This window comes from Callorhinus ursinus, unplaced genomic scaffold (assembly GCF_003265705.2).
Source record: "Callorhinus ursinus isolate GAN/ISIS: 27379988/994484 unplaced genomic scaffold, GSC_fseal_2.0 scaffold77, whole genome shotgun sequence".
NCBI lineage: Eukaryota > Metazoa > Chordata > Mammalia > Carnivora > Otariidae > Callorhinus > Callorhinus ursinus.
In genome coordinates this window covers 2,150,041-2,287,693 of record NW_027397139.1, presented here as the reverse complement: position 1 = coordinate 2,287,693, position 137,653 = coordinate 2,150,041, and the positions used below count along the sequence as shown (strand labels likewise).

At 57.2% G+C, this 137,653-nt stretch overlaps 5 protein-coding genes and 1 non-coding gene across 13 annotated transcripts in view; 1 reads left to right on the top strand and 5 right to left on the bottom strand.

The window, feature by feature from the left end:
• The window catches only part of MATK (megakaryocyte-associated tyrosine kinase), a 7,123-nt gene extending 1,509 nt beyond the window's left edge, over window positions 1–5,614 (bottom strand). Inside the window, exons 1-9 of one of the 4 annotated variants that reach the window (XM_073887206.1) lie at window positions 5,432–5,610; window positions 4,044–4,103; window positions 3,567–3,680; window positions 3,348–3,463; window positions 2,994–3,252; window positions 2,439–2,532; window positions 1,082–1,147; window positions 210–309; window positions 35–119 (exon numbers count right to left, since the gene is read on the bottom strand). In XM_073887206.1, coding sequence (XP_073743307.1) covers window positions 35–119; window positions 210–309; window positions 1,082–1,147; window positions 2,439–2,532; window positions 2,994–3,252; window positions 3,348–3,463; window positions 3,567–3,680; window positions 4,044–4,052 — 843 coding nt within the window. In that variant the 5' untranslated portion in view covers window positions 4,053–4,103; window positions 5,432–5,610. Of the gene's footprint in view, window positions 1–34; window positions 120–209; window positions 310–1,081; window positions 1,148–2,438; window positions 2,533–2,993; window positions 3,253–3,347; window positions 3,464–3,566; window positions 4,104–5,431 lie in introns of all 4 variants that reach the window. The other 3 variants (XM_025861426.2, XM_025861425.2, XM_025861427.2) reach the window with 3 other exon arrangements.
• A 12,062-nt stretch (window positions 5,615–17,676) lies between these two features.
• On the bottom strand, window positions 17,677–61,042 carry ZFR2 (zinc finger RNA binding protein 2). Of its 2 annotated transcripts, none has more exons than XM_073887383.1 (18): window positions 60,660–61,042; window positions 39,624–39,765; window positions 38,976–39,200; window positions 38,603–38,871; window positions 35,951–36,133; window positions 34,307–34,535; window positions 33,050–33,207; window positions 32,115–32,234; window positions 30,592–30,716; window positions 29,693–29,825; window positions 28,891–29,081; window positions 26,055–26,226; window positions 23,368–23,506; window positions 21,817–21,914; window positions 21,370–21,465; window positions 20,027–20,138; window positions 19,367–19,464; window positions 17,677–18,814 (listed from the first exon to the last, which is right to left on the bottom strand). In XM_073887383.1, the coding sequence occupies exons 2-18, from the start codon at window positions 39,655–39,657 to the stop codon at window positions 18,635–18,637; spliced, it is 2,562 nt and encodes an 853-aa protein (XP_073743484.1). In that variant the 5' UTR covers window positions 39,658–39,765; window positions 60,660–61,042; the 3' UTR covers window positions 17,677–18,634. The 2 variants fall into 2 exon arrangements, with proteins under 2 accessions (XP_073743484.1, XP_073743483.1); XM_073887382.1 differs by lacking the exon at window positions 60,660–61,042 and adding an exon at window positions 54,668–54,735.
• Window positions 61,043–61,188: 146 nt separating this feature from the next.
• On the top strand, window positions 61,189–91,206 carry ATCAY (ATCAY kinesin light chain interacting caytaxin). Its single transcript, XM_025861353.2, has 13 exons — window positions 61,189–61,526; window positions 64,169–64,286; window positions 74,927–74,985; window positions 77,343–77,564; window positions 78,889–79,074; window positions 79,409–79,511; window positions 80,368–80,499; window positions 81,280–81,366; window positions 84,406–84,504; window positions 85,063–85,098; window positions 86,395–86,466; window positions 87,441–87,473; window positions 88,760–91,206. The coding sequence occupies exons 2-13, from the start codon at window positions 64,210–64,212 to the stop codon at window positions 88,767–88,769; spliced, it is 1,116 nt and encodes a 371-aa protein (XP_025717138.1). The 5' UTR covers window positions 61,189–61,526; window positions 64,169–64,209; the 3' UTR covers window positions 88,770–91,206.
• Window positions 91,207–107,616: 16,410 nt separating this feature from the next.
• DAPK3 (death associated protein kinase 3) lies at window positions 107,617–121,782 on the bottom strand. Of its 4 annotated transcripts, none has more exons than XM_025861503.2 (9): window positions 121,687–121,782; window positions 120,605–120,744; window positions 114,781–115,141; window positions 114,499–114,628; window positions 114,159–114,207; window positions 113,482–113,508; window positions 110,573–110,725; window positions 109,827–109,872; window positions 107,617–109,402 (listed from the first exon to the last, which is right to left on the bottom strand). In XM_025861503.2, the coding sequence occupies exons 2-9, from the start codon at window positions 120,664–120,666 to the stop codon at window positions 108,866–108,868; spliced, it is 1,365 nt and encodes a 454-aa protein (XP_025717288.1). In that variant the 5' UTR covers window positions 120,667–120,744; window positions 121,687–121,782; the 3' UTR covers window positions 107,617–108,865. The 4 variants fall into 4 exon arrangements, with proteins under 4 accessions (XP_025717288.1, XP_025717289.1, XP_025717290.1 ...); XM_025861504.2 differs by lacking the exon at window positions 121,687–121,782 and adding an exon at window positions 121,455–121,584; XM_025861505.2 differs by lacking the exon at window positions 121,687–121,782 and adding an exon at window positions 121,351–121,474.
• Window positions 121,783–126,077: 4,295 nt separating this feature from the next.
• On the bottom strand, window positions 126,078–135,741 carry EEF2 (eukaryotic translation elongation factor 2). The gene is made up of 15 exons (XM_025861501.2): window positions 135,601–135,741; window positions 134,429–134,643; window positions 133,189–133,370; window positions 132,870–133,081; window positions 131,982–132,160; window positions 131,679–131,784; window positions 131,050–131,163; window positions 130,671–130,809; window positions 130,307–130,502; window positions 129,425–129,683; window positions 128,858–128,965; window positions 128,086–128,439; window positions 127,596–127,778; window positions 127,382–127,514; window positions 126,078–126,791 (listed from the first exon to the last, which is right to left on the bottom strand). Exons 1-15 carry the CDS (start codon window positions 135,601–135,603, stop codon window positions 126,598–126,600), a joined length of 2,577 nt encoding a protein of 858 aa, XP_025717286.1. The 5' UTR covers window positions 135,604–135,741; the 3' UTR covers window positions 126,078–126,597.
• LOC112815482 (small nucleolar RNA SNORD37) lies at window positions 132,231–132,295 on the bottom strand. Its single transcript, XR_003205994.1, has one exon. It is a non-coding gene; the product is annotated as a small nucleolar RNA SNORD37 (small nucleolar RNA).
• Window positions 135,742–137,653: the final 1,912 nt, after the last annotated feature.

Sequence of the window (137,653 nt, the reverse complement as noted above, 5' to 3'; positions counted from 1 at the left end):
CAGGCCCCGATGGCACCTCAGGCCCCACCCCCACCTTGCTCACGTGCTCCATGACGATGTAGAGCCCCTGGTGTAGGATGACGCCCAGCAGACGCACCAGGTTCTTATGCTGCATCTTCCTGGGGGGCCAGCAGGTGGGCCGTGAAGGCACGGCTGGGTCCCCGACCCCGGGATGCCCTCCTCACCCCCCACCCTGCCCCCGGACTCACGTCATCACCGCCGTCTCATCCAGGAAGGCCTGGGCTGTCACATCGCACTTGATGTTCTTCACAGCCACCTTCTGTCCCAGGTACTCACCCTGCAAGACCGCTGCGGGGGAGAACGGGTATGGGGACAAACAGTTGGGAATACCCACCTACCCCGACCCCCACATACCCCAACACTGCTGTGGGGCCCCAGGCCTGGAAAACCCCTCACCTCACCCCTACAAGCTGATCAAAGAGAAGCATTGAACCCAGGTCAGCAAACTTCAGCTCGGGGGCCAGACCCAATCCTGTCAGAGGCCACCCCGCTTTTGCAAGGCCCTTAAGTTCAGGGACACGTGGGTGGCTCAGTCAGTTAAGGCCCCTAGGTTCTGAGCGGTTTTTACCTTTTTAAATGTTTGGGGAAAAAAATCAAAAGAAGAATACTACTTTGCAATAAACGAAAATTACATGGCGCTCCAGTTTCAGTGTCTACAAATAAAGTTTTATTGGCACACGGCCCCGCCCATTTATTTACCTGTGTCTGCGGCTGCTTTCCTGCTACAAAGGCAGAGCTGAACACTGACTCAGACCGTCTGGCCTGAAGAGCCTAAAATAGGTGCACTCAGGCCCGTTACAGAGAAGGTAGGCCAACCCCTGACCTAAGCAAGCGCCAGAGCCTTCCAAGTAACAGATTCCGGGAGTGGCATTCCGAGCACAGGGCCTGGAGGTGTGAAGGCATCAAGCACGATCACCGATCACCGAGTGCCTGCCTGAGCTGACGTCAGCCCCCCTCACAGAGCAGGTGCTAACATGGGTGTGAATTAACTCGCCCCTCATGACTCCTAAACCCGAACACGCCCCCCTTCCTTCAGCCTCTTACCCAGGCCTCCACTCACCTCCAAACTCACCCTCTCCAATCCGTGCACCCAGCGTCAAATGTTGCAGGTTCAGTAACCAGCCAGCTGTGGGGTAGGGACCGGGTCAGAGGGGAACGGGCTCCACCTGGCGAGAGGCCAGGTGGTGTCCCCCACAGCGCCCCGGCCAGGGGCACACATGCAGCTGCTCCCAGCAATGGTCAAGGGCTTGTCCGAGACACCCCACTCCTGGGCCTGCTTATCAAGTGCTGGAAAGCAACAGAGCCTCTGTACCCCGGGATGACCTGAGGAAAGGGGCTTACGGGGTGGGGGATGGACCCCAGCATGGCTTCCCGGGAATGCCCCATCGGGTCCAGGGGGTGGCGCTGGCAAACCCTTTAGGGCTGCCCTTCTCTCTTCTACCTGGAGAGTGTCCCTCCAAATACCCCAGGGACTCTTCCCTTTATAGTCCTTTACCTCTGGCCACCCAGGACACACAGCAAAAAAATACAACAGACATGGAGACTGGTAAAGCTTCTGGAATCTTCTGGCAAAGGTTCCAGAATCTTCCAGAATCTCCCAGCATTCTAAGTGATCATCTGGGGTCCAGCCTCCCTGACTCCTTGTCTCAAACATGGGACTCCATGAGACTCCATGTCTCAAACTCCTTCCCCTTCCTGCCCAAAGCCCCCCCCCCCCACCAAATTACGAGCCCTTAATTTTGATCAAGCACGGGGACACCAGCCTCCCCTGGGGGCCATCCCTGAGACGTCCAGATTTCCCTGGGAGAGACAGACACGATCATCAGGTTCAGGAGGAGTGGCCGTGGGAGGGGGCATTTGCTCGGGGCCTTGAGCATCGGGGATTTCATTACTCAGGGCCTGGAGGGGCACTTCCGGTGGAGGGAACAGAATGCACAATAGCATAGAGGCGAGAGGAAAGCAAGGAGGCAAGTAAGGAGCATGGAGGAAGGGTCTTGTGGATGAACTAAGAAAGATGGCTCAGCCATCTTCCCTTACAATCAAGGGAAGGTTCTAGAAGGCAGGAGAGTGATGTGGGTGAATTTTCATGATAGAAAGTCACCTCTGGGGACACTGAGGTAGGGGTCCGGCGGAAGGGGAATGCTCCCCAGAGAGGAGGCGGTCTGGTGGGAGGGTCTGAGGCTGGGCTGGGGCTCGGGCTTGGGCCTCTGGCCCAGGCCATAGGGTGGATGATGGGGACCTGGAAGCAGAGCAGGTGTGGGAATTCGCTCCCCGTGGGCCGATGGGCGTCCGTGGGCACCTCTGCCCCACCCGAGCACTGCTCCAGGTCTTCAGCTCGCAGCGCCGGGCACAGCAAGCCATGCTCAAGTGATGCGGCTTTGGCCACCGGCCCCATGAGGAGGGGCGGGGGCCCCTACCTTTGGCCAGCTCCTCTTCTGCCGACTTGGTGCCCTGCTTCCTCTTGGGTTTCACTAGCTTTGTGCAGATGGCCCCCTTGTCCTTGCTGTAGTGCTGCAGGGTGCGGGCGGAGCAGAGGCAGCCGTGAGCCCCTCCGGGGGTGCAGGGAACCCCTGCCTTCTGTGCCCTCCCCAGGGCGGCTCTCCGAAGGGGGTGGGCAGGAGCTGGGGAGAAGGGGGGCTTTGCTTCCCACCCGAGGAGTTGGGCTGGTTTCCATGGGAACGGAAAGGATGCAGGCTAGGAAACAGGAGGATCCTGGGGAAGGTGGGGCGGTGGTCTCTGGATCAGTGTCAACGTGGAGGTTCCTAGGGGTCCCGAGAGGAGCCACCCCAGTCCCTCCCTAGAGGGGGGCCCAGAGGACTCAGACCAGCTGTGGGGCCGGTGGTCCACGGAGACTAGCCCCTCCTTCCCACACCAGGACTGTGCGTGCAGCAGTGGGTGTCCCGGGCCCACCCGGTTGCCAGAATGGGGCGGGGGGCGCCGGGCTGGGGTCCCTCCACCTCCACGGTGCAGACCGTGCGGCTCTGGGGCGCTAGGCCCGGCGGCGGCCGCACCTCCACCATGTCCATGAGGTTGCAGAAGCTCACGGCCTCGTCGATGGTCAGGCGGCCGCCGCGGTGCAGCACGCGGTAGTGGATGACATCCCGGCCGAAGCTGACGCACAGCACGTAGTCGCCGGGGTGCCGCGCCGACTCGCGCACCAGGAACAGCCCGTCCTCGGGCGGCTGCAGCTGCTGCACGGCCTCCTGGCCCGAGATCTTCCCGTGGAACCACCTGCGGCCGGCGGAAGGGCACGCTGGGCCGGGCGGGCCGGACCCTCCTGCCGCCCAGCCCCGGGGGTGGGGGTGGGGGGGCGTCCCCAGACTCACGGCATGAGGCTGAGCTTGGGGTCCGCCGACAGCGCCTCTCGCTCGCGCAGCGCCCCGGCCGCCAGCAGACCCTCCTGCCCGCTGGCGTGGTGCTTGGCACGGTACCAGCTCTTACTCTACCGGGGAGGGAGCCGGCGGTGGGTGTGGGGCGGCGGGGTCCGGGCTCCCGGCAGAGACACCCCTCCCCAAGCGCGCCCAGGCCCCGCGGCCGCCACTCACCTCACAGGCCTCCAGGATGGTGACCACGTCGCCCTTGTGGAAGGCCAGCTCTCCCGGCTTGGGGCGCGTGTGCTCACACTTGGTGATGCACTGGGTGCCTGGGGCCCAGCGCCTCTGAGGCCGGGAGGAGGGATGGGGGGAGGGCCAAAGGGGCATGAGGGGGAGGCCCAGGGAGAGAGAGAAATGGAAATTGGGCAAAAGACAGCAAGGCAGAGACAGAAGAGAAATCAAGAGGGAGCAGCCTGGGCAGAAGTTATCAGGCACAAACCCAGGGGCCCAAAGCAGAAGGTCAGGAAGAAAAGGTGACAGAAATGTAGCATCAGGTGATAGTGAAAGAGTGTGCAGCACTGGCTGAAGGGGGCCGGAGTCACAGGTCCAGCCCCCCACCCCCACCCCGGACTCGGGGCTGAAGTCCCGCGGGTGTGGACTGGGTGGGGGACGGCCCAGGACACAGGCACCCGGGTTGGGGGTACTCACCGTTGGCATCCTGGCTGAGATGAACGTGGGGTGCCAGGCACGGAGGAAGCGAGGGCTCACCTGGGGGCGGGCAGAGACCAGCTGGAGATTGGAGGCAGGCTGGGGCGCCGGCCATTACTAACTAACCACTTCCTGCCCAGGCCAGGTGGGGGCAAGTACGGGAGGGCATCCCCATGGGGGGTTCCAGGTGGTGGCTCCCCAAGCCCCTCTGGGGAGGTGGTCTTTACCCACAGGAGTTCCTTATCAGAGTTGCTGTCATGGAACATCAGCGAGGAGACCAGAGTCTAGCCCCGCCATTGTCCCGGAAGCGCAACAGATGCACAAGGTGGGCACAGAGCAAGTGGCCATAGGGTGGGGAGGGGTGAAGTGCCTGGCTCAGGCTCTCCAGCAGCCCCACAGTGGGTGGGAAACATGGTGCCACCTAACTGAGCTTGGTTCCTCTTTTCTGGTAAGTGGGCAGGGGCAGGGCAAGGAAACAGAGGATGATTCAAGGTCATTCCCAAGTATCTCTGAACCTAGGGTGGGGCTGGGAGGGGGTGGGGGGAGCGGGCATGCAGCCCTGCTGGGCTTCTCTGGCCACCAAACTGAGCCTCTCTGATGCCCCCCAATTCCAATGCCAACCTAGGATAGACATGCAGTCTCTTACTGCTGCTGGGGAAGGGGCTTTTCCACCCCTTTTCTCCTCCTTGGACCCCACAGCAGGTGGCTGGGCAGTGGGGATGGTTGGAGGGATGAGCCTCTGCCCCTCCAGTATTGCCCCCCATAAATCCCCAGCCCCATGTGTACTCACACGCATACTGACCCATGTACACACGAGCACACACAGAAACACATGGGGCTTGGACACAGGTGGATACAGGTACCCAAAGGCACGCGGGCGCGCAAGCAAAAAGCACATTCACCTAGAGACAGGTGTGTGCCCTTCTACACATGGGTGCACACGGACAGACTCTCAAACGTCCAGAAATGTGTGTACCTGTCCCCCCCCAACACACACACAGACCCACACTTGAACACCTGGGCGCCAGACGCTGGGCGCCAGACACTGGGCCACCAGGGCACGCAGAGCTACACGCAGGGCCGCGCACACGCATCTCGGCCACACGCGAACATCACTCCACGTGGACGCGCGGATACACACACCCGGGAGCTTGCAGACGCGCACACTCGCACCCAGAAAAATACCCCCACCCTGCGCCCGATCGCCTCTAACCACCCGCTACCCCAGCCGCGTACCCGCCGCGCACGCCGGACGCGCACACTCGCGCTCACACCGGCCCCTCCGCCGCACGCCCGGGACTTCCCCGGAGGCCTCGGGGTTCCCCCCCACACCCCGCCACTGCCCCGCGGGCTCTCCCCCCCCCCCCCCCCCCCGCCACCGCGCTCACCTGCTCAGGGGGCGCCCCCGGGCCGCGCCCCGCGCCCACACCCAGGAGGGCCCCCGCGCGCTGGCTGCGCACCCCGAGGCAGCCCTGGCTGCACAACTTGGAACAAGTTGCTCCGTTTCCTCATTTTGGGGTGGAGGGGAGGAGGGCTGGGGGAGCGGGGGAGCGGGAGGCGCCGCGGCCCGGGAGGCCCCCGCAGGTCCTAGCGCCGGCCGCACTGCGGTCGGCTCCGCGCGCCGCCGCCGCCGCCGCCGGCCCCTCCCCGCCCCGCCCCTGAGGCCCCCGGCGCCTCCCGCAGCGCCCGGGCGGGGGCCGGGGTGCTCGCCTGCTCCACGCCACTCCCTGGCACGGTGCCGCGGGGCGCACCCCGCCCACCCGGGGAACCGGAGGCCTTGGAGCTCGGAGCGGGTGCCGCGCACGGGGCGGGGGAGTTGTGGGGGGGGGGAATAGGGAGAGTGAGCCGCCCGTTTGGGGAGATAAGCAAGCCGCAGAGCCCAGACTGTGCAATTGACACTTCGGACTGCGATTCCAACGCCCTCTTCACTCACCTCCTCTGCCGAGAGGGTTGTTGGCGTCTGGCGCAAAGCAAGTGCTCAAAAATGTCATTGGTCATCAGTATTGTTAGGATCCTCAGCAACATTAGGGGGGATATTGGGGCTCCCGAAAAAGGTCCTATGGAACCGGAGGCCTCCTGGTGGAGCCTGCCTGGGGTCAACCCAGCTGGGCCAGGGATTCCTCCTCCGCAGAGCCGGCAGCGCGGGCTTCACCCTCAGACACCGGTTTGATGAGCGTTTGCTGAGCGCCGCGCTGGGCCCGGGCCCGGGGCCCAGCCATCGCTCTGCTTCTAGGGCCTGAGTCTGTTGGACCAGGATGGTGCTCATCAGAGGAGGGTGATGGGCCAGGATGCCCAGGGAGCCTGAGTCCTGTTTTAATCTGTCAGCCCAAAAGGCTAAGTGTCTACGCTCCAAGGCATCATGTGATTTCTCAGAATAGAGGCCCAGTTACAGAACTGTAAAAACATCCCAATTATGGAATATTCTAGAACAAAAACGAGGAAATTGTATGTATCAAGGTTCTAGAATCAACAGTTGTCGAAAACCACCGCCACCACCACGTGACTCAACACAACTGGCCCCATCCTTTCGTGTTATACAGGAGAAAATCAGCACATGGGGAAGGCTCCAGAAGGGGACCCTCCAAACAGCCCAGGGTTGTCCCCAACGAGGGCAGTGGGTGGGAGGAGAGGGAGGGAGAGGACCATTTTCCTTCAAGGTGGTGTAATTCACTGTAAGTGGTAATGTTGGCAGGGAGGATGCTCCGCTAAGGATATTCCTGCTAAGCGGGGCTCCCCAGGCTCCCCGGGCTCGGCTGTGGGAGAGTCCTGGGGTGCGGCCACACCTCCCAGCCTCAGGCACTGCTGTGGACCCAGGGCTGGGGACCCTGCAGCCAGCATTCAGTTGGGTCACGGGGCCACCATATATGGCAAACCATCATCACTTGCCTGAAATAGAAACATCAAAATAGCCACAGGAAACCCAGTAACGCCAGGAGCTTCAGACCAGAGACTGCAGCCAGAGGTCCCATGATGGAGGCTTGCCTGCTCTCTGCTCAGCAAGGACAGGAGCCTGTGTGTAAGACCTTAAGAGGCTCGCACACCCCAGGGAGCCTTTCTCCTTGATACAGTCAGGGAGGTGGGGAGAGCGTTGAAAGGGGCTGGCTTGCTCCCCCTGTGAATCAATACTTAGTGTCTGAGGAATACCTACGTCTTCCCCAGGACCCGAGGGGTCCTTGTCCCACACTCTGGAAGGCCCTACCCCAAACAGAGGGATCAGAGAGGAACCACAGGAGCGGAGATTGGAGAAGGACAGACTTCAGGTGGATAGTGCCAGGTTCCCAAATCTCCAAGGGCTAACCTGGGGTGCAACCCCCCCCCCCCCCCCCGCCGCATATGGGCTTGGGGCACTGAGCTGTCACAGTCTCCCGGACTCTAGGGAGATAGGTTTGAGTCCATGGTTTATTTGGGTCAGAGCTACAGAAGGAGTGAACTGCCCACTCCTGAAAACATTCAAGAATTGGCCACTTTGAATCTCAAAGACTAGAGGGGTCTTGCAGTCCCCAGAAGTGGCAACCCCAGTTTCTCCTCCTCCTGCCAGGCGCAGGGGGGACCAGCCCCTTCCTTCTACCAGCCTGAAGCCAGTTGGTAGCCACACCGTCAGACTGGACTCCAGAACGACCCAGCCCTGGGCTCCTCACCCTCCAGATTTCTGTCCTGTTGACTTGATTCCAGAAATCCTCTGACACCCCAGGCCACCCGCCTTGTGCAGGCTGGTAACAGGAGCCCCTCCCTGGTTCCCCAGCTGCCTCCAGTTTTTCTCCTTGCTGCCATTCACCTTCCACTGCGTGGCTAAGGATGAAAATGTGACTGTGGCCCTCCCCGGCACTAAATCCTTCCATACCACCCTGCTGCCTAAAACGCTCAGTCCGGCCACCCGAGCTCTTCCCGTTCGGCTCCCAGCAGGCTTCCCTAGCCTCGTCTCCTTCTGCTCCCACAAAGCACCCAATGGTCTGGCAACTCTGAACGGCAGGAGCTTGCATCCTTTGGACTGGCTGCCCTTCTGCCCGGAATGCCCTTCTGCCTTGTCCGTCCGGCATCATTTTTGTGAAGCCTTCCCGGATGCCCCCATCCTTCTCGGAGCCAGGCCCTGCTTCTATGTCCTGCAAAGATTCCTCGCTGTAGGCACCAGCTCTTACCTCACTGTGTGATGGCTGTGCACCTGGCCTTGGTGACCCAGCCCATCAGCCTGCCTGCGAAGGAGGCCAGTCCCAATGATGTGGGAAGCAAAGGCAGAAGAAAAATTACTAAATTTCCTTCCTACCTACAGCCCCTTGACAAGTCCTTGAAACAGGCAGAGTGACCTTCCTCTAGGGACCCAGCTGCCTCGATGTTGATACTTTGCTAAGGGCAAAAGGCAGTCTTAGCCCGACCCGCAGGATCCTGTAAGCCTACTCTAACATATAAAAATTCCTTTGGAAACCTCCTTTATCTCTACCCCCCAAGATACATGTTGGCCGTCATCCCCCAGGCATACCCACCAACCCACCGACGCACTTCACATACATCTGAAGGGTCTCATGACTGAGGGTCTACTAAACAGTAATAAATGACCCTTCCCAACAATAGCTACCCCCTCAGGATCCTGGAAGCCTTGTTTCCAAAACACCTGGGAGGCTTACACTACCCCAACCCCCTCCCAACCTGGAAGTATGTAATGGGCCACTCCTCACGACCCCAGAGTAGCTCTTTCTGCCCACGGGTCCTGTCCCTGTATGCTTTAATAAAACCACCTTTTTGCACCAAAGACGTCTCAAGAATTCCTTCTTGGCCTTTGGCATCGAACTCTAACATCCTTCCTCCGTCAACCAGGAAGCAGGGATTGAATCCTGCAGGAAGAATTCAAATCCTCGGAGGCAGCCATGCCTCGGGTTTGTGCTATGACTAGTGTTGGAAGCCACTAGTTGGTTTTTGGTTGCTTCTGAAGGGGGCTTCCCCCACTTGCAAGCAAAAAGATTCCTAAGACTGAAAATGGGGCCAGGGCGCCTGGGTGGCTCAGTTGGTTGGGCGACTGCCTTCGGCTCAGGTCATGATCTTGGAGTCCCGGGATCGAGTCCCGCATCGGGCTCCCTGCTCGGCGGGGAGTCTGCTTCTCCCTCTGACCCTCTCCCCTCTCGTGCTCTCTCTCTATCTCATTCTCTCTCAAATAAATAAATAAAATCTTTAAAAAAAAAAAGAAATTAATGGGGCCAGAAGTGGGGGGTTGAAATGAACAGACTCTAGAAGGAGCAATTGGTGAGTCAGATTAAATGACCCTAAACGCAGCTAGGGATCTCCTGGGCGTGCCCTTTCAAGATCCAATAAATCTGCATTCCATCCATTGGGTCTGCTGGTGCTGTCTTCCGTCACATGCAACAGAAAAACCCTGAGGGACCCACCTCCCTTGGACCCACTTCCCTTCTCTCCTGAATGCCTTTCCTTATTTATTCAAAGTTCTCTCTTCTTCACTTCCTACCTTTCTCCTATTTTGGCTGTTGCGATTTGTATAACCCCCACCCCCCGTTTTCCACACTCCGGCCCACGGAGGATTTGGGGGGAGCCAAATGCTCTCCTTTGGGGGGATTTGGTGATTTGAGGGGAGCCAATCCTCTCGTTTTAGAATTGAGCAGCTGAGTTCCTGAGAGGCAAAGCGACTAGTCTACGGTCACACAGCTGGCTGGGGCTATAAGTCAGGTGTGTGAACTCACTTATTCTTCCTCACTGATATGGATGCAAATCAACGTAGGCAATGAACAGACAGAGTCGTGTAATAATGCACTTGACATAACGTATCAGTTAGTAGGATTGGTACACAGGGATGGAAGACCCCAAGTGCTAGAGGCTTGAATTAGATAGAAATTCATCTCTGAGGGATGTGCTCCTGGGCAGTGTCAGGAACCGAGGCTCCTGCCTTCTTGATGCTCTGCCTTTCTCAGCACAGGAACTTCCATCTCTTGAGCTAGGATGGCTGCTCAAGCTCCAGCCTTCCCATCTGCCCTCCAGCCAACAGGAAGCAGGAAGTTGGAGAAAAAGGTACACCTCTTCCCTTTAAGAACTCTTCCTGGAAGATGCATGTGACGCCTTTGCTTCATTCCACTGGGTGGAACTTAGCCATATGGCCAAATTTAGTGGCAGGGGAAGCTAGGAAATGTAGTCTTTACAGCAGGGGCCAAGGAAGCTTCCTCAAAGCTCCCAGACCTGTTCCCACCTCAGGGCCTTTGCATCAGTTGTGCCTTCTGCCTGGGACACTTCCCCAGACCCAGCAACATCCCAGCACCCTACAGAATATTTCAACCTGCTGACACTTCCTGTCACCTCCCCTTGGAGCTCTGGAGAGCTACCATGGTCTAACTGACCATACATTTTACTTCTTTTCCTTGTTTACTGGCTGCATCCTCTCTAGAACATCAGCTCCCCAAGGGCAGGGATTTTGGACAGTGTCATTAATTGCTGCGGCCTCCATATACCTGGCACACAGGAGATGCTTGGAACATATTTTTTAAGCCAATGAATATTGGGGAAGGGAGAGGTAATGAGCAGTGGCTGACATGTGTGAACGGAGCACTTTCATTGTACCCATTCCACAGATGTGAAAACTGAGGCTCAGAGGGTTCTCTGGCTCACCCCAGGACAGAGGAAGTGGCAGGCTTCACTTTTAACCTAGGTCTCTCAGGCTCCAGGGCCCACATGCTGCACAGCAAGATGTTGGGCATATGACAGACCCCCAAGAGAGTTTTATAGAGGGTGGGTGAGGCAAGCCAGTGGCAGCCAGATGTGGGAACAGCTGAGCTGCCGGGGCCCCAGTGGATCCTCCGCTGGAGAACACGGCCAGATCAGACTGCCCCAATTAGTACACCTTTAAATTTAGCTTTCTCCTCCCTGCCAGGGGATTTGGGGATTCGGTGGAGGAACACTCTGCTCTTTCGAGGAAAACTGCTGCATCGCTCAACTGGAGACATGGTCTGGTGGGCCATTCTCCACTCACTGAATGAAGGGCTTCTCAAGGCGACTGCTTTGGGGTGCCAGGAGTGGTCTGCCTTTGATGGGAGAGCCTATCTGCTCTCCCTCAACATCCCTCACCTTGTCTTCCTTGTTCTATAGGTGGAGCTGGGTCTGTCATTTCCCAGCCATGCTTGCAGGTTCAACACGTGCAAACTGGGTCTGTGTCACTTCTTGGCTTAAAATCTTTCCATGGCTCCACCCTGCTTAGGATTCACCCACGCTCCTCACCATGGCCCATCACCAGCTGGGTCTGGCTGCTGTCACTTCCTGCTCTCAGCTCCTTCCACTTCCCTTGGCTGGCTCTCTACCACCTCCTCTGCCTCTTCCTGCTGTTCCTTGAATGTTCCAGGTGTTGCCCAGTCTCCTAGTATGTGCTTTTCCTGGCTCCTCTCAAGATTGGCTCCTTTTCAGCATTTCTGGCTCCTCCAAGAGACCCTTACTGACCACCCATAATGGCCACCCACCGTCTGAGCCCACATCACTGCCTGTGACCCTGCCTTACTCATTCTTGTTGATTGCCCTCCTGACTTGCCTTGGCCCCCTTGACAAAACATATATTCCATGAGCAAGGGCAGGGATTGTCTCTGACTTGGTCAATCATTTATCTCTGGAGCCTGGCACATAGTAGACCCTTATGTTATTATGTAAATTATTTACAGTGGAGGAGTGTACACTATGGAACACTTTTATCTTCTAGGACTTGTTTTGTTATTTTCCTGAAGTTAGTAATTGCCTTTGTTTTGTGTATCTATGAATTCTCTTTCCTCCAGCCTTGCCAATGGAACGAAATTCTCCACTCAGGGCCAGCTGCAGCCCAGCTGTACCCCTGACCCTTCACTTTTTCAGCACCTGGGGATTCCTGGGATGTAGCTCCTGTTTCTGGGGTCCAGGCTTCCCTGTTTCTTGGTCTGTGCCCTCGTTTTGAGAATGTGCCCCCTTTAGGCATTTCCAGAGAAGGTGTTTTCCTTCCACTCTCCTGTGTGATTGGTGGTCTGGCTGAGGATGCTGTGCTGGGTGGTGGCTAATTTCCCTTGCCTTGTGTCTTCCAGCTTCCAGTCTTGGGCAGTTGAACAACCCAAAGCTATGCTGTTTCCTCATTGTCTGCTTGTCACGTTGTTTTCTCTCTCTTCGGACACTTGTAGAATCTTCTCATTCACCACATCCTGCACTTTCAAAGTGTGGTTTTGGTGTGGGTCTTTTTTTTTTTTTTTTTACCTGTTGTGCTGGGCAGTTATTGGGCTGTGTCGTGCCTTCCATTCCTGGCAAACTTTCTTAAATGACATCCCTGGTGATTTCTTCCGCTTTGGTGTCTTTTCTCTGTCATATATTGGGCTTCCTGGGTTGATCTTCTCATTTTCTTGCCCACTTTTTTCTTTTTGTCTTCTCATTCTACTTTTTCTTCCAAGCCTGTCAACATTTCCGTTTTGACTATCAGGCTTTTAATTTCCATGGGCTCTTTCTAGTTCTTCAAATGTTCTTTTTCCTTCCTTCTTTCTTTCTTTCTTTAGAGATTTTTATTTTTAAGTCATCTCTACACCCAACGTGGGGCTTGAACTCACTTCCCTGAGATCAAGAGTCGCATGGTCCACTGACTGAGCCAGCCAGGCGCCCCTGAATGTTCTTTTTTCAAAAGGCAAATGTAGAGCTGCTTCCTGGCCACTGTGTCTTCTACAAGCTCTCCGAGGATAACCTGCAGAAGGGTTTCTCTCCAACTGCTTTCTTCTGTTCTCTTTGTCTCTTTCCTCCAGCAAGTTACTTTTTTCTTCTCTTTTTGGGTTATAGTCTCTCACTAGCTAGAATTTATGAGGCACGTGCTGCAGAGCTAGCCAGAGGCCCCCCGCCATTGGGGTGGCTTCACTCTGGGTTGAGTATGAGGCACTGGCCATTGTAAGGGAGTCCCAAACACCAGCAACATCTGCTCTGGAAGCTGAAGGGGCCGCTGTTCCACGTGTGACTTTCTTCTCGATTGCCAGTTTCCACCTTCACACCTGCCTTCTGCCACACCTGTGTCCCTGAGGTGAAAACTTTCTGTGCAGCAAGTGTGAAAAAATGCATTTTATTACTGAGTTCTCCCCCAGCTCCAAAAGGTTGGTGCTACCATATGATTCAGCTTTAGAGAGGCTCAGGGAGTCGAAGTGAGCTGTCCTGAGACCCCCACAGCTATGTTCAAGGACCATGCTGAGACTAGAGCCTGGAGTCACCCTCATGCATGAAGTGACAGCTTCTGGTTCATCTTTGGGTCCTCCCCAGGAAGGCGCTGAGTGCTTGCTGATCGAATATTGAATACATTTCCACACTCCCGATGGTAGACATTCAGAAGCCACATGAGTGACGGCCCAGGGCACATCACAGGTGTTCCATAAGCACGTGTTGAGCAATTGAGAAAGTGGAAGAGCAGCAGCGTGATAGAAGATATCACAGAAGGAAGCCAAACTGTTACACTTCTGTCCATGCGAAGAAAAATATTTTGGAAATGAGAAGACACAGTCCTGATTTGGGGGCAGAGGATGGGGCTCCTTCCTTTACAATGAGAGGGAGACTGGCAAAGCTCTGATGGAAAGTAATCTTGCACATGGATGTTTCAGATGCCTTAAAATGCTCGTGCCCTTTGATCAAGAAGTTTCATTTTTGGACATCTATGGAAGAGACAGAACCCCAACTGTACAAGAAGGTGTTTGCCATGCTGTCATTTATAATTTGAAAACAATCCAAGTGTCCAACAGTAGGGGATGGTTAAGCAGATTAGGGTACGTTTGTTTTATGGAATATTATGCATCTGTTAAAAACTACATCTCTTCCTAGTAGCCAAAATTTGAAACAGCCCAAATGTCTATCCGTGGGTGAGTGGACAACAAGAGGTGGGCCACCACATGTGGGAATATCAGCCTCAAACAGGAGCCAGGCGCCCACACGCGTGGCCCCGGGGACGGACCCCGAGCCCACGACGCTCAGGGAGGGAACCAGACACAGGAGGCCACACAGGGTGTGAGTCCACGTGGGTGACACGTCCAGAACAGGCTCATCCGTGGGCGGGAAGGGGGCTGGCGGGGGCCTGGGGAGGGGAGAGGGGGTGACTAATGATGGGGGCAAGGCTTCTTTTTGGGGTGACGGAATGTTCCGGAATGACATAGTGGTGATGTTTGTGCACATCTGCAAAAATACCAAAAACCACTGAGTTGTACACTTTGAAATGAAGCGATAAGTTTTATATTATGTGCACGTTACCACATTTGAAAAATATGTTGTAAGGTCTACAGAAGTATTAAATTAGGCAAAGGATCGGAGCACACTGAAAACACCTGAGAAATTCAAGTTGTGACAGCGTCAAGTGAAGAACAGCAGGAATTACAATGGTATAAGGAGCCTCTCTGCAACGGAGAGGGCACGAGAGACAGGAAAGGAAGGAAACACGGGGTGTTCGCAGTGGTCCACTTCATTCCACTCTTCCGTTGTTCTGAAACTCCCAAGTTCTGTGTAATGGGAAAACCCAATGCACTCAAGCTCTTCAGTGTAAAGCAGACCTAAAACTCACCAACGTCACCATCATAACCATCTCTAAGTGCACAGCTCAGCGGCGTGAAGCACACTCACACCGTCCTGCAGCCACCCCCACCCTCCGTCTCCAGAACGTTCCGTCTCCCCACACGGAGACTCTGTCCCCACCCCCTGCCCCAGCCCCGGCTCCCACCGTCTCCTCTCTGTCTGTGGGGACGGGACTCCTCTGGGGACCTCCTGGGAGTGGGGTCCTCCTGCGGGATGTGTCCTTCTGGGTCTGGCTCCTCTCACTGAGCCCGGTGTCCTCGGGGTCCCTCCGAGTCGTGGCAGGTTGTCAGGGTCCCTTCCTTCCTGAGGCTGGAACGTGTTCCCGCGCGTGGATGGACCGCACTGTGTTTATCCATTCACCTGTTGATGGGCACGTGAGTCGTGTCCACCCTTTGGCCGCTGTGGACAACACTGCTGGGAACATGGGGGTGCAAATACCCCCATGTTTCCCAATACTTTTTTTTTGGCAGAACTCGAGCAGACATAAACGGGCACTACTCCCCCGACCCAGGCTGCCTTCTCCACTGTAGGAGAAACGCGGGTCCTCTGGCTTGTCCGCATCTGCTTCCCTGAAACATCTCGCCCCGGCAGCCAAACTATCAGGCGGCCCAGGGAGAACGTGGAGACGGCATTCCCCCCCCCCCAAGCCCCCAACACACACAGGCCGGCGGGAGCGGCCAAGCCTTGCGAGATGCTCCCTCTACCCCCGGGTGGGACTTATTTCGGACCAGGGACGCGGTGGGTTTTCCCGGCTGTCAGTGTTACCAGTGACTCTGGAGGGAGTTGGCAGGTCTGCCCTTCCATTTTTGTCTTTCGGGGACTGCGTGCCAGGTGCAGCTCCAGCCCTGCCCACACTGCCCGCGTCAGCCCTCCCACACGCTGCGCCGTCTCCTAGCAACCGGGCTCGCCCGCCCCAGCCTGCAGCCGGAGGTCTAGGGACGCTTCCCCGGCGCCTGGGCTCGCCTCTGCCTGCCCGCCACCGGCTTGCTCCGGGTCCTCTGCTGGTGGGAGGGCGGCTGGAGAGGGCAGGTCAGAAGCGACCGCTCGTCGGGCTTGCAGAGAGCGCAGTTGCCCAGACGCTTCATCCATCTGGACCCAAAGCTTCGCTAACCAACCGCTTGATTTTTCTGGAGTTGATGGGGGGGGGGGGGGGGGGGGGGGGGGGAAGCTGTAAGTCCCCGTCAACAGGGTTGGTTTTAGGCACCTGGTGGTGAGGATACTGTCTGTCTTCCCCAGGAGCCAGGGGTGGGACCAGCGAACCGCTGGTGATGGGGTTTTCCAGAGCTGCCCCTGCCCCTGTCCCTGCCAGGAACTGCGTGCGGGTCGTTGCGGCGGGGACACAGGGCTTCCCACGAAGGTGAGGCTGTGATGGTCACGGCTGCCAAGTGGTCGCCCTGGAGGCCAAGCCAGCCTCCCTTCCCGCCATCCTGTTGCCCTTGCCTTAGCTGAAGCCTCTCGCGCAAACCATTACAACAGTCTCCTGGGATAAAACGGCAACAAACGGCGTCCTCCCAGCCACAAGGCACGCCCCTCGGACAGTGAGACTCATCTCTGGGTGTCAGAGCATGGCTTCAAGCATTTGACACGTTTACTGGGTGACTACTATGTACTTGGTCTGCTCTAGACCTGGGGATACCACGGTGAACAAAGCGGATGCACTCACTGCCCGCAGAGAATTCTCGTCCCCGGTGGAAGGCAGGGAACGCGTGATTTTAATCAGTGGTGTGAGGGGTACAGAAAATGAATATGGTTATGTGACTGGGTGAGGTGGTCAAGGAGTCTTTGAGGAGGTGACACCTGGGCTGAGACCCGAGGGAAGGGAGGCGTCGCTGGCCATATAGGTCAGCGAAGAGCTTACTAGGTAGTGGGAACAGCAGGTGCAAAGGCCCTGGGGCGAGAATAGGTCTGAGGACAGCAGAGGCTTGTGGGTCTGAAGTGGCATTATGGAGGGAGAGGGTGGGGGATGGGCTTTTGTGGGGCTTTGTTGGTATTTGGAGTTTTATTCTGAGCTCTTCCTGCTTGAGGAGTGAAGCAGCAGATGGGCCACTGTGATGGCAGGCAGAAGTGGGGCCGACAGCACTTCCTGATGGCTTGAACTCGAGCACAGAGGAACCCAGTAGGACTCCCCAGTGGTGGTGGGGGTGAGCCTGGGGCGCTGGTTGACTGGCAGAGCCACCGACAGATGCAGAGGGAGGGGGGTTGGTGAAGCTCTGCAGCAGGAGCAGGAGAATATCGGCACCCTCCCCTGTGCCCCATCTGCGGCCGCAGCCAGGACCAGCTGAGGGGCTGGCTCCGACGCCTAGGTGTTGTCAGGGTGCCCGCAGGAGGCAGGGGGGCCGCGGCCCTAGAGGCAGAGGGGAGGGGCCTGCCCTCCCGGGGAAGTAGCAGTGGTTAGGCAGGGGCCAGCTGCTTCCCGTTTCCAGGAGATAATATGCCTGCTAGGACGAGGCTCGGCTTCGTCCGCCCAAGGGGCGGGCGGTCCCCTGGCTCAGCTCTGAGAAGCGGGGTCCTGGCGTCTCCCTGCCCTGGTCTGCGTGCCTGTGCTCTGACATGTGCCGCTCCCACTGGCCACCCATGCGTCCTGCCCCTGCTCCCCACCCATGCCCTATCCTCACTGCCTGGGGATGCCCTGGCGCTTGAAGCTGTCAGAAGCTCAGCCCGGGACCACGTCTCCCCACGTGAACCCTCGCTCTCCCCGCTGAGGTCTGCAATGAGCATTCGGGAAAACTCCAGGTAGGGGACCTGCAGGCGGAGAGCCCCCCTACCCCAACTCAGCTTGGCTGCCTCCTCCCCCAGGAAGCCCTCTGGGCCCCCGACCTTCCCGTTGATGGCCCCACTGCTCATTTCTGGGACCAGGCCAAGATGGGTTCCTTGAGCAGCCGTGGGGCACGTGGGATGAATGCTTCTCGGGTAGGGTCCCCAGGGCACCCTGGTGTGGGGGTCGCCCGAGGGACCCACATGTCGGGGTGCAGCCTCCGGGCCGCGCCAGCTCCTCAGACGTTCTCACTGTTCACACCCGCGGCCTGAGTCCCAGAGAGAGATGCTGGCTGGTCAGGCGCCCCTTGCTCGGAGCCCGGAGGGAGTAGCGGGAGGGCCCTGAGGGAAAGACCACACAGTCCACACCAGAAGACATGGTTTATTCACTCCCCGCCCCCTGCAAACTCTCCGCTAGCTCTAGGAGGACATGAGACACAAAGCCACACTCCAGCTGTCCCCTAAACACAGAAACGAAATTGAAGGGACCGACTGACCACAGATGGGCTTCTCTCCTTCAGGACCACCCGGCAGCTGGACAAAACGCCCCAGCAAAGAGGGAGGTCGCATCAGGGCAGGGGCTGGGCCAGGGATGCCCCCATGCCCACCAGGCCCGGCCCTGGGCCTGCGTCGGCTGCACCCAAGTGGGAGCGAGGGCAAAGCCCAGGCCCGAACGGGAAGTGGCAGACGGCAGCGTTAGAAGGCACTCAGTGGTATGGGATCAGGGCCGACTGTGGGTCACAGACCTCTCTGGGGGGCGAGGGGAGCGCCCAGCCTGCATCCTCACCACCACTCGGCCCTACCACCCTCCCTGAGGGTGGACATGGGCTGGAGAGACACCGCCCAGCTCAGGCCTGCAGACCTCTGGTGGTGGTGGTGGGGGGGTGTCTCTAGGCTGGGGGTCTGGAGGGGGCGCTCCTGGCCTGGCTGTGCCTTCAGGCTTGCCCCCACCCCCCAGCTCTCCCTGGCCTGCCTCCCCAGCCGAGACGGGCCGGTCGGCAGGGCTTCAAGTCCACGCACAGCTGCGGCATCCAAAGGAAGTGCCTCAGAAACCCAGACGCTTAGTAGGCCACGGGCGAATGCAAAGCTAGCGAGAAACGCCAGGGTTTACCATCACTGTGCGGCACCTTCTACCCCGCCATGGGGGCCTCAGGGTGGGGAGGGGGTGGCCCCATGCAGCTCTCACTCCGGGATAACGTGAGGATTTAAACACGAGTGTTTTTAAAGAAACCCATGGAGCCTTCCTGTAAAGGAGAACACGACAGTCCAACGTCGTCGGGATGAAACCAGGGAATCACGTGCAGGGGTGAGGCTGCTCACGCGGGACCCTCTCCGCCCAGCCGGCCCTGCTTCCTCTGGACGTCGCCCTCCGGAGCCGCACACGCCTCCCGCAGCCTCTTGCGGAAGCGCGGCCCGGGCCTGCTTCTGGGGGGCGGCAGAGGCTCCATGCCCAGGATCGCGTGGATCTGCCGGAACGCCAACAAGCGCAGGCCGTGCTGGGGGCAGACAGCGGGTCAGTGCCCCCCCGCGCGGCGCCCCGGCTCGCCCCGCGCCCGCAGCCCGACTCGGAGCTCAGGGCACACTCAGGCGCAAAGAGGGGTGGGGGGCTCGCTGGGGCCGGCGGGTGGCAGGACGCTGCCAGGACGCCCCTCGGGGCATCAGCCCCTGCCGGCCTCTCTACGGGAACCCCAAACCCCGCATCTCCTGTTCGAGTCTGATCCTGAGCAACTTGGCGCTTCCTGTTAGGGGCGATTCGTAAGCGCCAGGCCCGACGTGGTTTCTGGGCCGCTGGGAGGTCTTCTAAGTAAACTTGCCCTCTGAAAGGAAACCACAGCCGGAGGCTCTGCTGGGGTGCGTGCGGCTGGAGGCCATGGCTGGGTGTTTTCACACCACAGGGTGGGGGGGCCTAGGGGCGCCCAGGAAAGTTCCAGCCAGCAAGGTCCCGGGGGCAGGCCTGTCACCCTCAGGCCGCCCATCTCTGCAAAGGGAAGGGGAGGGGGAGGGGGGCCGCTCCCCACCTGTGGAGCCACAGGGCCTGGCTGTCCTACCTGGGCACTGGCCGTGATGTCCTCGCGCTGCTGGGGGGTCAGGGACCCGAGGGCGTCCCTCTGGTCTCTCTCGCAGGGATCCTGGAGCCCAGGCCCATCTTGGCAAGGGGCGGTGGGGGCGGCAAAGGAGAGAGCCCCCCAGTGAGAGACTGCCACAGCCGTGGGGCAACGTGGGGGCCCAGGCGGGTCCCACGGGGTCCGTCCCTGCCCCCCGCGCACCACGTGACCGCACAGACGGGCCCACTGCATCGCTTCTGCTCTTAGCCTGCTACCATCCTGTGTCACTAGAGCAACCAGGAAACCCCATTTCTGCATCCGACATCCCAACCGTGGGGTGGTGCGGGGTCTCCCCTTGGGGGCGGAAAATAGGCCGCATGAACACCTCTGCCTACAGCCCATTATCTGCGTTGCCGGCTGTTTCCTTTGGCAAGATTCCCGGGGGCTCTCCGGAAAGGGCGGGTGGGCCCCCCCCCCAGAGAACCAGGGCCGTGCTGCCTCCGGGCGGGCCCCTCCTGCCCCGACCTGCGCGCCCCGCTCTCCTCCGCAGGCGCGTCCACGTGCCTCCTCTGGGGCACGTCCTCCCGTCTGCCTTGATGGTGCTCCCGAGTGCGTGTAAGCCACATGCTGCAGGTATCTGGGCTCCCCGGCCGCGGGACTGACCTGTCAGGAGTGTCCCCGAGGCCACACACTCCAGGACACGCCTCACGCCGTCCCCAGGACTGAGGGGCCCTGACGCGCTGCTCAGAGCCTTCTCCACCAGCAGCTCCATGGCCTGCGCCGGGTGAGGACAGGAGAGACACCGTGCCTTGGGGGAGAGCACGTGGGCCTGCCTCCCGCCTGAACTAGAGGGAGAGCCGCAATGCCAGGCCGGGGGTTGGGGGGGTCGCCAGGGGACCCCGAGCTCCTTCCCTCAGGCCCGCCCACCCTTGAATTTCTGCGGAGAAGGGGGATCCCTGGAGCCTCGCCTCCTGCCTCCCTGGGGGCCTGGCTGAGCGCAGGTTTCTTCACTCTTCACGACTCCCAGTTCCTCATCGGCAAACCCTGGGCACGACGACACTGTGAGCCGGCGTCCCGAGGGTTAAAAGAGCTGCTGTGACCCTCGTGCATTTAGCCGGGGTCCCGATGACCCACGGGGCTGCTCTGGCATGCCCCCGTCCCCAGGAAGCCACCCTGCCTGGGGGGGTCAGGACGCATGCTATCTTGGGGGTGCTTCGAGGTTTACAGGGAAACAGCTCCTCTCAGCGTCAGAGAGGACCCCGTGTCTACAAGGGGGTCGTGTCAAGATCGGTGTTCCTGCTGGACACGGGGCAGGAAGTGGAGACTGGGATGGGGGGGCACAAGAGCCCTTGGTTTTGAGATGGCCCTTGTGACTAAGGCCCAGGGCGGCCGGGCCGGGGCGGGAAGGGTCTGCTTGTCTAAGAGCCCGGCTTTGGTGGCGGAGACGTGCTGCCCACAGAACTGACATACAAAGCAAGCGTCCCCCAAAGTAAAGGAGAGAGGGACAGACTCAGACCCGCCAACAGGTGCACGGACATGGCGTGATCCCAGAGAAAGGTGTCGGGGGGTTGTCCCAGAGAGGGTAGGCAACCTGGGATTTGGGGGCACGGGTGCCCCTGCGTCTGTCTTCTCCCTTTTCCCCCGATGGGCTTCGGGGCTGACTGCCGGGGGGTGTCAGAGCCATGGGGGTTCTCCCCACCAGAGGGAGGGGGCGTGCCAGGCGGCCCCAAGGCCAGGGTCCTGGGCGCCCCTGCCTTCGCGTGCTCCCTGGTTCTGTCTGCGAGGTGTGGGTTTCACGTGATGGCAGTCAGATGAGGCTGTGCTCTGCAGCAGGCCGCTTCCCGGTCCCCAAGGGGCCCCTGAGATGCCCCCACCGCATCTACCTTTCCTGGCTGCTCAGGCTTAAGGGGGCCCCCTTTCGGAAAGCCCAGCACTGGGAAGGGGGGCATCTGTCTCAGACAAAATGAGGCCTGTGGGGGCGTGGAGGCCACCTGGTGCTGCCTTACCCAGTGTGGCAGGGCCCCCCAGGCGGGCACACGCTGGCAGAGGTCACGGAGGACCCTGAGGACAATCACACACGGCTGCAGGCCGCTGGCTCGAGCCTTTGGGGGAAAAAGTACACCGTCAGCTCAGGGAGCCATGTGCGCGAGGCCCGGGGCACAAGGGCTGACACTCGGGGCCGTGGGCCTGGCCCAGGAGGGACTCCGGGGGCTGGCACAGGCCGACTGGCCTCAAGCATGGCAGCTGGGAGCGGAGCCCCTGCCCAAAGGGGCCCAGGCCAACTGAACTGGCCCAGTACGGAGCCCCTGGTACCCGCCGTCAGGTGGCTGCGTGGCCACGGCGTCCCCATGCCCGGAGCAGCGAGCACTCCGCTCACGTTCCTGACACGAGTGTCAGGTTCATGCTTGGCGGCGAGACAGGGGCCAACCCGTGCGGCACCCCTGCCTCCTGACCTGGAACCACTTGGCGTGGCGGAGGGCAGCCAGTGACTGGAGGCACTTCTCTGGGCTCAGGACATCACCTGGGTCGGACGGAGGCACCTGCATTCCCTCTAGAAGGAAAGGGCGTGTGGGCACAGAGCCCCTTCCCCTCCTCCCGCCTCCCGGGGCCACGCGGCCCGGGCCCTCGGGGCTCTGGAAGGTACAGGGCTCCAGACTGTCTTTCCTCCAGGACACTGCAAGGACCAGAGAAGTCACTTCTCTGCAAATCCTCTCCCTCTGCGGTCCCGTGGTGAGCAAGTTACAGTTCAGGAAATGGAGCCGCATTTCCAGAGACTAACAAGTGCATCAACCACAAGAGAGAAAGTGGGTCAGATTCCAACAGGTGCCTTCATTGACGGCGAAAGCCCCGCGTCTGGGAGAGACCCAGGTGCCTTTTCCTGCCTTCTTACTATTGCCTCACACTCCCCTCCTGGCTCCAGGAGGCCCCGGATCACAGAGGGCAGGCGATGGAACTGAGTGTCACTTGTGCATAGTGTCCCCACACGTGGGTTGCGGGCCAACCCCTCCTCCAGGCTGAGATGAGCCGGCAAGGGTGTGTCTGCGAGGAGGGGCTTTCGAAGCTCCCCTCCGGTGACAGCCAGCCGGGGCCTGGACATCCACACAGGGACACAGCGGGGGTTCCCTCCAGCCAGCCCCATCCAGCAGCCTCGGACTGCTCACACTTTCCCACGTGCCCAGTCTGCCCCTTGTTGGTGTGTCTGAGCAAAGCCCAGCGGGGCCTTCAGCTAGAATTTAATGATGTTGTTTTATCTCCCGTGTTTATTTTTTTAGATGCCCATGACAACTGGTAACGTTTTCCACCAACAGTTCAAGGGTGCCACTCTTTAAAAACTTAAGTGACAAAAACGAACTGATTTAAAGAAGAGCGTTAGACGGTGGCCCTCCGCTATGACAAAACAATCGTGATGGGGGTTCGAGAATGACTGGAGTTTGGAGGACAGTCACAGGGGCTGTTCCGGGAGGTTCTGTGGCTCCCGGAGGCCCGTGGTGCGTTCCTGGAAGCTGGCCTTCACCACGTGGCCGTGACTCGAGGCCCTCGCTGCCCGCGGGCCTGGCCCAGCACTCTGCCCACTCGCCCCGGCGATGCCAACCTGCCTCAAGACCCCTGAGCCCCCACGTATCACGAGAGGCTTCGCGACCCGCGGAGTCGGCTGCGGCCCCGGCTACACAGACACACGGAATCAACCGAGCCCCAGGGACCCGGCCCAGCTGGTCTCCCTGGGTGGAGAGCAGGAGCCTATGCTTGCCCGGAGGCGAGGGGAGGGTGACGATGCTGCTTGCCCCGAGGTGGGTGCCCCGGAGCGCACCACAGCCTGGACTCTGTTGGCAGCCACCCCGACGCCCAGCTCTTCTCTGGCGGTGGCACCCAGGGCTGACCGAGCGCCAGAAGGCCGTCGGCCGTGGCCCCGACCCCGCCCCGCCCCACCCAGTACACGGGCAGATGCTGCCCTCAGCCACCAGGGGGCGTGGGGCGTGGGGCGGGAGAGAAGGGTCTGGCCGCACCTTGGTCCATGGAAGGGTCCTCCCGCATCAGGGGCGAGGTGAGGGACACAGTGACCCTCATCCTGGGCTCCTCACAGGAGGAAATGATGATGATGTCTTCGGAGTCAGAGGAGACCTCGTACTTGTCTTCTGTCACCATCTATGAGGTGCAAATGCAACACGAGTCCGTGTCACCCTAGCTGAGAAGCACGGGTAAACAAGCCAGGATGTGGCCGAGTGCCGAGCCCCGTGCTGGGCGTCTGGAACCGCCAAGGGACGGAGACGCAGCCCCCAGCCTGCGGGAGCACACCTACGTAGCAGTGCGTATGGGTAACAGACCCGGCACATAGGTGCCTTCATATGTAAAGAATGCCCACAGCTCAACAACAAGACCAGCAATCCAATTAAAAAAACAAACTGGTGAGTGACATAACAGGTAGCTTGCAGAAAAGAAACAAATGACTCTCTTTACGCAACGACACAGGTTACTCCCGTGGTAAGAAAGCAGCAAATTAAAACTATGATGAGGTACCATCATCACCTGGGAGCACAGACCTCAAGAAGTGTGAGGCGCAGCTGGGCTGGCAAACCCGGGCATCTATAAACTTCTGGGGGAGGCTGACCTGGCAACATTTACCAGAAGCATCTGGTCTCACGTATTTGGCCAGCAATTCTGCCCCTGGGATAAACTCTTACGTGCGTACGAGGTTACCTTCTCGCTGGAAATGACCTGAACGTCCAACTACACGGAAGGGCCCCTCAAGTTATGGACGAACAGCAATGAAATGCTCATCAGCCACACAACACAATGACGTTCCTTAAATATGCACATGAAATTGGACCCAAGGGGCACTACTAATTGAAAAACAGCAAGATCCTTTAGCAGGTCGTGAACACGCCACGGTTTGGGCACACCAGGAGAGAAGAGGGAGAACCCACTCGGTGTTCAGGTTCCAGACAAGACCCAGGCCCCCTCTGCGCTGGTCACCACCCCTTGCCTGCCACAGGGGCCCAGGGACGGCCCCCACCCCTCCCTGGGGGGTACCCTGAGTGGGTCACCCTCACAGGCAGGCCCTCCGGGGAGACTTCAGAACGAATGTGGGTTTGGTGCAGTGCCCACTGCCCAGTAGAGGCCTTACGGCGTCCCTCACCTTGTTTTGAAGTCTCTGAGACGCCTGGCCAGGGCGCCCCCAAGCTGCGTGGAGCTTCAGGCAGCTGTCTCTGCACCCCTAGAAATGCTCTCTGCCTCGGCTAAGCTGTCTTTCCCCACCTGGCCGGCACGGGGGTTCAAATGCTCCCCCCTCACCTCCCTGGACTTCATGCTGCTTCACATCTTTGTGTGGGGACCGGAGAGGCCCAGGCCCACCTCAGGGTGCCTGGGGCCTGCAGCACAGAGATGTGCACCCAGCACCCGGCATCCAGCCCCTCTGACACCACCTGCATGCATGACTGATGCCTGAAACACACCTTCCTCCTGCCCGCTACCCAGTCCTGTCCAGGGCGTGGGGTGCACTACCCGCTCACCCACAGCCTGGGCTGTCTTCGTGAGCCTGCGTCTGAGCCATGCCTGAACCCCTGCAATAGCTGGCAGGAAACCACTGTGTCACGGGCGTGAAGGAAACAGGTATTTATTGATTTATTTAAAGGTTTATTTATCTGAGAGAGAAAGAGCGTGTGTGTTCATCTGTGAGAGTGGGGGGGGGAGGAGCAGAGGAGGAGGGAGAGGGGGAGAGAGAACCTCAAGCAGACTGCCCACTGAGCACAGAGCCTGTCATGGGGCTTGATCCCCAGACCCCAAGATCACGGCCTGAGCCTATATCAAGAGTTTGAGGCTTAACCGACTGAGCCACAGAAATGAGTATGTAAATCAGCCAAGCGGGGTTGTCACTCCTCTGCTCAAAACCCTCCTGTCTTCCCACTTCCCTGAGAACGCAGGCCTACCTGCTTGTATGGCCTTCAGGCCTGGTGTGATTCAGGCCCCCATGTGCCTCCCCCGGGCCTCCTGCCGCTCTGTCGCTGCAGGTGCAGGTCCTTCTATGTGGAACACTGCTCCCCCATCTTTCAGGGCCTCCCCTGTGGGGACGCACACCTCCCCCCTCCCTGCTGGTGCCCCTCCTTGGCCTCTGACTTTCATTGCCTCACAAACAGCACACTGGACATCCACTTGCTCTTCTGCTTGCTCGTGACCAGAGTGGGGGGCCCCGGAGGGTGGGCCTGGGTCTGCGTGGCCCCCAGTGCTGGATTCTCCTGGGAGCAGAGACAGACTCACCAGGAAAGAGACCCCTCCACCCCAGGGTCGGACTTTTCTAACCCGGGGTCCCCGGCCCCCCCCCCCCAATCACGGTCTCTGGGGAGAACGTCCCAGGACAGTCCAGAGAGGGGCCCAGGCAGCCTCCCGCTGTCCCCACACGGGTTTGCACAGGGCCGCTCTCGACTCCCCACCACCAAGGGCCGCGTGCAGTGCTCGGTTCCACTCACCCCTGTAACGGCTGGCACGTCGGCATCCGTAGTGACGGGACGCTTAATGTCATTTCTGAGTTTTACCCTAAATTCACTTTATAAAGGAACCCCGAAGTTCCCCCTCTCATCAACTTTTATTATAAAAACAACCTGGTCTGGGTCCAACAGCCACGTCTCTTGTTTCTTACAACCGCGTGGGAACAAAGCCATCCCGTCTGGGGGCCGCACGCGGGGGCCACGGCGCTTACCGGGAGCTGCTGGGGCAGCTGCTCGGAGACTCTCCGCAGGAGGGCGCGCGTGGGCTTTTGCGAGCAGAGCAGGGCCAGCTGCACGGTCCTGTCTCCCCGCAGGAGCAGGCCCTTCGCCAGGAGGCCGACCCGCATCACGCCCTTCAGGATCCGAGCTGAGGACAGGCCGCCGCTGTGAAGACAAGCCCGCAAATGTGTGAGACCCGCAGGGGAAGGGGGTCAAGAGAAGGGGTCGCCACCAGGGTCCCCGGCTCCTGCGCTCCCAGCTCCTTGCCGGGCCTCCGCCTCAGCTTCCCCATCTGTGAAATGGGCACGCGCCCCTGGGAACAAACCCGCCAAGCTGTGTGCTCAGTAAGGGCGGGCGGTTACTCCTTCCTGATAATATGCATTCTGAGGAAGGCCACCAACGGCCATCCCCGTGGCCCCTGGTCCTCAGCCAGCTGGATCCACCCGCAGGGGCCCTGGGCTCTGTGTCCCTCCCAAGTGTCTCTGGGGTCACTGTGCCCCCCACCTCAGCTCCTTGGCTGGGAGGCCCGTGCAGGTGCTTTGCTGGGAACCTGCCCTCTCCCCTCCGGCCCACGTCCTGAGCCCGGGGGTGCCCCGCCCCACAGCATCCTGACTCGGGTCCCTGCTCGCTCACCCCTCTGAAGCCCAGGCCAGCTTGACTGCCTCTGCCTCGACATGTCCCCTCCCGGTGCTGCCCCTCTGCAGGTGGGGAGGTGGGGGACACCCCAGCTTCTCCCAGCCCGACCCGCAGCCTCCCTTGGTCCCTGTGCTCCAGACCCACGAGGCCGCTTCCCTCGCCGGGCCCTCTGCCTGGACACGCTCACCAAGTCCCCCCTCCACTCCAGGAGCCGCTGCCACTTGCTTTGTGACACTCCTCGGGATAGGAGGGGCCCTGGTTTTTAAAAATTCATTTATGTATTTCTTTTTAGGTAGGCTCCACGCCCAGCGAAGAGCCCAACGTGGGGTTTGAACTCACGACCCTGAGATAGAGACTCAAGACACTTAACCAACTGAGCCACCCAGGCGCCCCCATTTATGTGTTTCTTGTTGGTTTCTGAAACATGTGCACCGGAGCCTAGCGCTGCCCGAGAGGACTGGGCCAGGGGCCACCAGCAACATGCAGACGGGAGATGGCTGGACTCGGCGGAGGACCAGGGAGGGCACAGCACAGGGGGCAGGGGTGTGTGTGTGGGGGGGTGCTGCAAAGAGACTCAGAGGCTCATCAATCAATCTGGATCCCAATTCACACCCACTGTAAAACCAAACAGCCCTAAGCCCACAGTCTGATCTCTGTGGACCCTGCTTATCTGATGCTGTCGAAGTATAACAGCATTGCGGTTTTGTGAAGTCAAAACAGGAGCCCTCGCTGTTCAGGGCTGGCTCCTGGCCTCCCGGACAGCTCCCTTCTAAGAGATCATGTAGGACAGGGGACCACAATCCAGGGACCCGCACCGGGCGCTCACTGGGGCTTCACTGTCCCGTCAACTCGTGTGGGAGAGAACCTCCACGGTAAGTGAAAACCCCCGACGCCAACACGCTCTTTGCCACAACTGAGTGCATGACGGTTCACTATGATGCTCTGTAAAAAATGCATTTCCGTGTTTTTGAAAAATAAAGGACCTCACACGTGATTTAATGTAAACGTCATGTGAAAGCTTAAAGAACGAGGTCAGTTTTGTTTTCTGAGCCCACGGCGGTTGCACGGTTTAGGGGAGGTGGAGCGCGGGGCTGTGAAGGGGCGGCTCCCAGACGCACCACGTGGAGGCTGACCCGCCGTCGGGGGGTCACGCGAATCTGCAGGCGCTGAGCTGAGCGCCACGGGCGTGCTCACACGACACCTGCGACAAGCTGGAATGGGACTCTGCCGTCTTGTGCAAGGGTGCCAGGGGCAGCTGGGCGCACCCCTGCTTCCCTACCACACGTGGGTGGAGGAGGGGCACTCTCCTAGGGGAGGCCACAGGTTTGAGCCCAGGGGACACGATGACTCCCTGGAGCTCACTCGCGAGGGGCACACACGCGCTCCCCCAGGGCGCAGACGCGGCGGTAACAAAAGGCTACTGAGGGGTACCAGCCGGATGCAAACGGGTGGACACGGCAGGACCCCTCCTGCGCGTGCGTGCCGTGTCTGGGACGGTTGAGCCGCGGGGGCAGGAAGCACAGTGGTGGGTGCCAGGGTCGGGGCAGGGGCGCGGGTGACTTAACAGGACAGATCTCCGCATCAGGGGGTGAAAGAGCCCTGGAGGCAGACGGTGGTGATGGGCGCACCCCCGCACGCATCCTCCGTGCCCCTGGACCGTCCGCGCGAACGTGGCTGAGATGGTAAGCGCCACTGTGTATTTTAGCATCATACAAACCCCTCAACAAGGAGACGAAGCAGCCACCCAGAGAGAAAGGGCTTGGAAAAGGCGACTTCCTCCCGGTCACAAGTGGGGGGCCTCCCCACCCCGACAGTCACGGCGACTGGAACACTGACTCACGCAGGCACTTGGTGGCATCTCCTGCTCAGAGGGGCACTCGCTGCCCCCGGAGGAAGGGGACAGGTCTGGATCACCCTTAAGCTCCATTTCACAGACGAGAAACAGAATAGTTCACCCTTCGTAAAGGACATTCCCAGATGCACCTTCGATAGGAAATGTCAACTTGGGGAATGTTCTATGGCGGGCTGGAAAGCCCCAGAGACCTCGAAGAGCTCAAAGCCAATTGAGGTGAGGCGCCTCTGCCCTCCTGCAAGCCACGTCCTGTCCAGAACCCCGACCCTCCACCCGGGGCGGGGGGGCTCCCTGCCACGCTTAGTCAGCCCAGGCCTTGGGAACAGAGTGACCCCCACTACCTGTGCTCACTGCCCGCGTGCTCTGGGCTTCCGGAGTTCTCCTCGGCCAGCGTGTCGGACACCAGCTTGAGGGCGCGCTCCGAGTGGGACACGGCCTTCTGCACGGCCAGGAGCTCCACCTCCGTGGGGTAGACGGTGGTGTGCTTCCACAAGACATGCCGGTCGTCACTGGACTCCGGCCGCCGCGCACACTGCCGGCAAAGGCCAGGCTGAAGGGCCCCGGGCGCCCGGCGGGCAGGGGGCCGGGTGAGTGTCAGCCCCGCTGAGGCCCAGCGCGTGCAGCAGGGGGCCCCGGGGAGCCCCGGAGTCAGGCTGGCTTTGGGAGTGACAGGCAAGGGACAGCAGAGAGCCAGGCGAAAGAAGAATGGGGATCCATGGGGCAGTGAACCAGCGAGAATGTGTGACCGCGTGGGGTCCGTGGGCTCCCCTTTGGTGATGTCCTTACGTTTCTGAGCCAGAGGCTTCTCAGCCAACTCAGTGCGGCTCTTCCCCTCAGCAAGGTGGGAATGGAAGGCTCCCACCCAACCCCGGGCCGGGCCTGCCCGGATGGACGCTGAGGGCTCCACAGGCAAGTGGGGCCCCGGCCCAGGGTTCCTGTTGGTGACCAGTGTCGGGGCTGGGCTATGGCCCGCAGGACCTGCCAGCTCCCAACCCTGGGCACCTCTCGGGGGTCTTGGTTCAAAGTTGTGTTCCTCGCTCCTGGAGGATTCAGGTCTTCCTAGCGAGGGCTTGAAAAGCTCACCCGCCTGCAGGGCCTCCACCGAGGGAGGCATTTTGGCACAAAGACAAGGCCACCACTCACCACAGGTGAGCCGGCAGGCGCCCCCGGCCTGCTGATGAGGGAAGGAGAGTGCTGGTCGGGTGGCGAGGGTCCGGAGTGCTCATCCGGGGCCTGGGGCCCCTCCTCCAGTCGCCTCCTGCACAGCTGCTCGCGCCTGCAGGGAACCAGGGAAACAGGCTCCTCTAAGCAGCTGTGGGACCCCTGGGCTGTGGCATCGGAAGCACGCCTCGTCCTGGGGCTGAGCAAGGCTGGGGCTCCAGGACCACCAGGGAGAGGTGCCGCTGCCTGACAGGGCCCCCAGAGCCCATGACACGGGTCCTGCACCAATGACCGCCATGGGCCAGGGAGACTGAGGCGAGGCGGGCCGGGAGGACAGAGGCCAAGGGCAACAGGTGGGGAAGGAGGGGGCAGCTACAGCCCTGGGTCTGTCCTGGACTTTGTTCCCCAGCTCAAGACACTGCCCGGATCTTCCATCAATCAGACACCATGTCAGAAAACGCTTTCAAATTGCTCCAGAGGGTGGAAGAGGGCATGACAGATGTGTGGGTGGTCAGGGGACACTGGGGTCAGACAGACACAGGACGTCAGGGGACACTGGGGTGAGAAGACACACGTCAAGGACACACAGGAGGTGAAGGGACACCAGGGGTCAAGGGAACACTGGAGTCAGGGTGCAAGGAGACCAGGGCATCCCTGTGAACGGGGGCCCAGAGCGCCTGCCCGTGGTTGCGGGGGCTGTGCCGTCCTGCGTTTGTGTTATGTGACACACAGGTCCTGAGCGTGACCGTCTCCCCCAAGGGCAGGGTCCCATGCCCACATCGCAGGGGTGAGCCCCTGGGTCCTTGCGGCTGAAAGCAAGCAGAGGGTGTTTGGGGGGGTGAGGGCGGCCTGGCAGGGACCCCAGCAGGGACCCCATGTACCAGCGCCGCATCTCCTCGAGCCACTTCCTGGTCAGCTGCCTCTGCTTCCTCAGCCTGGCCTCCAGCAGCTTCCGAGCTCTGTGGCTGGGCTTCCCCGCAAACGGGAGGTCAGGGTCCACCTTTTTCTGGAAACGGTAGGAAGGGCTGTGAGATGGGAGACCTTCATTTCGACAAGTGCCAGGAGCCCCAGGAGCCCCCCCAGTCATAGCCTTCTGCAGGCTGACTCAACAGTCAGGGCTCCATCCCCCAGAGTCCTAACACTCGGGACCCGGGCACCACAAAACAGGGAGCTTCCACGGGGAGCATGGCCGCGACGTGTGCGAAGCCAGGGAAGAAGGAAATTCGGCCCCACCATGAGACACCCTCGCTAACCACGGATGGGTCGCGGCAGAGCCAACGCCAAGTGCGTATTTCTAAGCAAGCTAACTCAGGGGAGACACCATTTGCATGAAATCCAGCAGTCTGCATTTTCAATAGCACTGCAGATTCTCTCGCTGAACGTAGCTTATGGTGCTTCCTTCATCGTTCACAAGGCACAGTGCTGCCTAGGGACCATTCACTGCTGGCAATGGCCCACATGTCCACAGACGGACGGACCGATACACACAATGTGTCCCCCATGCACGGGAGCGTCCCTCGGCCATGAGCAGGAGCCAGGCACCCACACACGCTGCCCCAGGGATGGACCCCGAGCCCACGACACTCGGGGAGGGAACCAGACACAGAAGGCAACACGGGGTGTGACTCCATTTATGTGAAACATCCAGAACAGGCTCATCCATGGACGGGAAGGGGACTCGTGGGCAGTATGTGGGGGTGACTGGTAATGGGGATGGGGCTTCATTTGGGGAGATGAAATGTTCTGGAACTAGAGAGATAAGGGTCACAGCTCTGTGAATCCACAGTAGTAAAAGCCATGAAACTGTACCCTTTATGTGGGTGAACTGTGTGGCGGGTGAATGACACCTCAATGGAGCAGCTAAAAAGGGGAGTGTGCACGCGTGATGACACGCCCACTGCCCCGCAAACCTATGAGGGGAGGCCTGGGGAAGGCAGCTGACAGCCTCTCCTCTGGTGGAGCCCACAGGGCAGAAGGGCCCATGGGCCATCCCCCTGGGCGGTACTGGTGCGCCCCGACAAAGGCTCTGCTGGTGCTGGAGGCCTCAGCACCCACTTCTTGGAGGTCCGGCTCCCGGGGGACGCTCAGCCTGGACAGCCCAGCGCCCCCACTGCAGCAGCAGCCCCTGGGTCACGACCTCCCAGCCCCCAGGCTCCCCCGCCCTTGGCCCCGCGCCCCGTCTCAGCTGCATCTGTGAGCCTGTTCCGTGTGCTCGGGGACCCCTCCAGCAACAAGTGGGTCCAGAGCCGAGACGCCATGGGAAACACAGCTGCTGCTGGGTCTCCTGAAGGCTCCAGGTAGCACGAATGTGGGGGAAGGCCCACGGGGCCTGGAGCTCCGGTCAGGGGCACGGGGGGGGTGCAAGAAGCCAGGCCGGTCCGCCCCCCCGCCCAGCCCTGCACACCTTGTACTGCAGCCGGTGCCGCCGCCCCCGCACGTGCGTGTCCCTGGCCGTGGTGTCGCCGAAACTGCACTCGCACAGGCTGCACTGGAACCGGACCACCTTGCCTTCCCCGTTGCGCACCTGAGACACAGCGCCCCGCTGAGCCGGCCGCTACCCACGCGGTGCGTCTGGCCCCTGGGCAGGGGCACCCTCCTCCCCTCGGGGGCACCAAGCCTTCCCTGGAGGCCTGCGTGCAGGCGTCCGGCCTGCCAAGCGGGCTTCGGGGGAGCTGGTGTGTCACCAACGCACCCTCCTGTGCACTGCCCTGCCCCCCACCCCTCCCCACCCCGGGCGCAGACACCCGTGGCCTGTCCTGCAGAGCCCCTGCCTCTGTTCCATCCTGAGTTCCACCCATCACAGGCCCTGCTGTGCTTCCTGACGCTTTTATGCACCTGATCGTCTCCTCAACTCTGAAATGCCAGGGCTGCCTAGGCAGGACTCCGATCTGGGGTGGCGATTCTTCACGGGACAAAACCAGAAAACACGCCAATGCTCACACTTCCTTTCAGCCCCTGAGGGGGAACCTGGGAACTAGGGAAGCGGCCCGGGGAGGCGGCTTCCAAATCTGGTTCCAGGCAGGCCTTGCAGGCTCCGGGCATAGGGGCAGTGGCCACGGAGGTCGCTGCACACCGGCTCCTGATGCCCAAGGATCCAGTGACTCTGTCTGTCTCAGGCCTTCCTTCTGAGATCTGAAACCTGGTGCCTGGACCTTCCAGTGAGTCCCACAAGATGTTGTGGCTCACTGTGGACTGCCTGCGGACAGGTGTGTACATCTCAGATGGAGAACCGGGGGGCAGTCTTGAAGCCTGAGCCCTGCTGGAGTCCTTCACCACCGCCTAGAGGGGGAGCAGGGTTCACGCCGATGGCCCAGGGCACGGCAGCTGACTGGCAGTTACCTCTTCCACGTAGTCTAGGCCCACTGGCTGCGCATCACAGCTTCCAGAAGCTTCTGCGGAGCCTCCTTGGGCGGGCGGATCTCTAGGCCCATCTGGGGCGGGGTGTGCCCGTTTGCCCTCTGGGGCCCTGCTGCTGGCCGCCTGAAGCTTAGAAGGCCCTGGAAGGAAAAGCTGGGCTGCTCATGACCTGCTCCAGCCGGAAACCAGGGCCGGCTTCCAGTCCGCCTGCGTCAAGTGTGGAATGCGATGCAAACCAAGGTCTCCCGCTGTGCATTCAGCCCCCCCCCCCCTTGTGACATCAGTCAGTCGGATTCCCAGTCCTGAAAGACCCCTTTTGTGCCAGCTTGGGTCACAGCTGAGAGCACGAGGCCCAAGTAGCATTTGGTGCCCACCTGAACATGTCCACGGGGAGGCCCGGGTGGCAGGCCCCTCGTGGAGGAGCCCGTGGCCGCGCCACTCTGTAGCCCCTAGGTAGCTGAAGATGGGAGTTCCTTCCAGGTGGACCCGGGGTCATGGTCAAGCTAGCCCCCTTCAGCAAATTCACTGGGCACCAGAGGGGAGACGGGTCTCTGTTACCACACTGTTCTCTGGTTTGAAGTTCAGTATCACGTGGTGATTCAAAACACAGTGCTGCTGAGGCTCAAAATAAATCCTCCTGCCCCTCCTGGGCAACGCTCAGCGGCGGAGAGCAGAGCCTGTGGGACGGCCCTGGGTCTGAATCCCACCTCCACTATGTATGAGGTGGCCCCGGGCCAGGTACGTGACCTTGCCTCACCTCTGGCTGTCCCTCTGCAAACGGGGATTACGACAGAACCTACTTTCCAGAAAAGCGTTTGGAGGGCAAATCAGGAATGCCGCAAAGCAGTCAGCGGAGTGTCTCCCACGGACCCTAGCCACTCAGTCCGCGCCACCAGGCAGGCCACGCACAGGGCAGGTGGGGCCGCAGGTGGGGGGCCGAGGAGCCCCCCTCAATTTCCTGAGACCCACGTAACTCGGAGCCCACTCCGTTCACCCTGAGCAGTGGGGCGTGAATCATGCTGCCACCGGACTACGGGCTCTGCCCACGCTTCCCAAGGGTGTGGCCCGAGGTGGCCAGAAAGCGGGAGAGCAGGCGCGCCCCTCACCATCCCCACCCTCCACCCAGGGTTCTGCCCCTCTAGAGAGAGGTGATGGCTCTGACACATGCCCGCAAGTGCTTCTTTGGAATCCCAGCATGAGGAATGAGTCAGAGCACGGGCGTGGGGCTGTGACACGTACCCACACTCCTGGCCTTCAAAGCCACTGGTCTCCTGGCCAGCGCTGGCTTGCTCAGGGCGCACATGCCGGGGCCAGCAGGGGCTGTGGGCTTAGCAGAGGCCATGGGGGGACTCTCTGTGGCGAGGGGGGCCGGCTTGCTGGTGCAGGTGGCCTGGGCCGAGCTGGAGTCCCCCAGCACTGGTTCAGTGATAGGGATGGGCTTCCCCAACTTAGTGTGCAGCTTCAAGACCTGGAACAGACCCAGGCCCCCTGTCAGGGCCACCACTGAGCCCGATCAGACTTCCTCAAGAGGCAGGAAGAGCACGTGGTGGGTGGAGGGGGCTGGCAACCTGTGGGAGGGAGGGTGTCGGTCCCATCCCAGGCCCCAGCGGCAGGCCTTTGGCTCTCAGGCATCACTATCCCTCTAGAAGATCCTTCCTGCTTCCAAGCCCCATTCAGTGCACTTACTAGAAGGTCCCACCGCCCGCAGCATCTTCCCGGACAACCACCTCAGACCTGTTCTCAGGCTCCAAGTCTCTGACACTCACAGCTCAGACCTGCCTCCACCCAGAGCTCATTGCAGGTTCTCCCGGGCCCCCAGAACGGCCCACTCCTCCTGGGTCCCAGCTCTCCTGCCTGCACCCCTGCATGGCCAGGCCTGTGCATCCCCTTTTCCCACTTCTCCTCCACCTGCTCGCTTCCCCTCCTCCACGTGTTTGCTTTCGCCTTTGTGGGTTTTGTGGATTTGCTCAAGCTTTCGAGAGCCTGCCCCGACTGGGCCGAAGGAGGGGAGAAGACAGGTCCTCAGGCAGGTGATCTCAGGGTGGCCCAACTCCACAGTGGGGAGCTGGAGGAGGGCCAGCCCTGGGGAAGGGAGGAGCAAAGGCCTGGGGGCAGGAGGGAGGTGGGCTTGGGCACCGGGAGGAGGTTCTGTGTGGGGCCAAGAGACAGGGGCCTTCCTAACTGTCCTGCCGGTGACTACATGGGGAGAAGCTGGTGTCCTGCCAGGCACTCTTCCTGCCTGCAGCGCACACACCCCCCAAGAGAGCATTATCTTGCAGGTTATCAGTACCATTTGGGAAGGGTTGCTGCTTTCCACAAAGCTCCCTCTGGAGCACAGCAAGGGCAGGCCCCAGGGAGAGAGGTGGGGGTCTCCCTACCTTCTCTCGGGTGGGAGATCCCGTCAAGTTTCTCCATGAGCTGACATAATACAGGCACTTTTAAGGCCACAGGAAAATGTTGATTGCTATCAACAATCAATATTAAAAGCATGGATGTTAAATCATTCCCTATCAATTAAAACACTGCTATCAAAATTGACATGAAACCTTACTGTTTGAATTGTATTAACCGAATTGGATCTGCTTCATTTTTAAAAAGCAGAACCCCAAATGGACCGTGCAACTTGACCTCATCAACAAACTCTTGTTTCTATAAACGCGTAAATACCTAAGGTTTCCCCTGCGGTCTGGGAACAAGCCCCCCCCCCCCCCCCCCCCCCCCCCCCCCCCCCCCCCCCCCCCCCGCCCCCGGCTCCACGCCTTGGCCCAGGGGGCGGGTGAGACTTCTGTAATATTCTGAGGAATGCAACAGCATGGGCCCCACAGAAGAGCTTCCTTGTCGGCGGCGGCCACCTCGATGCCGGGGGCCCAGGAGGGCTCCTACCTTCTGGTGCCTGGCGCCCCGGATGTGAGCAGCGTAGGCGTCCGGCCCCGGGCACCACACGGCACAGAGGCCACAGCCCAGACGCGCCGGCACCCCGCCCGGGCCGCCGCTGACCTGGGTGCCTGTCTTCTGGGCCGCCTCTTTCTTTTTGTGCTTCTGCCCTTCTAGGTGCTCGCGGTAGGCCTGCAGGCAGAGCGAGAGCGGCCTGAGGTGTGTGTGTGGTGGTGGGTGTGGGTGCATACGCAGTTCACTCCCGGGACAGACCCAGGCCGCCGCCCCCCTCCCTTCACTCACCGGCTGCCCAGATGCTCGGGTGTGCCTTCGTTAAACCCGGTCAACAGGCCAGAGCTCTGCCTGAACCACAGAAGGTTTCTTTTTCCTCTCTAAAAGTGGATGAGCTGCTTTCGTTTCAGGGGCTACTCAGAAGAAAAATGCTGGCTTTTCAGAATCTAACCTCAGAAACCACACGAAGACAGCCGCTACCTGAATGACACGCGCACACTTCCTTTTCAGAAGGCGGCTAACACACGGAGGGGTCCGGGCGAGAGAGGGTGCGAGAGTCACAGGCCCGCGCACGCCACAGCACCGTGCCCAAAACATCGGATGGCATCTGGCAGGTGACCAAGCTCTTACGTGGCATCTCACACTCCTCTCTGGCAATCCTGAAGATGAGGCCGGCTGCAGTAACACGCTCCAAGTGGGTCAGCTCAACCAATGCACCCTGACTATGCCGAGACTTGGGCCGCCCTGGTGACATGGACCGGTGACATGGGGTGGTTCTGGGGCAGACGGGAGGCAGGGACAGGAGCCGGAGGGGTACTTGCTGGGACTCAAGAAACTTCTGAACATTTACCTGAGCAACAGCGCGCACGCACACGCGTGCACACGCGCGCGCACACACACACACACCCCAGGTAAAAGCCTGTGGGGCAGAGAAAAGCCTGGAAGGATAGACCCAGTGACGCTAACGGGAAACTACTGCAAGTATAGCAAGTAGGGCAGTTCCCGTCCGCGTCCTACACACACGCCAGTTAAACCGCACAGCTTCAACCCACCGTGGTCTGATTTCCAGCCCCAGGTCCCTGGTTCTGCGCCCCAGGCCTTCCCCTGACACGCTGAGGCAGAGGCCGCAGTTAGCAGCAGGAGACGCCCTACAGAAGGTGCCGCGCGGGGTCCTAAGCTCAAAGTAAGAGGCACCATTCACGACTGTCTTCCCACCACAGGGCCCCCCCACCGTAAACACGTGTTCAGTGTGTGACGAGAGAAAAAGCAGGGAGGCGCGTTGGGAAGGGGCCTGCCCTGTGCTCCTGTTGGCCAAGGGTTCCCCTGGCCCCGAAGGGCTCGCCCGGAGGCCACACGGCCAAGTGAGTTCACAAAGAACAAGACGCACACGCACGTGCCCGTGGGGACAGGTGAAGCAGCAGACGTGCGAGTAAGAAGGACGCTTGATCAATGTCAACACCCTGGCTGCGAGACTGGCTGCAGTCTGGCAAACTGATGGCACTGGGGAAGCTGGGCCAGGGGGTACAGGGACCTCTCTGAGTCATTACTCACAACCGCCTGCGAACCTACAACTTTCTCAGTAAAAACTCCAGTTTGAAGAGTGCTATTAATCTCAGCAAAAAGCTGGGAACGACAAGAGCTCCCATTTCTGTGGCACGCTGCATGCGTGGGGACACGCTCGGGCAAACCCCGTCACCACAGCTGTCCCCAAGAACAGCTCAGACACCTGCTCAGGTGACAGCACGAGGCTGGGCTCCAACCTACCCCACATCACAGGCGTCCCCTGCATGGGGAGCGTCCCGCACTCGCGCAACACAGTGCTGTGAAGGGTCTAGAACTAGGAGCAGAGGCTTGTGTTTGACCTGTGAGAGGAACCCAGAATCCCCGAAATACAGAATAAAAATCACGTAGAGAAGATGGACCTCCCATTAATGAGCGCGAGTCTCGGCGGGAAAAGTGCACAGGAGGTTCGATCAACAGGCCTGTAGAGACAGCAGGAGATGGGAAAGGGCCTTGGCCCCCCCAGGTAAGTGGGGGCTGGATGAGGGGTCTCCCCACACACCCTGATGGCCTGCGATCCTAGTCTATGCACCCCTCCAGCTTTCTCTCAGAGTATTAAAAAGAAGACAACACTAGCGCGTGGTTCTCTGTGGACATGGAGCCCTGGTGTCTGACGACCTTTCCAGAGAACTAGCTGGGTGATCTGTGAGTGTGGCTGGGGGATCTTCCTTGGACAACAGGTGTGAGCTCACGCTCGCTTCCGTCCACCCGAGGCCCTGCTTAAGCAGCCCTGCAGCGAAGGCGTGCCACTGCCAGGCGCCTCTTGGAACGGTGCCTGCGGCACCCATCGCCACACGGAGGAGGGGGCTCTGACCACGCTGCCCACTCGGGCAAGGGGAGCCCAAGACCACGTTCCTGCCGCCAGCAGTCCGTGCCGTGCTTGCCCTTCCGTGCTCTGCACGCACGCCTGAAAGGCACATCTGACGTGCACTTGACATCGCCAGTTTAATAACAGGCCTTCTGCGGTAGGCAACGCCCCTGATGTCTGGTTAGCCAGGTGGGGGATGGGGTTCTCTCAGCCCAAGGCGGGCAGCAGGGTCCCCAGGAAGATCCTCTGGGCCTGCTCAGCAGGCACGGAGGGCAGCTGACCTGGGGACCCGCGCAGCTGATCTTGCAGATGTCACAGTAGTGAAGTGGGGGCTCCCTGGGGCCACCCTTGGGTTTCAGCAGCTTGCGGGGAGCCAGGAGCTTGCCAGAGAGGCTGCTGGCAGACCTGGCCCTGGGACTGCTTCCTGGGCCGCCCCACAGGGAGCCTGGAGGCTGCTGGGGAGGCGGTGGCAGCTGGAGGGGCAGCAGTGGGGGACACTGAGGACCGGCTGCCGAGTGCGCCGCTGCTTCATAGCCCGGGTAGCTTGGTCCTAAGAAGCAGAGAGGAAAACCAGACAGAGGGAGACGGGTTGGTTTTGAGGACGCTCCAAGAGGCATAGCCTGTGCCTGCACGCACACGGGGAACGTGTCTTACCCGTGTCTGGGGCAGAGGTGGGGCTGTAGGAGGTCAGGGTGCAGGAAGGCAGGGTGGAGATGGAGGCCACGGGCAGGGCGCTGGTCGCCAGTGGGTAGGGGTAGTTCTCGGTGTAGCTCAAGGCCAGGGCGCTGGCTGGCTGCCCTGCCTCGGCAGCGGCCACTGATTGTAGGGGCTGCACTTGGCTGTGCCCTCCACGGGACTGGACAGAAGTTCCTTTAGTCCCTGGAGGGCAAGCAGAACCTCTCTGCAAAGCCACCCTTTGCCACAACCCCCCAGTGGACAGCAGGAGCCATGCTCCCCCTGGAACCGTGGCAACTGGCCTCCCCAGGGCCCTACTGGCCACAACCGCCTCCAAGTCCAGAGCCCCATGCTCTCCCATCTCGAAACTCCAAGTCCCCAGCAGAACCCACCTCCTTCCCGCCTGGGAAAGCCTCCTCGGAATAAAACTGCTTGGCTCCCCTCCTGGTTCTGTCCTTCCCGCCCTCCCTCTCCCTATAGCAGCCCAACCCCCCGCAGAGCCTTCCAGGCATCTTGGAGAGGAGAGTCCTGAGACTCCCGGCCCTCCTACGCATCTGGAAAGTTCGAAGTGTGACTCTGCAGGGGTTCCTCCCTTGGTAGAGCCAGTGGCTCCTTACAGAGACGCACCTGGCTGGCAGGCCGTGGCCGTGGCCGTGGCCATGGCCGTGGCCGGGAGCTGAGGCTGGCTGGCAGCAGGCAGGTGATACTGCTTGTTCTCGAAGCTACCGTAGCTACCGGCATCTGTCGACGGTCCATAGCTGTAACTGTCCTGCGAGGGGGTTACCAGAGCGACACAGAGCAGGGAGGAAGCCCCTCAGGGCAGCGGCAAGGTGTGCCCTTGCTCGCCCCACACGCGACGCGCGTTCACACGGTTCCTGAGCTCCTGCTCTAAACCGGGCCATTTCAGGAGCCGGGGACACAGTAACTGGTGACACGGATACGGCCGCCCTCGAGGAAATGTTAACATCTGAGCGCAGAAGTGCTCTGCGGAATGCCTAGCTTGGAGACAGCCCCTCAGAGGAGCGGTACAGGGAAGGCAGCAGGTGAAGACATGGGGGCAGGGTTCCCAGCAGGGTCAGCCGGATGCAGAGGCCCCCACACGGAGTCAGCTGGTGGGCTTGCCAGCGACCAGAGAGCAGGAAGAGAAGGGAGGGAGAAGGTGGAACCAGACAGTGTGAGGTTTGCTAGCTGGGCAGCCCGTGGTCCATCCACTGACGTTAGGGGGTACCAGCGGTGGGTGGCAGAGGCTCAGGGGGGTTGGACCATGTCCAGCATGGGACACGTTGGCAATTCCAAGTGGAAACACAGAGGCCAGATCTCTAGGCCCAGAGCTCTGGGAGCGGAAGGTGGCATCATGAGCACCAGAAGTGCCCGATGAGCACAAGCTCATCCCCTGCTCATTGTCAGGGGCAGGGACGAGAGCAGGAAGGTATGTCTGTGTCCCCGTCTGTCTGCCTATACGGGGCACCCACTGCACATGCCCCCTTCAACGTTATCCAGTGCTAGTCAAAGAAAGGCCAGGCTGATACCTGGTAGGAGGGAGCCATGGTGCGTGCGGGGGCAGGCTCCTGGGGCTGGCTAGAGTGGAGCTGGTACCCGCCATACCCCGCTGGGGTGACAGGCCTGGGGGGCGGGGCGGCCGCAGGAAACGGTGGGGTCAAAGCAGGACCCATTCCAGCAGCAGGTCCCGTGGCGAGGCTGGCTCCAGCGGCGGGGAAGGGAAAAGCCATCGGAGGCTGGCTGCTAGAACCACAGATAAACACAAAATCCGGCTACATCAGATGAGCTCTAAGTAACACTTCCGTGGAGCACGTAAGTGCCATCAGCCCCCGGGCGTTGGCAGCTCTGGATGCTACAGTGAATCCGGGCTTTCTGTGATTAACGGTCCTTAAGACCTTTCTACAGGAGCAGGCTTGGGTTTCAGCACTTTTCACAAAATAACACAAGGTCCTAACAACTCTGTGAGTCAGGGACCCTCCTTGTCCCCGTTTACCAGAGAGGAAACTGAGGCACAGTAAGTGGCAAAGTCAGGACCTGAGCCCGTTGGTCGACTTCTCAGCTCATCTGTGTGGGCAGCAAGCTTTTTCTGGACATCAGGATTCTTCAAAGAAAGCTAGACTGAACAGTATTTTATAACTGAGGAACGAATGGCTCCCCAATTATTAAAATACAGAAGATCAGTGAACATGGAACTAAACTCATAGTCACGAGAACCCGTTTTATTGCCAGCTTGCTCTACACAGCACTGAGGCCTCTGTCGACACCACCTCATTCTCCCATCTGCCTGTCCGTCGGTCCCGTTTCTAAATGCAGAAACTCTGAGGATCGTGACGCAGGTCAAGTGTTCGAATCAGACCAAGATCTTTGTGACCCAAGTGCCCCCCACGCTACTAAGTATCAGTCACCGAGCAGATGGTCCTCATCAAAGTCCATTTGTCTGGGAAGGTATCATCAAAGCTTTTAGTCCCATCATGGATCCCATGAAGGTCCTGCGAATCCTGCAGGGGATGAGGCTGGATGTGCGCGTGGGGTTTGGGGCAGGCAGGCCTGGGGACAAAAGTACCTCCACATGTTCTGGACCAAAGCTAGCCATGCAATGACTGCCGAACCGCCCCTGTCCCTCTGAGTGGCGTGCGGCCCAGCTGGGACAACACGGGGAGCGCTGCCCAGGCTGAGCAGAACACCGAGGGCCAACCACACAGAGTCAAGTGCAAACGCTCCTCGCAGGAGCTGGGGGCCAGCAGAGCCTGGGGTCTCACCCCTACCGGGAGCCTGCCCACCTCCTCGCTAGCATCTCCACCCCCCTGGCAGCGAGAGCACAGCACAAACTTGCCCACGTCGCCCTCCTGCTTGGAACCATTCAAGGCTCCGAAACGCAGCCCTGAAGCCCATGCACCCCATCCCCTCCTGTAGGTCACTGCTCGAACGTCACCTCCTCCAACAAGCCCTCTCTGAGCCCGTCTAGATTAGCAGCAGCATCCCGTCCCCGCCGCCCTGCTGGAGTTCTCTTCCCAGCACCTCCTGATCCTCTGACTTGTCTCTCCCCTGGTCGTCCCCTCCCCCACAGCACCAGGCCACAGGGGCACAGGAAGGGCAGTGTGTCCCAAGGTCTTACCAAGCACTGCAATGGCATTTGGCACATAGCAGGTGTGCAGTAAGTACAGCTGCGGGGGCACGTGCTTACAGGCGTCCCGGGGGGCACGTGTTTGGGAAAGGGTGGGTGGGGGCAGCCCCCGCAGCTCCCATCTACAGTGGCTTTCTAGATTCAATCGAAGGCAGCGTCCTGGACCCCAGGGGCCACTCCTAGGTGCAATGCCACCGTCCAAACAACTCGAAATCTGCAGCTCTACAGTGAAATTACAACACAACGGGAAGCCAAACCTCCGATCTGTAACACGAGATGCCTGCATCTCTCCAGGAAAAAACGAAAGCACCCTATCTGCTATGAAGGAGCACTGAGATTTCTCAAGTCAGCCACTCGTGAGATTCATGGGTCTCTTCTGTCTTAGAGACTTTCTTGGTCAAAAGGCAGACCGAGCTGAGGAATGGAATTCAACATTTAGTTTCATTTTAATTAATTTAGGTTTCGCAGTGGAAGGCGCAGAGAGAGAACATTTCCATCATCAGAGAAAGTCCTATGGGGCGGTGCTGCATGCGAAGTCCTCACCCATCACAAACACACACTTGTTTACTGAGAAACACACAAGCATCTCGGCCCACTCCCGCTCTTGTGACAAACCCTGTTCAGGCCCCGGGGAGACCCTTCTCCCCACCTCTTGCTCTAGAACATGAAAGCAAAATCCAACACTCATACATAATGGATGATCCAGCCTCAGAAAGGAAGGGACCCTGACACCTGCCACGACGTGGAGGGACCCCGAGGACGCTGCTCAGTGAGGAGCCAGACCCAGAAGGACACATCCCACAGGAGGACCCCACTCCCAGGAGGTCCCCAGAGGAGTCCCGTCCCCACAGACAGAGAGGAGAGGGTGGGAGCCGGGGCTGGGGCACGGGGTGGGGAGTCCATGCTTCATGGGGACAGAGTCTCCGTGTGGGGAGATGGAACATTCTGGAGACGGAGGGTGGGGTGGTCGCAGGACAGAGTGAGTGTGCTTCGTGCCGCTGAGCTGTGCACTTAGAGACGGTCCAATGGTACATTTTATGTCGTGTCTATTTCACTACAATAAAAAGAAACCTCACAACCACTACCAGTCACTCCCCATCCCCCCATATATTTTGTCTTAATGTTTAACAGACATTTTTTAGTATTTTAAGAAAGAAACTTCTTAGACACACATGAAAAATTACGTTGATTTTTCCATGTTTTACATTTACTCAGCATTTCTGATGAAAACATATCTGCTTTGCACACTTCAGCTGTAACTGAATTTTAAGGTTGGATCTTTTAGCTCAGCCTTTCTCAACTGGGATTCCAGCAGAAACGAAGGCCTCGTGCCCCCAGGCATCCATGTAGGTAAGAATTCAGGTCCCTCTGAGGATCCTGAGATGGCGCTCACTGTGGCCCGTCGGGCTCTCTGACCATCTCCTGTGTTCTGCAGCTCTGAGATGGAACCCCGATCGGGAAAGAGACCGTGTGGGTTTGCTCTGGCTGCCATTACAAAGTCCCGACAGGGTAGCTTCAACACCAGACAGTCCTGTAAGGCCGGAACCAAGATCAAGGAGTTGGTAGGGGTAATTCCTCCCAAGGCATCTCTCCTGGGCGTGTAGACACCAACTTCTTCCATGTCCTCACAGGGCCGTCCCTCTATGTGTGTCTGGGTCCCCATCGCCTCTTACAGGGACGCCAGTCATACTGGCTTAGGGCCCATCTCTGTGACCGCATTTTGACTTAATCACCTCTTTTTTTTTTTTTTTTTAAGATTTATTTATTTGACAGAGAAAGACACAGTGAGAGAGGGAACACAAGCAGGGGGAGAGGGAGAGGGAGAAGCAGGCTTCCCGCTGAGCGGGGAGCCCGACGCGGGGCTCGATCCCAGGACCCTGGGATCATGACCTGAGCCGAAGGCAGACGCTTAACATCTGAGCCACCCAGGCGCCCCTTAATCACCTCTTTTAAAGATCCCGTCTCCAAGTACAGGCACCTTGTGAGTGAGGTCTTGGGGGTCAGCGCTTCTACGTATAAATCTTAGGGAGGACACAAGTCAGCCCATCCATGATAGCTGCTTCAGGCCATTATAGTAGCAAAACTCAGACGACATGAAAATCTTGGTTACACAAACATCATTCATGCTGAAATAATATAAATAAAGTTCAAAAAATTCATTTTACAAAATATATCATTTATGAATTTGTTATTTTATAAGACATCCAAATAGCCCTGGCCCATCAACAGAATGCCCAGACATGCATGATAATAAACTCAGTCATCTTTGATGTTTTGCCAACCAGAAAAACCTTAGCCTCTTCCCCCCCCCCTTTGGTCATTAGAAACGTACATTTGCCAAGGTAGGTAAGATAAAACATACTGTATTTAACTTTTAGCCAGTTTGGTTCGTGATGTTAAAGTATTTCGATGTATGGTATGCAGCCATTCATCCTGGGCCCCCCAAACTTAAAGCCTAGTTATTTACTCATTTGAATGGATCACAATTCATTTGCCTATCTTCCTACTGGTAGACATTTATATTATGTGTTAGTTTATGTAGTGCTGAGTCAAAAATTATCCCCAATGCTGTGGTTTCAAACAATAATACTGATCTTCAGTCTCTGCAGGTCAGGAACGCGGGAGTGGCTTGGCTTGGCTCTAGGCTCATGGTCTTTCTGAGGTTGCCCACGAGACGCTGGCTGGGGCGGCACCATCTGAAGGCCTGACTGAGGCGGCGGGCTCTGCTCCCTGGATGTTCCCTCATACAGTGGGCACTTTGGTTGTAGCTGTCTGCAAGCAGCCTTGGTCCTCTTGTGTGGGCTTGTCTCAGTACTGCTTGAGTATCTCCCAACATAGCAACTAGCTTCCCCCAGAGAGAAAACTGAGTCATGACCCAGCCTCTGACACCAATCACATGGCAGAACTTTTGCCACATCCCATTAGTTAGAAGCGAATTACTGACTCTAACCCACACTCCAGGGCAGAGGATTAGGCCCCAGTTTTTGAAGAGTTCGTGGGTATCTCTTTAAACCACCAAACATTATTTCTAATTTCCTGCTGGTAAGCAAGGCTCCAAGGTATCCTCCACGTACATTCTACATATGCCTTCTTGTGCCGGCTTCCTTGAGCAGCCTCCTGTCCAGCCTGGGTCCCACCCCACTGGCCACAAACCAAGCACAGCCCATGGAATGGGGCCAGGGTGGCTGCCTCAGACCCACCCTGTGTCCTCACATAACTGTAATGACTTTGTTAGAGGCCCTACCTCTAGTCACATTGGGGGTTAGGGCTTCACATGAATTGTGGGGGGCACAATTCAGCCTATAGCACCTCAGCATCCCAAAACAGGACAAATCTTGTGAGGAGGTATCTTGGTGACTCCCCATTACTTACTACATAAACCTCAGCTTCTGCCTTACATCTGAGAGCCCCGAGCCCACTGTCCAGCCTCCCGCCACCCCCCCCGCACCCAACATCCTCTGTCCCTCAGCACATAGCACCGTTTCTCGGTCAGACCCTGTGCTTTTCTCCCATTTCAATGGCCACACCAGGCCCTTCTCTCAGGCTGGTGCGCCGCATCCCAGCCCCACCCGCCAAAATCCCAGGCACCCTTCACTGCAAGGCCTCTTCCGGCCTTGGGAGGTGGCGGAGGGCTCTTGCTAACTGCTAGGCTGCGGGCACATCCATTCTTTCTCCCTCAGAGTCAAAAATGAAAGCTTCGATGGCACACAGCCATGCCCACTTTGTGTATCATTTACGGCTGCCTCCGCCCTAGAGTGGGGATGCTCGGTAGCTGCAACAGACACCATATGGCCTGGTGTCAGGGACCGAATGTTTGTGTCTCCCAGAATTCACTGTTGAAACCTTACCCCTCAGGGTGACAGTGTCAGGAGGTGGGGCCTTTGGGAGGGATTAGGATTAGATGGCGTAAGGAGGTTGGCGCACTCAGGAGTGCCCTTGAGTCACAGGGGAGACTGCTGCACCCCCCCATGCAAGGACACAGCGGGGAGGCAGCCGGCTGCAACCCACCAGAGGACTCTCACCAGAACCCAGCCCCACTGGCACCCTCATCTCCTCTAGCCTCCGGAACTGCGGGGGATACATTCCTACTGTTTACAAGCCACCCAGTCCGTGGTCCTTTGTTACAGCAGCCCGAACTAAGATACACACAAAGCTGCAAGTATTTACTCTATGACCCTTTACTAAAAAGGTTTGAGCTTTTAAACAGCAATGGTTTCCTGGCTTAAAACAGCAATTGTTTATTTCGCTCATGATTCCGTAGGCTGGGCTGCATTGCACCTGAAGTCAGCGGCAGGCAGGCAGCTCCGCTTCTGGAGGGTGGCTGGCTATCAGACGGACACCCTGGCTCCCTCCCTGTAGCACCTCCTCCTCCAGGGCCAGCCTTGGGTCCTTCACGTGGCAGCGTTCCCGAGGTGGAGGGGACACAGGCAAAGGCTCTAGAGGCTGGAAGTCCAAGATCACGGTGCTGGCAGATGCCGTGTCTGGTGAGGGACTGGTTCATGGACCGCCATCTTCTTATGTGTCCTCACGTGGAGGACGGAGGGACGGAGCTTTAGGGGGCCTCTCTCATAAGGGCACTCATCCCATTCATGAGGACTGCACCCTCATGACCTAAGCCCCCCCAGAGGCCCTGCCTCCCCATACCATCATCTGGAGGATTAGGTCTCAGTTAGCCATTGTGGGGGGCACCGACTGTCAGTCTATGACAGCGTTACTTCCACTGCAGTCCGCTGGCAAGACAAGGACAAGGAAGCCCAGATTCCAGGGCTACGGAAACGGATGCTACTTCAAGATGGGAAAAGCTGCAAGGTCATGGCAGAAAGGCTGAGGACATAAGGAATGAAGGACAGAGACATTCTGGCAACCCATCTGCCACACTGAGGTTTTAGGAGTTGAGTGAGCCAAAACACAGCTCATGGCAAAGACCTCCCACAGGCATGGCCCATACGGTTGCCAAAACCTAGGAAATCTGGCATAGGGGTTCTCACCCGGGATGACTCTGTCCCTAGCGAACACTGGGTGATGCTGGGGACATCTGTGGTTGTCACGACTGGGGTGCTGCCAGCGCTGGGTCAGTAACCAGGGATGCTGCTCCATCCCCCAGGGCCCACCCCAGAATGACCTGCCCCAATGCCAAACGTGCTGCTGAGAAACTCAGACCAGCAAAAATGGGTGAGGATACCGCAAGTTTGGGGTTGGGGGTTGAGCCTAGCGTTTGGGGGGAAAAGCGGCAGCAGAGGCAGTTTCTCCCGCCCAGGCTCCCTGCCACAGGTCCAGAGGGAGAACACCCCACCCCTGCTCAGGCTCCCCTTCATGGGAAGCCATTGGTCACCTCGCCTTCTCTCAATTTCCAATCAGGCGGAAGCTGAGACTTCCTTCCCTCTGATTCCTTGGAAATGGCAGTTTTTCCTGCAGTCACTCTGGCCTCGCAGGCCCAGGTTAAGAATCCCTACTGGAACAGGGAGTGCCAAAATGCAGTCGTTGAGCTCAAATGGCAAGTCTGGCCCTGTGGGACGTGGCATGTCCCCTTCTCTTGGGAAATGTGATCAGGTCTTCTTGCAGCAACACGGACCTCTCCACGTCTGCACTCAGGCACCTCCATGGAATGAAGTCCCACAGGCACAAGTGAGACATTCCCTTCAAGCAAGATGTTAGAGAAGAGAGGCTGAGCATGAGAGGTTCTGTACAAGGACAGAGCTGGAGTCACAAAGGTTTAAAGACTAGGAACTGGGAGAACCACAGCCCAGTGGGATGGCTTCCAGTCCTGCTCTGTTCACCGGGGCCTTGAGCAAGTCGCTTACTCTTTCTTACCCTCGGCGTATTGGCCTGGGACCCCACCTCTTGAGATGGCAGGACAATTCAGCAGGAGCTCACGTGCTACAGCAGATTGCGCAGGCAGGGGCTTACAATGCAGGCCAGGGGTGCCAGATCTTCCGATTTTAAGCAAGGCTAAAAATCAGGGTTTTTGCAAAATCTCCCATTTTTTATTTTATTTTATTTATTTGTCAGAGAGAGAGAGCACAAGCAGGGGGAGCAGCAGGGAGCCTGACGCAGGGCTCGAGCCCAGGACCCTGGAATCAGGACCTGAGCCAAAGGCAGACACTTTACTGACTGAGCCACCCAGGCAACCCTATTTTTATTTTTTTAACGTTTTTTACTTAAGTAATCTCTACACCCAATATGGGGCTCAACTCATGACCCCCAAATCAAGAGTCACACGCTCCTCCGAGCCAGCCAGGTGTCCCAAAGTCTCCCGATTTTTAAATGCTGGCGACCAATTCAAATAAAGCAAGCAATAAGCCTACCACACAGGCTGAAGACAGGTGTGAGAATCAAACATGGTGTGCAAGCTGCCCATTTTCAACCCCTGATGGATGAGGAACAGGAATAAAAAGCCACAAATTCACTCTTGGTGAAGACTCCCTTTAAGCCCGCAGCCAAAGCCCTGTGCTACTACCGCTGCAAGTCGCCTGTTGCTCAAAGGGAGGGTGTGCCTGTCCCCGCAACAGTGAGGACCCCGTGACAAGGACCCAGCTGGTGCCGTCGGCCCAGGAGGGAGAAGAGCCGAAGCTGGATGCTGGGCCCCCGTTAGCACAGGAAGAGCAGTATTTAAGCACATCTACGCAAATGCAGCTTCCTGAGTCCCGGCTGGCATCCTCCTCTTTGGGTCAAGGCAATTATCTCGTAATGGTTTTTTGGCCTCAGTGTTTGTTTCGGGGAGGCAGGGTTTTTTTTGAGTACATCATCTAGATAAGATTTTAGAATGCAAGGTTGGCAAGACCCATTGATGTCATTTTGCTCAGTCACCTGACGGGGACGTGGAGGGCTGGATGGAAGGGACTCGGCCGAGGAGGTCCGGTTCTGAGCAGGGCTCTCTCCTGTGGGACATGCTCTCACTTGCTCCTACGAGGCCAACCATAAAAGAACACATGGAGGGGCGCCTGGGTGGCTCAGTCGGTTGAACGTCTGCCTTCGGCTCAGGTCATGATCCTGGAGTCCTGGGATCGAGCCCCACATCGGGCTCCCTGCTTGGCGGGAAGCCTGCTTCTCCCTCTCCCTCTGCCTGCCACTCCCCCTGCTTGTTCTCTCTCTGTCAAATAAGTACAATCTTAAAAAAAAAAAAAAAAAAAAGAAAGAAAAAGAACACATGGACCCTGAGTGTAGCCCTCACTTCAGAAGGGTATGTCTGAGGAACCTACAGCAGGTAATGACATGTTCTGGGTCTGCTGCAGCAGTGAGATCGCTCTGATACACACCACTGTCAATGGGTCATACTCAGTGGGAACACGCACACACAACACCAAAAACATTTAGAGTCTGAGGGGGGAAAAAAGTGGAAAAAAAAGATTTTCCTGCAATCACAGTGAGCTGATGTTTGAGCTAACAAAGTTCACTCAGTATCACTGCCCCACGTGGCAAAAACTAAGCCTGACTGAGACTGCCGCAGAGCCCCAAGTAGCTGGAACTCTCACGTCAAGGATCACCTACACTGCAGTGCTAGTGAGAGAAAACTCAGCTCCAGCACCCTGACCTCGGCACAGTTTTCCAGGCACATCTGTGATGACTCACAGGGCTGAGGAACATTCAGAGTTTAGACGGCGTGCAGTGGACTCCAATACCCACTGCTGATATGGTCACTAAAGACATTCATCGGGAAGGACATTTTCAAATCTGTTTTATTGTAAGATGACATGACTTTATGTGTACACACACACACGTAAACACCCCGTGATGATCTCATTTGGCACTTCGGTTCTCGAGGTTTTTAACGTCAAAATATAATTTGACATACGTTCACATGACAATTCTGATGTTTAAAAATATTTCTTTAAAGTATAAGTAATCTCAACACTCAACATGGGGCTTGAACTCACAACACTGAGATCAAGACTCACATGCTCTTCTGAATGAGCTAGCCACGCGCCCTACAATTCTGATTATTTTTTAGCAGAGTTTTTTAAATTATGAAAGTCTTACGTACCTTCTCCATGTGAAATGCCCATTTCAGATCCAGAAAACATCCCAACCTACTGGAAAGGGGTTTGATAAACTAAATCTTTGGGCCCTTGGGGCTCCTGGGTGGCCCAGTCGTTGAGCGTCTGCCTTCGGCTCAGGTCATGATCCCAGGGTCCTGGGATCGAGCCCCGCATCGGGCTCCCTGCTCCGCGGGAAGCCTGCTTCTCCCTCTCCCACTCCCCCTGCTGGTGTTCCCTCTCTCGCTGTGTCTCTGTCAAATAAATAAATAAAATCTTAAAAAAACAAACAAAAACACACTAAATCGTTGGGCTCTTGAGAAGATGACAGAGAATTTCATTCCCCACCCCCATCTGCAACCTTCTTTAAACTGTAGTCAAGAGTCTCCAGCTCTGAATCAGGGCCAGCCTGGCTCCTCAAGACAGAGCCACTGGGCTGCTCCACGTTGCTGAGGCAGGGATTCCCGAAGCTGGTGACAGGCGTTTCCCAAGCCTCCAGGGTGAGCCGGATTCTGAGCTTGGCGGTGCAATTCTTCCATCCTTCTGCAAAGGAACATGGTCCCCACATGGAGGGTGGCCACGAGGTTAGCCTGACAGGCAGATGCTTAAAAATGTTGTCCTGATGATATTATGCTGGGTAAGCCAAAGAGAAAGCATTCTGCATGTGCCCTCAGAGAAGCAGTGCAAGCGAAAGAATTTCCAACCAGGCTTACGATGACCACGCCAGTCTACTGCTGTGAATCCAACTGATGAAAGGCCACTGTCTGAGGACTGGCGAGGGGTCATGTGTGGTTCCAGCCCTCTCCTGCTGCTTTCAGACGTGGAGAAACCTCTACCACCATGTCTACACTGGTCTGACACATGCACCTCGTGTCGACAGAGGGAGGCAGGACTAGACAACCAATGTGCGGTTCTTACGAGCAAGTAAAACAGATGTCCAACTACCAACCCTGGATTCAACCAAAGACATTCAAATTAAAAAGAAGCCACTGGTGGGGCACCTGGGTGGCAAAGTCAGTCAAGAGTCCCACTCTTGGTTTCGGCTCAGATCATGAACTCATGGGTCATGAGACAGAGCCCCGCACTGGGTTCCATGCTCAGCGGGGAGTCTACTTGCGATTCTCTCTTCCCTCTCCCCCTCTGTCCCTCCCCCCACTCTCTCTCTGTCTCTCTAGTGAATAAATCTTTAAAAAGAGAGAGCTTCTCAAAAGCTTATTAAAATAGAGCTTCTCTCGATGAGAAATCAAGCATTACCCCCAAATCCAGCAGCTGTCTTATTTAGACTTAACAAGAATGTGAAGGCAAAGGTAGCCAGGTGTACTGTACCGGTGGAATTTTCACAAAACTGCTGAACGAAGAGGGAAGGAAATGTAACAGAGAGGGCCAGCCTATCCTGTTGCACTAGTGCGGACCTCCAGCATACAGCTCCAAGTTCTAGATGTTTCCATTACCAAAGTGATTGAAACACATACAGAACCCTGCTGGGAAAACTGCACTTGGGATGATGAAAAGCACTGCCAAATTCAATTTTCCTCATGGGATTAATCCTTCATTCTGGATATCTGCAGCACTAACTCTAGCTCTAAAAAAAGCTTTAGGAGATTTAAAAGACCAAACAACATACAATAATTGAAACTCATCATACCAACAATTGTAAACTTTTCTTATACCGTCGAGAGTGAATGTGCATCCAATTCCTACTGACCAACAATTCAAGAAGTTCAGATCCCAACCCTAATAATGGACAACGATATAAGGAATATTCCTATCCAGGGCTATGGTTATCAAGTTTAAAAGCCAAGAAAACCTAGTCAAAATTCCTCTAAGAAAAAAACTGTTGCCAGGGCGCCTGGGTGGCTCAGTCGTTAAGTGTCTGCCTTCGGCTCAGGTCATGATCCCAGGGTCCTGAGATCGAGCCCCGCATCGGGCTCCCTGCTCGGCAGGAGGCCTGCTTCTCCCTCTCCCACTCCCCCTGCTTATGTTCCTGCTCTCGTTGTCTCTGTCAAATAAATAAATAAAAATCTTAAAAAAAAAAAAAAAGAAAAAAACTGTTGTCTTCACTTTTGGCAATTTGTGAATACGGGTTTTGTAAATACCATTGTCCAAATGCTACCATAAAGTTGGTATGCATTCTCAAAATCTGTTATGTAATTAGTCTTCCCATGGCATGTTATATAAGAAATATATACTCTACAAGCAGCTGAAGGTTCCAAGCAAAAGTCACTTACCCCAGAAAAAAAATGTCTAGCTAAAGTCATTCAGATAATGCAGATGATCTCTTTCCAAGGTTTTGTAAGACTGAAATTTATTTTACCATGATCTGTGTTTCAGTTTCACTTAAATTTATTTTTAAGATTTTATTTTTTTAAGTAATCTTTACAACCAATGTGGGGCTTGAACTTATGACCCTGAGATGAAGAGTCCCACACTCTGACTGAGCCAGCCGGGCACCCCTACTCTTTTCTTAAGGAATAACACATGTTCTTGGGGACACTTCTAAAGCACAGACTAATTTGACATTTCATTCAGGGTAATTTCACATCCTTAGTCACACGCTGAGTACATGGTATCACCTAAGTCATCAGACTAAAGACAGCAGCTAGGCTGATATGTGTAACTACATTAATTCAAATAAATGACAGATGCATCTGCTGAAGCCCAGCAATTACCCATTTTAACAGTGTAAATACTTCAATTCTCCTCCAGGAGGTAATTTTTTTTTTAAAGATTTATTTATTTGAGAGAGCGAGCTAGCTCGAGCAGGGGTAGGAGCCGAGGGGGAGGGAGAGAAACAAGCAGACTCTGTGCTGAGTGCAGAGCCCCACTCAAGGCTCGATTCCAGGACCCTGAGATCACGACCTGAGCCGAAATCAAGAGTCGGATGCTTGACTGACTGAGCCACCCAGGCGCCCCTCCCCTGGAAGGTAATCTTAATAGACAGCATAACATTCAAGTGATTTCCCACTCATGACTGAAGAATGCACTGAGAAAGAAAAAGAGAAAAGAAAAAAGAGCTTGCGAGCGGGCAGAGGGTGAAGCCCTTCCAAAAGTGCACGCCTCTAACAGCCTGGGACTAGCAGATTCTGCTTTAACTAAGCACAGGCAATAGAAATAGCACTGAGGGTGACAGAAACAAAGAAGGATAAAAAAAAACACTGTGTTGCAGGAAACGGCAGGCCCCATCAGAAAATCCATTACTAGCCACACACCCCACTTTAGAAGCCACTCCAAGCGCGGAAAACATAAGGAGCTCTCCTCTTTTCCATAACCCTTAATTCCCAAGCCCTGGTCTGTTTCCTTGTGATCCCAGAGGAAAGAACATGGCCAGATCCCAACGACTAGGTTGAGAGGTCAGCCCTAACTTTCCACGTATCTATTTTCTACAAGCTGAAACTGAAACGTGCAGCAAGGGCCCCTATAGTGCAGCCGACACATGTCTCGGTTGCCCAAAGGGCAGTCTGCGTCCTTGTTTCCTCAGGGTGAGGAACCGGCCAGAGAGGTTCAGCCAGGCTACAGCTGGAAAGGGCTGGGTTCCGGGAGGCGCTCGACCACCCCCCCCCCCCCCCCCCCCCCCCCCCCCCCCGCGGGACGCCAGCATCCCTGCCTGGGACTTGCTCTTGAGCGTCAGGCTGAAGGAGGAAACAGCAGAGATGCTCCAGAGAGAGGCCGTGGAGAACGGCGTGGGGCTGTGTATTTGTACACTTGGGGTACAGCACACCCCATGTGCTGTTTCTACCTGGACATCCCTCCTTCCCTTGGCTGCTTCCTATCTCTGCCCCCACCTCTTCTCCAAGCTCCTCCCCCTCCCCCAAATGCATGGGTCTCCTTTACACCCACCCCACAAAGTCTCAAGGTCTCAGGCTCCTCTAGCCCTCCTTACTGTTCCCCCTCCCCTGGAAGCCTCTAATGCCCACCCCCCACTGGGTGTCAGGACTTCCCCATGTCGAGTCTGGGGCCCCCCCAAGTCTCTGCCTGATCCCCCCATCAGGGCTCAATCCCCCCTGCCAATGTCTCTGAGTTCCCTCACCACCCCCACCCCCGTCAGGGGTCAGTACCCCCTGACCCCACGAATCCCTGCCCAGCCAGGTGCCCTCCCGGGTCTGTCTTACCCCCAAATCAGAATCAGATCGCCCCTCCGCTCCCCTCTCCTCCGCCAAGGTCTCCGCTCCACACCCTGCGCAGTCAGGTCCCCTCCGGGCCCGCCCCCCACCCCCCGCGGCCCTCAGGACCCTCCCCGGCCTCCGTCTATCCCCCACCCCCGCCCAGGGGTCCCGCGCTCTGGCCCTCCAGCTGTGCCCCTCCGGGGCCACCCTCGGCCAAACCCCCTCCCCACTCGGGCTTCTGTGCCCGCCTTGGGAGCCGCTGCCCTCCCCACCTCAGGCCTGAGCGCCCCCTTAGGTACGGACTCCCAGCACCGCCAGCTCTCCCTCCCGGCTGCGCGGCCATCTTAGCTGGCGCAGGCCTCCCAGCCCGTGTCCCGCTTGGTTCCGGCCAACACGCCGGCCCGCGGCTTCCCCGGGATCTGGGTCGGGCCCGCGTCGGGCCAGCGGCGCGGGCGGCGCTGGGGCCGTTACCTGTGGTGTGGGCCGGCGCCCCACGCGTAGCCGGAGCAGTTACTCGCCGCCATCTTGGCGTCAGCACAGAGCTCGAGCTGGCCCGAGGCGCGAAGGGGCGGGGCGCCGGCGGTGACGTCCCCGGGCCCCGCCCCCGCGCCGCGTGCAGCTCGCGTCCCACCACGCGCCCCAGGCCCCGCCCCCCGCGCGAAGCCCGGGCCCTCTCGCTTCTCACTGCACGTCTCCGGGCGGACTCTGCCTCGAGCCCCGCCCCTGCCTCGAGCCCCGCCCCTTCCTGGAGTCCCGCCTCTACCCCCGCCCCCGGGGAGGGGGGGCAGCTCAACATCCGGGGGCTCTGCCTCGAGCCCCGCCCCTTCCCGGAGTCCCGCCTTCCCTTAAACCATAAGCCTTTGTCGGGGTCGGGGCGGGGGTGTCTCTGCCCTACGTCCGAAGCCCCGCCCTGAGCGGGAGCCTGGACGTACTTCTACTTTGTGTCCCACTTGGGTGGGTTGGGGAGTTCCGCTGACCGCTCTGGCTGAGTGCAGGTGGCCCTGCTGAGGCGGCCACGTCCTGCATGTCCCTTGGGCACCCCCTGGTTAGCAGCCTTTCGAGGCGCCTTCTACGAGCCCACTCAGCACCTAAAAACTTGCTGACCCTAAACTAGTGGTTCTCAGCTGGAGTGATTTGCCTTCAGAGGGCACTGGGCGGTGTCTAGGGACATCTGTGGCCCCTGGCATGGAGTGGGTGGGGGGCCGGGACGCCCCACAAAGACCCGGCTCCAATGTCAGGCTGAGAAACCCTACTCCAAGTGTAAGTCATTTTGAGAGATATTTCTTGAGCCGCCTACTACAAGCCAGGCCACGTTGGGGAATGCGGCAGTGAGCAAAAGTGCATGGTGCCAGTCCTCCTGAACTTAGAGCCAGGGAGACAGATCATAACCAAACTATTAATTACAATTACAGCGCCTTTTTTGGTTAATAACAGCTTGACCGAGATAGAATTCACATATTGTACAATTCACCCATTTAAAGTGTGCGACTGTGGTCTTCAGTACGTTGACAGAGTTGCACGACCATCACCACTGTGTGATTCCAGAACATTTTCATCACCCCTAGTAGAAACTGTCTCCATTAGCCGTCATTTCTCAATCTCCCAGCCCCTGGCAACCACTGGTTTGCTTTTTGTCTCTATGGGTTTACCTGCTCTGCACATTTCATATAAATGGGCCGCTACTTAGCAACAAAAAGGAATAAACTCTTGAAACACACAACAACTTGGATGAAGCTCTAGAGAATTATGCTGAGCAGGGAGAAGCCAATGCAACAAGGTTACATGCTTTACATACTCTTATGATTCCATTTACATAAAATTCTTGAAACGTCAAAATTACAGAAATGGAGAACATATTAGTGATTTCTAGGGGTTAAGGACATGGGGAGGAGGGTATGGGGAGTAGAAGCACTTTACAGGGACAACGTGAGGTGTCCTATGGTGAGGACATCTTCTAGCTCTCGACTGTATGGAAAGCAATGGTGAGATTGTACTATAATCGTGTAAGATTTTACCACTGGGTAAATGGGGGAACTGGGTACACAGGATCTCTTATTTCTTACTGCATGTGAATCTACAATTACTTCAAATTTTTAACAATTAATTAAAAAAAACCCACAACAGTACGGGGCACCTGGGTGGCTCAGTTGTTAAGCATCTGCCTTCGGCTCAGGTCATGATCTCAGGGTCCTGGGATCAAGCCCTGCATCAGGCTCCCTGCTCCATGGGAAGCCTGCTTCTCCGTTTCCCACTCCCCCTGTTTGTGTTCCCTCTCTCGCTGTGTCTCTCTCTGTCAAATAAATAAATAAAATCTTAAAAAAAATAAAATAAAATAAGAAAAACAGTACATGTACCGACTGTGGAGGGGTGGTGTTCCTTTCCTCCTTGATATGAAGCAGGCACAGGGCTAGTTAATTCTTGGACAGAAACCACGGCAAGCCCAGGGTGCCAAGGAAAGCCGTATGGGTGATTTAATGGATGGCATTCTTCCACTTGAGTCTTCATGACCATGTGTGGCCACCGGGAACAATCGAGTGGGTCTGGCAAATGCAGCTCTCTCACCATGCCCTGGCTAAAGTTCAGAGTGGTAATTACACAGGGCCTCCCTCCAATTCCCTGCAGCTCTGACGAGGTAAGGAAGGCTATATGCTTTATACAAAAGCAGGCCTGTTTTAATGTTTTCTCTGGATTACATAATATCCACCACCCGCCCCCCCCCCCCCCCGTTATTTACTACAGGCATTGTGCTAAATGCTTTGCATGCATGATCTTATCTGGTCCTTACAATAGCTCTTAGAAGTAGATACGGTTGATTCTCATTATTGGCAGCTGCTCTGTTCTATAAAGTTGCAAGAGTGAATGCTGAAGCATCGCCCCTGGAGGAAACCCTGGGGTAGATTCCTGCAAGCCTCTGGTCACAATATTTTCATCAACTCATCAATACATAATCTTGTGCTCTGTATGCTTCTGTCTAAAGACACCTTATTTAATACACATTGTCGATTCGTTAACAGCCAACAGCACTATAATTCATGCCTGAATTAAGCTTAGCTAACACATGTATTTTCTCTGTAAGCTGCAGCCCAGCCTTCTTGTGCTCAGAAACTCAGAAACACCAGACAGCGCTGTGCACGGGGGCCACTGTAAACAGTAAAACCACCAACATAAAGCGCAAAAATGCAAAAATCATGGTACTAAATAGGTCCCGAAAGGGGCCATTTACAACCTGGGCTGGAATAAGGACGCAAAATGGTGCCTTGTTCAAACCCAGCTGGGAATATGTATGGCCAGCACTCAAAGTTTTCACCCCTCGGCGTTGTCTGCAAATGACCCTGAAAGCACCGTGAGTATGGATTTGGGGGTTACGAATGTTACAGATGAATTTCAGCCAGTAAGCAAATTTACAAATAGAGAAGCAACTAATAATGAGGCTCGAATGTCCTTGTATTAATCCCCTTTGCAAATCACGAAAAGGATAGTCAAGGAGCTTTAGCAATTTCATTGCCTCAACCCAATTCTATGAGAACTGATTATGATTCAGGTGTTCCTCTACGGCAGGGTTTCTCAACCCATGCTGTTGATATTTGGGGCCAGAGAATTCTCGGTTCTGGGGGGCCCGTCATGTGCATCGTAAGGTGTGGAGAAGCATCTCTGGTCTGTACCCACTCAATGCCAACATCATCTCCATCCCCCAAAGTCATGAGAACCAAAAATGTTTCCAGACACTACCAAATGTCCCATGAGGGGCAGAATCCCTGCCCCACCGTGAGAACCACTGGTCTAGGGACTGGAGACACAACAACCACAAAGTGCAACGTCTCTGATCTCAAGAAACTTACGTTATGGGAGAATGGCAAACTGGGATGTGGGGCAGGGAGGGGAGTTAGTGTTTCATGGGGACTGAGTTTCAGTTTGGGAAGGTGAAAAAGTTCTGGAGACGGATGGTGGGGATGGTTGCACATTGTGAATGTAATTGATGCCACTGAATTTGACACTTAAAGCGATCAGAAAGTCAAGTTTTATGTTATGTATATTTTAACCACGATTAAACCAGACAAGAGCCAAGCTTGGCTTTCGCAGCGGCTCCTTAGCAGTGGCCACAGCACCACGGACAGCTCCCGTGTGCTCTCATAGGGGAGGCACTGCTGCTTTGTAAATGCCCCTCTGTCCAGAATGCATTTCTCCCGCTTCTTCATCCATCCCACTCCTACCCACTCCTCAGGGCCCGGCTCACATCGTCACTGCCCACCCTCCCCACCGGGAAGTCTTCCCATGCACCCTCCCCCAAGCCACTCTGCTCCAAAGATGTCTCTAAATCAGCCCAGACTCCTTTGCCCATCTGTTTCTCCAAATGGGAGTTCTGCAAAAGCAAAGTCTTTCTTATTCACACACTGGACCCCCGCACCCAGCCACAAAGACTGGCCTGGATTTCCCATTCAATTAACACGAGTGTCTCTTCCCAGAGCTCCACTTCCTCCAGCCAGGAGGCTCTGGGCTCTCCTGCCCTGCTGTGGGGCAACGCCTTTCTGCCTTGGGCTCGGAGGCCCCAGACCCTGATGCAGTGAGTGAAGCAGTGAATGAAGCAGCAACGTGAGCAGAGTGTTGACTGATCTCCGTGAGGGGAGCCAGCGTCCACACATTCCACCTGCATCTCCTGGAGGCCTCCTCTGTGCTGGGTACTGCTGCCCTCTGCAGAGAACATGGCCATGTACAAGGCCAACCGAGTCAGGGGCTCCTGGGTGGCTCAGTCGGCGAAGCATCTGCCTTCGGATCAGGTCATGATCCCGGGGTACTGGGATCGAGCCCCCATCGGACTCCCTGCTCACCGGGGAGGCTGCTTCTCCCTCTCTCTGCCCTTCCCCCCACTCATGCTCTCTCTCTCTCTCTCTCTCTCTCTCTCTCTTTCTCTCTTTCTCTCAAATAAATAAATAAAATCTTTAAAAAAAAAAGACCAACCAAGTCTCTTTTATCTTGACTTTTATGGTCTAGCAAAGGGGTCAGAGAATAAACGAAGAAACAAGTAAATAATTTTAAATAGTGGCAAGTGCTGTGGTGGGGGGGGGGAATCAAGCTCCTCAGTAAGTGAAACACAAACCTACTGTATGTCCCGGTAATTCCGTTCCCAGGCGTGTACCCAAGGGAACGGAAAACAGGGACCCAGATAAGTCTCTGCACAGCCACGTTCACAGCAGCACTATCCACAATAGCCAAAGAGTGTCAACGGCCCCAACGTCCATCCACTGGTGAACGGGCAAACAAAAATGTGGCTAATGCATACAGTGGAATACACTGTTCAGCCATCAAAAGGAACAGAGCACTGAAGCTGCAGTGTGGATGATCCTTGAAAAATTATGCTCTACCAAAGAGGCCAGACAAAAAAATGACATAGTGTAGGACTCCATTTATATGAAATGTCCAGAACAGGCAAATTCACAGAGATAGAAAGTGGATTAGAGGTTGTCAGGGTTTGGGGCTGTGGGATGGGGAGTTAGTTGAATAGGGACAGAGTTTCAGTTTGGGAAGATGAAAAAGTTCTGGAAATAGATAGTGGGGATGGTTGCGTGGCCATGGGCGTGTGCTCAATGTCACTGAGCTGTACACTTTCCAATGGTTAAAATGGTAAGTTTTATGTTTTGAGTATTTTACCACAATTTTAAAATGTATATACTAAAAAAAAAAAAATCGGACTGGGCAATGGAATGGGGTGGTGGAGGTGGGGGGTAAGGGAGGGATGGTTGGGGAAGGCCTCTCTGAGGAGATTACTTCTGAGCTGACACCTGAATAATGTAAACATCTGCTGGAAGAGCGTTCCTGGCAGTGGGAACAGCATATTCCAAGGCCCTGTGGTGGGGATGAACTTGATGTGTTCGCAGAACAAGTGAAACACCACCGCATCAACAAAGCAATAGGCATCGGTTCCTACTTGGGGCCATTCGTTCATTTCCTGCGGCTGCTGTAACAAAGTACCACAAACCAGATGGCTCAAAACAAGAGAAATCTATTATCTCCCAGTTCTGGAGGCCAGAAGTCAAAACTCAAGGTACTGACAGAGTTGGTTCCTTCTGGTGGCTGTGAGGGAGAACCCATTCTATGCCTGTCCAGCTTCTGGTGGTTGCTGGTGATCCTTGGCATTCCTTGGTTTGCAGATGTAAAAACACTTGTGGTTGGATTTGAGATTCACCGTAAATCCAGGGGATCTCACCTAGAGATGAGAGTACCGGATTCCTAATTCCACCTGCAAAGACCCTTTTTCCAAATAAGGTCATATTCACAAGTTCGGGGAGGTTAGGACATGGCCATGTCCTAAAAATAGACACAGCAACAGCAAGAAACAGGTATAGAAGCTTTCTCGGGCACCGTGCTAAGTCCTCTCCTACATGATCTCATTAAACGCCCAAACGCCAGTACCGTGTTTCTATTTCACAGATGGGGAAACTGAGGCCCAGCAGGTAAGATCACTTACCCCGTGGTGTGTCCCAGCTAGTTAGCCTCCCAGCCAGGGTTCGAACCTCCTTCTGATCTGATTTCAGAGGCTGCACTCTTTATGGGGTCCTGAAGTCCTCCAGGGCAGGGCCGCTGCGGCGCACAACTGCAGGCGGCGCCTTTCCCTCCGTGGCCCCCAGAGCAAGTGTGTCCCGGAAGACTCTGCCTCCCCAGCACGCAGCCGGGTCCTCGGCACACTCGACTCGGTCCACAGTGAGCGGCCAGCTGAGGGACCCAAGGAATGGGGTCCTAAGGATATTTCCCCTCCCTCCCTCCCTCCTAATCTAAGGAATGAGGCCATCGCCTTATTTATTTATTTGTTTGTTTTTTCCTTGTTTTGTTTTTTAAACCTGTGATGCGCCATCAGAAAATCATTTCCGCTTCTGCCTCTGGTGAGGCTCTTGGAAATACTCCCCTTTCAGCCAATCGAGAGCACCGGATTCTGGCAGGGGGCTGTGCTTTTTGGTCAGCCCTGCCCCCACCCACCCACCCTGCACACAAAAGCAGCATAATTAACTGTCTGAAGGCAGCCGAGCCTCCGCCAGCAGCGAGCTGGCGAGAAGACACCTCGGAGGCACGGGCTGCGACCGTGGCAGGGGCCGGGAGCGCAGCCCGCCGAGGGGCAGCCGGCCGCTAACTGCAGCGGTCCCCCAGCTCTGGACAAAAGCACCCATCCGCGCCGCCACATTGCTCTGGGTGACCTTCGCTGGGTGCAGAGTCCGCCCCTGCGCGCGTCCTCCTCCGATGCTCTGAAGGCCCAGGGGCTGCGCTCCGAAGCCGAGGGATGTCCGGCTGCATCCGCGCGGGGCTCGCCTTTGTTTGCGCGTAACGGGCAGAGGCCGCCGAGGTGAGTGCACCCGCCTTTCTCGCAGCCCTGCCCCGCAAGATCTGTCCGGAGACATCCGCTGCCGCAAAGCCCCGTCCGGCAGGTGGGGCGGGTGGGAGCAGGGAACCACGGTCTTGTGATTCCCGGGATGACAACACAGCCATGTCTCCCGATGCCGAGGAAAACCTTCCGCAGGCATGCACGCCCACAGTTCACCTTCCGTGCCCACCGTTCACCTGGAAGGCAGAGGACTGCACCATTTTCAGGACATGCTTAGAGATTAGGCTGATAAAACCCTCAGCCTCTCTCTGGGACGCTTCCTAAGAGACCGAAATGTACACGTCCCATCTCTGTGCATTTCCTATTTATAACGCCGTGAGCGGATTTGGGAGGAAAAAAAAAAAAAAAGACTTGATAGATGTGTACATCGAGGCTTGCCTGTGGGGTGGGGAGGAAGGGAGAAGGTTGAAGACTGATTCCTTCTTCTCTGAATTGGAACGTGATATGCTGGTAACTCAGCCGGCACGGCGCCAAAGCTCACCGCCTCATTCTCCATACCCTCAAACGTGAAGCCGGGATCTTAGAACAGGCGTGTACAGGGCCCACGGGGGACCCACCCACACCCCACATTTAGAGGATTGTGGGGCCAGCAAGTGTGACCCCGGAGTCGCAGCTGTGGGTGGGATTGGGGGGCGTGCTTCCTGGGCGCTGAGGTCACACCCAGCTCGACGCAGAGACCTCTTCCCCCGCCCCCGACCCCCGCCCCGCGAAAGGAAATTCATTTCCATTGATCTGAACTTTCCCTTGCCGTAAGGTTTTGGGTGGTGGTTGTTGCCCCAGGCAACAGGAAGAGTTTTTTTGGGTTTTTTGTTGTTGTTGTTGGGTTTTTGTTTTTTTTTTTTGGCGTACTGCGTCTTACTGTCCCTCCTCCATGAATGGATGACGACATTCAGAACAGTGACAAGGATGCAGTGGGAAACTCTCACCCAAGCGTGTGGGGGGGGCGGGGGGAGGGTGTCTAATTTTAGCTACCCCTCCCCCACTGCCTGGCCTTCACCTGGCCCAGGCTCCCTCGGGCTCCTCCCTCTCCGAGCCACAACCTCAAATGCAGACCCCTCCCACAGGGGCTGCTGTCCACACCCAAACCCTTAGCCTTGCAGGCTCTACAGAGGGGCAGCCTCGGCATCAGGAAGGGTGGGGGGCTGGGGACGGGGGAGAGGGAGGGAGGGAGGCTCAGGTGCTGGCATGTGAGAATAACTACCCAGGAGCTACTTGGAGGGTGGGCTGCAAGGACACAGCGAGGCCTCTATAATGACTGTCAAACCCCGCCCAAGTTCCCTGCACAAGTGTGCAATTAAGACAGGATTTCTCAAGCTCAGATCTATGGACATTTGGGGCTGGATCATTTTTGGTCCTGGGGGCCACCTTGAGCACCCTGCCGTGTTGAGCAGCATCCCTAACCTCCATCCACTTGATGCCAGTAGCACCCTCCCCAAACTGTGACGACCAAAAATGCCTCTAAACATTGCCAAGTGTCTCCTGGGGGGAGGGGGGAGGGGGGAGGGGGGAGGGCAAAATTATCCCCACTTGAAAGCCACTGGTTTAAAAGCTTAGAGCCCATTGTGTTGACTAAGTTATAAGACCCTGGAATCTTATGTCCAAAAGGTATTATATAAAGATCATTTCTAGTCCAACTTTTTAGTTTGCAGATGGAGATAGTGAAGCTGGGAGGGGTGAGTGGGGGAGTCTCCCGTGCCTCAGGGTAGACCCCAATTCAGTCTCATTCCGCAGTTCCTGCTGCTCCCAGACAGCCCAGCTCCTAAACCACCATTTAGGGTGCTGCCCGCCACCCCCATCCTGCCCCCAGCTCCTCAGAAAAATAAAAAACAAAACTGTGTTTTGTGCTTAGTAAGAATTACGACCCCAACTTCCAGCCCCAGTCTCTTTCCACACTGCCTCCATTAGCCCTGGGGTAAGCAGGTTGTCAGGACTTGCTGCTTTATCAGGGGATAAAGGGGCGGGGCAGGTAGCCTGGAGAAAGTAGAGGGGGGTTGAGGTGGACCAGGTCCTATTTGAAAGTGTCAGTCCCAGGCGGGTGGCTTACTCGGTTAAGTGTCTGCCTTCTGCTCAGGTCATGAATCCGGAGTCCCGGGATCAAGTCCTGCACTGGGCTCCCTGTCAGCTGGGCGTCTGCTTCTCCCTCTGCCCCTCACCCCACTTGTGCTCGCTCTCTCTCTCTCTCAACTAAATAAAATTTTTAAAAAATCTTTGGGAAAAAAAAAAAAGTGTCAGTCCCAGCAAGGAAGCTTTAGTATAAATGAGTTTAATCGGCCTTATTGCTTCCCAGGTAACTCCAACGTAAGGGCGCGATGATGAGCCCTAAGGAGAATAGACTTCAGAACTTCAAACCGGGGGGGGGGGGGGGGGGCCTGCTGACTCAGCGCCTCCCCTGGGTTCAAATTCCAGACCCACGTGGGTGTCATCAGCTCTGTACACCTCTGTTTTCTCACCTGTGACATGGGGAAACCTCACGGGGCTGGTCCCTGGTTCAGTTTAACGAAGGATGCGACACTCTTTGCATATTGATCTGAAGGGCCACACATGGGCGGGGGGCTGTTATTGCGATAACTGTCCGGTAAAACCTCCATTTGGTCCGCCTTCAGGATTCATCTCTGCTTCAAGCCAGCACCTCTCCTTGGTTCTCATGGGGACCACTGAAGCCACGCTCCGGATGGAAAATGTGGATGTGAAGGAAGAAGGGCAGGACGAAGCTCTTCCCAGGTATGGCTTCTCTGTTTCCACATCACCCGTCGCGTTGCGCGGGGGGTGCCCGCTGCCCCTCTGAGCTGTGGTGTGGGGCACGCTGAGGACGGGTGGGACCAGGCACATAATAAATATTTGCTGACTTTTTTAAGATTGATCCCCCACCCCCGCTCCCACCAAAGCGCCGCAAATGCTCCATTCCCACGCTGTTTTAAGAGTTGTGAACATTCACCTACAACCACCTCGTGGACTGTTACATTCTTACGGGTGTTCCCACGAATCCGGGTGAGAGCACATTCTTCCCCATGGCAGCCACAGGGATCTTGTCTTACTCCCGCCTAAAACTCCTGGGGCACATGCCCACCCCAAGGAAAATCCGGTGTTCAGCCTCCCCTCCTTCTTCAACCTCTCTCCCACCACATCCCTGTCACGTCCCTCCAGTTCTAGAAGCTTCCTTCCCATTCCTTCCCCAGGCCCGGCCGGCGCTGACTATCAGACTTCGCACCGGCTGCTCCCTCTGCCTGGAATGCCCTTCCCAGACACCCAGGCTTCCCTCGCTTCCTTCGGGTCTCTGCCCACAAGCCTGCCTCTCAGAGAGGGCCTCTTGGCCACACTCATTACCCCTTCCCTCAGTCCCTGAATTGTTTCTTCCTGAACAGCGGCCCCCAAAGACGTCCACATCCGAATTCCGGTCCCCTGCCAATGTCCCCCTCCACGGCAAAGCCGCTCTGCAAATGTGATGAAGCTAAGGACCTCACAGTGGGGAGATGACCCTGAGTTATCCAGATGGGGCCCCCGTGTCACCGAAAGGGTCCTTCCCGAAGTTCGAAGGGAGGATCTGTTTCTATCCCTCTCCCAGATTCTCCCTTAGAGCTTCCAGAAGGAACCGGCTCTGCCCACACCTTGCCTTCAGCCCCATGAAACCGATTTTGGACTCACTTCTGGCCTCCAGAATTGTAAGAGAATAAATATGTGCTGTTTTAAGCCACTGTGTGGTGATTTGTTACAGTAGCCATGGGAGACTCTGCTATGAGTCTAATACTCTGAATGTTTCACATATTTATCTTGTATATCGTCTGTTTTCTCCACCAAATGGACCCCCGCCCACCACAGTAGGGGCCTTTGGTTGGATCACTGTTGTATGGCAGCATGAGGACAGACCCCGGCATACAGTCGGCGCTCAATAGCTGTTGGGTGAGTGGGTGACGGTCACTGGTAGGAGTAAGAAACCATGTAGGAGGGAAGCAGAGACACATGCACCCCCAGGCCTCGTGTCCCTCTGGGAGGTGTGGGGTAATGTGGTCGGCACAGGCTCCCCTAATCCGATGGCTGGACACACTGACCATCTCCGCCCTTCTTTAAGGCAAGCAGTTTACCCCAAGGGATGATGCCCAAGAGCTCTTTATAAAACCGTCTGGGAAGGACTAGTGTGTGCCGAAGGGAAGTGTGTGCTCACCCTGGAAAAGAGAGGGTCTCCAGCTCCAGAAAATCCCAGCCCCTGAGGGGCCGAAGTCTTCCTCATGCCTCAGTTTCCCTGTCTGTGAAGTGGGGATGTTAATCCCTCGCTCACAGAGTTGTTGGAGGAACCGGCTGAGGCCCTCAGGATGAAGCGGCTGGGGTGGGCTCGCCACAGGACACCCGCTGCCCAAACGCACGGTCCCCCTCAGATTGCTCTTCTTAGCCGCGTCTTGTTCACTCCAGCCCCCTGCCCCCGCATCCATCGCTTAGATGATAGCCCCTCTCCCAAGCCTTGTTGAGACAAAATGGGGCAGCTGCAGATGCGAATTTTAAGTGAGTTTCTCCCAGCTGCAGAGGGTCCCTCTCCGTGCTCAGTGGGCCAGTGTCTGCGGCACAGTGGCCCCGCTGTGCGGCCCTGGGGCGGGAGCCAGCCCTTTGCCGGGGCGTCTGCCTTCCTCGCTCTGCAAGAAGGGAGGGCAGCTCCGCACCTCTGTCTAGTGCCAGACAACCCACAGTTCTGTTCCTTCCAGCTCAGTGATCCCTTCCCGGGGGCGTCTTCCAGCTCCCCTGGGGTGCCAGGGGGCTGGCCCGGTGCCCACAGCGCCTCCTGCCCCCACGACCTTGTACCATCTTCCTTCACCTCTGCCCCAGAGGGCAGCCTGGAGATGATGTAGCTCACTGCCTTATTTCTCCATTCATTCTCTGTAAGGCTATGCACCCACTGTATGCCAGGCCCCAAGCAAGACACTGGGGACACACGGCAAACAGGACAGACACCCTCGTGGGGCATTCAGTCTGGGGCAGAGAGAGACTTTTCCCTTATAAACTTCACAACCCAATATAAAACTGAAGCTGGGTTCGTGGTACCAGGGAGAGTGCCTGGGTGGGGTCTGACCCGGGTGGAGAGACTGGAGAGGTTGGGGAGGGTGCTGTTCCTAAGCTGTGAAGGATGAAGAAAGCTAGGGGTAGGGGCTGAGCATTCGAAGCTCAGAGAGCAGTGTGTGCAAAGGCCCTGAGGCCAGTGGGAGCAGACCGAGGGATGTAAGGAAAGCTGAGGGGGCATCTTGGCCAGTGTCTCATAGTTAAGGAGAGGCAAGTACAGGGTTAGACAGATGTCTGACTGGTGCCTCAGCCTGCCCTTCCCTCCACAAGCAAGCGGCCGTGGGTTTTGTTTGTAACTTTTTATTCCGATGTAGTTCCAAACTTAGAAAAAAAATTACAAGAATGGTATAAGGCATATCTGTAAACTTTTCCCCAGATTTGCCAATTAACATTTCACTCCCTTTGCTTTGTCATTCCCTCCCCCATCTCTCCCTCCCTCCTGTGTCTCTCCCCTCTCTGTGTCTCTCTGTCTCTGCCTTCCTCCTCTGTCTCTCTCTGCCCCTCCCCCTATATATATATATGTGTGTATATATATATACACATATATATATATACACACACACACACACACACACATATATATATAGACTCAGTTCCCGTTTGTATCTCTCCATCCCTGCACAGGGCACGCCAGTGCGGTCTCTCCCCTGAACACACGCACATGAGCTGATTTTGTGTGGCACACACCTCAACAGTCCCCAAAAACGTGTGCGGCCGCGGTGGGTTCAGGGCACAAAGTGGTGGAGGGCTCTGAGCAGCCTAAGCATCGCTGCCCCTCCTCAGCTCTGCCCTTCTCCGTCCTGTGCTCTAGGCGTGCCGGCTCCTCTCTTCTGGTCTCCTCCTCCTCTGTCCCAGTCTGCTTGGGCTGCCAAAACGGGATTCCACCGACACTTATGCTCTCACCATCCTAGAGGCTGGCAAGTCAGGTCAGGGGCCCGGCAGGGCTGGGCTCGGTGAAGGCTCTCTCCCAGGCTTGTAGACGGCTACCCTCTGGCTGTGGCCTTTCCTCCATGCTTATGTGCACAGAGATCACTCCTGTCTCTCTTTCTTACAAAGCACAGCCCTATGGGATCAAGGCCTTCTTATGACCTCATTTAACCTTTATTGCTTCTTAAAGGCCCATCTCCAAATCATATTGGAGGTTGGTCCTTCAATATATGAATGTGCGGGGGGGACACCATTCAGTCTGTAACATCCTCTTTGCAAAGATCTGACTGCTGGGAGTGGAGTTGGGGCGGGGGGGCGGAGCTGTGGTGCCACCCGGGGCCTTGGGACCCTCCCCGGGGCTGTGGTGCTGGGGGAATCAGAGGCGGGCGAGGGGACAGAGGTGTCGGACATTGCAGAGAAGGCACAACAACACATCTGTCTGGGCATCTAAAAACCACCAAAGTGGACAAGAAAGAACGGTTTAGGCCTCTCTGGATCTCTTGGCTGGGCTTTGGGGGTGTCATACTGCAAAGCCCCAGCACTGCTGGCCCAGGCTCGAGCCTTGGAAAAGCCTCCCTCTACCCAGAAAGAGATTGTGTGGTTGCGTGCACCAGAAGCGGCCTTGGGCAGGCAGAGACAGAGACTGGCCAGCCCCGGAGGGGAGACTGAGGCAGCAGCGCCCAAGTTTGATACCCTCGAAGTCCTGAAGCACAGGCTTGGCGGGGGTGGGGGGGGTGGGGGTGGAGCATGGTCAAAGTTCATTCCCAATCCCCTTGTCTCACACCATGGGAAACTGAAGCCAGAGGCTGGAACGTGAGGGTAGACTTGGAGCCAGGAGCCCCCCGTTAGGCCAGCACTGTTGCAGCCGCAGAGCCGCTCCAGATCAACAGATGCTCCCACTGGTGCTCCCCACCACTCTCGGGATGCACCTTCACTCAGTCTGTCTGTCCTTCTACCAGCCACTTCTCTGGGGGCCAGGCCCATGACTCACCAAAGCAAGATAGGAAGAGGCACGTCCTAGCAGGAAGCAAGCAGTTAGAGAAAGCAGGAAGCAGCACTCAAGACAGAGGGCTGAGATGTGCAAAGGCACTGGGGCAAAGGGGGCCTTGGGACGGTAGGGAACATAGCCAGCAGAAATGGGGCTGAAGGGCTCCCAGACGCCACGTCCTAGAGGGGTGCCCAGGTGAGAGATCTGGATTCCACACTGCGCGCTGCACGAGACAACACAGATGTATTCTTGCACAGTTCTGGAGGCTAGAAGTCCAAAATCGAGGCGTCAGCAGGGCCCTGCTCCCTCTAAAGGAGACACTCCTTCCCTCCTCTCCCAGCTTCCGGGGCGGCCCGCAGTCCCGGGCGTTCCCTGGCTTGGGGACACGTCCCTGCAGTCTCTGCCTCATCCTCACGTGGCTCCACCCCTGTGTCTGCATCCCCATTCCCTTGTTCTCATCCCCACGCCGCTCATTGGATTTAGGGCCCCGTTAATCCAGGATGGCCTCTTGTACCTTAATTACATCTGCAGTGGCCTTATTTCCAATAGGTCACGGTCCAAGTACTGGGAGCTAGGACTTGAGTTATCTTTTGGGGGCACAGACTTCAACCCGCACGGAAAGATGAAGCCACGCCGGGCGCCTCGCATATAAAGGAAAGCCCACTTCTCACGGGGCTTGCCCGTTGCAGGCCGAGCAAGCCTGCAGGGAGCCCTCCGGATCTACTCTTGAGTTTAGGGACAGGCTTCAGCTCCGCACAGTATGAGCTCTTCCTGGGACTTGGGGAAATAGCAGTTTTCAGCTGGTAGGGTGGGATTTGCCCGGCTGATGTCCCAGGCCCGGGGCTCCTCCTCCGAGGAGCGTGGAGTCCTGCCGAGTCGGCTTCTCCAGGTCAGCATGAGCTCGAACATCATCATCCAACAACCGTTGTGTGCTGGGGGCTCTGCCAGGTGCCTCGGCCTCACAACTTCCTCCCGCCCCCAGGAGAGCTCCCTCCCCCCTCCTCCACCCCTCCCCCCACCCTCCACCCCCCCCCCCTCCCCCTCCCCTCCCCCCACCCTGCAGCCCCTCCCCCATTCTCCATCCCCTCCCCGCCTCCCAACCATCTGCTTTCTGATCTGTTCCTAGGACTCTCCAAGCTCATTCCAACCTCAGAGGCTCTGCCCAAATGGAATGCCCTTCTGCCAGTCTTCCCATGCTGCCAGCCTCCTGCTTGCAGGTCTCCACTCAAAAGTCACCTCCTCAAAGAGGCCTTCCCTGACTGCCCACAACTGCGCCTCCCCTCCTTCCCCTTCTTCTGGCTTATTTTCTTTGTGTCGAGTATCACCATCGGCTTCCTTCATCTATTGGTTTACTCCATTGTTATATTTCTCCCCTCTGGTATCAGTCAGGGTCCCTGCAAAGAACAAAACCAATAGTTTTTCATTTTATATATATGATATATATTATTAATCATATTTTATGTTAAAAAATCATACTAATTATATAATATGTCATATTATATATTTACATAGAAATTATTTGGGTCACCTGGGTGGCTCGGTTGGTGAAGCATCTGCCTGGGGCTCAGGTTATGATCCGAGGATCCTGGGATCCAGTCCTGCATTGGGCTCCTGGCTCAGCGGGGAGCCTGCTTCTCCCTCTGCCTGCCACTCCCCCTGCTTGTGTTCCCTCTCTGTTAAATACATAAATTAAGAATCTTTAGAAAAAAGAAATTATTTGTTGGTGTTACTGTATTTATTAATTTACACATTCTTTTTTAATATATATTATACAATTATTGCACTTTTGTGTTATACATACAATTATGTGCAATTACATATAATTGTATATATAATTATAGATATCTTTTACATGTATATATAGAATATATTATATACTTTTCTATATCATTTTGTACGTGAGTTTATTTATTTTGAGAGAGTAAGCAGGGCGAGGGCAGAGGGAGAGGGAGAATCTCAAGCCGACTCTGTGCTGAGCGCAGATCTCACGACCCCGAGATCATGACCTGAGCCGCAATCAAGAGTCTGACTGAGCTGCCCAGGCGCCCCGAGTAGGTTATTTTCCACGCACAGGACTTAATCCAAGGCAGCGGCTCACACCCCGCAGGGACGGGGACGGGCGGGTCTGAAATGCATGGGGCAGGCTGTGGTGACACCACTGGCCGGAGGCAGAGTTGCTTCCTCCTCTGGGAAACCTGGATGCCTTTCGGTGGCAGGAGACCCACATTGTCACGTATAGTGTCTTCTTAGCGTCCCAGGATTGTGGATGTCCGTCTACCAAACACCTTGACAGCAGCACCTGGATGGTGTTTGATCGACTAACCGTGGCTGGGGATCTGTCCTCACTCTGCACGGAATGGGGATGTAGCCCAGAGCCCCAACACCCAACGTGCATTTGTTAACGGAATGAAAAAGGAGGTGCTAGTTCTGTTCCCATTTTACAGAGGAGGGAAACCGGCTCAGAGCAGGAAGGGTACCACCCACGTGCGTTGCACTGCAACGTGGCAGAGCGGGAGTGTGCTTCCAGGCTCTCTCAGACATCCACTCTACCTCCCTGGGGCCTCAGTTTCCCCGTCTGCGCCGAGCAGCTGGATGCTTTCCCCCACTTGACGTTTCAGCTGCGGCCGGGCCACATTCCACTTGGTTGTGACCAACAGAGGATTTACGTGGACCCGTCCAGGGTTGGGAAGCTGAATCACATCCTGATAGGAACCAGACAGCCCGGGCTGCAAAACAGCGCAGCTTCCTTCTGGTGGGGGAGGGGGGAGATGGTGGCAGGACAGGGGGTCCAGAGGACCCCTGGCTGGACGGAGGACCGGGCGCCCAGGCCCATGGATTTTTCCGGTGTCCCACTGGGGTCGGTGCACGTGTGCTGAACGAGCACAAGGGGGCGGCAGAGAGCAATGACTGGAATCAACTCGCCGCGGGGCGGTTCCTACTCCCCTCCCCCCAGGGAGTCCCAAGGCCAGCCTCAGTTTCCTCCTCTGTGCAGTGGGCTCCTCCCTGCCTGCTAGGGGTGCTGTGAGGAGCAAGTAAGATCATGCCATGAACATCCCGAGCCGGCGCGCAGCGAGTGCCCTGCCCATGGGGCAAGTTAGATTCCAGACCAGGAATTGCAGCCGGAGACATCGATGGGCACCTGGCAGGCAGTGGACATGCCGGAAGGAGCCAGAACAACATTCCAGCACCCAGGGCAGCAGGAGTGGCGCACAGTCCGCTCCTGGTGCGTGGCTGCCACTCACAGAGGGCAGGTCCGTGGTTGAAGAAAAGACAGAAATCCAAAGTTTTTGTGTCATGTCTCTGATTTGACAGCAAACCTAAAATGTTTTTAAATACTGCGTGGGCGGGACAAAACTAGAGGTGGTGCCTCCGCCGTCAGTCTGGAGTTTGGGGTAACCTGGCAGGTGGCGGGTGTGTTTCCTGGGCTCCGGGGCCCTGGACTCCTTCATGAGTCACCCATGTTGAGAGGCCCAGACAACAGGGAGCAGTAGGGACATGAAACAGGCCTGGACGTTGGCTTGTCAGCCCCGTCTACCTCTTCTGACTTTATTCCAAGCTTGTTTTTCTTTTAACTGAGGGAAAATTCCCAGAGCTTAAAAGCAACGGTCTTAAGTGCACCACTCAGTGGCATTTGGTACATTTACAATGTTGTGCAGCCCCCGCCTCTATCTAGTTCCAGAACATTCCATCACCCCAAAATGAGACCTCGTCCCCCTCGGCAGCCACTTGTTACCCCATTTCCCCACCCCCGGCCCCCGCGAGCCCCCTTCCCGTCCGCGGATGAGCCCGTTCCGGACGTGTCACCCACGTGGACTCACACCCCATGTGGCCTTCCGTGTCTGGTTCCCTCCCTGAGCGTCGTGGGCTCGGGGTCCGTCCCCGGGCCAGTGCGTGTGGGCGCCCCGCTCCTGCTCGCGGTCGATGTGTCGCAGTCTGTCGATGGACACTTGGAGTGTTTCCACGTTTTGGCTGCTGTGAATCATGTCGCTATGAACACGGGGGTGTGAGCTTTTGTGTGGACACGTGTCTTCACTTCCTGTGGACCTGTTCAGTGGGGACCTTTGAGCTACATGGGAGCAGAGTGAGGTCCTGTTCTTCCCTTACCCCCCAGGCCCTCCACTGCGCCTGGGGGGTAGTGGTTGCTCAACGAACACTGGATGTTAATGAGTGGGAGGAAGGGGAGCAGAGGAAGAAGGGCATCAGCCCTGAGAGGGACAGAGGCAGCGAGGGAATGAATGGTTTTCAAAGGAAAGGAAAACGCATTCCATCACTCCATCCCCTCCTCTCCTGAACATCTCCCCATTCAGCCCTGCTGGCACTGCTGGGTCACAGGGGTGAATTAGCGCTTTTCCGAGTCAGCACACCCTGAGCTAGAGCGCTCTGCAAAAGTTCTGCCTCGTTGACTATTTCCCGGGAGCAAAGGAGCTGGAGCATCTGGGTCAAACCCAGGCAGCGTGAGCTTTCGCTCCCAAAAGTGGCCTGGGCATTGCCAGAAAAAAAGAAAGTCTTATTTTGCAAATCCATGCTCAGGCAAGGATTAAAGGGGGACAAATGCATAGTTGGCAGTTGGCAGCATTATTTAAAAAAACAAAACTTTTGGGGCGCCTGGGTGGCTCAGTCGGTTAAGCGTCTGCCTTCGGCTCGGGTCGTGATCCCGGGGTCCTAGGATCGAGCCCCGCATCGGGCTCCCTGCTCTGCGGGAAGCCTGCTTCTCCCTCTCCCACTCCCCCTGCTTGTGTTCCCTCTCTTGCTATATTTCTCTCTGTCAAATAAATAAATAAAATCCTAAAAACAAAACAAAAAAACAAAACTGTACCTTTTAGAAGTTTGAGATTTACAGGGGCACCGGGGTGGCTCAGTCGGTTGAGTATCCAACTCTCTTGATTTTGGCTCAGGTCACGGTCTCAGGGTCAGACGATCAAGCCCTGAATCGGGCTCCATGCTTAGTGGGGAGTCTGCTTCTCTCTCTCTCCCTCTGCTTCTCACCCCCCACCCATGTCTCTCTCTAAAAAAAAAAAAAGGTAAATAAATAAAGAAGTTTTAGAATTACAGAAAATTTTCGAGAATATTACAGAAAGTTTCCGTATGTTCTGCATTCAGCTTGTCCTATGATTAACATCTTATATTAGAAGATGTTCACCTGTTACAATTAATAGACCCATGTTGAAACATTCTCAGCAAAGTCCACAATCTATTCTGATTTCCTCAGTTTCCCCCCATGTCCCTTTTCTGGCCCAGGCTCCCATGTGACACGGAGTCGTCACGTCTCCTTGGGCTCCTCCGGGCTGGGACAGTTTCTCAGACTTCCCTGGTGTTTGATGCCCCTTGACAGTGGCGCGGAGGCCGGGGAAGGGGTTTTGAAGGAAGCCCCTTCCTTGGATTTGTCTGGGGTTTTTCTCATGGTGAGGCCGGGGGGATGGGTTTTGGGAGGAAGACCCCCAAGTCAAGTGCCCTTCCCCTGATGCCATCTCAGGGGCGGAGGACGTGCCATCACCATGGCTTGTCACTGAGGACGTTGGCCTCGGTCCCCTGGCTGAGGTGGGCGGTCAGGTGTCTCCACTGCTTGGTCACTCACTTCCCCTCTGCATGCTGGGGCTGGGGAGGGACACTCTGTAAGCCCACGCTTACAGAGAAGGGAATCCTTCTCTGTCTCCTTGACGGCAGAGAAATCGACATACATTATTTGGAATGCTTCTGCACAGAAAATTTGTCTCTTCTCCCTGTTTATTCATTCATTTATTTACATCTTTATGGACTCATAAAATGTGTGTTGTTGCTCGAACTGTTCCGGCATTGGCCACGGAGAGCTCTTTTGGTTGATCACTGTGTTTTCTTTTTTTTTTTTTTTTAAGATTTTATTTATTTATTCGAGAGAGAGAGAATGAGAGATAGAGAGCACGAGAGGGAAGAGGGTCAGAGGGAGAGGCAGACTCCCTGCTGAGCAGGGAGCCCGACATGGGACTCGATCCCGGGACTCCAGGATCATGACCTGAGCCGAAGGCAGTCGCTTAACCAACTGAGCCACCCAGGCGCCCGATCACTGTGTTTTCTTGACATCTTCTTCCAGCATTTAGTAGCCAAAATTCATCAGAGAGCAAACTCTGCTGGGCCACCCCTGAAAAGTACTGCATATATTCCAAAGTGAAACTGTGTGACACAGTACTGCATGAGACCCTCCTTCTCTCTGGGCTTTGGCTTTCTGCATCCAAAAGGAGGAAAGAACAGCTTAATGTCCACGAGGCCATCTGAAGGGAGCCCTCCGGCACTGATGTGTTATGATTTTCTGTGCCGACGAGCAGGTGTGTTTTGTCCCAGTGACTCCCCAGACCTAACCAAGTCTTGTTGCTGTTTGTTTGCTCCCTGCGCTCCGGTGGCTGATGTCTGCGCTTGGCCGGGTCTGCAGGCCACTCCCGGAAGAGACGGGGATGGACCCACTTGGCAGCCCCGCGGAAGACACGTCCTGTAAGTGTCCGCTTCAGTGTGCAGAAATGGGCGCATTGTTTCCAGATCTCGCTCTGCCTGAGGCTGAGACTATAGACATGTCAAAGGCCGTGTGCCTCCTGGGTGGAGTGTCAGGGAAGGGGCTTGTTCTGCTCTGAAGCCTGGAGGGAAAGCAGCCAGGGTGAGTGAGAGACATGTGGGCCCAGTCACGAAGCTGGCTGGTGGTGTTGCTATGTGTCCTTGAGCCAGTTGCTCAGCCTTTCTGTGCCTCCGAGTCCTCATCTATTAAATACAGGTAGTGAGCTTCCTGCTGAAGGGGGCATGCAAGGACTTAATGAGGTGACATGTATAAAGTGCCCAGGGGTTGCCAGGCACAAAGTTAGCCCCGGGAAGGCTCTGCTGCCCTAAACACTCAGGAGGGCTCAGGGCTCCAAGGTTCCAGAGGAGCTGCCCTGAACATGTGTTGTTCTCCATGGCATCTCCTCAGAGTCCTGCTGGGGGCCCCCCTTCTGCCTGCATTTCCCCCTTGTGGCTCATCACAGTGCCCACCCTTTCTGAGAAAAGAGTGACCAGAGAGGGACAGCCACATCCTTGACATCACACAGCACTAAGAGAGGGGTGAATCAATCCCCTTTGGACCCCTGTTTCCTACTTCTGTACAGTGAAGAATGTGTAATAACAGCACCCCACTTCCTAGGTGTGGCTGGTTGAATAACAGCCCCCAGAGATATTCAAATCCTAAACCTGGAATCTGCGAATGTCCCCTCACATGGCCAAAGGGACTTTGCAAAAGAGATTTATTGAGTTAAGGAGATGGAGAAGACATGGTGGTGAATTTTATGTGTCCACTTGGCTGGGACACAGTACCCAGAGACGGGATCAAGAAATATTCTAGGTATTCCTGTTGAGAGTCACTTTTTTGATGAGATTAACATTTAAATGAGTAGTAGACGCTGAGTAAAGCAGATTGCACTCCATAATGTGGGTGGGCCGCATCTAATCAGTCGAGGGCCATTAAAAGGAAGAAGACTCAGGTGTGGTTCATCCTGGGGCAAACCCTCTTCAGCTGTGAACATGTGACACCGGACAGGTTATCTGCTTCCAACATATGATGGTGGGACAGGCATGGGATAGGCATTACCTCTGCCTTGCTTCCCTGCTGGGGAGAAGTGTTGTGCAGACACCCCCATGCTCCCTCTCACCATGCTATGACCTGCAGCTCTACCCCCTCAGGGAGAGGGAGCCCTGCTTCTGCCAAGCACCCCTGACTCACCACTCCCCACCCACTGTGCTGCCCTCGCCAGCCAAGCGGTCCTGGCAGTCACCACCTCAGTGTCCCCATCTGTTAAGTGGGTGACATGGCTTGCCACACCAGGTCATGGTGAGATCTAGAAATCACGCCATTTACCTCCTCGTGTCTCACGAAGCAGTCGCCTCTGACCCGTGGCTTAGGGCCGGAGAAAGTCAAAGAAAATAAAAAGTGAGGAGCTGGCGCGTGTAATTGTGGATTGATGAATGTCTCCATCTGGCGGGAGAGGGGCAGGGCTCTCCCCCTGGCTCTTTATTTTGTCCTCACTGTCCGCCGATGAAACTGGAGGTGACTTCCCAAGGTCTCTGGAAGAGTAGCCTCTTTCCCTCAAGCTGGCTTGGGGCAGCAGGGGGGCGCTTTCCTCGCAGGGAAAGTAACCTCCATCACCCCCGAGGGGCCAGCTCTGCTCAGCCCGCTGTGGGATCAGCTCTAACCCCTTGAGGGCAGCCCCGGGGCAGGGAGGGAAGCCACTTTTTACAAGGAGACCAGAGTCCCAGCTCAGAGCGTCCAGGAGAAAGCAGTTCAAACCATGAGGCATGCCCACCCTGACCAGCTCCCGAGAGATCCAGAAGGACCTGCACCCTCTGTGCCTCAGTTTGCTCACCTGGTAAAGGGGATAATAACAGAACTTGCCTCGCATGGATGTTGCAAACATGAAAGCACTTCGCAGAGGGCCGGGCCCATGTGGCGTGGTGTCAGTTATTAAAGAGGCGAACATACGGAGAGGTGAAAAGTAGCCCGGGGGGCGTTCTCTGCCGCCCGTATCCAGAGGCAACAGTGACCAGATACGGGCGGGTCCGGAGCCAGGTAGGGTGCCCGGGGGGGGGGGGCTCACCCTGTGTGAGTCCCATCTGGCAGATGGTAAAAGTAAGTCAAGCTTAGAGAGTCAAGGTGTCTGCAGGGTGAGAGGTTCCAACATTGAACCCCTGCCTGCCCCGAAGGATGGCCTTTGACTTCTTACCATTCCCACGATGGAGCGAAGCTCTCACCGGGTCAGGAAACAACGGGGAGGGGACCAAGAAGGACCCAGCGAAGGTGATTTTGTCTCATTTTCCCCTTCTCCACACAGCCCCTCCCAACACGCTGAACTTCAACGGAGCTCATCGGAAGCGGAAGACACTGGTCGCCCCGGAGATCAACATCTCCCTGGACCAGAGCGAGGGTTCCCTGCTGTCTGATGACTTTCTGGACACCCCCGACGACCTGGACATCAACGTGGACGACATCGAGACCCCCGACGAGACCGACTCGCTGGAGTTTCTGGGGAACGGCAATGAGCTGGAGTGGGAAGGTGAGGCCCAGGGGCTCAGGTGGGGCAGGGGCTCCGACCCAGGGCGCACAGAGCAGCCCTGAGAGCACCCGTCCCCTGCTGCGACGCCGCATGCGTTCTTCTTGTGGACTTGAGGGTTTTTCTGGGGGGACGTGGCTTTCACGTGGTTCTCAAAGGTGACCGGGTCCAAAGTGAGGTGCCTCCAATGCTTGCACAGGTGTGTGGGGAACATTTGTGCAGAAGCAGGTCCTGACTGAGATGCGGGGCGGGTGGCAGGGATACGGCGGGGGAGGTGGCGCCCGTCCCCACGCGCGGCCCTCGGGAAGACAGACTCTGGACAATAAAGCACAGGTGCACAAGCTCGTTGCCACTGGTCGTCGGTGCTAAGAGGAAAGTGGGGTGAGGGGTTGGGACAGGGCAGGGCGTGGGGGGCCTCACCTGAGGGGCGGTCCTGCCCCAGGGGTCACGGGGCCATGTCTGGGGATGTCTGCGGCTGTCACACTGGGGGTGCTCCTGGCATTGACGGGGGGGAGAGGAGGCCTGCTCAGCGCCGCCCCCCCCCCACCCCGGCACCCAGGACGCTCCGAGTTTTCTGCGGTACCGAGAAGGAGAAGGATTTGTTTGTTTTAAAAAGATTTTATGTATTGGGGCGCAGTCATTAAGTGTCTGCCTTCGGCTCAGGTCACGATCCCGGGGTCCTGGGCTCCCTGCTCAGCGGGAAGCCTGCTTCTCCCTCTCCAGCTCCCTCTGCTTGTGTTCCTGCTCTCGCTATGTCTCTCTGTCAAATAAATACATAAATAAAGATTTTATGTATTTATTTGACAGAAAGAGAGAAAGAACAGGAGCAGGGGGGAGGGGCAGCGGGAGAGGGAGAAGCAGGCCCCCCGCCGAGCAGGGAGCCCGATGCGGGGCTCGACTGAGCCACCCAGGCGCCCCTGGTGTTACCCTGGTGTTACCTCTTTAGATGTTTGCTGGAATTCAGCCATGAAGCCACCTGGCCCTGGGCTTCCCTGAGCTGGGGGTTTCCATCGCTGATCCGATTTCCCTGCGTGTTCAGAGGCTCTGGGTCCAAAACCAACAGGGTGCTCTGGGAGGCCAGCAAACGGGAGGCCCCAGAGGGCTTACTGGAGAAGGTGGCATTTGAGCTGGGCCATGAAGGGAGAGTAGGAGGGGCAAATGGACCAGCAGGGCCTCCAGGCAGGGAGAAGCACATAGCCAGGTGTCACAGGAGGAAGATGAGGGTCACACGTCCACAGACAGCAGGGGAGAGGGGGTCCCGGGCAGGAGGCTGGGACAAAACGTCTGGACTCAGGCGTCCCTTCCGCTCGCCCTGGCCTGCTTCCAGATGACACCCCCGTGGCCGCCGCCAAGAACATGCCCGGGGACAGCGCAGACCTGTTTGGGGATGGTGCTGCGGAGGATGGCGGTGCCACCAATGGGCGCCTGTGGAGGACAGTGATCATTGGAGAACAAGAACACCGAATTGACCTGCACATGATCCGGCCCTACATGAGGGTAGTGACCCACGGAGGTGAGAACGCACCCATCGGGCTCCCCCTGGCTCCCGCCAGCCAACTGGAGGTCGTCAGAGGCCCTCTGTGAACCTCAGTCTCTTCATCTGAGCCACAGGGATGTTAGGTCCTGATCCCTGGGAGGCAGGGGCAGGCATGGACCGGCTGGGCGCACACAGGGGTGCCTGCGAGGGTGGCCGGACAGCCCCGGGGTTTGCTGACTCCCCCAGCCAAGGCGCTGCGACTCAGAGCTGGACCCTCTGGGAAGGGGCCTCGCTGGCGAAGAGGTGGGCGCTTGGGCTAGAGCACGGGCCAGCTCAGAGCGCCAGCCACTCCCTGGCCGCCTCTCCCCAGGGTACTATGGCGAAGGTCTCAACGCCATCATCGTGTTTGCTGCCTGCTTCCTCCCGGACAGCAGCTCCCCCGACTACCACTACATCATGGAGAACCTCTTCCTGTAAGTGGCCCGCCCCGCCCCGCCCCACGCCCACGGTTCTCTGGGCCGCAAGAACCGCCCATCCTCAGCCCCGGCCACGGGCCAAGCGCGTGGTCCGTGAAGGCGCGGTCCACACTCGGCACGACCCGGGGGCAAGGGGGGCAGGCAGGTGCAGCACCTGGGACTCGGGGAGGTTGCGTCACCTGGCCGGGGACACCCTGCTACGGTTGGTTGTGTTATGACGGAGACAGACACTACACCTGGAGGGTAACAGAGAGGGCTCCGTAGACCGTGATCACTCCTGTGTTTGTTAGTAGGAAGATTTCCCTCTTACCCGGTGGGGCTGGGGTGCCGGGTGGTTCAGAGGATGACCGGTCAGAGCAGGAAGAGGCCCCAGAGAGCAGGGAACGCCCATCCCCCCCACTTACGGAGGAGAAGTAGAGGCTTAGACAGAGGAAAGGATTTTTCTAAAATTGCTCGGGGAGAGTTGGGGCAGGGACGGACCCCAGACCCCCTCATGTCCAGTACAGTGGACTGTCCACTGGGGGGGGTGCGTGTTCCGCAGCTGGATCTGGGGCTGTGAGATCCACCTGTCAGGATTCATGGAGACGCTGGATGAGGTCATGCCTATAAAACACGTGGTGCCTAATAAGTGCTCCATAAAATAGTAACTGCTGCTATGGTTATGCCCACTGACACTGATTTGGGGTGGGCTGGGCTCTACATGCACCCCACCCCCACCCCGAGTGTGCCAGGACGCCTCCCCACCCCGCACCTAAGCAGGTGCCACAGGTGTTCAGTCGCGGGGACTGGGGCTGCCTAACTCTGGCCCTCCCGCCGGGCCCCCCCCCCCCCCGGCTCCCGCACCCGTGACCAGGTACGTCATCAGCAGTCTGGAACTGCTGGTGGCCGAGGATTACATGATCGTCTACCTGAACGGAGCCACGCCCCGGCGGAGGATGCCCGGCATCGGCTGGCTGAAGAAGTGTTACCAGATGATCGACAGGAGGTGCATGCGTGGGGCGGGGCCGCTGGGGGTTCAAGGGCCCCGGGACCCCTGGAAGGCGGCGTGGTGGTCAGCCCACCAACCGATGACCGCAGATGGGCCGTTTGAAACCCACAGGCATGTTTGCCGTCCCCCCTCAGGAGGCCAGAAGCCGAGGAGCGGGGTGTGGGCAGGGCCGGTTCCTTCTGAGGCCGTGAGGGGGGGAGTCTGTTCCCCGTGTCTCCCGGCTCCTGGGGGTCGTCGGCCATCCTCGGCGTCCCTCGCCCCATCCCTGCCTCCGTGGTCATGTGGCCTGTGCTCGTGTGTCTCTGTCCAGACCCCCCCCCTCTTTATAAGGACCCCAGCGATTGGATTAGGGCTGACCCTGCCCCGGTGTGACCTCGTTTTAGTGAAATACATCTGCGATGACCTTATTTTCCAACGTCCCGTTCTGAGGTCTGGGGGGGCGATCAGGACTACAACACAGGAATTTGGGGGGAGATGCAGTGCGACATGACCACAGCTGGCGGTCAGAACCAGGGCGCCCCCGGGAGGTCTTCCAGGAATGCGAGGCAGCATGGCCACACAGGCGAGAGCTCAGACTCCGAATGAGGTGGCAGCGGGACTAGACGTCAGGGTGGCCGCCCACAGACTCCGCGATGGGGCCCAGCTTCGCAGCCCCTTCTCCTCCCTGGAGACTGGAGACGAGCTCAGGGGGCAGGGGCGCCCGCTGGGAGCACAGGGGGAGGCGGCCCCTGGTAGCTCCTCCCTCCCGGGGGCTTGCTTCCTCTGCTTCCCCCGCAGATTGCGGAAAAACCTGAAGTCCCTCATCATCGTGCACCCCTCCTGGTTCATCCGCACGGTGCTGGCCATCTCCCGTCCCTTCATCAGGTAAGGACGCTGTGCCCTGCGCCCTGTGCCCTATGCCGGCCCCCCTCCCGGGTTGTGTGCGTCTCCTGTTTTAATCTGTATTTTGCGGCATCTCCACCATGAATCTGTATTGTTGCTTTATTATTTTTTTAAGGTTTTATTTATTTATTTGTCAGAGAGAGAGCACAAGCATGGGGAGCATCAGGCAGAGGGAGAGGGAGAAGCAGGCTCCCCGCTGAGCAGGGAGCCTGATGTGGGACTCGATCCCAGGACCCTGGGAACATGACCTGAGCCGAAGGCAGTCACTTAACCGACTGAGCCACCCAGGCGCCCCTGTGTTGTCGCTTTAAACCATTTTCAATCCCATGTGTTGTTATTAAGGGACTAACACAGGAAAAACACTAGCAAGCAGCCCTCCCATAGTAAATGCTGGATACCTTTTCACGTTTACAACCACGACCCGAGTGGCTGATGCTGTCGCGAACCCATTTCACAGAGGAGGGAACTGGGGCTCAGAAGGGTCAAGGGACTCAGCCAGGGTCATGCAGCCAGGTCGCTAGGCCACCACAGTCCCCCCAGAAGTGAGCCCAGCTCTGTCCACTCCAGCATCTGGGTGGGGACCCTGAGGATGGCAGGAGGGTCTGAGCCCCTCCCAGCAATAATGTCACGAGCCGTGTGTGTTGGGGGTCCTTGAGACCACCCTCAGCTGTGACGATTCGCTGGAAGGACTCACAGAACTCAGAGAAGCTGTTACTGTTTGCTACAGGGGAAGGGTGCAGATCGAAGGTGGCAAAGGACAAAGGGGTCCCCTCCCACGGACTGGTTGCAAAAGCCCTCAGTTGTCTCTGTGATGATGTGTAAGAACAACAGAGGAATTTACCATCAGGCAGCAAGCTCATTTTGCTCTCCAAGGTTTTCACAGGGGTTTAGCCACACGGGGATGGAGTAGCCAAGCGACCCACCTTAGCTTCTGTCTTCGGGCGACCCAGAGGTCACACGGATGGGATGTGCCCAAGACGCCCACCAGAGGTCACATCCTTAACACGGACTATGCGGCAGGGCTCAAGGCCCAAGTACCCAGGGCACTCAGCAGGCAGGGCATTCCAAGTGCTTACCGGCCACGTCCCACGAGCATCAGGAACCCGTTTTTTGTTTTTTTTTTTCTTTGCAATGGGTGGGGTTTGAGCACTTCAACCCGCTGGGTTAATCCTTTACTGCGCGATATAAAAGTGCCCGATATACAGATCAAGTAAAACAAAATTAGTCGTGTGAAACGCCCTAGTCGATCACATAAACCCGATATTTAATTTAATATGATTCAAAGCATTGAATCGAATCGAGATCCTTCAAGGGGGTGCCTGGCTGGCTTGAGCAGTAGAGCGCACGCCCAGCTCTTGATCTCAGGGTCTTAAGGTTGAGCCCCACGTGGGGTGTAGAGATTGCTTACGTAAATAAACCTAAAAAAAAAAAAAATCCTTCACGTCCACATTCCCAGTTAATGATGTGTGATGAGCCTGAGGGAAGGTCGACCCTCCGAAGGATCATGCTCTCAGCGTGAACAATTTGCAAGGAGGTGACCTCAGCCCGTCTGAGTTCAGGGACTTGGCAGCACCTTAAAATATTTGCATACTAGTAAAATCAGGGGAGTCTGTATGCTCATCACGGGCTGTGTGTGTAACGATGGACCCCCTGGGCTAAACGGTGAGCACGCACCCCAGCCGAACAGAAGCGCACTCTGCTGTCCTCAGTACCCCCCAACCGGCAGCTGACATTTGCCTCGAATGCAGATAACTCTCTCACCCGTGACTGCTTTCCCACGAGCGAATTTTGAGGGTCTCATTTTGAGCTTTCAAAGCAAAAGAAAGAAGCAGGAGAGAAAAGTGAGTGTCCCCATTTACAAGCCGAGGAAAGCGGAGACCATTCTGGGTCCCCGGCGGCCCCGAGGGTGTGATTACAACTCAAGACGAGGCCACTTTGTCCTGTGATGATCAGAAGGCTGGGGATGCCCCTCGCCCCAGTGAGTTCTGCCTCCCAGGACCCCCCCTCCCCGCCTGCCACTGTGAGACAGGAAGCTGGCCCCACAGGCAGACAGAGCCTTGTCACCGTGGAGATTCGGGCATTGGTGTCTGAGGACCGGCATGCTGGGCATCACCAGGTGGTGGCGGCAGGTGCGGGCTCTGCGCACCCTAAAATCCTTTCTAACAAATCAGCTCGGTCCACCCTGCAAGCCCTCCGGGCCGGACGTACTCAGGTAGTGGAGACAGGATTCCAGCCTGTCTGTCTGAGGCTCACTCCCTGCCCGCGGGCCCTTCTCATGACAACAGGAGGGAGACCTCGGGCTCCAAGAATAACTGGGTGTTTTTTTTTTTTCCTTCTTATTTAAAAAAGAGTGGTTTGAACTGCATGAAAGCAGTTGGCGCAGCTCATTCCGCTGCACACGGCCGCTTTGTGACTCTCCGCGGGGAACGTCTGTCATGCCTAATCAGTTACGAGCGGCCTTCTGCCGAGCGCCGGCTTGCTTTTTCCCTAATGGACACTGTGAACCGTGTAATTCATCATGTGTCTCCCTTTGCATCGGCTGCTAGAAAGCCGGAGCCGAATTTTCATCTCATCTCTAAAAATAGATAGGAAACGCCTTAGCACACTTTTGTAGATGTTGGGCTCTATCTTATGTTGTTGTTGTTGTTGTTTTACTGTTACTCGATTATTCTATTATTTTCTGTAGTGCTGTATTCTCCAGACCTTCTGTCTGTCATTTAGAAACATTATTTGACCTTGAAAGAAAGCGTATTTTGCATTTCACCAAACGTAGTTTAATTAAATTAAAAAAAAAAAAACAACAACAGTAACCATGAGTTCAAAGCAGCAGCTGGTGACAAAGCTCAGCGGGGACCCTTCCCTTGACCCCGGGTGCTGCTCTGTCCACCCTCACGAGGGCCACGGGTAGAGGCTAGCCGGGCAGGGACGGAGGTTTGATGGAAGGTGCTCAGGGCATCCCTGTTGGCCAGCACACCTTCCAGGCTTAGCCCACAGACCTCTCCCTCCTTCTCCTCCTGCCAGCGTCAAATTCATCAACAAGATCCAGTACGTGCACAGCTTGGAAGATCTGGAGCAGCTCATCCCCATGGAACATGTGCAAATCCCAGAGTGCGTGCTTCAGTAAGTGTCCCTCGTGGCGTGCGACTGTCCCCCGCCCCCATCCCCCACACCACCCCTCCCCGGGCCCCACCCCTCCCCTCTCGGATGCCTGGGGAACCAGACATGAGCGGGAGCCGCAGAGCAGAGGGAAACGCAGTGAAACACACACATGTGAGATCAGAGGGTAAGTGGGCCACCAAGCCCCGGCCCACAGCTTGTTTTATCGATCAAGTTTTATTGGCACACAGCCACGCCCCATCCATGGACGGATCCACTAGGGCTGCTTCTGAGCTACATCTGAATTGAGTAACTGTGGCTGAAACTGGCCTACACGAAGTGGAAAATATTTACTCTCCAGCCTTTTGTAAGAAAACGGCCCTGATGTAGGGGCATGCTTTCTAATGGCTGTGTGCAATTTCTGGTGCTGAATCAGGCCCCCCAAAACATCTGCTGAGTGGTATCTACCAGATGCTGGCATGAGACCGTTTCTCCGTTCCCAAGCGGAAAGAGAGCCCCCGGGCAGCACACAGACCGGGGAAGCAGGGCCGTGTCTGATGCGTTTTACTTTCTGTCTTCCAGGTACGAAGAGGAAAGGCTCAAGGCCAGGAGAGAGAGGTCTGTGCAGAGGGGCCGTCGCATCAGGGCCGCTTCAGGGCTGGGGCTGGGTGGGGCCCACAGTCGGGGGGCAGCTGGTGGCTTCCGCTCAGCAGGGACCAATGGCATCCACACACACGGCCGTGTTGCGGGCTTTGAATCGGACGAGGGTTCTAACCTGGTCTCCCCCACTGAATCCCAGAGTGATGTTAGGCGAGTAAAAAGTTCAGTTACGTGAGAGATCAAGACAATGGGACCCATTTAGCAAAAACGGTGGCTCGTAGTAATCATGATAAAATTAAGTTGTCCCTTGATAGAGAGGACACAAGCTCCACCCTCACCCCGGACAGACCCAGAAATGCCCCTTCACTAGCTTTCTGGCTCAATTTCCATCAGTGGTATAACCACGAATGGCGGTCACAGGGACCTCGGGGGTATTCCAGGCCCGCCCCACCCCCCAGAGCGGGGCAGGGCCGGGATTCCTGACAGCATCTTACAGCCTGGGGATCCAAGGCTCAGAGAGGGCAAGGCACCTGCCCAGGGCCACACAGCAAGTCTGGGAAAGGGTTGGGGCTTTCTGTCATTGCCAGGCCCTGTGCCTGCCTCAGGGGAAACAGGTGGATAAGAGGGTCGTGGTCCAGAGGGCTCCTCGAATGGCACAGGAGAGGGACACCTCACCAAGTAAGGAGAGCGGGTCCTGCGGCAGGGTGGGTGACGTGGGCGGACGAGCCACAGAAGGAGCAGAGGGTGTGGCGGCCTCGCACCGTGTCCTCCAGTAATGACGAGCCGAGGGCCGCACCGAGGGAGGCCCAGGGCAGGCGGACGCACGGGCCCGAGCCTTCTCCTCTACCCTCCCTCCCTCCCCCTCTGCCTTCCATCCTGTCTTTCACTCTCTTTTAATGTTTTATTGTGGTAAAATACACGCAACATAAAATTCACCATGTCTGTCCCTCTGTCTCCCCGGATGGTGCCCCACCGGCCTCCCAAGCCTTAGCTGTGGAGGGAACAGAGACCGGCCCCGAGAGCCGGAGTCAGGGCACAGGGCGACAGCGTCCGCGCAAGGAGGGCCGCGGGACAAAGGCACGAGGTGTCAGGGATGACCAGCTGAGACAAATGTTCGGGGTCTCTCCTTCCTCCCCCGTCCTGCCCTCGCGCACGCCCCCTTCCTCACGGCCGCCTCTGCTGTCAGTAACCCCGGGGGGCATCTCTGCGCCCTCGGGGCCCGTCCGGGGGCAGAGAGACCCCGTCCGTGCTGCCCTCAGAGGCCACAGCGGGCCACGCTGGCTCACCACCCTCGCTGTCCCCCTGTGTCCCCAGCGCCAGGCCGCAGCCAGAGTTCGTCCTGCCCAGGTCCGAGGAGAAGCCAGAGGCGGCCCCGGCGGAGAGCAGGTGGGTGTGCGGGTGACCACGGGCGAGGCTGCCGAGCCCCTGAACGGCCGGTAAGAGCGACCACGGCGCCGTCATGAGTGCTCGGGATCGGGGTCCCTCTTCCCTCCACCCCGGGCTGTCCCCACGGGGACACCGCAGAGGCCAGCGGTTCCACTGAAACCGTCGGGGTGCCTGGCCGGCTGTCAGTACACAGTGGGACTCTTGATCTCAGGGCTGTGAGTTCGAGCCCCACGCTGGGCTGAGAGAGGACGTCAAAAAAAATAGTCTTTAAAAATAAATAAACTATCAGTTGATAAAACGTAAAAGTCCGCTCCTGTCCGGCTCGGCTGCCTGCCTGCCTGGGGCCGTGGGCCAAGCCCCTGGGTGGCCGGTCCCAGCACCCCCCCCTCTTCTCCGGGGGCTATTCTACGGAAGTGAAATTCACATGCAGCAAACTGTTTTTTGAGCGCACTTTCCGGGCGCCTTTAGGGCACTGGCAGAGCTGGGCATCCTGCACCACTCTCTAGGTCCAGAACGTCACCCCAGAAGGGACCCCATACCCGTCAAGCCGTTGCTCCCTCCCCTCCTCCGCTTTTCTTTCTTCACACCCAGCAAGTCCTCTGGCGCCTCGCCCTGGGATGGGGGGCGGAAAACACAGCCCGGCTCCGGCCCTCTCCCCATCATCCACCCCTGCCCTGCCCTGCCCCTGCCCTGCCCCTGCCCTGCCCGCCTCCTGCATCTGACCCTCCTCAGTAGCCTCCATCTCCTGCCCTCCCGCGACCCAGAGGCACGGGCTGCCCGGACCATGAGCAACCTCGGTGGTCTCGGCCCGTCGTCGCTGGACCCCGCCTGCTCACCGGTTATGCAGCAGACACGCGCCAGCCCTTACTTGTAACAGATGAAGATGAAGCCGTGTCGGCCCCTGCTGGGGCTCTCGGCCAAAAGCCAGGGCTCCCCAGATGGACAAATCATGCTAAGACGTCTCTCTTCCACAGATCTGCGCCAGGTACAGAAGATCAGGAGACGAGGTGAGTGGGACGCAGAGCCATCTCGGTGCCTGATTTTCCAGATGTCCCACGTGGAGCCTGCCGCATGAGAACCGCCCCACGATCCACTGTCTGGGGAGTCAGAGAGGCATCGGCTCCCGGGACTCCAGGGTCTCCTCTGTGGCAGGCAGCCTGTTCCTGCACAACTCCAGGGGGCGCCACTGCCATGAGGCCCCGGAGCTAAGCCACATGGTGGCCCTGACTGAGACACTGGCCTGGAGCCAGGCCCCATAAAGCCCAGCTATTTATTTTTATTTTTAATTTTAAGTAGCCTCCACGCCCAACACGGGGCTTGAACTCACAACCCTGAGATCAAGAGTCATGTGCTTTACGGACTGAGCCGGCCAGGGGCCCCCAGCCCGGGCTGTATTACTCAGCCACGGGTACACCGTTTGCCCACGGCCTGTCTCAGGGTCCCCACCTGTTCCCGATGCCAGGAAAGCCTGTGTGTTGGGGGGTCATGGAGACCACCCTCAGGTTCAGGTTTGCTGGACGGACCCACAGAGCTCGACAAAGGTGTTGTACTTACAGTTGTGGCTTGTTGGGGTTTTTTTAGAATTTTTTTTAAAGATTTCATTTGTCAGAGAGACAGAGAGCGCACACAAGCAGGGGGAGCAGCAGAGGGAGAAGCAGACTCCCCACTGAGCGGGGAGCCCGATGTGGGACTCGATCCCGGGACTCCCGGATCATGACCCGAGCCGGAGGCAGACGCTTAACGACCGAGCCACCCAGGCGCCCCAAGTGTCTGACTCTTGATTTCGGCTCAGGTCACGATCTCAGGGTCTTGGGATCGAGCCCCACATCGGGCTCCTCGCTCAGCATAGAGTCTGCTTCTCCCTGTCCCCCCCCCGCTCTGCTCCTCCCCTCCCTCCCTCTCTCTAAAAATGAATAAATAAAATCTTTAAAAATAAAATAATGAAAGACACAAAAGAAGATACTGTAGGAAGCAACGGATGGATGGACGGACAGACAGATGTGTAGGTAAATAGATGGCGGATGGAGGGACCAAGGACAGGGGGCTGCTTTGAAGCTTCCTTCGGGTCTGACTGGAGGCGCCAGCCCCAGGGCCGATTCTGCTACGGCACGGAGGGAGCGGTCCCCTTCAGAACCACACCTGGAAGGTGGGTGGCAGGCAGCGGGTACCCCTCTTGCTGCTGAAGACCCCCAAAGCCGGATTGGGTCATGCTCTTGGATTCCACACAGGGATGCATGCCCCGCTTGCTTTAAAAACAGTAACAATGACCTGACCTGTGTTTATTCCTCTCTAGCCTGTCCTGAGGTGACAAGAATACAGAGCAGGACAAGAAAGAAGATTCTAGATGCCAAGAAATCTCTGTCAGACGCCCTCCGGCCCTGGACCTCATCCCCCCCTCATCCTGAGTCCCCGTCTTCGGAGGATGCCAGTCTCCATCCTTCTCTGAAACCCAGCCTCCTTTTTAGCTGCTTGAGAATGTTTTGTTTTGTTTTAAACAACGCGGTATTAGTGTGTTCCAGAAAAGGACCCAGTCCTCAGCCCTCCACCCTTCCACGCTCATGAGCTCACGGCCAAGAAGAGCAAGAAGCTCAGGGCATGGCCCGGGTGTCCTTGATGGCTTCAGAGACCCCCTCCCACTGCACAAAGTCCTGATTCAAGACCCTTCTCTTGCTTGTCACCTGGCCCACTTTGGAGCCACCAATGCCCACCGGCTCCCTGGCCGGATCTGGATCTGTTCTTGTGCCTTTTCTCCTAGAAGAGCCCCTGCTGCTCTGGGCATCCGGCCTGGAGCCTCAGCCCCCGACCTGTGCCGTGCCCCCCCGGGAACCTCCCAGCCTTCCACCTCCTGGGTTTTCATCTGACCAGCTCCCCCCATCTCTTCTGGCACCCACCTTCTTTGGGAGCATCGGAGCCCACGGCACCAGTGAGCTGCCGATAATTACCCCGGCCCTTCAGTTATAAAACCGCCCCTCCCCATCTAGAACATTCTCAAGCCCCTCTCACATGGATGCCACACCCCAGGGCAGTCCTGGTCAATACCTCCTACTGAGGGAATGAAGTGTCCCCCCTTTCCTGGTCCCCCCCCACTGCAGGGTTGGGGTGTGCCCCTCAGGCTCCCACCAAGGGGAAATGGGCTCTGAACTGCGTGAAGGAAGATACAGGGTATTACAGGCTTGAGTATTTGGAAGTTCACTTGGGAAAGGAAATCCCCATGGCCTGGATGCTGTGGGGACCTGCAGTCAAAGGAGGCAAATTTACCTTGGACAAAAGACAGACTTTCCTAATGCAGCCCAAACACCCGTCGGGTGGCCGTTAGAGGTAGTGAGTTCCCCATCTGAGGAGGCATTTAAGAAAAGGCTGGGAAGCGCTTGCAGAATGTGGTCCTCTGTGGTCCCCTCCAATCTTAAGAGTCTCTGTTTCTATAAATCTGAGTGAAAGTTGACTGGGCACCTTCTCCGGGACCCCTCCTACTGGCTCTGCGGCCAGCTTCTAGCGGTCGGGATTCATGCACGCTGAGCATGAGGTTCTCGGCCTCGGTGGCGAGGTCAAATGCCTCTCGACCTGGGACGTCAGGTGTTTGGAGGTTAGTCCAACGGTGGGAGGGAGCCAGTGGTGTTTGGTGCTGAGGAAAAGGAATGCCCAACATTTTGCTGCGCGGGAGAGGGTCCCGCACGTCAAGGAACTGTCCCCCCCCCCCCCAAACACCGGAGACCACCGCGTTGGAAAACGGTGAGTCTCTGAGCGAGCTCGGGCCCGCATCTTCTGCGGCACAGCACTGCCCCGGAAAGGCGGGGACACCTGGGGGCGTGGGGGGCTCTTAAATGTGTGTTTCTGCCGTGTTTCCCAAATGCCGAATGAAAGACAGGACCGTGTTGGGGCCCAGACGTGTCACCAGCAGCCTGAGGCAGCAGAGACTGGCAGATGGGCCGCTTCCAGGCTGCCCTCCTAGAGACCCCACTCCCAGTCCGCTTGGGGCCTGCCCCAAACTCCAGGCCTGGGCGGCCGGCTGTCCTTCCCCGGGATCAACATGTGGACCCCAAAGCTGCAAACTCCCACCTCTATGCACGCAGCCGCTGCCCGGAGGCTGGAACTTGGCTGCAAGCTAAGGGATAGGAACTGATGCCGTCTACCCCGAGCCAGTTACTGAGCGTCCCGGGAGGCGACAGAGGGACAGGAAGCAGCAGACCCCAGCCTCCCGCCCCCCACCCCCGGAGGAGCCTGCAGGCTGCACAAGAAATTGCAACGGGGTCCACCTGGCCCAGCGTGGCCGGCCCGCCACCCCTCCGGACCACCAGCAGCCACAGACAATGGGCAGGCGGGACCCAGGACCCCAGCTCGGCCGCAGCAGCCCCTCTGGGATCAAGAGAGACCCCGGGGGCAGGGGCTGTGTCCAGGCGCGAGAAGTCCCAGCGCACAGCTCCATCCAGAGGGGGCCGCCGTGTCCAGGCCGGCTGCCGCCCGCACCTCCGAATCGGCTTTGCGGAAGGCGTGTGTCTCCAGGGTGGTCGTGGCCAAAACGCAACGGCCCCCGGCCCCCGGACCTCGTCGGGAAGGGACGCTGGGTTTTCCTCCCGGGACACAGGGGATGCGTCCTTCAGTCGTAGCTCACACGCCCATCCTAACGACGGTGAATTTTGTGGTTTTTAAAAACAGAACAATTCATTAGGATTACTGTCATGATGTTCAGACATCATTTCCATGAGCTTTGGGGGATTTTTATGTGGAAATAAAGAAGCGGTAACTGAGAAGGGAGGTTGGTTACTTTTGTCCACTTCCCCAAGGTGTGGCGCTGGCCTTGGGCCGGGAGCGGACGAATTGGCCTGAACTGCCGGGCGACCTCGGGCCGGTGGCCGCAGGTGACCTTGGGTGACCTTGGGTGACCCCTGGCAGGCGGCCTCGGGTAACCTCCCAGTCCTGTCTGGAATCAAACCTAGTCAGCAGGTGACAGTAGTAATAATTTAACAATTATATATATGTTATTATTACTATTACTGAAAGAGAAGACTCTGTGTCTCTCTACACTCACACCAACACTTCCCACACCGGACTCGGGGAGGGGTCCCCACGAGCTCCCGGCGGCCACCGGTGGGGTGTCCTGCGACCTAACCCAATCCTGACACTGCGCAGAGCCATGCACGGACCCCGCAGGTTAAGGGCTCAGCCCCGCACGTGTGCACGTCCCCACCTCAGACGCCAGGCCCCGGGGGCGGGCCCCCAGGTCACCCACACTTCTGTCCCAAGTGGCCAAAAATCAGGACTTCCCTCAACCTTCCCCCGGCAGCTCACAGAACTCAAGAAAAAGGTTTACGTGCTTTTAACCTGATCATGACAAAGGATCTAACTCAGGAACAGCCAGCGGAAGAGATGGGGGGGGCAGGGCGTGTGCGAGGGGCGCGTCCCCGAGCCGTCCCGTCACCCACAGGAGGCGTCCTCACCTCTGGCCGTTGGTGATGAACCCCACCCCCAGCCCTGCCTCTCCTCGGGGGTCCGCTGGTCGCCAGCCCCAGCCTGTGGCCTTGGCTTTCCAAAAGTCCCCCCACTCGCATAAACACAGGTGTGACTAAAGGGCGCGTCACAAACAGCAAAAGACACCGCCTTCATCTCGATGGCTCTGGACCTGTTTCAGGAACCAAGGACAGAGGTCCTCCCTCTTCCCACCTAGGAAGTCCCAAGGGTTTAGGAACTGTGTGCCAGGAGCTGGGACTGAGACCAAGTGTTTCCTTCTTGTGATGCATCACAACATCACGTAATAACAGTCGGAGCCCACGCCCCACCCAGCACGGTGCCCGTGTGAGCAAGGGGAGGCGACACGGCCCGCCCAGGGCCACACAGGACAGTGGGGGCTGTGCCCCACAGAGGGCAGCCTAGAACCCCCCTGCCAGGTGCAGGAGGACTGGGCACCCAGGACAGAGGGGCCAGGAGAGGTGCCCGGCCCCGCGGGACTGGCTTCACTGTCCCGGACGAGGCGCCCCTCAGGGCGGGGCGGGCTGCATAGGGGCACAGCTGCGGCTGGGATCACGGGGGCTGCTCCCGGTCTGGGGGCGATGGGGCCACCCATTCTCCCCACCCCACCAAGTCTCCAGTTACCCTGAGGGGGTTCTGGAAACCTGACCCCTTCGCTCATAAATTCATGCACCTGTTCATCCGCTGGCTCTGGGGGTCCTGCAAGGGTCCTGCTCCCTCATGCTGCTCCCAGCCTGGCGGGGGGCAGGGGGAGGCTGACCCAGGAGACCAGGGCCTCCCCGGGGACCAGGACGAGGGGCCAGGCCCTGTCCCGGAAAGAAGGGTCCTCTCTGATTGGAGACCCGATGGGGAAAGCCGCGGTCAGCCCGGCCAGCAGGTGGGCGGAGGGCGTCCCCGGCAGAGGGCCCGGCCCGCGCAAAGGCCGGGGGCTGGATCAGCCGCACGGGTGTTAGCGGGACCCGGAGCTCAGTGCGGACCTGGCTTCTCTCTCTCTCTCTTCTAAATTTACCATTAGTGGCATTTTAGAACATTCAAACATTGTGCAAACGTCCCTACTATCTAGTTCCGGAACATTCCATCTCCACCGAAGGGAAACCCTGTTCCCAGGAGCAGTAGTCACTCCCCAGGCCCTGGCACCCACTAAGCTACTTTCTGGGTCTGTGGATTTGCCTGTTCCGGACGTTTCCCAAAAAGGGAATCGAACACTCTGACACGCGATGGTCGGCCTTCATGACCTGTGCGCTGTTTGGGGACAGGTGTGTCGCACTGTGTGCCAGGCGAGCGGACCCCAGGAGGCCTCCCGGAGGCACCCTGCCAGGGCCCCTGTCTGGGCACGTCGCTGTCACCCGTGCTCTGGGCTTCGTGCCCCACAAGGAGGCTCCCGGGAAGTTCTTGCCACTGGAATTGGGTCAGAGGTCGCCTCCCGGACCAGCATCCCCACCCGCCGCCCGCCAGGTGCCCGAGGGGGCTAGAGGTCACAGGGGCAGCCACGCTGGCAGTCAAGGAAACGGAGGCCCGGAAGGGGCTGGAGGGGGGAGGGGACACAGGGGGTCCCTTGTTCACACTGTCCCTGGCGGCTGCCTTCCAAGAGACGGTCACGGCGCCAGTGACCTCTCCTAACCTCTGCACCGGCTCAGTCCTGGCTGGAGCCACGCGCGGAGTCCTTAACGACTAGCTGAACTGACGACATGCTCTCCGTGTCCCTCGGCTGTGTTGGCCACTGGGCTCCCGCCGGCGGAATCAGGAGAGGGAGGTCACAGAAGTCCTGGGGGACACACGCCGCTTTACAGCTGAAGGGAGGCGGCTCGGTGGACAGGGAGCTGCTGAGAGGAGACACGGCAGGGGGGCGGGGGGAGGGGTCTGGCTAAGTGACTTGGCAGGATTCTTGCTGAAATCGGGCTCCTGGCGGGGAGCCCAGGGGTGAGACCGGTTGGAAAGGAGCTCGGAGGTAGAGGAGACGGCCTCCGTCCGCAGCCTGCGGGGAGGTGACGAAAGGGTGAAGGACTTGCGACTGACCACGTGTGGGGCCCACCGGACAATCCAGGAGACCCTCCCCAGCTCAGGTCCTTAACCTAAAGTCCGGTCCGCGGCCTGCAGGGATCGGGGCGTGCGCCTCCCTGCAAGCCCTCTTTCGGCCTCCACAGGAAGGGATAGGACGCTGGGGAGGCCTCTGGAGGCCACGGTCGGGGGCTCCGTCTTCGAGTTCTAACAGCTCCCTCTCACTCATGGCTTCAGATTCCCCATTTGTTCCACTGAGGGGCTCGATTCGATGATCTTTCACTAGCTCCTTCCCCACCATTTAGGGGGTCCCTGCCTTGTTGGGTGCCAGGGACACAATGGAGAATAAGATGCACCTGGCCCTACCTTTGTAGAGGAAGGGGTTGGAGGAAGCAGAAAGACTTCCTGGAGGAGGGGACGTCCAAGCTGACACACAATGGTTTAGGCAAAGTAGGCCACAGGGAGGAGGCTTGGGTAAGACCGAAGGGGTTCCGGCAGCTCCTTCTGCCCATGGGTCCTGTCCCTGTGCTATAATAAGCACTTTTTTGCACCAGAAAGAGAAAAAAAAAAAAAGACGAAGGGTTCGAGGAAGAAAATATAGCACGTGCAAAGGCCCTGTGGCAGCAGCTCTGGCTGCAGAGGGGCAGGTAAATGATGCGTAGGGGCAGGGCATCCTCCCCCCCCCCCCCCCCCCTTCATAAAACCCCCTGGGGGGGGGGGGGCTCAAGCCCAAAGAAAGCCTCCCTCCCGAGGGTTGAGGCCATCTGCCTCCCGCCATGAAGATGAGGACAGCGAGGCCCAGAGAGGCAAGGGTGGGGCCAAGCTCACCCGGCTGGTTGGATCCTTACCCAGGATCCTTAACCAGTAGTTCGCTAAGCATGTGGGGGACTCCCTGGGGGCGGGAGGTGGGGGTGGTCCCTGAGACCCTATCAGGGAGTCCTCAAGGTCAAAATCATGCATGGCCAAAAGATACATTCAGAGTGCAAAGACAGACGGGTGGATTTCGCTGGATCTGAGGACAAAAGAGAATAACTCACCTTCCGGAACCTCCACCTGTCGGGTGTAGTTGCAGGACAAAGGAGACTGCCCAGAAAGGCCTGAGAGGCCATGAACATCCCCCCCCTCACTGTCGCTGTGAGGCTGGGTGCTCTTCCTGCACACCTGCCAAGACGGCCGGTGGAAGCAGGTGAGACACCAGCGGTCTCGGCCTAAGCCAGACATCGAGCGAGGTTTGCAGAAGTGTAGAACAATACCACGCTTTTATCTAAAAAAAGTTTTGGCTTCAACAACATGAACTTATCCTCTGCAGTTCTGACCGCGAGGTGTCTGGTGGGTCTGGAGAGGCTAAGGTCCAGCGTGGGCAGGGCTGGCTCTGGGGGCTCCGGGGGGGCTCCACTGCTCGCCTGCCCTGCTTCTGGAGGCGCCGCACCCTTGGCTCCTGCCCTCTTCCCGTTGTCAAAGCCAGCAGCGCGGCATCTTCCTGACCCTCCCGCTGTCCACACGGGTCCTGTCTCTCTGATCAAAGCTGGAAGAGTCTCAGCTTTTCTCCGTAATGGAGGTGAAGTTCACATCACACGCAGCTGACCATGGTAAAGCGTGTGATTCGGCGGCATTTAGCGCATTCACAATGCCGTGCGGCCACCACGTCTGTCCAGTTCCACAACTTTCTCATCAGCCCCAAAAAGAAGCCCCGCCCCCACCAGTGGTCACTCCTCATCCCCCTCCGCCAGCCCCCGGCCCCCACGAGCCCCCTTCCCGTCCGCGGATGAGCCTGTTCCGGACGTGTCACCACGTGGACTCACACCCCGTGTGGCCTTCTGTGCCTGGTTCCCTCCCCGAGCGTCGTGGGCTCGGGGTCCGCCCCTGGGGCCACGTGTGTGCGCGCCTCGCTCCTGCTCGCGGCCGAGGGACGTGCCGTGCGTGGGGGCACGCTGTGTATCTGTTCATCAGCTGACCGACATTCGGGTTGTGTCCACCTGTCACACCTGTGGTTCCTGCTGTGCGCATTCAGGTACGAGCTTCTCTAGGGCAGACATGGAGATGCGGAATCACTGGGCCATACGGGAATCCTCAGCTCAGTGCTCCGGGGATCAGCCACACTGCCTCCCACCAGCCGCGCACCAGGGTTTCCATTTCTCCCCATCCTCACCAGCCCTTGTTGCTGTCTGTCCTTCTGAGGGACATGGGCCAGCCCCTCCCCATTCGGGAGACCTGGAAGTCCCTCTTCCAGGCTCACTGCCAGTACCTCTTGCTGTTAGCCCTGGAGGCCGTCCTGGTCCAGCGGTGCGACTCTGCAGGTGAGCAGCTTCCTTCTGACTCAGCAGTCTGCCCATTTCCCTGGGAACTGACCCCCTGCTTCCCAACAGCGCCCTGGACCCGCTGTGTCCCCAGGGCCCCTGGTTTTGGTGTACCTGAATGGCAGGAGGTCCCGTGAGGGGCGCTTCCACCGAGTCCTGGAAGACATTCAGAACTCGCTCCTGAACGACTCCCAGATGGGGCTTGGAAGCAGAACTCAGGCCTGTTTTCTTAAACCACAGGGGTCCAGCCTGTGTTTTCGGAGGCACCGAGAACCCTGGGCAGTTACCGTCTCCACGGGTTGGACCCATGCTGATGTGACCTTGGGGTCTGCGTGGGGGTCTTTGGGGCCTCAGTTTCCCCAGAGAGGAAATTTCTTGTGAGCTTTCAAAGACAGCGCAGAGTGGCCCGGAGCAGGGGCTGGGAAGTCAGCCAAGCCTGAGTGTGCCCCTGGCTCTTGGCCGCGCCCCACATTCACCACACCCCCAGCACCTCCTCTGTGATTGGAACATACCTACGTTATAAGGTGACTGGGAAGCTTTCCTGGCCCAGGAACCACGTCTCGCTGAACCCTCCCCAAAACCCTGGTGGGACAATTTCTCCTTTGCAGCCATTTCACAGCTGGGGAGACTGAGGCTCAGAGATCATCAGTGCCTCGGTGAAGCTGGAATCTGAACCTGGCTCTCCCCAGAACCATTCTCTTTGCCCGTGGGAGCCTGGAGTATAGGGGGGGTGGGAGGGGACAGGGTGCCCCTTGACCTGAGGGCGATACCCATGGCAGGCTGTGGACCTCAAGCTGCCCACCCCTCTCAATCCAGAAGGGCGGGAAGAGTCCGCAGTCCAGACAGGTTTGGACAAAGCCAGCGAACTTATGGAAAGGCTCATCCACAGACGGGAAGGGGGCTCGTGGGCGCTGACGGCTGGGGAAGGGGGGATGACGGCTGATGGAGACGGGGTTTCTTTTTGGGGTGACAGAATGTTCTGGAACTCAATAGAACTTGTGGTGGCCCAACACTGGGGATGCACCAAATGCCAGTGAATTGTTCACTTAAAAACGGCTAATTTTATGTGAATTTCACCTCAACCGAAAGAAAAGGGAGGGGAGATCAGGCCTGGGCAGCGGCATGATTCCGGGAAGGAGAGCCAGCCACAGGCCTGCGTTTGCAGGGGACGGGCCACAGGTGCAGTCAGGGCCTGCTGCATTTGCAGTCGGTGGGCAGAGGCGGCAGGGCAGGGACTATGGGTGTCGGGACCCCCGCCCCCTCCTCCCCATCTGCCCCAGCCCCACTGCCCCCCAGGCCTCCTGCGGTGGGGTCTGAGGGGTATGCTCTCCAGGTGCTCCAAAGCTCCCTGCCCCTCACCATAGAATGGGCCGGGCCCCAGTGGGTCCCACGAGCTCTGCCCGCTCCCCCCACCCCGGGTTTGGGGTCCCAGTCCCCAGGGAAACTGCTCACTTCCTCCGCTGCAGCCTGGGAGCCTCCCGACTGGCGGGCCCTCTCGGCCGCTGGCCCTTCTAAACAGCCTTCCTGCCCCCGGAACTCATGCAGCTTAGCAAAATCCCCGCTGCCCTTCTTCGCTCCTGGGGCCTCAAGGCCCAGAGCAGAGCAAGACCCAGATGAGGCGGAGCTAAGTGGCCGGACAGGCGGGGGCAGCGGAGCTCGGAGGATCCCGTGCACTTGGCCTGTGGGCCCCCCATCTCCCACCCCAACCCCCGACATGAAGACACAGTCCATGTAGGGTCACGGGCCTGCCCCAACTCGCCAGGAAGTTCCCAGTCTCAGCACCGGAAGTCCTGCGTCCCCAGAAATTGCTGAGAACCAGGCACATCGGGGGGTGCTGGGTCACCGTATGCGTTGCCCCCCGGGGCCACAGACGAGAGGTGGGAAGGCCTGCGGGTCACGGCCAGCAGGGCCTGGGCCCCCAAACCCCCTCACCACCCACGTGCTATGCGCCTAACGGCTCAGAGCCCTGCATCCTTGTACGCTTCAGCGGGATTTGAATCTGTTAAGTCCTCATGTCAAACAAACAAAAATCAAAACCTTTCAAAACACACTCTTATGAACTCAGTCGGGTCCCCCCAAGTTCATATGTTGAAGCCCCAACATCCCAGGAGCTCAGAATGTGACTGTGCTTGGAGGGGGCGCCCGGCTGGCTCAGTCGGAGGAGCGTGCAACTTGATCTCGGGGTCGTGAGTTCAAGCCCCACGTGGGGAGTAGAGATGACTTAAAAATAAAATCCTTAAAAAATAAATGAGGTCACAAGGGTGGGTGGGCCCTAACCCGACGTGTGTCCTTACAGAGGAGGTGCACACACACACAGGGAGGACCCCGTTGAGGACACGGGGAGGAGACAGCCGTCCGCACGCCGCGCAGACCCTCAGAAGGAGCCAGCCCTGCAAATCCAGGGACCGGAAGTGGGTTAGTGGGTGCCAGGGGCTGGGGACGGGCCTCCTTCTTCAGGAGGAGTAAAATGGACAACCACTGACAGTGGCACCACCCTGTGAATATACAAAAAAAGAAAAAAGAAGTCTTCCCCATTAAACGGATGCGTTGTACAGCATGTTAATTCTAGCCCAATAAAGCTGTCCCGATTAAAAAAAACAGTCAATGTGATTTCATCTCACCCAAGGGCTTTGTCAGCAGCTGTGGCTGATAAAAATGCCCCAGTGCCCACGTACTGGCCGGCAGCACGTCGCTGTCCTGCTGATACGTTGGGCACAAAACGTTGGTTCATTCACCAGACTTTTGCCAGGGGCACAGTGCATGGGCCGCACACGAGGGGTGACAGCTGGGCCGCGTGCAAACTCTGCGGAATTGGAAGGTCTGCGTCTGCAAGGACAGCAGCCACGTCCGGTCAGGTGTGCGTCACCGGGGCCGCCCTCCAGCTGCAGCGGCCGGGAGCGGGGACAGAGCACAGAGCTCCTCGGGGCTGCAAAGCCCAAGGCAGCCCGTCCGTGCCCCTCGGCAGAAACCATCTGCGGCCCGTGTGGTGCGTGAAGGGTCGCAGGGAGGAATTGGGGCACCCTGCCTGGCCACCCAGACACCGGGGTCACGGCAGAGCAGTGGCAATAAGATCCTCAACTCAGAAAGCCCTCTGAGGGTAACACGTGTCGGCCGGGATGGGGAGCCATCGAGGCCCTCGGGCACAGGGGGGCGGGGGGTGGAGATGGGGCAGGGCTGTGGACCCCAGTCTGGCTGTTTGCAGAAAGGTGCACACAGAATTCCTGTGTGATCCGACAACCCCACGTCTGGGTCCACACCCCGAAGAACGGGAAGCTGGGACTCAAACAGATATGTGCCCACCCAGGTGCACGGCAGCACGGTTCAGTCCCCAGAAGGTGGAAGCGACGCCCCGTGTCCATCGGTGGATGGAGGGTGAGCACAGACCGAGGGTCGCCGCGTACGCGGGAGGAAGCAGACAACAGTGTCGGCCTTTGGCAAGACTGGGACCATGGCAGGTCCAGGAACTGGCGCCCAGTTCCATTTCACTGGATTGAAAACGATTTCGTCTTACACTCCCACAGGTGGAACAAATCATGCACTGGCCACGTACGGAGGCGTCGAGCTGATGATCTTGGGCCGCCAGTTAGGGTCTGAAAACACACCAGCTGGGAAAGCAACAGGAACAGATTTTAAACTGCTCCATCTGTTAAGTTCCCGGGCCCGGAGAAGCTAGCGGCAGCTTGTCACGTGATACTCAGTTTGTACCATAAACTATGAACTGGGGGAGGGTACACACGGCGCGGTCCGTCCCCACGCGGGAACACGCTCCAGCCTCAGGAAGGAAGGGACCCCGACACCTGCCACGACTCGGAGGGACCCCGACGACACCGGGCTCAGTGAGAGGAGCCGGACCCAGAAGGACACATCCCGCAGGACCCCACTCCCAGGAGGTCCCCAGAGGAGTCCCGTGCACACAGACAGAGAGGAGAGGGTGGGAGCCGGGGCTGGGGCAGGGGGTGGGGACAGAGTCTCCATGGGGGGAGATGGAACGTTCTGGAGACGGAGGGTGGGGGTGGTCACAGGACGGTGTGAGTGTGCTTCATGATGCTGAGCTGTGCGCTTAGAGATGGTTAAGGTGGTACATTTTGTGTTGTGTGTATCTGACCACAGTTAAAAAGAATGAGAACAGTAGCAATAAGGTGACCTCTTCATCCCAGTTTGCCCAGAACTTTCCCCGTTTCAGGGCTGAAAGTTCCCTGTCCTGGCAAACTGGGCCAGTCGGTCACCCTGATCGAGGGCCACCACCTCGAGAGATCAGACTATCCTGTGACCCATCTCTCTAGGGCTCAGAGAGGGAAATCACACCACCCAAATCGCTCAGCAAAACTGAGATTTGAACTCAAGTCTGTCAGACGTCAACCCTATGGCCCTTTCCAGTAGAGACAGCAGGGCCAGGCCTCTCACCCCCACCCCTGGCCATCTGCCTTCCCACCCAGACCCCGGGAAGAGTCTTCTCTTCCCTCCGAAACCATCACTGCCCGGCTGGGTGGCTCTGGGCACGGTGCGGACATTCGTCCGGCGAGCCCGGGCCTCTCCTGCAGCACCTGCCCGCCCCGACGCTCAGACAAACCCGATGCTCCCGTCCCACATCCACCAGGCACCCTTCAGGTGCCGCCCTTGGTCGGTGCCCGGGGGTCTCCCTCCCGGGGCCCAGGACAAGATGCCCCAAGCCTGGGCAGCCCCGAGTGGGAGTGGGCGGCTTGGAATCCCCCTGCCTCGGCCACCTGCGGGCAAGATGTCCCCGGGCAGGTGATGTGCCCCCTCCATATGCCTCACTGCCCTCACCTGCGGGCTCAGGGGTCTCATGTTGACAGGCACCATGAGGAGGAGCCCCGGACCTGCCCACCCTCAGGCTGCCCCGTGAGCGTGGGGACGGTACCGACCCCTGCTAGACACCCGCCCAGCATTCAGAAGGGTGCACCATTCTCTCCACCACTCCATCCAACAAGTACAGTGTATCCATCCCTCTCTTGCGGATGGGGAAACTGAGGCCGGGGCTGCAGAGTTCTTGCCTGTGGTCACACACAAACCATGGAGACAGGGTTCCAGGCCCGGCTGGAGTGCCAGAGAACACGGGCAAGGTCCAATGTCCTGTGCCTGGGGCCAGTGGCAGACCCCCGTCACCTCTGGGTGTCCCCTTCCCCGGGAGGAGCCCCCCCAGCTCCCCTGGTTTCCCAGGACCCCCACGGAGCCCCTGGAGGGCCCTCCTAAAGCTGATCCTTCTCCTGCCCCCCGGAGGCTGCAGCTCCTGGCCCCCTCTGTTCTATCTTAGTACACCCCCCGCACCCCAAGGTGCCACTCACATCAGGGAGCACTTAGCCAGCCCTCTTAATCAGCAGGGCCTCTGCTGGTACCCCCCCTCTGCCACCATCCCAACAGGGCCAGAGCGGTCACCCTACAGCTGCCTCCACCCCGGCACCCCGACCTCCCCGCTGTCAGGCCCCGGTGGGGGCGTCCTTGGGGCTGACTGGCGAGTGCTGGTGCCTGCGGTAGGAGCGAGCCCATGGGGACAGACGACCACATGACCTCTGCCTCCTCCCAGGTCTCCCCACATCTGCCGGGGTGCCCAAGAAATGGCCTCATCACCTCCCTGTCCCCCTTAAGCCTCTCCGGCCCTCGAAACTGTCAGGAACAGCTGAGTCCCGGGGAGGGCAGGGGCGGCAGGGGTGAAGCAGCGGGCTCAGGCCAGGAGGGTAAGTCCTGCCACAGTACAACCCCGGGGGGGGGGGTGGGCAGGGGACACCAGGGGGTGGGTTAGGGGGGGAGTCCTCAATTCCAGGCACTCCCCATTCACTGTCCAAGGGGGACCACCATGGCCAGCTCACCACGAGACACGTGCGTTCCGGGGTCGCCCGGCCCAGGGCAGGAGGGTCCCTGGCTCTGTCCTGCCTATAGGACAAGGGGAATCGGGGAGAAAGGCCACCCTTTTTCCTCTTCCTCCGCCTCGTTGCCCTCTGCCCCGTGGGGACAGGCCCCCAAGCTGCCCGGGACAGCTGAGCGCCACGGAGGCTGTGTCTCCGATGTCCCTTGGGTGGGGTCCCTTGACCACTGCCCTGCGGCTCACTTTCCAGGCCGCTGAGTGGGGCCCACTCTCCAGGGGCTGCCCGGTTATTCAGAGCAGCACCGAGTGTGGTCGGGAGCGTGGCAGCCGTGGGCTTGGCGGGCCCAGCCCTTCTCCCGGCACCTGCTTGCAAACCCCCAGGCCAGGGCACGGGGCGTGCGGTCGGCTGCTGACCTACAAGGGGGGCGGCGCTCCCCGGACCCAGCAGGCCTCCCCCCCAGACCTAACAAGACTCATGCTTAGGGGGTGCCCATTGTGCTGCCCCCAACACCCCTCTCCACCCTTCACTGCCACCCTGGGAGACAGATGGGCCCGTTGTCACTGAGGGAGGGCAGACTCGGCAGTGGGGAGAGGAGGTGTGTCTGCCCCGGGGCCAGAGCCCGACGGGCTGAGCTCGAACCGGCCGACTCACTTGCGGAGGGCGTGACTATTCCCAAGCGTTGGGGGCGTAGCGCTAGGGCTCCAGCACGTGTGCTGGCAAAACCGGCCGGCCCCGCGTGCCGCCCACTGCACCCACCGCAGACGAGGCCCCCAGCCCAAAGCCCCCTCCCCGATCACAGCTCCTGCTTCTCCCCCTGCAGCCTCGGAATCATTCCACTGAGCCAAGCTCATCCACCCCGGGAACCAGGGCCCCCCGGCCGCATCACAGCAAAGCCCGCCTCCTGCAGCCCCTGGGGTCACTCTGTCCCCAAGTGCGTCCCCCGCGTGGCCCGAGGGGCCTGTGGTGTCCTGCTCCCCCAGGCTGAGTCCACGTGACCAATAAATGGCTACTGGACCTCATCTGCCCACTATCAGATGCTGTCAGTGCGGCCGCCTCCCTTACCCCATGGCAGGACACCCGCCTTCTCTAACGGGGTGACAAGGACTTCATTAAAACACAAGCCACTGATGCAATGGTCAGCAGCCAGCCACAGCCCGCACTTCTGTCCCCGCCCGGCCTGGGCGCCCAGGGCCAGGCCGGTGCATGCCCACCTGGAGCTCCACCGTCCACAACACGTGGCCTGGCTGAAGCCCCCCAGAGCTCTCTGCGTGGCCACCCACAGACACTTGCTCATCTTCAGCATTTTGAGCAGTGGGCAGCTGGAAAGCAAGGCTCAGTAGGGGAGGGGAGCTTTCCGGACACCCCAGGGGGGAGGCACAATTGGCCTTGCTCCTGAGGGTGTGTCATGCCCACTGTCTTCCAAAGAGGGGACCCCCCCCCAGGACAAAACTACCCAACAGAGGCAGCATGATCGCCCACAGGGCAGGGAGGTGCGGACATCGCGCTGCATGAGGCGGCGGCCGTCGCTGGCTCTCCCCCATGCAAGCCCCTGCCCACGGGTGTCCCTGAAGCCATCGGCCCCGCGTGGGCCCCGGGACCCCCTCCTCTGCCTCACCCTGGGTCCCAGCCCCTCTTGACCCTCTTCTCTGTTGGCCGCTAGCCTGGACAAGCGCTTTTTGCCCACGTGGGGAACCTTCTGGCAGGGCTGCCTGTCGCGCCTCACCCTGCAGGTGGGAACCCGCTGGGCCCGATTCTGCTGGGGTAGCAAGGCAGGGGCTCGGACAAGGGCCAGCGGGGGACATTTCCTCGGCCTGGAAATCACAGCACTGACAGCTCCCGGCTGAGGGAGGCGAGGGCTGCAAATGGCCAGGTACAAACCAACTGGAGAAACCACCACCAGGGCCAGTTGTGAAATGCTCCGTGCATGCCCCGCCCTGTGCCCAGCAGCGGACATCTGTCACCACTTCAACCTCAGCCCCAGCTAGTTTCTGGGGGTGGCCGCAGACCTGGCGCTTACACAACAGAGGCGTGCCCCCCAGCCCCCTCGCAGTTCCGGGAGTCAGAAGTCTGGAATCCAGGTGGGGCAGGGCCACGCCCAGCCAGGCTCCAGGTGAGCCTCCTTCCTGCCCTCCCAGCTCCTGCTGTGGCCGGCAGTCCTTGGCACCACCTGGCTGCGGAAGCATGCACGGCTCCGATCTGTGCCCCATCCTCTAGGGATCGTCTTCACGTGGCCTCCTTAGGACACCTGTCACTGGATCCGCAGTCCAACCTCATCTTTGCCCATGACATCTGTGAAGACCCTGTTTTCAAATAAGTGTCCTTCCCCAGGTTCCAGGGTTTAGGAGCTGCTGCTCTTTCTGGGGAACACACTTCAACCCCCAGGAGCCACCCTGTGTGTATCCCCCCGCCTCCTGTTATCCTTCTGCCAACTGTACCTGGGGTCCCTCCGCGGATGACCAGGATCTAACGGAACATTCTATTCTCTCCTCCCACAACGCTCCTGACACCATGTGTGGGGCCCCTCTCATTAAGCAGATCTGATACCGCCTGGGGTCAGGGCTGACCCCACAGGCTCAGGGCTCCGCCCCACACACCTGCCCCCCATCCCAAGTCCAAGCCTCCTGCACTTCTGGCTGACCAGTTTTCGGGTCAGCCAGTGCATTCCCCCTCCTCGGGTTCAATAATTTGCTAGAACAGCTCACAGGGAAACAGCTTCCTTCCTAGATTACCCGTTTATTACAAAGGATATAACTCAGGAACAGCCAGGTGGAAGAGGGGTGCAGGGCGAGGCACAGGGCGGGGGTTAACAAGCTTAACCACTGTTAGTGGCATGAAGCACACTCACCCTGTCCTGCAGGCACCCCCACCCTCTGTCTCCAGGATTCTCCATCTCCCCACACAGACTCTGTCCCCACAAAGCACGGACTCCCCACCCTCTCCTGTCTCTGTGGATGGGACTCCTCTGGGGACCTCCTGGGAGTGGGGCCCTGCAGGACGTGTCCCTCTCGGTCTGGCTCCTCTCACTGAGCATGGTATCGTCGGGGCCCCTCCACGTCGTGGCAGGTGTCAGGGTCCCTTCCTTCCTAAGGCTGGATCATGTTCCAGCGCGTGGATGGACTGCACCGTGTTTATTGATTCATCCATCGATGGACACCTGGTTGCTTGCACCATTTGGCTGCTGTGAATCACATTGCTCCTCTACTCCTTGCTTTCAATTCTCCACGGATGAGCCTGTTCTGGACGCGTCACCCACGTGGACTTACACCCCGTGTGGCATTCTGTGCCTGGCGCCCGCTCTGAGGGTCATGGGCTCGGGGTCCGTCCCCGTTGTGGCAGGGGCCAGAGTTTCTTTGTAACAGAACACTATATTCCAGGGTGTGGATGGGTCACGTCTTCTTTAGCCATTCATCTGTTGGTGGACACTTTGGTTGTGTCCACCTTTTGGCTACTGTGACCAGCTCTGTTTTAAGCACTTTATATATCTTGATCCATTTCATCTTCAAAATCAACCCCTGCTGTTGGTTCTGTTCTGCCCGTTTCATAGAGGGGTACACTGAGCCACGGAAGATGTGAAACGACTTGCACGCCACCGCAGAGGAGCACCGAGTGAGAGCTGTGATTCTGGAGCTGCGCAGCGTGGCCCTAGTCACGACTGTGATGCCCGTGCCCACCCCGTGCCCTCTCTGCAGCTCGTGTCGGGGGATGCACGCTGGGAAAACCCAACCCGTTGCCTGGGGACACCCGTGGCAGTGGCCTCGCCCAGCTCCGACTCAGCTTCCATCAGCTTCGACGCCTACTCTAACACCACACTTCATGATTGCAGAGCCCACCCTGAGCTCCCCCCAGATCCTCAGTGTTGGCGATGGGGAAGGCGGAGTCGCCACCATTTTGTGGTTGGGTGCCTTTTGCAGGAGGGGGTAACTTGCCCGAGGTCGCTCTGCAATTAGAGAGCTTTGCTTTGAGACAAACACAAGCTTTAAATCCTCCCCTCCAACGAGCTGCACACACAACTGCAGTCAAAATCTGAGCCAACCTATGGGCAGGTCTGGCCTGATTCCCACCCGCTAGAGGAATGCAACCCATGGCTCCCTGGCCCATTCCTCCAACCCACCCCAAGAAACAGGCACGCCACCGCCCCCACTCTGCACAACGCCAAACCAGACGGCAGGGAGCCCTCTCTGCCAGCAAGGTGGAAGCCACAATCTTATGTACCCTAACACAAGAAGTGGCCTCCATCACCTCTGCTGTACCCTGTTGGGTAGAACCCACCACTGGGCCAGCCCACTCTCGAGGGGTGACAGCGGGGGGCAAAGATCCACGGGGGCCATCTCAGAGTCTGTGGGCCAAAGTCAGGATTAGTAACTATCAGCCCCACAGGCTCTGCAAAAGGACAGCACTCTCTGCTAAGCACTGGCATGAGCCAGACGCCCTGGCTAGGTGCCGTGTGACCCCAAAGTGGCTCCCCATGCCCTCAAATGGTGGAATGAGGAACCTGGGGCTGGGCTGAGTGGAGCCACCAAGATAACCCAGGGAGGAGGGGTGGGGCCAGGTTGTTTCCAAAGCAAGGACACCTGCCATTACCTAGTAGGTGCCTGCAATTCAAGCCAGCAGCACAGGGGGCTCTGGATACTGAAAGCGTAGGTCTAAGGCCAAAGTGAATTTCAGTTTCTACCCAATCTTAGAACAGCTGGATGGATGAGTCCTCCCTCCTCCCCCGCATCAGGACAGACGTCTCAACCTCCCGCCACCGCTGCACGGTGCCTGGCACAGAGCCCAGAACGTGCGAGGCCTGATCAGCACTGGCCGGACCGGAGCCGTCTGCCCGTCCTGGGCCCCCCAAGCTCTGAAGGCCTACTGATCTCACACACACTACACACATCTGGGCACCCCTCTCCCACAGCCGGCCCGCTGTTCTCTGCAGTGTGATACAGGGGGACTGGCTGCTCAGTCATCATCCTAAAGGACCTGACGGCCAGACGCATGTGCAGGCCACACCAGGTCCCGGGCTGGACAGGCCAGCTGCAAAGGCCCGTCAGGGACAAACAAAGACCTGAGGTCTGAGCAAAGAGCTGAAATTTACTGAAATGCTAAAACCTGATGTTGTGACCCAGAAAGGGATTAAAAAGAGATAAATGTTATGCTAAGTCAGATCCAAATTTTTTAAACTAAAAAGACAAACAAGCAATGTGGCACGGGGTGTTTGGGATGAGGCAGTAAGAGTATGGAGGGGGCTCCTTCCCGGCACCACAGTCCAGACCCAGAGGCTGCAGGGATCAGCAGCAGGGGCGCCAAGCACGCCACACACCCCTTCCGAGCGGATGGGGTGGGCTCTGCGCTGGGGCCCAAAGAGGGCAGGAAACCCCTCTGACCACCCTGGCTGCCTGGAAGCTTCCAGTTCATGACAAGGAAGTGAGACCAGCTGAACCCCGAGATCAGGGTGGCCTGCGCAGCCCCCCATGATGCCCTCTTCCTCCCAAAGAGCACCGGGGCAGCAGGGGAGATGCACAGACTTGCGAGCCTGCAAGGCACGGCCATGGGTGCCCGGGCCGGAGTGCACAAAGAGCCGTGTGTCAGGGAAGTGGGGCTTTATTTCCTTTAGGCTTGCAGCAGACACATGCACAAGGGTACAACAGGGCTCGCAGAGGGGTACACAGTGGCTCACCCCAGCCCTGGGGCCAGGCCTAGGCACACAGGAGGACAGCCCAGTCAGACCCCACAGCCAGATCCTGAGGTCCTGGCCAGTGCCCCTGCCTGGTTCCTCCCCGCACTCGGCCCAGGACGGCCTCTGTCCCGGGAACTCTCGGGCTACAGGCTGCACAGGTGTCACTCTCTTAACCCGACCAACAGCTGAGAAGAACCAGCACAGGGCACCACCCGCCGGGGACCCACGTTTTGGTGAAGCCCAGACTTAGGCCCTTCCTCTGGCCCTTGACCCTGCTCGAGGGCGGCACCTAGTGGCGGACGACAGCACTGCCCGCGGCAACCCCTTCACCCCCTCTGGTCCAGGGCAACGGGGCTTTCTCCTCCCGCGGAGCTGCAGGGGCTGGACGGGCACTCAGGGGACCCTGAGCCTTCGCAGAGCATTCCAGGGGCCACGACTCCAATGGGGCTACCGCGAGCCCTGACAGTCCAAAAGGCAGCACTGGAACGGGGAGTAAAGCTGGGGTGCGACGGGGGCTGGGTGTGTCATCCCCGCATACTGGGATACTGGGCCGTGGGAGCTTCAGAGACGAGCGTGGGGCCATGACGGCGCCTCACCCCGCACCTGGGACGCCCTGGGCTTCTGCATCAGGGTACGGCACCCGGCCACACACACTCTCAGTAGCCTCTCCAAACTGACACCTCGAGGGCTGGGCCATCCCCTCCATTGGCCCTGGTGCTAGCTCAGTGCTGGGGGCACAGTGAGCATGGGGGATGGAGAGAGCCGGGTCAGAAACCACCTCCACCGCGGACCCCGGGGGAGCTACCTCCTGTCTGGTGTCCAGCAGAGGCCGCTGAGGCCCCTCTGATGCCAAGCCCCGGGCCCTGGGCAAAGCCCCCTACACAGGCCCCGCACACAGAGGCTGCCCCCCGCCAGCCAACCGTTTGCAGAGCCCAGAGTCCCCTGGGTGACGCTGCCCCAGAACCCCCCCGAGTTGCCAGGGCCGTGGGACAGAGGAGCTAAGTGGCCTCGAATTCCCAGCCCCATGGAGCGCGTCCCAGCCCAGCACCCCTCCCGCCTCGGCCCCCCCGGCTCAGGAAGCCCCAGGGCCGGCCCGGGGTGACAGAGGCCCACACTGCGGGTGCCCTCCGCCCCGCGCCCCCCCCCCACCTGCAGCCCTAGCGAAGGCCGCACTCCACGCCCTGCAGTTTCTCCTGCTCCATGGCGCGCACCAGATCCTGCACGAAGCGCATCTCGGAGGCCACCTGCTTCGCCAGGGCCTCGTAGCGGTTCTCGAGGCGGCTGAAGCGGCGCTTGAGCCCACTGGCCCCCAGCAGGGCACCCTTAGCCTCTTCCTGGGCCTGCCGCTGCAGTGCCTCGGTCTTGTGCAGCTCCTGCCGCAGCCGCCGCAGGTCCTGGCCGATGCTCTCGTTCTCCTCCCTGTACCAGGCCTCCTTCTCCTCGTAGATGGCCGTCAGCGCCTCGATGTCCTCGTGGAAGAGGCGCCGGCTGTGCTCCAGGCCCCGCAGGCCCTCCTCCGCTGCCGCCACCTCCTCCAGCACCTTGGAGAAGCGCTCGAAGTTAACGTAAGTGTTGTTGGGGGGCATGCTCGAGTGGGACTTGATGGTGTACTCCTTGAGGCGCGCCGTCTTCAAGCGCCGCCGCTCGGGCTTCCGGCCGCTGTCTTCACGCCGCACGTTCCGCCGCCGGATTGCCTGCAGAGACAGGCCCGTGGCCTCAGCAGGGGCGGGGCAGCCACCGAGGGCCACATGCAGCCTTTGGCCGGCTTTCCCAGATACCGTTCTACCAGCACATGGCTCTGGCGCTCTCCTGCTAGGAGGGCAGAGCTCAGCAGTCACGCCAGAGATGGCAGCAAAGAAAACACAGACTCTCTGGCCCTTTAGGGAAGGTTGATGCTCCTGGCCGAGATGCCACCCATTCTGGAAGTTTCTGTGGAAGGGAGCCCTGCTGCGTGCAGAGCGGCTGAAGAGCCAGCAGGGCACTACAGGGAGACCAAGACCACCTCGGGGCACACCCCACGCCCGATGCCACTCAGGCCCACTCCCCCGGGGGCCCTCCCCAGACAGAGGCCGTGTCACCCTTGCCATCCTTGAGTGGGAGCTGCCCCGCCCACCTCACCTTGATCCAGGAGTGCTCCAGGCTCTGGGCGATGGTCATTCTTCTCCTGGAAGAGCCCCCCACCCTGGTTAGTGCCACGCATGCTATGTGCCCTATCCTCCCATGAGGCTGGCGGAGAGACAAGCAGACAACAGGGAAGGGATTTTCCAGGCTCTCCCCCGCACCTCTGCTCTCCATCCCCACCTCTGATGACTCCTAAACACGGACCCCTAGGGACTCCCCTCCAGCCTGGGGGCAAGTCCCTGAAATGCCCTTGAAACTACCTGTGATCTCCAGAGTGCATGCTCCACTCAGCCAGCAAGGAGCCCATGAAGGGGCCAGTGGGGGCGCAGGCCCCGGGGTCTTCCATGCTTTCTGAGGGGTTTTGTGAAGTGGGGTGAGACCAAACGCTGGGTCTCGCCAACTCCGGCGCCCACAGGAGGGACCAGAGAGATGGAAGGAATGAGCGGCTCGCACCAGGGGAGGACTGTCAGCAACAGGAGCCCCTCTCTGTGAATGAGGTCTCCATGATGCCAGAAGTTTTAGATTTTCCTGGGAAAAGTACCCAAGGAATTTGGAATTTCACATGAAAACTAAAATATCAGCAAGGAATTAACAGCTCTTCAAGACACAGTGGGAGCCAACGTGAGCATCCACTGCTGACCCCAACTCCCAGTTACGCGGAGGGGACAGCATGGAGGGACACGTTCTTGGGGAGCCGGAAGGCCTTCCCTGCCAGCCCCCCCTGCCCAGCCCGGCGTTCCTACTTGGGGTCTTTGACAAGCAGCCGGCGGATGAAGTCCTTGGCCAGCTCGCTGGTGTTGCTGAAGTATTCCTCGTCAAAGTCATAGTTCACAGCCGAGATGTTGGTCAGGGTCTCCTGCTTGGTCTCACCCAGGAACGGGGAGGCGCCACTCAAACTGGAAGGAGGACAAAGGGCTCAGCGTCCCCGGCACTTGGTCCCTGTCACCTCAGGGGCCAGACACAGAGGAAAGCGGATGCTGGGCCTTGAGCTCCCCTGCACACCCACATTCCCCCAGAACCTGCCCCCAACCAGCCCCCAGCCTCCCACCAGGAAGCACAAAAATGTCATGCTCAGCCACTGATGGGCACTAAAGAGGGGGCAAGTGTCTCTAAGGAAGCTGGAAGCATCTGCCCCAAACGTTTAGTGAATACAGAGGAAAAGCTGACGACTTCCCAGGAGGGTGTCCTGGCCAACACCATGCCAGCCGGGCAGGGTGCACGTCACCAGAGATGACACAAGGATATCATGTGCATCCTGAGCAGCTGTGCTGGGGGGCCACCCCCCCCCCATGGGGCTCTGGGCACAAGGCACTGTGACGTATAATAAGAAATACACTTCTGGTCCTCACCCGTCCTCAGGCACAGAGCTCCCATAAGCCTCGTACTCTCCTAAACACTAAGAACTAAGAAGGTGGGAGCACCTGTTATGATATTCGGTCTCTAGCCTCGGTTTCTGAAGTGGTTGCAAGGTGATAAGATGAGAAGAACCCTTTGCCGTCCATCACAAGCCCCTTTCAGCCACACCGGAGTCTACCCGAATGCGGCCACTTTTGGATGGAAGGGCCCTAGACGACCGCGGGCTGGGGCTGGGGGCCGGGTGAAGCAGCCATGGGGTTAGTAGGATGGATCTGCTGGCCCCATCCCTGACCTCTGGGGCAAGAAGAGGGGCTGGAGATTGAGTTCGTCACCGACAATTTAATCACTCGTGCCTCCACAATGGAACCTCCGTGAAATCCCTCAACGAAAGGGCTCGAAGTTTCCAGCTGGATTCTGAATGCCTCCATGTGTGGAGAAGAGTGCATACCTCCAAGTCCACAAAGACAGGAGCTCCTGTGCTCGGAGCCCTCCCAGACCTCGCCCTACGTGCCTCCTCATCTGGCCGCTGGTCCATATCTATGACCTTCATAACTAATTGGTACCAATAAGCACACTGTTCCGAGTTCTGGGAGCCGCTCCGGCAGGCTCTCCAGGCCAAGGGGGCTCATGGGAGCCTCTGATCTAACAACCTGGCCTGTGGCTGGCGGCTCAAGTGGGACCAAGCCCTGAGCCACCTCCAGGCAGAGGGCACCAGAACCAACTAAAGCTGTGGGACACAGTCTTGGGTGCCCCAAGATGGGTTTTTTAAATATTTTTGTTTTTGTTTCTATTTTTTTTTTAATTTTTTAAGATTTTATTTATTTGACAGAGAGACACAGCGAGAGAGGGAACACAAGCAGGGGGAGTGGGAGAGGGGGAAGCAGGAGCTGAAGGCAGATGCTTAACGACTGAGCCAACAAGGCGCCCCCTAGTTTTTGTTTTTAAAGATCGAGGTAAGGGGCGCCTGGGTGGCTCCATCAGTTAAGTGTCTTCCTTCAGCTCCTGCTCAGGTCATGATCCCAGGGTTCTGGGATTAAGCCCCATGTCAGGCTCCCTGCTCAGCCGTGAGTCTGCTTCACCCTCTCCCACTGCCCCTTCCCGTTTGTGCTCACTCTCTCTCCATAAAATGAATAAATAAAATCTTTTTTTTTTTTAAAGACTTTATTTGATAGAGACACAGCGAGAGAGGGAGCACAAGCAGTGGGAGTGGGAGAGGGAGAAGCAGGCTTCCCGCCGAGCAGGGAGCCCGATGTGGGGCTCGATCCCACATGACCGGAGCCTAAGGCAGATGCTTAATGACTGAGCCACTCAGGCACCCCAAAAATAATTAAAGGCTTAAAAAAAAAAATCTTAAGAAACCTTCAGGGTGTGGGGCACCTGGGTGGCTCAGTGGGTTAAGCGTTGTATTCGGCTCAGGTCACGATCCCAGGGTCCTGGGATCAAGCCCCTCATCGGGCTCCCTGCTCGGCAGGAAGCCTGCTTCCCCCTCTCCCGCTCCCCCTGCTTGTGTTCCCTCTCTCGCTGTGTCTCTGTCAAATAAATAAATAAAAATCTAAAAAAAAGAAACCTTCAGGGTGGATCACTAGGCCACCTGACAAGGGAAGAAAGAGCAGTGGGGGCCTGCTTAACACAGGGGTGGAGGTGAGAACAGTCCAACCGTGATGCCTGAGGGAATAGGTCGGGGAAACCTCTTCCGCACAGAGCAGGGTTTTCCAGGAGACTGAGACAGGAAATCACCTTTCCCTCCTATACAAATTCATTCGTTTACTCATCCACCCATCCACAACCCACCCACCCATCCATCCACCCACCCACCCACCCACCCACCCATCCACCATCCGTCCATCCATCCACCCATCCATCCACCCATCCACCATCCACCATCCACCCATCCACCCATTCACCCATCCACCCATCCACCATCCACCCATCCACCCACCCACCCATTCACCCATCCACCCATCCACCATCCATCCACCCACCCATCCACCATCCATCCATCCACCCATCCACCATCCAACCATCCACCCATCCACCAACCAACCATCCACCCATCCACCATCCAACCATCCACCCATCTACCAACCAACCATCCACCCATCCACCATCCAACCATCCACCCATCCACCAACCAACCATCCACCCATCCACCATCCATCCACCCATCCACCCACCCACCCACCAAGTTCACTGAGCACTGTGGTGGGTCAGAGCCCACAGTCCCTGTCCCTGCCCAGAAGCCTTCCTGACCCAGCAGGGCCCCAGGAAACGCAGGAAGCACCAACCAGGCACTCACAGGATGTAGGTGATGACTCCGATGCTCCTGGACAGAGCACACAAGAAGAGAGGAACAGTCAGCTCAGTGGTGGGGGTGGCACCCCAATTCCCAGAATCTCTACCTGGCCCAGATGGGGAAGCCAGAAGCCCATGGCCTGTTCTGCTCTCCTTCCAGGGTCTGCATGGCCTCCACTAAGGGCACTCCTCCCTCAGCTCTGGGTGTCTCAGGACTGGGAACCCGAGCTCATCTGGCCACACCCACCCTATCAAGGCTCAAACTGGGCAGGGGAGAGGTTGGGGCAGATGCGGGACTCTGTGCCTGCCGTGCTCCAAGCGGGGCTGACAAACTCTTCCTACAAAGGGTGAGATAGCAATTATTTCAGGCTTTCTGGGTCACAGTTTCTGTCCCTTATTTGTCTGTTTTGTGTTTAACAACACCTTAACAAGAAAACCATTCTGAGCTCACGGACCTGCCCTGGCTGGCGGGCCATCATTTGCCGACCCCCGTTCCAAGGCAGTGGTCTGTCTTGCCCACACCCAACAGCCAGGCGGATGGGCTACATCCCAGCCTGAGGCTGTGGCCTGGCAGCTCCCAGGCTGAGGGGCTCCCTGAGGAGCAAAAGGGCTACATGCCAGGCATGTGTGTGCTGAGCTCAGCGCCAGGCAGCCCTGGCCCCACCACTCCCCACCACTCACCACATGTCCGCCTCCAGACCCAGGGGTTCATAGTTGACGATCTCTGGAGCTGCAGGGACAGGGAGACGGAAGGGGCAGGGTCAGATCCTGGTATATCTGAGGCAGCACAGGGGATATGGCCAGAGGGAGGAGCAGGGCCCACCTGGCGGAGGGGGCGCGGGGGGCAGGGTGGCTCTGGGCCAGGAAGGCCCAACCTCCACGTGCCTGACACCAGGACTCGGGAGAGGAAATCAGGGGGGTGGGCCAGATGCCCAGGGCCAGGCCCGAGGCGCCCCCACAGGCCAGGAATCCTCAAATGGCCCCACAAACCCTGGCCCCAAGGCACTATGCAGAGCCATACCCACGAATTCGGGGGTGCCAAAGATATTCTTGAACTCATTCCCTGCTTCAATCTTGTGCGCGATGCCAAAGTCGATGAGCTTGATCCGTGGGTTGGGCACGTTCTTGTCCAGCAGCATGATGTTTTCTGGCTGGGGATATAGCAGGTCTGTTGCTCTGCCAGCCCAGCGTCCCCAGGACAGCCCCGAATCTCCCCTGGGAACCCCCAACAGGTCACCAGCCTGCATTCTGTGCTGTAAGAGCTGGACCCCCTCCCCGGACCCACCACCCTGCTGGGGCCCACCTTGAGGTCAAAGTGGGCGATGCGCTTGGAGTGCAGGTAGTGGACGCCATCCAGGATCTGCTTGAGGAATTGAGTGGCCTCGTCCTCCGTCAGTGACTCCTTTTCCGCCAGGAAGTCGAAGAGCTCCCCACCCGAGACCAGCTCTAGGATGAGCACCACGTCCGTCTTGTTCTCAAAGATGTCGTGTAGCGTGATTATGTTGGGGTGCCGGATCTCCCGCAGGATGTTCACCTCTCGTTCGATCTCCTCCCGGCTGACGCCCCGCCGGCTGGATGACAGACGGCGCTTCTTGATGAACTTGGCCGCATACTCCTTCCCGGTGCCCTTCTGCCGGCATTTCCGTACAATGGCAAACTGGCCACTGCGGGGACAGAGGAGTGAGCAGGGGCCCGGCGAGGAACTGGGGAGGGGGCGGGGCTTCTGCGACAGCACCTCCCGGCCCCGCCAGGTGGCAGGTGAGCTGCTAGGCGGGTCCAAAGCAGCCACGGCAGGTCTGCCAGGCAGAGAGCAGGGAAGTGCCTCAGTGTTTGCAAAAGGGAACTGAGTCCATCCCGGGCCGGTGGGATCCCAGGCAGCCAGGAGAAAGCGGCCGACAGGAGGTGTTTCCTCGGGCACAGTGGGCAGGAGGCCCTGAGAGCTGGCCACCCTGCTCGCCACCTGTGTCAGAGGAGGGGGCTGAGGGGTGGGGCGGCCAAGAGGGATTTTTTTTTTTTTCTTTAACATTTTATTTATTTGACAGAGAGAGAGACAGCGAGAGCAGAAACTCAAGCAGGGGGAGTGGGAGAAGGAGAAGCAGGGAGCCTGATGCGGGGCTCGAGCCCAGGACCCTGGGATCATGACCTGAGCTGAAGGCAGACGCTCAACGACTGAGCCACCCAGGCGCCCCAGAGGGGTTCTTTTATGTGATGTAATTCTACACTGATTTGACTTTCCATAGTCTATTTTGTCATGTTTAAAAACCTAAGAAAAGGGGCACCTGGGTGGCTCAGTTGGTTGAGCGACTGCCTTCGGCTCAGGTCATGATCCTGGAGTCCCGGGATCGGGTCCCGCATCGGGCTCCCTGCTCAGCGGGGAGTCTGCTTCTCCCTCTGACCCTCCCCCCTCTCATGCTCACTCTCTCTCTCTCAAATAAATAAATAAATCTTTAAAAAAAAAAAAAAAGAAATCTAAGAAAAAACTTAAAAAAGCCACTGACTTCTTATTTAACCGGTCAAGTAAGAGGAACACACACATTTTCAAACTGACAGAGAGGACAGGGGCCAGGGCCTGCACCCACAGAAACCGTTTCCACACACCTCTGCAGTTCCTTCCAATGTCTGCCCAAGAGAAATGACAACAGAAATCCACAGAGTGGTTCTACACAAATCCTCAGTCAGCACGATTCCCAGCAGCCTCAAGGGGGAAACAACCAGATGGCGATCGACGGATGAATACATGTCCACCACCCACGGACACGTCAATCGGCCGTGAACAGGAGCAAGGTGCCCACACGTGCTGCCCCGGGGACGGACCCCGAGCCCACGACGCTCAGGGAGGGAACCAGACACAGAAGGCCACACGGGGTGTGAGTCCACGTGGGTGACACGTCCGGAACAGGCTCATCCACGGACGGGAAGGGGGCTCGTGGGGGCCGGGGGCTGGGGAGGGGTGGGGAGGTGACAGCTAATGGGGACAGGATTGCTTCTGGGTGATGGAATATTCTAGAATTATTTAGGGTAACAGCTGCAAAACCCTGTAAATACACTAAAAGATCACTAACTTGCACACTGTAAATGGGTGAACTGTACAGTACGTGGATTATATCTCAAGAGAGCAGTTATTAAAAGAGACAGAAATCCTATTTACTGTACCCCAGGGAGCTGTCCAATGTCCAAATTATTTTGCTATCCAAGAACTTAGTTATATTAACTTACTTTAACTCAAAAGCTGGCTGAAAAAAGCCAGACAATAAATATTTTTAGCCTTGTGGGCCATGTGGTTTCTGTCATAATTCTTATGCGTTTTTACAACCTTTTAAAAAAATAAAAAAACATTCCAGGTTCAGAGGCAGGCAGGATCACACTAGGCTGGGGCCGGATGTGCCCACAGGCCGTACTTTGCTGACTCCACATAAGCGGGGACCAAGTGCAAGACAAAGCACACACTCCTGAAAGAAAACATCAAGGCACCACCAGGGATCAAGAGAAAAGAGACAGGGAGGTGAGGGGGAGGGCTCCGAGGAAGGAAGGGCAGAGATGGGGACAGGCGGGGGGTAGGCTCTCCGAAGCTGGCAACAGCAGAGGCAGGTCAGGCCAGGCAGAACGAGCCTAGGAACAGGACACACAGACGAGCGAGGGACCCAACGGGGTTTGGGCAATAAGTGGACCAACCCATGGTGCCAGCACAGATGTGTTCTACCCCCGCTCAACCGGAAGATGGGAGACGTTCAAGATGGGCAACCTACTAACACAGTGGGCTGAATGATGGCCCCGCCAAGGACACCCACGGGTGAAACCCAGAACCTGTCAACAGATCACGGCTTCTGGTAAAAGGGACCTTGGCAGGTGGAAGCAAGTCAAGGCCCCTGTGGTGGGGGTGACCCTGGGTTCCCGGGGGCCAGGATCCTCATGAGGTCCTCAGGAGAGGGAGGCAGAGGGTGGGAGTCCCAGAGATGGGCAGACCCCATGCTGCTGGCGGTGAGGATGAAGGGGGGACCACGGGCCAAGAAAAGGCTGGAGTCGGGTCTCCCTGGGGCCCTGGGGAGAACCAGCCCTACAGGTCTGTTTTAGACTCCAGACTCCCAGACCTTTCACATAATTGCACGTCCTTCTAGGCCACTGAATTGTGGTGATCAGTGACGGCGGTGACAGGAGACTCAAACACTCATCCAAAAGCCAAGTGTGCAGGTCAGCCAAGAAAGGCAGTGCTCCTGGTCAGGCCTCACCCCCCTACCTCCTGAACCTGCCACAAAGGTCCTTGGGGGACACTACTCTCCTGCCCCCTCCATGTCTCCACTAACTCTCCCCTACCCGAAATGCTTCCCCTCTCTTCTGCCTGCACTAGCCAAGCAAGTCCCACAACAAATCCCCGATGGGAATGACATCGAATTCTGAACGTTCACCCCATGCCGGCGGCACTGGGCTAAGTGCTGGACGTGGGGCCTCATTTTCAGATATGAGGACTGTTCTCCCCTGCTTTATTCTAAGGGAAACTAACAAATGAAGAGGAGTAAGACAGGGCTCATGGGAATAGGCAAAAAAATGCTATTACAGGCTAAACTGGGTACCTCAAAAATCCTTGTTGAAGTCCTAACCCCCAGCACCTCAGAGCGGGACTACCCAGAGACAGGACCTTAAAAAGGTGATTCAGTTAAAATGAGCTTACATAGGGCGCCTGGGTGGCTCAGTCGGGTAAGCGTCAGGGTCCTGGGATCGAGTCTGGCAACGGGCTCCTTGCTCAGCGGGGGGTCTGCTTCTCCCTCTGCCCCTCCCCGCTGCTTGTGTGTGCTCTCTCTCATGCCCTCTCTCAAATAAATAAAATCTTTAAATAAAATAAAATAAAATGAGCTCACAGGAGTGGGATGAATCCAATCTGACCAGTGTCCTTTTAAGAGAAGAGAAGAACACATAGACACAGACAGACAGCCAGCCCTGTGAGGCCATGGGGAGAAGATGATCATCTGCACGGCAAGGAGAGGCACCTCAGGAGGAACCAGCCCTGTGGACACCTTGATCTTGGACCTCCTGCCTCTAGGCCCGGGAGAGTATGAATCTCTGCTGCTCACGGAGCCCCATCCACAGTACTTTTCTGTGGCAACCCAAGCCCACACAAGTGCACACACCACTCTATGAAGTGGAAGCCAGAGCGGAAGTCCACGTTGTCAACCCACAGAGTGATTTATTTCCCAAGACTATCAGCGTGAAGGTGAACTAGGAAGAAAGAATCCCTAACCCCTCCCAAGCACACACACAAAGAAAGTTGCTTCCAGTTCATGCGGCCCCATCCCCCTGGGACAAGAAAACGTGGCCCTGCTTTATTTGTGGTCCTCATCACCACGAGGATGCCGGGCTGCGAATTACCCAAAGACAGTCCGTAATTAGCCCCGGGGAAGACTCTGCCTCTGAAACCGAGAGCTTCTGCGGCAGCCACCTGCCGAGGTGCAGAGCGAGCATGGGAGAGGATGCTGTCCGGGCACAAGGATGCACGTCTTCCTAATGCACAGGGCTCCGCCTCACTGGGACATCTACTGGGCCTCTTCCAGGGGGGCAGGCGGAAGCCTAATGCCCACCTCTGGTTCCAGCACACCTGGGCTTTGCAGCCAGCAGGGCTTGGTCTCAGGGCTAGAATCCCACGTGGCCACTTCCAGTCTGCGTGGCCTGGGGCAAGCTGCTTCCCTCCTCTTGGCCTCCGCTTCTTTATAAAACAGGGAGAGCAGGCGCACCTGCCTGGTAGCTCTTTTCGTAGGTGAACGAAAGTAACGGAAAGACAGACTAGAACTTGGGATGTCCAAACGACGTCTGTAACTCATATAAACTGCGGCACAGCGTGTGCAGCATCTGTGCCTCTAACCGTTCACCTCACAGATCTCCGAGCACATTTGGGATCACTGGACAGAGCCGTGCCGTCCAAGATGACAGCCACCAGCCACGCAGTGGCCTGCACACCAGTCTGAACCGAAATGTGCTGGAAGCGTGTATCACACACCAGATTTCAAAGGCTTCACATCCAAAAAAGGTGGTAAAATCCTTCACCTGTAATTTTTGTTGCGCTTACAAGTAAAATGATAATAGTTCAATCTACTGGGTTAAATAAAATATATTAATTATTAAAACTGACCCAGCTACTACAAAACTTCAGTACGCCTCCAGAGTATCGAACATTCTACAGGCTGCGTAATGCTCCAGAGGCAGTGGGGCTGGACCATTGAAGAAACTTCCCATAAAATCCTTATAGCAACTACCCCTGTTCTTAGGTCATTGGGTCTGTGCACATACATATTCCTGTGGAATTAATTCTTAAGAGTGGAATCGGTGGGTGAAGGGGCATATACGTGGGACATTTGGCTGACTTTGGCCAAGCCACCCTCAGCGGGAGGACCTAACACATTTCCAACAATAAAGGATGAGATGGAGGGGCGGGCGGGGGGGGGGCTACATTCTCTACCACTCTATTAAGGAAATTCCTAAAGGAGGGACTTCAGAATCCCAAGTGAGCCTGAAACACTTTCTCAGCCAAGGCGTGAGACACGACTCAGTTATTTACATTCCCTTTTGGTGACATCATGGGGCTGGTCAGCAGCGAACTCACCAAATAAGGTCTGAGGCTGGGGGGGTGGGGACGGATGGTGCCTGACTAGTCTGAGGCACGGTGTTCTCAGGGGACACTCCGAGGCCCCGCCAGACAGGAAATCAGCTGCCTGGCTGGAATGGGAAACCTCCGCTCTTTCCCACAAGAATGCTAAACAATTGGCAGGGACGTGGGCCCAGACAGGAGGCCTCTCCTGCAAATGTGCACGAAAACCAATCATCTCCCGCAAGAGAGGATTAAATAGAGGGACACACCTTTACCAACAAACACTGCCACCACCTACTGTTCTCCCGCCACATGGCAGGAACCCTGGTAGGTGCTCCATGTGCTCAATTCTATTTCTCCCCAATAGAGGTCAAAACAAGAATGTGCAGACAGGGCCACCTGACTCCAAAGCCTAAATTCCTTTGGCCAGCACATGCCACTGACTCATTCCTTCTCGGAGAGGAGGATGAAGGACGGGGCGGAGGGACACTATCCAGAAACCCCACAGTGCCCCTCTCCCATGTCCCGAGCTCCAGCGGCCGGCCCTGCTCACCTGCCCAGCTCCTCCCCCATCTCATAGTAGTCTTCTACGTCTTCCTGCCTGAACGTTGACATGGTGGGCGGTCTGCTTTCTGGTGCCTTCCCTTCGCTCAAGGCTGGAGACAGGACCTCAGGAGTCCCCTAGCTGTGACCCTGGAGGAGAAAGGGGAAATAGGGAAGACGTGAGACACCAACTATTACTCTTAGCTACACGGAGCAACCTCCCCCACCCTGCGCCCCCAAACGAAGTTCCATGCTCCTCATAAAAGGCACATGCATGTGGCAGGCCGGGTCCTTTCCCGTTACCCCACTTGGACACCACACCACACCGTCTCTGGAAGCCCCACTGTGCAGGCTTGGCCCCAAAACTACCCCCAGGCCCACACCTCTGGCTCCCCACACACTGCCCCAGCCCTTCTCTGCCTCTCCCTCCTAGGCCTCTCCCAACCTGCTCATCCAAAGCACCCCCCCACATTCCTGCAAGTTCCCCCCCCACTCTGCACACCCGGGGCTCCCTTGCACCTGTCCAACATCCTAAGCCGTTCCAATGCCAACACCCCCCACCTCCCTGCCCACCTGCGACCTTAACCCCTCCTGTCCTCACCCATTCCCCCCACAAACCCCTGACCACAGATCTCTTAAGACCTTCCTCAGCGCTGTGCTAAATTCCCCGGGAACTGAACAATGGCTTCCAAACTCTGGCCAGCCCCCTACCCACGGTCGCCTCCCCCTGACCTCCGCCGTCCCGACAGCACTAACCGCTTCCCCGCTCCTCGAAGGCACCCCTGCAGAGGCCCGCATCCCGTCTCCCCCACCCGCAAAGGGCCACATCTCAGAGTCTCCTCCATTGTCTTTTCCCCAACCTTCGGACAAGCTCCAGGGTACACCGCCACGGCCCTCTCCACAGGCCCCTCCAAGCCCTAGCGTCCGGGTTCGAGCGTCTCCAAGGCCGCCACGCCCCTCACAAGCCCCGACCCAGCCCCTTCTCCTGCCGGCTCATCCCAAGGAGGTCCCCGAACGTCCCCCCCGCGCCCCCGAAGCGCCGCCTCGGCCTCCCCCGCCCGCCGCCGGCCACGAGTCGCGCCCGCTCCGCACCGTCCGCGGCCCCGCGCCCCGGCCGGCCCTCTGCCGCGCTGGCCACCGCCGCCCTCTCCAGCCCCGCCGCCTCGGCCGCCGGGACGCACCGACCTGCGTCGACGTCGCCGCGTCAGCCAGTGCCCGCCCCCGGGAGGGGGGTCCCGCCGCCCATTGGTCTACGCGCCCGCCCCTCGTGACGCCCCGCCCCCCCGCCTCCTTCCAGGCCCAGCGGGCTGGAGTCCGATCCTCCGGATGATGTATTGCCACTGGCCGGCAGGCTCGCCTTCGGCAGCGGATTGGCTGGAACGGACGTCGGTCACACTTAGGAAGCCGGAGGGCCGACTTCCGGCCCCTGGGCCACCCCGCCCGCTCTCCTCTGACCCCGGTCCTGAAGCTGAGGGGTGCGATGCCGAATTGCTGCGTCCCTCCTCCTGCCTTCCTTGAGCACGAGACAAGCGAATGAGAGGCCCAGCTCCCGCATGGCCGCTCCTGGGGTGGACTCCGGGACCACTTTAGTCCCTGAGTTGCAGTTTCCCCCTCTGTAAAATGTTACCCACATGCATAAAATGTTACCCAAAGGCATAAAATGCAAATGAAATCAGTCAGGTGTTGCCATTCATGCTTGATTTTTCTGACGCGTGTTGTCTCCAGACACACGATAGAACAGCTAGTTAGTAGGTACCAATCAACCATCTTAGGAGGTAAAACATGTTAACATTTCTCCGGTTCTGCAGGTGGGGAAGCTGAGACCCAGAGAGGTTAAGTAACCCACCCGAAGTCACACAGCCAGGAAATGGCATAGCAGAGAATCATTGCCAGAAAGCCCTGAACCACTGCAGATGTCATCTCACGAAAGACCCCAAGTCTTGACTTTCGCAGCCTACCGTGCCCTCGTGCCATTCTCTCCTCGCTCACTCCACTCCCAGCTCATCTGCCCTCCTTCTGACTTCAAACATTGCACTCCCACCCCCAGGTATTTGCACAAGCTGTCCCGTCAGCCTGGATTCTTGAAACACCTTCCCCCGGACCCGCTGCATCAGTTAACTACATCTTACATTAGATGCAATTATTACCTCTTACGTTAGTATGGCACGCTTGTCAGAACTAACAAACCATCAGTAATACATTCTCATAACCAAGTCCGTACTTCATTCAGATGTCTTCCCCGCCGTCCTTTCCCTGTCTCAACAAATCCCATCCAGAATCCCACATATTTAGTCCTTAGGGTCCTCTTGGTTGTTTCTCAGACTTTCCTTTTTTTCCTATTTTGATGACTTCGACAGTTCGGAGGAGGACTGGTCAGGTATCTTGTAGAATGTCCCTCAATTGGATTTGTTTTTTTTTCCCCATAGACTGGGGTGATGGGTTTTAGGGAGGAAGACCAAATGACCTTCTCATGACACCGTATCACAGGTCCAGGCTATCGACATGACATCGCTGTTCACATTGACCTTGGTCACATGGTTCCATGTCTGTCAGGTTTCTCCAGAATAGTTTTTTCTCCTCCCCTTTCCATACTGCATTTTTTGGAAGAAAGTCGCTTGTGCATAGCACACTTAATGAGTTGGAACATCATTTTCCTTGAAAAAAAAAACAAAACAAAACCCTGACAAACTATAGTAAATTAGACTTGGGTATATGGCATTTTCTCAAAAACGAACAATTAGAATCTGTCACTTCAAGGGAAACAATTGACAGGATTTGTTGCCAATGGTACATTTTAGCTTATATTTTTTTTTTTTATAAAGGTTTTATTTATTTGACAGAGACACAGCCAGAGAAGGAACACAAGCAGGGGGAGTGGCAGAGGGAGAAGCAGGCTTCCCGCTGAGCAGGGAGCCCGATGGGGGGCTCGATCTCAGGACCCTGGGACCATGACCTGAGCCGAAGGCAGAGGCTTAACGACTGAGCCATCCAGGTGCCCCAAATTTTTGCTTTTAAGCAAAAAACAATTAGTATTTCAAAGCTTGAGTTTCCAACACTTCCCTGATGAAAGTTAACAAATGGGACTTTTCAATATATTTTTAATGAGATGTGTCAACAATCTGAAAGCAGCAAACTTGGTATACCAGTATTTCCAAGGGATCAATCCATGTTACAAAAGCCCGCATGGGAAAACGACGCCTTCAAAGTGCAAGAGGGGCCAATGGAGTTTAACAGTAATGAAAAGCTCGCTAATATGGTCTCAAATACCACACTGTAATTATTCTTTAAGAAATTACCCCTTGTGTTGGGGCGCCTGGGTGGCTCAGCCTGTTAAGCGTCTGCCTTCGGCTCAGGTCATAATCCCAGGGTCCTGGGATTGAGCCCGTCGGGCTCCCGGCTCTGCAGAGCTTGCATCTCCCTCTCCCTCTGCCTGACGCTCTACCCATCTGTACTATCTCTGTCAAATAAGTAATATCTTTAAAAAATATATTACCGGGGCGCCTGGGTGGCTCAGTTAGGCGGCTGCCTTCAGCTCAGGTCATGATCCCAGGGTCCTGGGATCGAGCCCCGCATCGGGCTCCATGCTCGGCGGAAGCCTGCTTCTCCCTCTCCCACTCCCCCTACACTGTCAAATAAATAAATCTTTAAAAAACTTGAGTTTTGGCGTTCCATCAAAGAATATCCACAATTCTGATAACAGTTCTTAAAGGGCCTTTCTTTTCCATGCACAGGAATGAAGCTGGATTCTCTCCATAGAATCCAACCAAAACCACATTATCACATTTAACACAACAGGTATGAGAATCTGGCTGTCCCCGAAAAAGCCAGAGATTTCGGGGATTTGAAAAAAGGTAGGCTCCTACTCTTCCAATTTTTGTTTCAGAGGGTTCTTTTCTTCATGAAGATGTTAACGCATAATGGGTTTGTTATATTTAAATAAAATTATATTTAAGTTTCCCAATTTTAATTCCTAAACATGGTAAATACCAGTAGATAAAACCCATTTAAACAAAAAGGGTCTTTCGGGTCCTTGATAATGATTTAGAATGTACAGGTGTCCTGAGACTAAAAAGGTTGTGGACGAGAGGCCTAGAGAGACAAGGATAACACAGAAAATCAGTAAAAGGAAACAAATACGCATAGGGAGCAATATAGACACATGCTTGTAACGTATAGATGCTTGGGATAAGCACACAAATATGTAATGAAATCGTCAGGACAGCCCCTACCAATGGAATCCTTTTAAATTTTACAACTGAAAATGCACACGGACATAGAGGTGCTGTGATAGCAAGCCAAATACCCGAAGTGACTAAGAATTTAGAATTGAAAACTTAAAAGCACAGTTCCATCTTATCAATTTACAGTCCCTGTCTTTTGACAAAATTACTGGATATTAAAAATGCACAACTAAATGCAATGTGGCATCCTGGATTGGATCCTGAAACCGTGACAACCAAGTAAACAGTCACTTAGCATACCTTTGTAAAACCTTTGCGACTTATCTATAAATATTCAAAAATAAGTGTTTATAATAAAGTGCAAAAAGTACTTGAGTGTTTGTGTCAAGCAATGTTGGGTTTTGAAATAACATTTTCCAACACGAATGACCTTTTGTTGGAAGATGCTGGGGGTTGGCGACTGCACAGGACAACTCTTAAATGGGCAGAGCTGTCCAGTGCTTTCATGACATCCATCATCCCGGCCTGGCTTCTGCCTTCTAAATGGTAATGGGGCTCCCTAAGCCAGTTAACAGCCAAAGTCCCCCCACAAATTTCCACAACAGCTGCCACCACAGCACATCACTGTTGAAGCAATGCATTCTGGTGGCTGTTTATCCAAGGAAAATTAAGAGTGACTAAGTAGAAAGACTTAAGATCTAGAATTAAATGCTTAAGGTTAAAATAAAAATCTTGTCACGCCTGGGTGGTTCAGTCGGTTAAGCGTCTGCATTCGGCTCAGGTCATGATCCCCCTGCTAGCGCTCTGGCAAAATCTTAAAAAACATTAGGTCTGTGTGTCACTTTTAACTCCCAGCTTTACTTTTCTGAATAACCAATCTGGTTGGCTAAGACAACTTGCCTGGCAGGTGGCTTGCTTTTGTGGTTTTCCCTCACTGGACAGTTAGGTCATTTAGAGTTGTCCAAGCCAGCTACCATCAATAAGCCTCAGCACCATCAGACTCAAGTGTAGTGAAAAACAAGGTTACAGATTAAATCCCTTGGTTGCACGGGACCCACTTCAAGCACCTAGCAGCCCCATGGGCCAGTGTGGCCACCTCTGCACAGTGTAGGCGCAAGAGGCACCATCACATGGACTAGCCCTGTGTGCCACATGGGCCTCCATACCTGGGCCTGACATCCGGAGGTACTTCAAGGTCAAGTTGAACCTTTTGCACAGCTATCACCAGTGGTGGAGACACACTGGCACAGGGGAGGCCACTGCAGCCTGACTGGACCAAGGAAGTCACATGGACACACAAAGTCACCACCATATCAAATTTATTATTCCAATGGCACTAATACAGCTGGAGGTGCTCACGGTGACACCGCACAAAGTTTCCTGCCTTCTAGCTTCTGTCCAAAGAGAAAGGTCTACCCGCTTGTTCCTTCCCCGTGGGGGGAAAATCCACTACGGGCCATTTACCCAAATAAACCTCTTAATGCATTATATATTTTTTTGGACATCTGAGTTTCTGAAATGGAAAAAAGTGTTGAGTGTCCCATCCCACCTCCCCCACCCCCACCGGCCAAATAAGTCCCTGTTGCCAGGGCATTTCTGTTGCCTCTGAAATCTTGAAATAAATATCGAAAGAAACGGCATCAAGTGTTCACGTTGAGTGATGGCACTGAGTGGGCCCCAGAACCTGTCAGGTGGAGCGTCCCCGTGGACAGTCTCGAGGTGTTATGGAGAATGCGAGAGCTTGTTGCTGTGGTCGATCGTCAGCCGGGTACAGGGGCTGTGCTGAGTCCCACCGGGGAGGTGGGCTGCAGGGGAGGGCTGCCTATAACTTGTCCAGGAAGTTGTCCAGGGCCGGGATGCCTTCCTTCAGGCCTTTGCGCTTGCGTGTTTCGGCCACCACCTGGCTGGGGCGGCTGGTGTTGTCGAAGGGATCCCCGGGCAGGATCTGCCAGTGGTCAAAAACGCACTGGGGAAAGGCCTGGCCGCCAGTGTTGGACCTCAGGTCAGCGGTGAAGCCTGTGGAGAGGGACAGGGCTCACTAGCAGGCTCAGGAGATGTGGTTCCCACTACTTCCACGGCCAAGCCTCAGAGGAGGGTGAGGACAATGCACACACGTCACAGAACCCGGGTCAACTCAAATTAGATCACATGTTAAACCTAACCCTGTATCTCACCCAAGTCTTGCTCAAAACCCAAAATTTGTTAAGGGAACCGTGCTGGCCATTCCTGGGCCGCTCTCTGCTCACCCATAGCATGAACCTAAGCTACAAAACCACTGCTCTGCTGGTCTTGACCTTAACATATCACCAAGTTACACATCCAAGGGTTTTCTTCCCCTACAAATTCACCATTTCGGGGATCTGCGTATTGAGCAGACCAATTCGTCCTCCACAACCCTGCTGCTCCCGCCGTCCAAACGGGCAGGGCCCAGGCCAGCACTTTGCAGATCCCATCCATGGCTCTCATCACCCCAGTCTAGGCCTTGCTAGAGACAAAGCCCAGATGTATCCTGGACCAGGTTTGCCTGTTAAGATGATTGGCTCTGCCCTGGAACCAACCAGCCACAGGCAGTGAGTGTCTGAGGGATGCACCGAGCTGGCACTTACCAAAGGACTCATTCACAGGCAGATAGGCCTTCACGACAAACATGGGGGTGCCGGCCACCTGGGACTCCTCAAACACATGACCCCGCTTCCTGTTCAGGACACCGTAGATGCCACCAACCACTTGTTCTGGACACTGTCAGGCAAGAATAGCTATTATAAGCAGCTATTGGACAAAACAGCACCAGTATAAAAGAAGAGGACCAGGCCTCCATACCTGAATCTCCACAAGGTAGATGGGCTCCATAAGCCGAGGCTGGGCAGTCAGCACACTAGCATAGAGGCAGCGCCGGGCAGTGGGGATGATCTGGCCCCCCCCACGGTGGATAGCATCCGCATGCAGGGTCACGTCGTGGACATCAAAGCGCACACCACGCATATTCTCTTCGCACAGAGCCCCCTGCAGAAGGAGCCAGAGACCACCATCAATGTCCTGCGACTACTCCAGCCCCTCCTTCCAGGACAGATCACATAGCTCTACACCAACACCTCCGGGTCTCCACCTAGACTGACCTGCTGCATCCTGCCCAGCTCAGCCTCCCTAGGACTCCCTTCCCAGAAGGCAAGACCAGAACCCCACTGCGCCCACAGGGAACCAAGTACAAGTGACCCCAAGATCCCCCAATAGGTTGTGAGCCTCCCTGGCCTGTTTGAAAACAGACAGCTAGCTGATCCATCATCAGCTGGACACCGAGTGGTCCCCTCACCTCTTTGGTGGCCCACTGGAAGCCAGCTACCACGCTATCCTTGATCTCGTTGAGGTACTGCACACCCTTGGTGATGTCAGTGAGGACATTGGGGCCAGTGCCGTCGGGCCCAAAGCACCAGATCTTGCGAGCCTCAGCCACATCCCACTCATACTTCTCGGCCAGATAGCGGGCCCGCTGCTTCAGCTCCTGGCGGGCGGACACCTCGCCCTTGTCAATGTCCTCGGCCAGGCCGTCAGGGAAGGGCCGAGCCTTCATGTACAGCCGGTTGTGCTTGTTGGGGGACTTGGACAGGCAAAGCACATTTGACTCCTCACTGACAGTCTCACGATAGGAGACTACGGGGTCAGATTTCTGCAAAGGAAACGTGAAGGTCAGGCCAGGCAGTGACTTTCCAAGAAAACATCTACAGGGTCTTCCTGATCAGACTCATGGCGTAGCATCATACACAAACGCCAAGCCCAGCTCCTTGCAAACGCAGATGAAAACTAGGGCACCCAACAGCCAGACCTTAGGCTAGCTATAGAAACCTAAATGATCTGCAATCTTCAGAAACTTGTTAAAATTTCTTAGCATCTGCAAAGCAGCAGACCTTTCACACTGCAACCTCGAAAGTTTTGAACACATTTGGAAAGTGTTTCCTGATAGCACATTTTATCTGTTTCCTAGTAACAGATTTTATCCAACAAATGCATAAAGAAAAACAGCAAACCCTTGACTATGCAGTCTCTCCTCAGGCCTCCAGCCACCTGAGCCCGGAGCCAGGCCTCACCTTGATGGGAATGCACGCATGGTCCTCCTCCAGGTCTTTCAGACAGATCTCCAGGTGCAGCTCCCCAGCCCCTGCGATGATGTGCTCCCCGGACTCCTCAATGATGCACTGCAAGGGGCCAAGACTTAGACCCTGCGCACTGACCCCAAGACATTCAGGGATCCCCAGAAATTCTAGGGAATGGGTGGAAAGCAGGCTCCCCCCAGGCTTCCCTACAATTGGAGAAGGTAAGACTCCACAAAAAGGGGGATGTGGGGTAACTCAGGGCTCACAAAAGGCAGCTAACAGCTCTCACGTGTTTTTTTTTTTTTTTGCTGGTTCTCAGCATTACCTCCCAAAGCAATCTGCAGTACAAACAGGCCGTAAAAACCTAACGTTATGAAAAAGAACCGAATGATTTCTGGGCAAGAACTTCCCCTTGTCGCACAGCTATTCTGCCAGGAAAAGGGTGTGCTCAGCACACATCGGACTTCCCAATATCCGAATATCCCCAACTCTAGAAGCCCCCCATAGACCACAAACTAACCACTCCTGCAGAGTGTTCCCTCCTGTCAGGGCACCACCCACCTGCACCATAGGGTCCGACTTGGCCAGCCGTTTCAGACCCTCCACTAGTTTGGGAAGGTCAGCTGGATTCTTGGCCTCCACAGCGACCCGGACGACAGGGCTCACGCTGAATTTCATCACCCGCATGTTGTGGGCATGCTCAAAGGTAGTGATGGTGCCAGTCTTCACCAGGAACTGGTCCACGCCCACCAGACCCACAATGTTCCCACAAGGCACATCTTCAATGGGCTCCACGTAACGGCCCATCATCAGGATTGTCCTGGGGGAGATGGAACAAGCATTAACACACCAAATCCCCAAATGGCCAAAAAAAGACTCCTTCCTTCTGGAACCTGGGGCTGTCCTGCCTGCCTGAAACGGTAGCGTGAACCCACCCCTAGAGCTTCAGGCCCTGACTTTACCTTGCAACCCAGGTTCCTGTGACAAGGAGTCCCAGCTCTTGCACACCAAAGTCGAAATTTACCTGCTCATTCCTGCTTCCCCTGTGGGGTTCCACACCCAACTCAGGGCTTATTGGGAGTGTCACAGGAACCTGAGGGCCCCCAGGAGCCAGGCTGGGTATGTGTGTGAGTAGGGTCAGTCTTTCCCCCACCTGGAGTAGACACTACCACTACCACAACCCCTCTGGAGTCCCCGCTGGCTCTCTAGGGACCTGACAGAACTATCACTGCCAGCACCTCGAGCTTAGGGACATGCGTGTCCAAGTCCAAACTAGGGCTCGGACCACTGCTTTCAGGCCATGTCTCATCCAAACAAGTCCCTCCTTCACCTTAACAGTTCCCTTCACCCTCTTTGGGCCACACTCCCTGTGGGGGAGAGGTGGGGAGTGGGGTGGTATACGGACCAGCCCAGCACATACCCAGGAGCTGCTGAGCACCTTACCTCTGGATGGGTTTCAGGTAGAGGTCCTCCTTCTTCCCAGGGGTGTAGTTGGGGCCCATGATCCTGACCTTCAAGCCAGTGGACACCAGCCCAGAGAACACACGACCGAAAGCGTAGAACCGACCTTTGTCGGAGGTTGGCACCATTTTGGAAATGTACATCATGAGGGGACCTTTGGGATCACAGCTTTTAATGCCTGAAAAAAGAAAAATCCCCAAAAGAGAACATGTGATTTCCTCGCAGCTCACCCTTACAGAACCGTGACCCAGAACTTAGCAATAAGCGCCTTCCAACCACTGCCGCAGACCGCTCTTGGGGGTCTGCCCAGCACTCTAGAGCCAGGGCACAAATGAACCTCACATACCCATCGCTGCCTCGTCGTCTGGGGGCCCCTCATACAAGAGCTCACAGCGGTATTTTTGGGCCGTCACAGGAGAAGGCAGATGGATGGTGATCATCTGCAACAAAGCGTCCCCGGCTGGTAGCCAGCGGCGCATCACAGCCTACAGAAGGAGACGGAAAGCTCAGGCAAGACCGACGGCCCTCAAACCCCCCCTGCTCAAAGTGATAGTAAGATGCGCTTAAGATTCTGAGCTGCTCCTCCCAGGGGGACCAACACCCCAGGTCTCCTGAACGCCCGCTGGCGGATGGGGCTGTGACTGGCGAAGCTTCCGACAAAGAGCCACTGTCGCACCAGAGGGCAGGGCCAGCAGTACACCACCACAGGGCCCACCCACCCTCACCTTTAGAAGTGGTTTGCCTTCTTTGTCTTTGTCTTCGCTGTCCAGCTTGATATCCAGTTTCTCTATAAGCTTTGCCGTCTCCTCTTTCTTAAAATTCATGATGGCGTCAAACACCTAACGAGTCACAAAAATAGCACGGTAGGTTTGGGAAGGTAATGGGAAGCCTGTGACTGCTTCCTCCCCAACAATCCTAAACCATGGGCAAAGCAAGGGCAGTGCTACAAAATTCCCTTAACAGCACAGCGCCAAGGGCCTCGAAAGACCAAGTCTTGGGAAAAACGGAACAGGTTGTCACAAAACACAAATCTGTTCTGACACCTAGACCACAAACGTTCTAATTCACACTTAAAACTTGCTAGCAAAGCCATCTTTAGCCTCCTCTCCCCACCACCAAACCCCCAGCCAGGGAGGCACACTCCCCTGCACCCAGGAATCTCAGCAGCTAGCTTGTCAGAGTGGAGCCCTGGAGGCTGAACCTCCACCGCTCTTACCTCCCCCTCCCCCAGCACCCACCTTTCAACCCAGCTCTGCCTAACCACAGGAGATCAGGTTGACAGGTCCTCCGGGAGCCACCAGGCCCAAAGACAGAGCCCAGCAGATGCACATCCACGATGTACTCGTCAGCTCACCTTGAAAATAGGGTCCAAGATGAGCTGGCAGAACGTCCGTGGTAGCTTCTTGCCATCAGGGCTGGTGGCTGACTTGCTGAATTTGCCGTTGGCTGGATCAAAGTACCTGGCACAGAAGTATTCACCCACTCAACTACGGTAGTAGGAGAATGAGGGGAGACCCATATGGGCCGAGGAAACCATGCTGAGCAGGAAGAGCCTATGGACGTTTGGTGGTCCCCAGCCCCGTCCCCACCACTTGCCAGTGGATCCCCGCCCAGGGAGTACTGCAGAGCACGCCTGCACCTCCCTTATAGTGCTCACCGGTCACCCCACAGCTTCTTCATCATGTCCTCCACTTTCTTGGCCCGCTCAGCAGGCCCCAGCTGGCCCTCGCCCTTGGCAGCAAATTTGGCCACATACATCTCTGCAAACTGCTTCAAGGTAAAGGCCCAACCGTGGAGTCCAGACCCAAAGCCGACAGTCCCAAGTACAGGGTCGATCTGCAAGGGGAGAAAATGCTATGAGTGCAAACAGTTGAATAAAAAGCACGAAGTCCCTGGGTACTGTGGGCCTCAGACGTCAGATTTCTTCAGTAGCCCTCAGGTCAAAGTGAAGAAATTTTAGTCATCATTTTTAAGGCCCAACTCTGCTCCATTCCCTCTGGCAGCAGGGTGCGCACACGCTAACCCCTAAAGCACTGTCAGCGGGCAGAACCATCCACTAGCCTGCAGCTCCCCCAAAACCGCTAAGTGAAACCAGCTTTAAAAATGGCCCAGCTCGGGACGCCTGGGTGGCTCAGATGATTAAGCGTCTGCCTTTGGCTCAGGTAATGATCCCAGGGTCCTGGGATTGAGCCCCGCCATCAGGAAGCCTGCTTCTCCCTCTCCCACTCCCCGTGTTCCCTCTCTTGCCGAGTATCTGTCAAATAAACAAAACCTTTAAAAAATAAATAAATACAACGGCCCAGCACCCTTGTCACCTCAACATTCCTGGCAAACCCGCTTTCAGAATTACCAAGAGTCCCCAAGAGACCCTAGACTCACAATAGTCCCCAGGGCCAGCACCCTAACACCAAGAAAGGTCACATCTCTTCCAGTATGAGCAAGAATTGAGTCTCCCCATAGGGAGACACGGAATAAAGTTCTAGGAACACAGGAGCAAAATAGCAAGCTGGCCAAGACCCTCAACTTCAGCAGGCAAATGACCTACCATGATGTTGCCCATGGGTCCACTCTCGCCCTCCCCATAAGTGGAAATGATGACATTGACATTCTCCACGATGCGCTGGAAAGTCTGGTAGAGCTCCTCAGGCTCCAGCTGCAGCTCCAGCAGAGCCCGGTCCATCTTGTTCATCATCAGCACAGGCTTGATCCGCTCAGCAATGGCCTGCCGCAGCACTGTCTCTGTCTGCACGCACACACCTGGGGATAGGCATCTCCATCAGTGCGGGGCGGTGGGCGGGGGGGGGGGGGGGCAGGGAGAGACAGCCCCAGGATCCTAACCACATGTACGGGTACCTACTGCTTACCAGACACACAGTCCACCACCACCAAGGCACCGTCGGTGACACGGAGGGCGGCAGTCACCTCCGAGGAGAAGTCCACGTGCCCGGGGGAATCAATGAGGTTGATTAGAAAGCCAGAGCCATCCTTGCTCTGCTTGATAAAGTTCAAATCGTTCTCCGAGAGCTCATAGAAGAGAGAGATAGCCCTGAGAAGATTGGAGCAAGTTGGGTGGATGGAAGCCACATCTCCATTGCCTTACCCGTAACACCTGCAGTAAACCTAGATTCCTGCCTTTTAAACCCTCTCAGTGAGGTTATTTCCTTTCCTTGCTAATTATTCCCCCTTCAAACAGGATTCAGACTTCCCACACAAAAGCCAACCCACCCAAGAAGCTTTGCCCTCACCCAGGGAGGCCCACCTCCCTAGTAGTACCAGCTGCAAAAAGCAGCTCCTCGTGGGACGCCTGGGTGGCTCAGTCGTTAAGTGTCTGCCTTCAGCTCAGGTCATGATCCCAGGTCCTGGGATCGAGCCCTCCATTGGGCTCCCTGCTCAGGGGGAAGCCTGCTTCTCCCTCTCCCACTCCCCCTGCTTGTATTCCCTCTCACTGTGTTTCTGTCAAATAAACATCTTAAAAAAAGAAAAAAAAAAACTCGGAGCCCATCTGTCCAGCCCCCTCGTTCTGGCTACTCCCAGGCTCAACACACCTGATTCTAAATATTTACCAGGTGACAAAATAAAACCTAAAAACCTCAGACTACCCCCAACTGAAATCTCAAAACAAACGACCCAGAAAAACCTCACAAAACTACCAACTAAAAATAAGCGGCAGCTACAATCACTGCTTCAGGTGCTCACCCTGTCAACACCTACAACCAAGAAAATTGTCACTGGGAGGGCCACATACAGGTCAGGGTATTTGACAGCACCCTGATGCCAGCGGCAATACCCCCAGACCTCTCCACGGTGCCAACAACCCTGTATCCCCGAAACGGGGAAGCCACTGGGTTAACCCCCTTCCTCTCCAAGGCTCCCCAGGCCCCAATACCAAGCATCACTGTTCCTCACCGGCTGGCTGCACCTCCCCCCCCCCGACTGGACCTCATTCCTCCTCCCAGTTCAAAAACTCAGCCCCCCAAGGTGCTCAAATCATCTCCCCAGCAGCCCCAGGAACGTGGTACTGCCTGCTGTCTGGCTTCCCCACACGTCCCAGACCTGGGTGACACCTCCACTCCCGCTCTCCCCAGGACGCCAGCGCTTGCTCACGTTGACTTGATGGTGATGCAACGCTCCTGCTCGTCCTTCCGGGTGTCAGTGAAGCGGGTCTCCCCAGCGCGGGCAGAGGCGATGATGCCGGCCTTGCACACCAGCGAGTCCGTCAGCGTGGACTTGCCGTGGTCCACGTGGGCGATGACGGACATGTTTCGGATGTTGGCCTTCTTGTCCATGATGGCCCGGATCTGGTCTACTGTGAAGTTCACCTGGACAGCGGGAGGGGAGGCTCAGGGCAGCCCGGACGGCCTTGGGACTTGGATCGATAGATTGCCAAGGCCCCAGCCAGGAGCGGGCCCGCGCTGTGACAGCCCCAACCCCCCTCTGCGCTCCACCCGGTGGCAGACACCCCCTTAAAAATGCCACTTGTCCCATCTCCGGGAAGCCCGCTTCTACCTGTCACCGAGACGCGGCGACCCAGATGAGGGCTGGGGACCAAGTGTCGGGAGTGACACCAGATTTCCGACGGAACGCGCACGTCGGAGGCCCTGCCAGCCCAGTCACGACTGTGGGGGGAGGGGGGAGGCGGCTCCCCCCAAAAAACCCATCCCCGCCACTGGATTCTCCCCGACTTCCCCCGAGGGAGGGCCGTCTGTGCAATCCAAGGTCACCCCTCTACCCGGGGGTCAGCCGGGGCCAGCGGCGGGGGCAGGGAGCACGCGCTGCCCCCACGGGCGCCAGCCTCCATCTGCGGGCTCCGTGGTCAGCTGTCCGCAGGCCAGACGCGCAGGGAAGGCAGCAGGCGGGAGGGGGGAAGCCTTTCCCCGGCGAGCCCACCCCCTGCCACCCACCGCAGCCGACGGAAAACCAAGCCCGGCTCGCGCCCCGCGGGTTATATAAGGCGGCTCGCCCTCGCCCCGCTCCCCACACGGCGCCCGCCATTACAGCGTCTGCCACATCATCATAACCGCCCCCCCCCCGCCCCGCCTCTGCCCCAGCTCCGGCCCGGGGTCCCGCGAGGCGCCGGCGCCCCCGGAAGCGGGGCAGAGGCTCGGCGGACGGCGCGACGCGCAGACATGGCGGCGGCCGCTTCCTCACCCCCGAGCCCGCCGGTGCCGCCATGTCTCCTCCAGGTCCGGGCAGCTCCAGCGCTCCAGACTCGGGAGCGCCGGTCCCGCAGGGTCCCCGCCGCCCACCCAGGCCACCAGCCGGTCGGCGCTGCTCACCATGGTGGCGGATGGCGGCGGATTCTCCCAGGCAGATCCGAGCGAGGCGAGTCGCGCCGAGGATGGCGGCGACGACGGCGGAAGAGAACGTTGACGTCAGCACCCGAGCTTTTATAGGCAGAAGCCGGTTGGGAGGGTCATCTGACCGCGCTGCGGGGGCGGGGCGAGAAGTAACGCCCCGCGCAGGCGCAAGGGAGGGAATCCTCCTGTTAACCCTTCAGGCGATGGTGGGACTGCGGGATTTCCCGGGGGCGGTGGGTGGTCGACCCCAGAGCTGGGTGCACGCCTCCGGAATGTAATACTCTGGTGTCTGGGGCGGAAAGCGCCGTTTTAGGTGAGAATATTAATCGTGGCGGCTATATCCTCTTGCACAATGCCAAACACTTCTGTGAAAAGTACTTTACAATGGGAAAAGGGTCTGTGGATTGTACCACAGCCAACTTTCTGGTTTTGCTATTATGTAAGATGAAACCACTGGGGGAAGGTGGAGTGAGGATCCTCGAGACCTCTCTGTACCATTTTTGCAACTATCTGCCTTATAATTATTGCAAGATAAAAACCTTTTTTGAAAGCAGGTATTAATCACTCATTAATCCCAGAAAGATAGATTGATCATCTACTGTACCAGGAATTGCTTGCTGTAAGTGTAGTTGCTATAACAACAAACAAAACACCTTACTATCTCCCCCACTCTACCTGTTCTTACACTAGGTACTTGGATTTTTCTGTGCATCAGTTTCTTCACCTGTAAAATGGAGTAATCAGTACTACCTCACTGGGTGAGAGTAAGATTAACTGAAAACATTCAAAGAGATTAGCTCTGCGCCTGACACAGCACTCAATACACGTCAGCTATTTTAATTAGCTATCACTGCTATTAACACAACACTTATTTAAGGGACATGGTTTGCCATGTCTCAGGCACGGGGCTCAGCGCTTTCCAGGTGCAATCTCATTTTCTATTTCATTTCCTCTCTAGCCGGAGGTTCACAAGTCTATTTTGCATTCGTGTCCTAATCTGACCCTAACCAACTATTGTATCTCAGATCTTTGGCTTGAGGGAACAAACTGGCATTCCATTCAGCATTTTTATTCTTTATAAAGAGCGAAGCTCAATGCTTCATACATAGTAGACTCTTAGGACGTCTTTCTTGTATCATCCATGAATGATATTTTTATTAGCACAAAAGAAAAAAACCCTAAGGTAAATCTTCCCCTACACTCAGGCTGTCAGAAGGAGAGGGACTGCATTGCTCTCCCTGCCCCACCTCTCCTGCTGGGAGAAGGGGAGATGTGCATCTGCAAAAAGCAATGCAAGTTGGAATCTGAACTCTAAGCCTGTGCACTCCTCGTTCCCACAAATGCTTTGCACATTTTGCTTTGTAAAGCACTGTCCAGCCCTGATAGCATTTACACTGGGGGTTAATTTGGGGGCTTTATTTTTTTTTTAAAGATTTTATTTATTTACTTGAGAGAGAGAGAGAGAGAGCAGGGTCAGAGGGAGAAGCAGACTCCCCACTGAGCAGGGAGTCCGATGTGGGACTCGATCCCGGGACTCCAGGATCATGACCTGAGCCAAAGGCAGTCGCTTAACCAACTGAGCCACCCAGGCGCCCAGTTTGGGGGCTTTAAACACCTATATCTGTGTTCATGACACGTTTGATGTTAATTTTTACAAGGCAAATCTATGAGCCATTTGAAGGACATGGGTTTTTTGGGTTGTTTCTTTTTTAAGATTTTATTTATTTATTTGACAGAAAGAGGTGGGGGAAGAGAGAGCACAAGCAGGGGGAGCAGCAGAGGAAGAGGGAGAAGCAGTCTCTCCACTTGCTGCAGGGCTCAATCCCAGGACCCTGAGATCATGACCTGAGCTGAAAAGGCAGACGCTTGACCAACTGAGCCACCCAGGGGCCCCTGAAAGACACATTTTCAGCATATGGGTATCCAGTTTCCCATTCTTAATAAATTTTAATCTTTAAGTGTATTGAGCTCCCACTGTGTACTGAGCTCCATATCAGGCACTTCCCAGCACTTCCTTGCAAATTGGGGCATT

Excerpts from the sequence above, each read along its gene's own strand:
- ZFR2 (XM_073887383.1), bottom strand. The coding sequence starts at position 39,657 with ATGGCCACGGCCACGGCCACGGCCTGCCAGCCAG. Across the intron at positions 38,872-38,975 it reads CACCTCTGCCCCAGACACGG|GACCAAGCTACCCGGGCTAT; the intron begins GTAAGACACGTT and ends TCTGCTTCTTAG. Across the intron at positions 19,465-20,026 it reads CTCGGGGACACTCCTGACAG|ATGGGCCTGGGCTCCAGGAT; the intron begins GTCAGTCCCGCG and ends CCCCTTGCCAAG.
- ATCAY (XM_025861353.2), top strand. The coding sequence starts at position 64,210 with ATGGGGACCACTGAAGCCACGCTCCGGATGGAAAATGTGGATGTGAAG. Across the intron at positions 64,287-74,926 it reads CAGGACGAAGCTCTTCCCAG|GCCACTCCCGGAAGAGACGG; the intron begins GTATGGCTTCTC and ends CCGGGTCTGCAG. Across the intron at positions 74,986-77,342 it reads CCCCGCGGAAGACACGTCCT|CCCCTCCCAACACGCTGAAC; the intron begins GTAAGTGTCCGC and ends TTCTCCACACAG.
- DAPK3 (XM_025861503.2), bottom strand. The coding sequence starts at position 120,666 with ATGTCAACGTTCAGGCAGGAAGACGTAGAAGACTACTATGAGATGGGG. Across the intron at positions 115,142-120,604 it reads ATGGGGGAGGAGCTGGGCAG|TGGCCAGTTTGCCATTGTAC; the intron begins GTGAGCAGGGCC and ends CTGTCCCCGCAG. Across the intron at positions 114,208-114,498 it reads TGGCACCCCCGAATTCGTGG|CTCCAGAGATCGTCAACTAT; the intron begins GTATGGCTCTGC and ends CTGTCCCTGCAG.
- EEF2 (XM_025861501.2), bottom strand. Across the intron at positions 131,785-131,981 it reads AAGAAGCTGTGGGGTGACCG|GTACTTTGATCCAGCCAACG; the intron begins GTGAGCACTATA and ends CTTCTGTGCCAG. Across the intron at positions 128,440-128,857 it reads ATGCGTGCATTCCCATCAAG|AAATCTGACCCCGTAGTCTC; the intron begins GTGAGGCCTGGC and ends TTTCCTTTGCAG.